The following is a 133192-nucleotide window of genomic DNA, read 5'->3' as shown; positions in this document are numbered from 1 at the left end:
GGAAGGGACCTCAAAGCCCATCCAGTTCCAACCCCCTGCCATGGGCAGGGACACCTCCCACTGGATCAGGTTGCTCCAAGCCCCATCCAACCTGGCCTTGAACCCCTCCAGGGATGGGGCAGCCACCACTGCTCTGGGCAGCCTGGGCCAGGGCCTCCCCACCTTCAGCAAAACATTTCTTCCTAAAATCTCCTCTCAATCTCTGCTCTTTCAGCTTACAACTGTTCCCCGTCATCCTCTCCCTGCCCTCCCTGATCCAGAGCCATTCCCCAGCTTTCCTGGAGCCCTTTTCAGTCCTGGAAGCTGCTCTAAGGTCTCCCTGCAGCCTTCTGTTCTCCAGGCTGAACATGATATGGGTCAGCAGGAAACAGTCATTAGAGCAGCCTTTCTCCCCAAGCCCCGGTTTCCCGGTGTGTCCCAGGTTCCCAGCACTGGAGGTGACAGCAGCCTGGGCTGAGCAGCCCTTTGAGCACTCTGGGGACAAAACCAACTTGCTAAGCTAAGGAAATTCCCTGTGCCAATGTGGAGAGGAGGTGGCAGCCTGCTCTGCTTGCCTTGGTCCAGCTCAGTGCCCTTTGCTCACTGGTTTTTCTTGGCTTCTGTGTGGGGTTTACTTGCATCTCTGAGCAGCAGAGAGTTCTTCCATCAGCTTCTGACAGGGGATTAGCTTGAAAAGCAGCAGTGTGATGGCTTCTCTCACTGTCCCTGGCTCCAGAGCCTCCGTGCTGTAGTGAGCAGAGCCCTGCACACGTTTCTCCTGGGTGTGAGCACAGCAGATGGGCTGTCCAGGACCATTTCCATCCCCAGGATAATACGGTTCATCACCTCATCACTCCTGGGCTGCTGGAGGTTTCAGCAAGCTGAGGCTGACTGCTTTGCTTTTTGTTTCCTGGCAGGTTCTCCTCAACAAGGAGCTGAGTGCGACCATCAGAGTGCCCACCCCTGAGCTCGAGGAGGGCTCGCTCGCCCTGCTCCTGCCAACCTTGCTTCCCTCCCGCGGGCCACCTGCCACCAAGCAAACGCCACCCACAGTCAAGCTGCTCCTCGGAGAAAGCCGTCCCCAGGACATGAGTGGCTACTGTGCCAATGGTTTTGGGCCACACTGCCTCGAGGAAAAGGACTCATCCCTCACCCACAGCCATCTGAGGCATGGTTTGGGCTCCTGGGTTGCTCCACAGCTGGAGGAAGATGAAGATGGTGAGCTGGAGCAGCCAGTGCCAATGGGACTGACCCAGGACAGCTACGCATGTGACGGGCACTATCAGACATCTGAGATGTGGCTCTCCCTGCACCTCCAGCTTTGTTCTAAACGCCAGTGCCCAGCCCAGGGAGCAGGCAACTGCTTTCCTCTGCCTACAGAAGGTGGGAGCTTCAGCCAGGAGGACCTGCAGGAGAGCCTTGGCATGGCAGGACACTGGGTAACGTTCAGCTCCGTGAAGCTGCTGGCCAGCGGGGAAGAGGATGGAGAGCAGCTCATCTGTGCTCTCCAGCCCCTGCCTGGCCATGAGACTGAGCCTGGTGACAGCACCGTGAAGGACAGGGAGGTGGAGCGGGCAGCACTGGCTGTCCTTGGCACCTGCCAGCTGCCCCAACCGGCCCCCAACATCCAGCAGGCGGTTGTCTTCTCCGGCTACGAGCTGCGTCCCCGGGTTGATGCTGAGCCATAGTAGGCAGGGCACGCTGGGGGCTTCCAGCACCTGGATCACAGCACCCAACAGGACTCGAGGTGCTTCCCAGAGATGCTGTGGTGGGACTGGTGTGGTTTAACATCTTGTCAGAGACATGGACAGTGCGACTGAGGGCAACCTCTGCAAGTTTGCCAGTGACATCAAGTTGTGTGGCTCACTTGATACACTGGAGAGAAGGGTTGGATCCAGAGGGACCTGGACAGTCTGGAGAGGTGGGGGTGGAACTGGATGGCTTTAAGGTCCCTTCCAACCCAAACCATTCTGTGACAGCCACCTGCTCAGAGCTGCCTGTGCCTTACTGGGACAGGGTCTCGCACAGGCGCGGCTGCCGTGGATGGGTCAGGTCAGCATCCTTAGAGCTTCCCCCTATGGTTTTGGTGCTCTTCAATCAAAGCATAAGGAACATAGACCAAAGTCAAAGCCCCAAACCTTTTTTATCTATTTATCCACCTCTGTGTGTGTGTACACAGTATACATAGAGTAATGCAAATTTAGGTATATAGTCATTAACATATAAATAAACCTCTTTAAAGAAATAGGAGGGTTGTTTATTTGTTTAATATGTCTGGAAATACAGCCTGTGTACTGGAGCTGGTTTGTAGATACCACTAATTTAGTATGGAGAAGTGGCTTCTGTGCTTATCCTTTCTGTTTTATGGAGCCGGTTCTGCCCTACCCGAGCAGCATCTGGGAAAGGCACTGGGAAAACTTGGGGTTTCACCTGGAGAAAATTGCACCCACAACTGGTCTGTGTTGTTGCTGTCATGTGGCAAAAGGTTGGTTCTTAAGCAACTGGTAGATAATATTCTTACTCCTTCTTCCAGCACTGGAGCAATTTGCTTCTGAGGAGCCCTGCCTTCCATTCCTGTCGGATGTATTTGTGAGGCTGTGCCTGTGGGTACGGAGGCAAGGGAAGCCCTCTCCTCCAGTTTCGGGCAGCATTGTGCTCTGCAGCAGGCTGGGATCAGTGGATTCCTACTCTGGGGAACAAAGCCAGGCTCATGGAGTCACGGGATTTAAGCCAGATTTGGGAACAGGTGAGAAATTGTTGTCTAGCATCCAAGCACCTGGTGGAGGGAACAAAGGGGCAGCGCTGCCAGCCTTGAGGAGAGGTTTTTGGGTAAAGCAGAGCTCCATGGGGCCACTCCCCAACCCCATGAATCGTCCCAGGGGTGACTCTGCCCTCCCTCTGCGGAGCTGCCAGCCCTCCCCTGCCCCTGCCCTGCAACTGATGCAGCCAGAGAGCTGCAGCCACACCGCCACAGGGCCTGAGTGCACCCCAGCCAGGGCAAAGAGAGGTCCTCTCCCCAGGCAGCAACGCTGCTGCAACAGTTTTGTCCCTGCTGCAAAGCAGGCAGCTGTCTTTGTGCGTCTTGTTCACAAAATCTCTTATTGATGACATGAGGATGTGTGGCATTCGATAGATTCAGCTGGGTTTGAAAACAAAGGAGATAGAGGGTCCCAAGAGCTGCTCAAAGGAACTCTTGTGTTACCCACATGCTTTTTGCTGCCAGCAAAGCTCCTCCCAGGCTCAGCTAAACAAGAGTCTGATTCCCCTTAATTTGTTTCCCTTTTTGATAAGGTGATAATTTGGGGCACAGGTAATTGCCATTGTTATGGATCATGGGAAATGACTTTTTTAACATTCAGGTCTTTAGAAAGCAAGTGAAAACCCAAGCCAGAAGAATTCCCCTCTGCATCGTGCTGTCTGGCAGACTTCAGAGGAGCTGAGGTGTTGAGGCAAACACAGGAGCCAAAACACTGCAATCTGCGAATCCTCGAGCAAAATGTTCTACGCTGACCTTCCCTCTCGCCATCTCAATTCTGATTTAGTTTAACTTGAACCTTTTTGAGGCATTTGATCTGTGGTTGCGACTGCTCTGCCAAAGCTCACTGAGCCAAAACCATGGGTCTGCTTTTCCTCCTCTGTGGTTCCATGGTTACACCATCCTTCCAGCAGGTGAGGAGGAACCTCACGGTGACTGATCTCCTTGACAAGTGCCCAAGATGTGTGTCCTGCTGTTGTTTCAAGAGTGGAGAGTGCTCATTCCCTAAAAATGTTCAATGATCAAGAAGTACTGAGACCAGCAGGGACAGGGAGGGGATTCTGCTGCTCGGCTCTGCTGAGACCTTACCTGGAGCCCTTGTCCAGTTCTGGAGTCCTCAGCACAGAAAGGACATAGAGCTGTTGGAGTGAGTGCAAAGGAGGCCACAGAGGTGATGCGAGGGCTGGAGCACCTCCTGTACGAGGACAGGCTGAGAGAGTTGAGGTTGTTCAGCCTGGAGAAGAGAAGGCTGCAGGGAGACCTTAGAGCAGCTTCCAGTGCTGAAAGGGGCTCCAGGAAAGCTGGGGAGGGGCTCTGGATCAGGGAGTGCAGGGATAGAGCGAGAGGAATGATTTTCAGCTGCAAGAGGGGAGATTGAGATGAGATCTTGGGGGGAAATGTTTTGCTGTGAGGGTGGGGAGGCCGTGGCCCAGGTTGCCCAGAGCAGTGGTGGCTGCCCCATCCCTGGAGGGGTTCCAGGCCAGGTTGGATGGGGCTTGGAGCAACCTGCTGTCCCCGGGCAGGGACACATGCTGCCTTCGTGAGGTCTGGGCTGGTTGCTGGCAGGCACTGGCCCAGCGAGGTAGGGTTAAACAGGCTCTCACAGCTGCTCTGTTGCTGGATGCTGGGCTTGCACCAGGGCACAGACGGTGATTTTCTAATAACCTGCCAGGTCTCTGAGAGTAGGAGAAAAACAGCTCTTTTCTGAGATTTTGGCAGGCCAACCGTGCTGGGATTCCTGAGGATGATTCAGACAAATTACTCAGTGACAGCAGGGACTCGCCCCAGCCCAGGGGTTGGTTGAAGCAGCTGAGCTGTTCCTGCTCGGTATCAAACACAGAAGTTTATGCAGAGTGGAAAAAGGCAAAAGGCTCGTGACATTTCAAGGTGGCATTTTAAGAGCTCCTGTTTCTGATGTGAGAAGGGTTTCTTTTTTGCTTCAGATGAGCAGCACGCAGGGCTCTGTAGAGCCACAGCAAGAAGGTGTGATGCTCATCCTCCTGTACTCAGCGCTGGTGAAGGCTGCACCTCAAATCTAGGGTTCAGTTCTGGACCCCTCACTCCAAGAAAGACGTTGAGGGGCTGGAGTGTGTCCAGAGAAGGGGAACAGAGCTGGGGAGGGGTCTGGAGCCCAGAGGTTCTGGGAGCAGCTGAGGGCCCTGGGGCTGTTTACCCTGGAGAAGAGGAGGCTGAGGGGAGACCTCATCGCTCTCTGCAGCTCCTGGAAAGGAGGTTGGAGCGAGGTGGGTGCTGGGCTCTTCTCCCAAGTACCAAGGGATAGGATGAGAGGAAATGGCCTTGAGCTGTGACAGAGGAGGTTTAGATTGGATATTAGGAAGAATTTCTTTAACAGAAGAGTGGTGAAGCCCTGGCAGAGGCTGCCCAGGGCAGTGGTGGAGTCTCCATCCCTGGAGGGGTTCACAAGTGGCGTAGCTGTGGCACCTGATGACGTGGTTTATCAGACACGGTGGGGTTGGGCTGACGGTTCGACTGAATGAGCTGAGAGGACTTTCTCAGCCTTTATGATTCTGCGAGGTCCCAGTACGCCAACAGAAACCCGCCACCACTGCACACAGGGTCTAAGTGGAATCTGTCTGGATTACACCCGGCTCCAGTCCGCCTTGCCAGTCGTTACTCATTGAGCAGGATGAGGCCGATGGATGGGGCCTCAGGCCCCAGGATGCCCAGCCAGGTCCTTCCACCACTGCCTGGAGAGGGGTTTGACAGTGAAATGTCCTCCATCCGTCCCAGCCCTGCAGTACCCATCGTTTCGGAGCGTGGCCAGTTTCTCAAGCCCATGGCCACAACACCGTGCCTGGAGGTATTTGGTGCGGAGGATTGTGAAAGCTCTGACTCACCATGATCAGTGGGCTTGTCCCTGGCTGGTCTCCGCGTTTTTGGTGGTGTTTTCTGTATCTGCTGGTACCAGATCAAAGCAACGAGAGGAACGCAGCTGAAAACAGCGCTTTATTAGAAACAGCAGCTTTAGGAATACGCACGAGGGTATTTCTTATTACTAATTCTCAGAGAGCTGAGCTGCTAGCCTATAAAAGTATAGGAGAGTGGAAATTTGCTCTGCGGGGGCTAACGGGACTTTTGCAACTGCCACAAAGGAAACGGCACCTGACAAACACAAGGGAGACAGCAGCTCCTGCAGTGATGGGGGAAAATTAAACTCTAATATTTTGCAAGCTGCCAGTGGAAGGAAGATCCCTGTTTGCTTTGAATGCCATGGGAGACAGAGTTGCAGAGAGCAGCGACTCCGAGTGCAGACCACACTCTGGATGTGCCGCGGTGCCGTACCCACCCTGCTCTGCCCACTCTTCATCCTGCCGACCTGCCAGCGCTCTGGAACAGGCCAGAGCCACCCCAGATCCTTGCAACCATCTCAAGCTCTGTTGAGCGTGTGCCTGTGTATCTGGTGAGGGATGGAGGGCTGTGGGGTCCCAGGCTCCCTGTTATCCTGCCATCCTTGTGTGTCATGCAATTTCTACAGCTCTGTAGCTCCAGGTGGATCCCTGGGGCAGTGTGGGCCAACAGCGTCAGAGCTGTCCTGGCAAAACCCACCCTTCAAGCTGACAGTCTATAGAGATGCGAACTTGTTAGAATCATGGAATAGTTTGGGTTGGAAGAGACCTCAAAGCCCATCCAGTCCCACCCCCTGCCATGGGCAGGGACACCTCCCACTGGATCAGGGGCTCCAAGCCCCATCCAACCTGGCCTGGAACACCACAGGGATGGGGCAGCCACCACTGCTCTGGGCAACCTGGGCCAGGGCCTCCTCACCTGAACAGCAAAACATTTCCCCCCAAGATCTCATATCAATCTCCCCTCTTGCAGCTGAAAATCATTCCTCTCGCTCTGTCCCTGCACTCCTTGATCCAGAGCCCCTCCCCAGTGTTCCTGGAGCCCCTTTCAGCACTGGAAGCTGCTGTAAGGTCTCCCCACAGCCTTCTCTTCTCCAGGCTGAACAACCCCAACTCTCTCAGCCTGTCCTCGTACAGGAGGTGCATCATCTCCGTGGCCTCCTCTGGACTCACTCTAACATGTGAGGACAACTCCATGTCCTTCCTTTTGCTGAGGACTCCAGAACTGGACACAGGGCTCCAGGTGGGGTCTCACCAGAGCAGAGCAGAGGGGCAGAATCCCCTCCCTCCCTCCCTGCTGGTCCCACTGCTCTGGATGCAGCCCAGGGCACAGTTGGTTTCTGGGCTGGGAGCACACGTTGCCAGCTGAGGTTGAGCTTCTCACCCCCAGCACCTCAGGTCCTTCTCGTCAGGGCTGCTCCCAATCCATTCTCGCCCAGCCTGTAATCATGTTTGGGATTGCCCTGACCCGGGGTGAGGTCTGTTAGGTTTCTCCGTAGGCAGGAGCTCTCCTCCAGCTCTGCGGGTTGGGGCCCAAGCGCTGAGCACTGGAAGGCAAGGGGGATGCCCAGCTCGCCCCGGCACCGAGCTCTGAGGCTGAGAGGCTGCAGACTGAATCTGTTCCAGCTGTATGTGCTGGTCTGGCAGTGCCCTCGCCTGGGCACACGTGCCAAGCGTCTGCATTCACCAAGTGCCATGGGATCCAGCTCTTTCCACAGGTCCCCCTGCTCCACAGGGTGAACTGTCCTGTGTTGGATGGAGGAGGCTGATACCTCACCCTTGATCCTTTCCCCTCTGGCCAGGCCTTGTGCCTCCCAGCCTCCTGATGCAGAGCAAAGAGTTTCTGCTCTGTGGACAAGGAATGGACTTGGTGGCTGAGCTCGATGCCTCCCCACTCCCCTTGCGCTGCTCCAGGTGCACTGATTGTAGCTCTCTGCGCACAAAGACCACTCCTGCTCCAGGTGTTCCTCAGCACAGGCAGAGCTGCCCTCTGAGTAATGTCCACATCAGTTTGAAGGGGGTTCCCATGCTTTGTCCCCATGACAGCCTTCTCCATGCTGTGCTTCCTCCCCATGTTCTGGCAGCAGAAGCCATGAGCCTGCTTCCAGGATTTTTCATTATGTGGCATAAGACCTGTCATCCAGGGGATGGGAGCAGCTGGAAAACAGGCTGATATGGATTTCCGTTAGGAGCAGGCTCCCAGCTGAGCAGTGGCCCACTCAGGATGGATGGACATTTCACCTCATCTGTCTCCCAGTCTGATCTGTGCCTGCCAGAGAGAGATTGGCAGACAGCAGTAACGCACCTTGTTCATCTTGTTAATGCACCTTCAACCACTTGATGAAAAATGAGAGCCTGTACCTGGGCATGCAGACCCTGTTGTCTCCTTCTTTTGTTGTCAGCAGGGTCGTGGTCCGCCTCTTTGTTAAAAAACAAACGCTCAGGCTCCTCAGCATCTTGTCCGAGCTTCTTCAGGAAAGGCTCCACAAGGTCCCACCCCACAAGAAGAGAGTACACAGGAGACTGAGAAATGCAGATCTCCCACTGGGATTTCAAAGGGACTTTCCTTGAGGCACCTGCGAAGCAGGTACAACTCAAACAAATCTTGGCCCCATGTTCTCTTTTGATCCTCCTCCAGACCCAACCAGAGGCGTGGTTAACCCCTCTAACCTTCTCTAGTGCTTCCTTCCCCAGCACGGTACAGCTGTGGTAGACAGCAGAGCTTCTGAAAACCTGGCCAAGAATTTATTAGGTGTCCTCACTCAAAAGTGACAGAGATAGAACTCAGGGGAGAGCAGGGCCAGTCGTTTCCTGTCATCAGGATGGATGACCAACCCAGCAGGAGACACCTCACCTGATGAGAGTCTATTGATTGCAGGGCCCTGGGGGACATAAAAGAGAGCCACCTCATCCACTCAGTTACAGGCTGCTAGGAAACTGGCTGCGGCTTGGAGAAGGAGACAAGATGCCTTCCCAGAGGATGGCTGTCACCTTGACACTGCTGTTTGGGTCTTGCTTCATCAACGCTTCTCCTGTCTACCCTGAAAGCAACAGTGCTCAAGGTAAGGAAAACTGAAAGGGTTTTTTGTGCCTTAAAGTCAGGTGGGGTTCATCCCTGTGCTCCACTGAATGCTGGCTCAAACCATTTGAGACCATATCTGATGTTTCACGTGCCCCTGGCTGCTGCAGGCATGTGCGATAGCACAGCTTCCCCCTCTTTCTCTTTGGGTAGAAAGACCTTCTGGCCTGGAGAGGGTTTTCCCCAGCATTGTTAGGAGTTGTGTATGTCCAGCAGGGTTAAAGCCATTTTTAGTGTCACCAGGTTGGACAACAAAAGTCCATCCTGTACGCAAGGGGCTGCTTTGGCTACTGTGATCTGTAGACAGCAGAGTTTGGGTGACGTGTCCAGGGATGACAGACAACGTTGCCCTGGAAATCGGTCAACAGCCCTTTAGACTCAATATTCTTCTGACATCCTACATGGGAATGAGGGAACTGCAGCTCACGTGCAGCATGAGTGATGGATGCTGGGTGACCTGGGATGGGCTGAGCTCTGCTCGTGGTCACCGGGCTGGTGTGAGCCTTCCCAAGAGCAGAGACCGGAGAATGAGGGAACTGCAGCTCACACGCAGCATTGAATGGTAGACACTGGGTGGTCTGGGATGGGGTGAGATCTGCTCCCAGTCACCTGGCTGGTAGGAGCCCCCCCAAGAGCAGAGAGACTTGGGAAAGAGGGAAATGCAGCTCATGAGCAGCATGAGTGACGGACGCTGGGTGGCCTGGGATGGGTTGATGTCTGCGCATGGTCACCGGGCTGGTACGAGCCTCCCTGAGAGCTGTGAGCCCTGGCGCGGTGATGCTGGCTGACTGCGCTGCATGCCGGGGGCTTTGCTGCAGCGTGCTGCCCTGCCACACGTCCCTGCGTGCAGACCAGTGCCCCAGGTGACCGCAGGCGATATCTGCTGGGCTTGGGGCTGGTAACACCCCTATGCATCCACCCTGGGGCCCTGATTTACACATGCCAGTACCAGCCAGCAGGGCAAACACTCAGGGGCTTCCTGATGCTGGAGAAAAAGTCACTTGGGCAGAGCTTGAGTGCTGAAGGAGATCACGAGCCCAGCCATGAGCTCTGCTCGCACGGCCTTGCCAGCCGCCCTGGGGCAGGACACTGCATGCTTCTTCTGGGAAAGGAGCTGGCACAGGGGCTCTTCTTCTTGCTTGGCTGACTCATGGGGACTTCCAGAGCTTTAGGAGCTCCACCACATCTCTGGGACAAAGTAAATACAAGGCCAGCTGCTGGGATTGCTCAGCCTCCAGAGCTCGGTTGGAGCCTGCCTTTGAGCGGCCTCTGGGGGAGGAATGGGTCAAAGGAGGAAGATGCTGGAGAACCTTCAACAGACCAGCTGGTTTCCAGCTAACCACAGTCAGACAGCAGGGGACTTGTTGCCTTGGTTGTAGCCATGTGCCTAACCTTTGTGTTTGTGGTGGCCTTGGACTATCCTTTTCCTCAGAGGCCGTGGGACAGATGTCTGCTTGCGCTTGCCTGGGTTGACAGGGGCTTGGGCTTAACCCTTCACAGCTCCCACCGGTGCAGTAGCCCAGCTAACGAGGCCAGGAAGGGGGACTACCCTCGGAAGGGTCTTCTGTGGCAAGTGGAACCCCAGTGGTCGGCAGGGACCTGTTCCAGCCCCTGCTGCAGTCATGCTGAAGGCAATGCCAGGCAGCAGACACCATTTGCCTTGGCTTTTGGCACTGTCTCCCATAGCATCCTCACAGGTGTGGTGACAAAGCATGATTTGGAGAAGGAGACAGTGAGGTAGGTTGAAAACTGGCTGTGATCTGTGGTACAAAGTCTAGCTGGAGGCCAGTCCTTCATGGTGCATCCCGAGGGTCAGGACTGGGGACGGTTCTGTTTAACACCTTCATTAATGACCCGAACAATGGGACGCAGTGCACTCTCAGCAAGTTTGCAGCCGGTGCACAGCTAGAAGGAGTGGCTGATAGTGCCAGAGGGTCATGCTGCCATTCTGAGAGACCTGGACAGACTGGAGAGATGGGCTGAGAGGGACTTTGTACTGTTCAGCAAGGAGAAGTGCAACAACCCAGGGCACCAGGACACCGCGAGCCCTTGTAGTGAAAGCAGACAACAGCATCCCGGGCTGCATTAGGAGGAGCGTCATCACGGGCCAAGGGAGGGGATCCTTCCCCTCTGCTCAGCACTGCTGAGGTCATGCCCACAGTGCCATGCGTTTTGGCTCCTAGCTGGCCCGGGCATGCCATGGCCAGATGAGGAAATGAACCCCAGATCCCCTCAAACAACATGCCTGCTGTTCTCAGGATCTGTAGACCCCGCTCAGGCTCTCTATCCCACTGTCCAAGGCACAATCACACCTCAAATCATAGAATCACAGAATCACGGAATGGCAAAACCCATTCATTTCCAACTCCTGCCATGGCCAGAGACACCTCTCACTGGATCAAATTTCTCAAGACTTCATCCAACCTGACCTTGAACACCTCCAGGGATGAGGCAGCCACAACTTCCCTGGGCAACCTGGGCCAGGGCCTCCCCACCCTCATTGTGAAGCATTTATTGCTTATGTGTTGTCTAAATCTGCCTCTCTCCAATTTAATACCATTAAATGAGTCCCTTTGTCCTTGTCACTGTCTCCCCATTCAACTTAGACTTTATGCCGAAGGGTTTTAACGTGGCTGATGGTGCAGTTGGCTTTGTGGCTGATAGCAAGCATCCCGCAGGACTGCAGCCACCCAAGAACCTGAACCAGGCTCTGTCTGCAGCGGGGGAAGGAGTGAACCATGACCAGAAATCAGCTCGGAGCAAAGGTGAGTCCCAGAGCTCAAGGGGAGCTGGAGTCAAGGATGGAAAAGGCCCTGGGGGTGCTGGTCACAGCGGCTGATCATGAGCCAGCAGTGGCCAAGAAGGCCAACAGCATCCTGACTTGGATCAGCCATGGTGTGACCAGCAGGAGCAGGGAAGTCCTCCTTCCCCTGTACTTGTTGCTGGTGAGGCCACACCTCGAATCCTGGGTTCAGTTTTGGGTCCCTCACTCCAAGAAAGACCTTGAGGGGCTGGAGCACATCCAGAGAAGAGAACAGAGCTGGGGAAGGGTCTGGAGAAGAGGGGTTCTGGGAGCAGCTGAGGAACTTGGGGCTCTTTACACTGGAGAAGAGGAGGCTGAGGGGAGACCTCATCGCTCTCTGCAGCTCCCAGAAAGGAGGTTGTGGTGAGGTGGGTGCTGGGCTCTTCTCCCAAGTACCAAGGGATAGGACGAGAGGAAATGGCCTCAAGTTGTGCCAGGGGAGGTTTAGATTGGATATTAGGAAAAATCTGTTTACTGAAAGAAATATTTATTTACTGAAAGAAGGTGAAGCTTTGTCCAAGGCTGCCCCGGGCAGCGATGGAGTCTCCATCCCTGGAGGCGTTCAGAAACTATGTGGATGTGGCACTTGGACACATGGTTTAGCAGTGGCATTGTGCTGTTGGTTGGACTGGATGAGCTGAGAGGTCTTTTTCAACCTTGATGATTCCACGGTTGTGTGGAGCTGGTATGGGGGCACACGTGAAGGGAGGCAGGCGCTGGGACGCTCTTGAACAGGCGAAGGGACAGGACAAAGGAGGGCTGCAGGTTAGGTACCCCCAGGGGAGCACGGAGAGAAGTAGGTGATGGTGCTGTGTTCCCTTGCCTTCTGACGTATCTTCCTTCATCTCCTGCTCCCCACACTGGACCCACAGCCCCTGCATGCTCGTGGTGTTTCTTTTTTTCAGGAACTAAAAGCCCTTTCCAGGAGGATGTCCCCAACAACTTGGTGAGTGAGGGTGTCCCTCTGGCCTAGGCGAGGGCAGCCCAGGAAACAGTGCTGGGCAGGGGACTCTCATGGCCCAGGTCCCCATGAGGTCCCAGCAAACCCCATCCCTGTTGGCTGGTAAGTGGGGAGCAAGGCGGTCCCACTCAGGTGCCAACACTGTTCCCCTCCCTGGTCCTGCAGTGCAGGGAAGGGCTTGAGGGGCTGTTTTCACCACATGGGCACCACACAGGCATGATGTGGTCGCTGTACCATGGTAGGTGGAAGACCTTGACGACGTCCTTTGGAAGATGGTGGCAGTGGGGGAGCTCCAGAGCCAAGGACTGACCCAGACAGACCAGGCTTCTCAGCAGCCCAGCAAAAGAGGTGAGTGCCCAGTTCCCAACAGGTCCCAGAATCCAAACCACCATGAAGATGCCATGGCAAGCAGGGTCAGGGCTTAGGGTGGAGGCTGCTCATGACTTGGGATGGAGGGTGCTCATAGTTGGGGTGAGGATGTCTGTGGTTTGGGGTGTCCATGATGGGGCCTAAGCATCCCGCTCCCAGGCTGTGCTCCTAGAATTGACTTCAAAGCCAAAGGAGATGTCAGGAGAAGAGATGGACATCTCACTTCCTTTGAACTTTTGGGCTGTCGCCAAGCACTGTGGCAGCCCCTCGCATGGGTTTCTTTTCCTTTTTCTCCCAGTTTGCTTCTGGAAATACTGTGTCACCAAATGAGGGGCACGGGAGGAGCACTGCCAGCCACCTGCGTGCCAGCCTGCTCCTTGCCACCACCAGAAGGCCATTGCCTTCTGGCAGACCCATCCACCGAGCTTTGAGAAGTCTCTGCTCCATCATGTGGAAGAGGGGAGAGGGTCTACAGCAAAACAGTGGTGTCATAAGGTATGGGGGTGAGTCCCAGGAGCATTCAGGGTGCAGAACAGCATTTCTCCCACACCAGCGGACTTCCAGCAGCCATGGCAAGGCAGATTTGCCACTGTGGCTGGGCTGGAACCTGCTGGCTGCCAGCAGGAGCTGAATAAACCTCTTCCATCAGAGCAGTGTCCTATGGTTACTTCATCCCCACAGCATGCAGGCGCTTGTCCCCACCACCCCTGCATGCGTGGCTTGGGCAGGTGACGGGGCAGGTGCCCCAGGGAGGGGACATCTCTCCTGTGGGCAGGGCAGGAGCTGCCACATGCATCCCAGTGACCCAGGGCAGCAAAGACTGGGGGCTGCAGCTTCACTTATGCTAAATCTCAAAAGGGTTTGCACAAGGGAGGTCCCTCGGCCCGTGTCCTGACAGTACACAAGCAAGGCATATTAAAATAGAGTTTATTGCTGTTCTTAGTTAAAAAAAAAAAAATCCAAAGAAAACAAAACAAAACCTATTAATAACAAACCCAGTCCCCCCAACCCAGTGCTTGCGAGGACACACCTTTTAGTGCAAAGAGGGAAGTGGCAGTGAGGGCTGGAGGGGTTCTGCCGTCCCCACCACGCTCACCGTACAGTATTGCTTTGCCGAGGGGCTGGCGGAATTCACAGGCACTGGCAGGAGCCCTTGGGGGAGCTGGAGGTATTAAATGGGATGTCATGGTTACACAGAGCGGCTTTGACTCCTCTCACATCAGTGACGCTGGATGGGAAGGCACAACGCCGAGCCAGGAAGCACCAGACCTGCCTTCCTATCTCCTATGCACACAGAACTTCGAAAAGCAGCTTTTGCTTGCTCTTCTGGGCTTTCCGGTACTGGGGTGTGTAAACCCTCCCCCGTGCCTTTGTCTCCCAATCAGGCACTTGGTGGGCACCAGGGAGGGAAGCGCTGGAGCTGGAGCTGCACATGGCTGCATCTCTTGCAGCATCCTGCAAGACAGGGAGAGGTTGCTCGCCTCATAGAAGCAAGGCGGGACCTTGCAGGCAGCAGCACGAGGCCCCGGGTGCTGGCATACATGGGAGGGATGCCCTGATCCTCAACCTTTTGCAAGTCCCCACACCCCTTTGCCCTTCCCACAGCAGGTCCTGGCACTTTTGCACCAGGTGTCACCTCCAGCACCATCCTGCCCCGCGTCCTGCTGGGGAGTCACAGCTCTCTAGCAGTGAGAGAATCTGCCACTGCAATAAACCACGGGGAGCAGAGCCTTTCAAGGTCTTCAGATGGAGCCGGGATGCCTTGGTGGAAGAGGGGACTTGCACAAATTCAGGGTGCTGTGCAGAAGGGCAACCAGGTGGATTCAAACAGCTCCAGCCTAGGTGCTGCACTGGGCCACCAGGACACCTCTTCCCAAGCATACGGGGTGGCTGGGACCAACCGGGGCTGACAGAGCAAAGCAGCTGCAGCAGCGGAGGCGTGGCTGGTAGTCTCATCTCTTCCACCAAAGCACTGCTGGGGAAGGCTAATGCTCAGCTTTTCCCTTGGCACAGGGTCGCAGGACATGAGACCCATTTTCAGGGTCGAGGGCTGCAGTTGTCGCCGCAGCCGTGCAGGGGCTGGTCTGTACAGGTGATGCACAGGGGCTGCAGCCAGCGGAGGAGGAGGAGGGCAGCTGCGAAGCAAGGCGCTATTTCTGAAAGGCGGTGGGTAGCGATGCCATAAACCCCTCCAGTCCCTCCCTTGGCCGGGGCTGGGTTGTGTCAGGACTGTGGAGGTGGAGGGCTCCGCCTGGGGCAGCGCTGCCGGTGCCCCCTGCAGCAGGATTAGGTCATCTTCCTGGCAACACTGGCGTAGGTGTGCTCTATCTCCTCATCCGCAGGACACGTGTGGCTGAACTCATCACAGGCATAAGCGTTGTTGAGGTAGCGCCAGACACCTGTCATGTCTGCTGGGATCTCAAAGTCACGGTACTTTTTGGCTGCGATCTAGAGAGAGGAGGAGGAAGAGGATGAGATTTCTCAGACTCGGGAGAGATTTGCTTTCTGGCTTGGGGAGGGGAGACAAATATGGGAACCCATCACTCCATCTTATCACTCCCTCTTGGAGTGGATGCCCCTCCTTGACCCTGGGAGCTAGTGCCCTTACCTTGATGATGTGCAGCTTGGGCAGGAGGTTGCAATCAGCCAGCGTCAAGTGGTCTCCATCCAAGAATTTCCTCTTGGAGACAGTGATGTCTTCAACACTGTCCTGGTCGATCTCCTCTGGGAGAGGGGTGTTTAGGTAGACATCCAGCCGCTGGAACTCCCGCAGCAGGGCTTTCTCAAAATCTGAGTGGGCAGGAAAACATGTGCAGTTCACAAGGTGTCCTTAGCTTCCAGCACAGCCCCACCTCTGCCAGGGTGGCTGAGCCTCCCTAAGGCTTTGCATGCAGGGATGAAGATCTCAGGGCCACAGTGGTGGTGCACAGCACCGGGCCCTGGCCAGAGTCTCTAATTCCAGGGGATCCCAGCAGCATCATCCCACACTGCTCTCCAGGACCCGCTCACCCTAGGCCATCAGCCCTGTGGAGCACAGGACTACCTTTCCCCTTCCCGCCTGCTCCTCCACTTGCCAAGGAGTATTTGGTGGGAAAGGCAGTAGGAATCCTAACCTGGTGGTAGGATTTGTCCGCAGGCAAAAGCATCTGTCCCCATCCACAGTGTGGCAGATCGCAGCCCCCCACAGTTCCCACCCACAGTTCTTACTGATATTTGCTTCCTTGCGTGGGTTCTTGATGTACGCTGAGAACTTGGCAAAGATGTCACTCCCCACGTCAAAGGACTCCTTGTACTTGGGGCTTAAATGCGGATACCTTTAAAGAGAAACTCATGTCAGTGCAGGGTGGATGCAGAGATTTAGCTTCACAGTCCTCAGCTATGTTATCTCTTGGTGCTCCATGGTGCCCAGGGCTGCTACAGGAGGATGCACATGTGTTCCGTTGTTAGTGGGAGACGCCAATGGTTTAAATCACTGCAACTGCTCCCAGGGAGCTGTACTATCTCGGGTGTTTGCTAGGGGAAATCACAGGGCAGAAACTCTCCAGGCTGGGGATGGTGGTGGCGGCAGAGCCCTGCCTCACTGGATGCGTGTTGGCTTGGGAGAGGGCTGGGGAAGCCAGCAGCTCCCATGACTTCCTCAGGAACAGCCTCTTGTTTGCTGATGCATCCCAGGGTGTTCTGCAAGGACAGACATATTCAAGGGGGCAGATGATAAATGCATTTGAAGCTTCCTCTTCTGCACGTGGCAGGAGGGTTAGCATCAGTGCAGGCCATGGGGCGCACTGGCCTGGGGGGCTGTGGGCAGCACTGTGTATGGGCTCAGGGGCGAGCAGCTCCTGCCTCCACAGACCTTTGGGCCAGATGCACTGCTGCATTCAAGCAAGGGCGTTTTGTTTTGCTCAGCTGTGCATGTCAATATGAGTGGGCAAAGGGGTCCCCCTCTGCCTCACCGCCAACTGCCAGCTGGTGCAAAGCCACCAGCTCCTGGCTTGCCTGCGCCTGCAGGGACCTCCTCGCACCCTCCCTCTCCCCGCCAGCCCTGCTTGCGCCAAGGCACCGGTGCGTTTCCTCCCATTGTTTTGCATTGCAGCCCAACCCTACCCAGTGCCTTCCACGTACGACGCAACCCTTGGCTCTGTGGAACACAGCTCAGGGTTCTGAGTGGGGATCCAGCACCCTCCCTGAGCCACCCTGGGGTCCCTCCGAGCACCCTGCCTCTCTGTCCCAATCTGCTGAGCGCTACGCAATGCTGCAGCGTGCCCACCAGCCTGGAATGGGGCAAGAAGGGAGCTTGCAATTACGTGGGTGGGCCCAGGGTCTGCTCCAGGAACTCCTCGATCTTAATGAAGTCTGTTTTCAGTTCCTTGTTGAACAGCAGGAAAGGTGGGTTGGTGCCCGGCGCTAAATCTTTCAACTCTTCAGGTTTCCTAGAGTGGAGAAAATAAGTGGGCTCAGAGCGTGGCACACCTACCAGCCTCCCCGGGGTGAACAGGCAGGGCTGAGGTGGATGTGTGGGAGGGCACACGAGACTGGCAGCGTCCCCGCTCGCATGCTCTGCTGGGTGCGGGGGGCTGGGAGGTGCCCCTCAGCTTCTCAGTCTGCCCTGTGGTGCCTCAGACTTGTACCCACACCCAGCAGGACAAGGGGTCCGAGTGCCGTGTACGTGTTGGCACACAGCTGGAGCTCTGTGCTGGCCCACCTCCTGCGCCCCAGAGCCTGGCAGGTAAGGGACTGTCACCTTTATCCTTCTCATTGTGACAGTGGTGCGGGCAGGAGGGAAGGAAGTGCTGATGGAGGGAGCCAAGCCAGAGAGGTCTCACCCAGTGCTAGTTGAGATCTGGCCTACAGTGCCATCTCACCTGGTCATGTCCACCGTGGTGACGTTGAACTTGACCCCTTTGAGCCACAGCACCATGAAGAGGCGCTGGCAGAAGGGGCAGTTTCCAATGTTTTCTCCATCCAGACCAGCCTGCCAGAGAAGCAGAGAAATGAGGATTTAACTCACCAGCTGGGTTCACATAGTCGAGATGGGATGCCTGGAGGTCCAGTGTCCTGGACCACTGGAACTGGTCTTGGAAGAGGGGGCTTGGACCAGCACCCCAGCATCGCATGCTGCAGGGAACCCCTCCTGGCACCAGAGGCTTGGTTGTGGGATCCCCTCCAGGAGCCACAGCCCTTCTGCCTCTGGAAAGTATCAGAGAGCACCCTCAGAATGCCCAAGGTCAGATCCTTCCCAGAAATGTCAGATAAAGTCAAGAGGAAGAGGAGAAGGAGGTAGAGGAAGGAGGTGGAGGGTGACTGCTGATAGATGGGGAGGAAGGGAGGGACTGCTTGCCTGGCAGGCCAGGCTGGAGAGAGCGGCAAGAAGGGAAATGTCATGTTTGCCAGGAAAAGAGCAGTTTGTTTTTGTGTGCTGTTAGTGTCTGCTTCCGGTTTTGTGTGCACTTAACAAACCCGGGCAGGGAAGTGACCTTAAAGTTCATCTAGTTCCAGCCACCTGACCTGGGCAGGGACACCTCCCACTGGAACCGTCTGCTCAAAGCCCCATCCAGCCTGGCCTTGGACACCTCCAGGTTTGGGGCAGCCACGGGCATGACTCCCTCGGGCTGTTGATGCCAAAGGACCACCCAGGTAGCCTCCTCAGCCTGGAGGAAGAGAAGGGGCTGGGGGAGGCAGGGTTGCGCAGAAGTGGAGCCGTGCTGGTATCCCACGCAGCATCAGTGGGGAATGAAGCCATGTGTCAGCTCCTAAGGCTCTGATTCTATGTAGATAGCCCCTTTCAATCCCTCTGCATGGACACAGCTGTGGCATCTCAGCACCTAGGGGACTGCTCTGTGTCCGGGATGAGGTCAAAGAGGAGTGGGGACACAAGAAAGCAACGAGCTTCAACAACCTGCCTGATTCCCACCAGGGCTTCTTCACCAGGGTCTCACCCAGTTGACGCCCATTCAGCAACCCCAAGAGAAAGCAGGAGCAGGAGGAATGAAGCCCATTTCCTCTCTATGTAGCAGCTGAAAATATCCTTTGCAAAAAGGACTGAAGCTCCTTTTGAGGAGCGTGGCCAAGAGGATTGGAGCAGGTTCCTCCCAGTGCACGAAAACTGCCACGGGTGCTGCTCAGAGGGGGAAGTTGCACTGTGGTATGAGAGATAAAATGGCTCACAGGAAACTTGACTTCTTTTAAGAGAGTCAACTGTTTCCTCAGCTGCACGTGAACCATGGTCTTTGGCATGTGTGACCATCCTGCTGCTGCAGGAAGGGGCAGCATGGTTCACATCAGCTCCTTGCAGAGGGATGCTACTCCCATGGAGTGGCTTGTATGGCTTGTGTTGGCATGTGAGCCCCAGTGGGGTGGCTTGTGCCCTGTAGCTCTGCACTGAGCCTCAATATCTGCTGACAAACCCAAATCCAGATGCTAAGCAGAGGGGTGATGAGATTTGGGAGGATCCGGTGGTGCAGAAGTCAAGTAGCAGCATTACCACCCAGAGCGGGCAGCTGGAGGTGGCTCTAGAGCTCGCACCTCCCTGGGGCTCCAAAGACAGAATAGCTGAGGATACTTCATTAGCAGAAGATGCAGAGAACTGTGCCCGATTCTCCTGGGCTGGAGGTAAGTGCTGTGAGTCACCTGCCTGTATCTACAGGTGACCAGAAGCCTGTGGACCCTGGAATCCTCAGCTTTTCCAGGAGAAGGCTTCACTAGCCTCAAACTCATCCTAAGAGAGATGCTAAACCGATGAAAACAAAACCCCAGCACTCTGAGCGGTCAGCTGGAGGTGATGGTCTGCTATTCCACCACACAAACACCTTTTAGTCCTTCCAGAGGAATGAAAATTGCTTTTCAGCAGTATTTCCAGTGCTCAGCTGTCATGAAATTATGCTCCTGAGAAAGGAAATGAGAACTGAGAAATGTATGGGTTCTCTGAGACAGACCCAGATGTGCATCTGAATTCACACGAGGCGTTTTGCTGGCTATGAATGAGATGCTCCTGGATACTTGCTGCTCAGGAGCACCACATGTCAGCTTATAACAAATAAGACATCTTTGGTAATGGATAAAATGGATAAAATTGTGTCTTGGATGTCCTATGAGGCAGCTGGAGGGGAGAGCCAGAAAACAGCCCTGCTCTCATGCCAACAGGTGCCTCTGCTCCCCTTCCCCTCTCCATTGTAGCTGGCACCTAAAAGCTAAAACTAACGTCGTTCTTTGGAGCATCTCCAGGAGCTCAGAAGGTGTTTTTGTGGCTGCCCAGCACAAGGACCAAAGCTTTCCTCCCTGCTCTCCTGGCGGCGGTGAAGAGGGCAGCCAGGCAGCTGTGTTCCCCTTCGCTTTCCGCACTCAGCACAAGGCTGGGACCAAGGGGGCTTCATTGCAATGGATCCTGTTGGCACCACAGGACGGGTTGTGCTGATCCAAAGCTCTGGTGGCACCACACAAGGGGCAACAGCAGTGCTGGAGGTTTTGGGTGAGTGGGCAGGATATCCCTCATGAGGGCTGCTCTGGGCTTGGGCTGTGCTTTCCTGCTTTGTCTACTAGCTCCAGCCTCTGAGCAGCTTCAACTGGTTTTCCCCCTTGTCTTCTAAAACAGAGAGATGGGGAATTTTTGGCCCGGAGTGAAAGAAAAATCAGGATGGCCTCTGCAAGGAAAAAAGACTTAAGCCAGGCCCATCCTAGGATGCTCAGAGCCAAATCTTTATCTGGAGGATGCGGAGGGCAGCTACAGTGATGCTCGAGCACTGCTGGGGGGCACCGGGCTCTGGCATGGCCGTGGGGAGAGTCCTCTAGGAGCCAGGGGAGCTCAAGAGAAAGAGGCTTCAGAGCACTCATAGCCACACAACCTCCCTCCCCAGCACAAGCCAAGCACCATGGCAGGGAAGTCCTCGCTCTTCATTTCCTTTTCCAAAAAAAGAGCCTCTTCTTCCCCTGCTCTTCCTGGGCTACAGTGGGGACCAAGGCGGGGGGTGTAGAGCCCGCAGCCACCCCAGACGGACCTTCCTCACTCTTTTCTCTTCTGGATAATGGATAAACCACTGTGTGTGGTGGCATAGCATCTCCAGGGAGGAGCAATTATTTAGCTCCAACTCTCTGAGGCCTCCTGAGGCTGCACGAGGCGTTAGAACGCCAAAGTTGGCAGTTCCTGTGGTTTCCCCACCTTGTGAAACAGAACCGTATGGTGATGGGAGGAGGGAGCAGCTCTGTGTGCTTGGGGCTGTTCTAAGTGTTTGACACCCACCGAGACCCATACAGGGTTCCTACAGCCACACGGCAAACTTGGGGGTACCCTTGGGGGTGACCAAACGCTTTGTGGTGCTGCAGGTTAGAACGTCCTCCCAGGCAGGGACGATGCTCTCAACAGGACCACAGCAGGGCAAGAAATCACCAGCCCTGTGGGCACCACCCGCCCAACCCAAAAGCGAAGTGGGAGCTGCTTCACACTCTCCCTGCAGACAAGCCAGAAGGGGGTTTTTGCTCTAAATTAAGGCATAGGGGAAGTCCTGACAGCGACGCTGCCGCTTTGTTTTCTGTTTCTTTTCCCTCTGAAAACCCCTTGAATGTGTTGCCACCACTGCAGTCACCTCGTGTATCATGTCTCTCTTCTCCCCAGCCATCCCAGGGGAAAAGGAGTGTTAAGAATGAATTTCAAGACCTAAATACCTTTGTCTGGATATGGTTCAGCCAAGCTCAGTGCTTGGCAAGCACGACTGTGACCACCATTTTGGCAAGGGGATGGGGGACATCTCTCCCTCAGAGGCTCAAATCATCCTTTGCAGCATGGATTTCCAACTATGATCCAAGCAACCCTGCCTCTGCCAGGGAAATTAGTGCCTCTGCCTGGGCATCACAGGCCTTTCAGGCACCCAGGAGAAAAGGAGCAAAGGCCACAGGACTCGGTTACCCAGGAGCTGAGCAGCTGCATTGAAACCGCCCTTAAAACCTTCCTGTGGTGACAAAGTGAGGCATCACTGCCCCGGCCTGGGCCCTTGTCACTTGACAGCATGTGTCAGGGTCCTGCTGGCATCGCTGCTGGCGCACATGGTTCCCAGACACCAGCTTTGGCTCCTCTCTTTCTGCCCCCTGTGTGTCTGCTGCAGATGTTTAGAACTCGAGCATTGAAACATTGCAGAGGAAATTGCTTCACAGGGGAAGAAAAAAACATTTCCAGCGCACGATCCCCCAGAGTTTCCCTGCAACACCGCCCCACCGCGCCCACGCTTGGGCACCCATGCCGGCTCCCCAAGCCATCCACGCTCTGTTTTGCAACCCTAGCTCCCAGGAGAAGCTGAAGTGGCTGCTCTCAACCTTTCTGCTTGAGGTTCCCAGGCTGGGGCTTGTCTTATCTGGATTTCGAGAAGCACGCGTGTGCTCACTCCTTCATTACACCAGCTGCCAGCAGTGCCGTTCCCCTGGAGAATGTGACCACTGTGAGACCAAGGCATCTTCTAGGATGCTGGGCATGACAAACTGTTGGTCTCCATGCCACTGCGTGCCTGGGCACTCACTTCATAGTGAGTGATCCCAAACTTGGCACGCACCTCCAGCCTCCCAAAACGAAGCTATCCATGAATTTCCACCACCTATGCCCACCTGGAGTCTGGTTACAACAAGCCTGCAGGGAACTGCCAAAGAGCAACCACGTCCCCTCCTCCCTGGGACCCACCTTCACAAAAAGCTCGATCTCGGGCTCCTTGGTGTGCTGCCGACTCTCCATCCTGGCAGCACAGGGACTGCTGGCCGCTCACTGCTGTGATGAGTTGGTCTGTCTTTTGCAGAGGTCTGCAACAGGAGGCTTTCAAAGGGCTGGTGGCTCAAGCACCTCAGCTGCGCTCGCACCCCACGTCGGGCTGGGGCTCGCCCTTTCCTTCCTTTTGAAGCGGGGAGGAGCGATGGGGTGCGTTGGGACCTGCCGGCAGGGAGGGGGAAGCTGTGGGGCCTCCCAGCTGTGACTCAGCATGGGTCTATCTGGATGTGTTCATGGGTCCCCTTCCAGTCTATCACACCCGCCCAGGCGCTGCTCTGGTGCCTCTGAGCAGTGGGCTGGTGTCCCAGGCAGCCCCGGAACCGATGCCAGCACCCCCTCAGCTGAGAGAGGGGGGGTTTACAGTGGAAGCATCTCGCCTGCCTCTCCTCATGCTGTTCTGATCTGGTCTTGCTCCTTCACCATCTCCCCACACTTGTGCCCGGACCCTGGTGCCCCACTTCATTATCTTTGGGGTGAACTAAGCTGACTTCCTCCCTCCTCCTGCAGCTGCATCACGATGGGCAGCTGCCAAGAGGGAGGATACAGCTCCTCTCCTTGCCCACCACCCTCGGGTTAGCTCCTTGGAGCAATCCTTGCTGCAAGAAGTGGGAGGCTGAGTGGGGTGAGGGTGCAGGAGGCTGAGTGGGGTAGCCTGGCTGCCTGCCACTGCCTCTTTGCTGTGGACCAAATGCTGCCAGGGCACAGACCTTGGGTAGGAAGGATTGCAAAACAGCCAGGAAGGGAAAGCAAAGAGGCTGGAGTATGCCGAGGTGCGGAGGGGAACCCTGGAGTGCTGCTGGCAGCAGCCCAGCCAGGGCAGTGTATGGCAGGATGATGGGAAGAGATGCCTCCAGGACTGACCCTGGGCAGAGCCCCATTCCTGGAATTTGAGTTGTTTCACAGGAAGGATGACCAGCTCTGCAGGATGGGAGGGAAATGTTCGCTGTCAGACTGTCCTGGCTGCCATCCCACTGGAGAGAGCTTCCCAGCACCGATGAGGTTAACTCTTCTCTTGAGCAAGTCCAACCTCACACCTTGAGACCCCATGGCTGGTACCAACTTTTGCGCAAAATCGGGATCCTGATTGCTTGATTTGTCTGTCCCCCCTAATCCCCCCACCCCACCCCCCACCACAGAGAAACTCAGACTGTCCTGATATAATCAAACTTTGATAAGAAAGCATCCACCCCGAGGCAACTAGGCTGGGAAATGAGTTTGCAGGCTCCGAGAGGGGTCTCCCCACAGGAGTTGTTTCTCCTGGGTCGTGGTGCTCACACGGCGAGGAGCTGGGGGACATTTTTGTTTCTGCCCCATTAAAGCTTTTGGGGAACTTGAAACTCCACCCAGTGGGACAGGAAACTCTGCCTGATGTTCCCAGCGGAAAGAGGGATGAATTAATGGTGCCAAGTGGGGCCATGGCAGCACCCTTGGCACAAGCTCGGTGCCTGCCTTGCTCTCCCCACCCAGCTCCCACCACGCATGAACCATCAGGAGATGCATGCTGGTCCCTGCTGCCACCCTGGCCCCCCTTGCTGGCCGTGCCTGAGCGCAGGGTGCCACGCTGGCTCCTGGCACTGCTGGCTGCTGCCTTCTCCGCTGACCTCAGCCCTGGGGCTGAGCAGGGATTTAACTCCTTCAGAGCGGGGGACACGGGGTGGCACGGTGCCCTCCTCACAATATCTGGCCCTGCAGAGGCTGCGGAGGCAGAAGGGCGGCAGCCAAGCAGTCTGTGCCCGCAGTGTTTGATGCAGGGCAGATATTTGCCTTTTCGGCAGGAACAGCAGCCTTGGGAGGCAGCACAGGCAGCCCTTCCCTTCCTCCTCAAGCAGTGAATGGCCGGACATTTGCAGAGATGGAGATTACAGCACACGTGTATCCGGATTTCTGCCTCACCGTGTCCATGAGAAAGCAGGAGGCACATAGGAAACATCACCAAGCCCCGTCCCTCTGCTTGAGGGCAACGGAGGTGGGAGGGAAAGAGTTTCTGTGCCAGTAAGGGTGATGCCAAAGCACAGCACCCACTCCCTTGCCATGGAGCACCTTTGAAAATGTGATCCCTCCCTCCCTGTGGGAGATGTCCTCATGCTGAGAGTGTCCCAGCTGTCCAGAGCAGCCCCCTGCCTCGGGCAGCAGACAAAGAGCGGGCACACAGGCGCCCGCCTGGCCCCAGTGCCTTGGCAGGACAGAGAAGCGAGCCATTGTCCCCGTGCACAGCCAGCCCCAGCGCCCGCCGCCACCCATCAGCCCAGCGGAGGCTGCCTGGTGGGACAGAGCAGAAGCTGTAGCTGGTGCAGCATGACCCGGCTGGTGTGGCCAGCCACAGCCCTGGTCCTCCTCTACCTGGCTGCAGGGCTGGTGGCCAGCCCAGAGCTCTCCGGTGAGTCGGGGCGCGGGCAGGGCAATGAGGGGTGCTGGGCACCGCGCTAGTGTGAGGGGAGAGTGAGATGACAGCTGGGTTGGTGGGGTAGGGACAAACATGCCACACACCAGTGCGGGCCACAGTTTGCAAAAAGAAAAATGGGGTTTTTTTTAATCCCCACGGCAGGGCTGGGATCTGAAACTGTGTTGTACACATCCTGGAGCTCTGGTGTGAATGAAGGAGCAGCTCCCCCCACCACCGCTGCGCTCACTTGGATGGTTTGGAGGCAGAAATTCAAAACCCCCAAATCTTAAGATAGTCCCTGAGCTTTTCTGAGCCCTCCTCACCGATGGTGCTCTTGCCCTCAGTGCTGGGTGTGGAGCTAGGCTCTCATAGTGCACCCAGGGCTCCCCTGGAAGCTGAAAAGGTAAGGGGAGAGATAGACTGAAGTCTGCAGCCCCCAACCAGAGCCACCCGTGTGTAGGGGAGGGCTGTAGAGTGCACTGCTCAAGGCACAGCAAGAGCCAGATCCTCTCCCCAGTGTCAGTGACAGTGAGACTTATAGGTGTAGCCAAGGCAGAAAATTGGGATTGCAGTGCTTGGTACAGTCAGGGTGGGTGCAGACTGGGCTGCTGTTCCTCTGAGGCATCTTCTAGAAACAGCCCCACACACCTTTCACTCCACTTTGGTGAGCCTGGGCAATGTGAAAGCCCTGCATGATGCCACCAAGCGTGGCAGGGCGGCTGCAGTGGAGAGGATATGATTTCATCTCAGCAGGGCTAACTGCTCAACCGCACCTTCAGGGACTGAGTAAGCGGCACTGACAGGCATCCGGATCACTCACAAAATCTGCCTGCTGCCTCCTTGCCATGTTTTCGCTCCCCCCCCAAAAAAAAATTCATTTCATCTTCACAGTCGCTCACTGCCCCAAAATGATGTGATGGAGACACCGCTGTGGCACCGTTTGAGCCTTGGTTTTAAAGTAGAATCTGCCAGTGCTGCCAGCAGGGATGACAGCAGAGGAAGGTGCCTGCTGCAAGGCATGCTGGATTTGAGGAAACCCATTTCTGCCCTTATTCCTCCCTTCCATTTCCTTCCATCCCAAGGACTGGCCCAGCAGCAGAAGGTTTGGGCAGCCACACTGACAGCCAGCTCAGGGATGGGCGGGCAGGTTTGAAATTGGTGTCGGGCAGAAGTCACTTCCCAGGCGGCTCCAGAGCCTGCACAAGTGCCACAGGTGTGGAGCTGCTACAAGGGTTGAAGAGCAAGGAGGTGGGGGCTGACAGTATAGATAGGGTCCCATAATCCCCCTGGCCCTCAGCATCCAGTGATATGGACCAGGATGGGAGTTGTTCTACTCCCCTCTTTGTGGGCACTGCGCTCCAAGGGGCTCCTACAGCTCTGTGACCTTCACAGAGAATCTTTCATTGCACTGGAGTTTTGATACAGCTAAAACAGCTTTTCTGTGCCCACTCACCTTCCTCTGCCTCTTCTTTCCTTTCTCCTCCAGGACACAGAGGAGCAAGCAAGGGCTCGCTTGTGCAAGACCGTAACCCTCCCATCCATCCCAGCTTCCATAGAATCATAGAATCATTTGGTTGGAAATGCAAGGAGGGATGCTGGCTGCGAGTGCCAAAGGGTTCAGGGCAGGAGGGAAAGTGAAAAGGGCCCTTTGTGTGGCTGAGGCTGGCACGGGTTTGCAGAGGGAAAGAGGAAGAAGCACAGGGCTGGGAAACAGTGCTCCCACCTTCTTATATTGGTTTGGGGATCTGGTCCTGCCCTGGACCCCAGCACTACGCTGGGGACCAAGTCGCTCCAAGGACCCCATAGCTGGGGACCGGGGTCTGTGACCCACCCAGCAGCCCAGGGTCCTGCCGGGCAGATCCCGGGTTCCCGTCCCCACCTCCCAGCCTCAAAATGCTGCTTCCCCTTTGCTTTTGCTTAATTCAAAGGCCTGATGCAAACTGCTCTGTGCAGGGCCCTCCACAGCATTCTTTGTCAGCTTTTCTTGGTTCCTCAGCCTCCTCCAGCAACTGGTGCCTGCTCGGAGCACTGCTGGCAGCTTGCAGCCCTCTTTCTAATACAGCTTGCTGGCTCACCCAGCAGCCAGTACAGACAATACCAGCCAGAGCTGATTGCTGCATGTTAAACCCACTTAAAGGCTGGGCAAGGCAGGCCCACATTACTGCCCCTTGGAAGGAAAACGATAGGGTAAGTAGTCTGGGACACAAACCAAGTAGGATTCAAAGAGAGAAATACCCAGCATCAGGAATTCAGGGAGAGAAGACCGTCACCCATCAGAAAGGCTGGGAATAACTTGTATCGATGCTCTGAGCTTCTCTTGTAGAGAGACCCATGTGAGCTGGGCTCAGATGATGACTTGGTGACTCACACCCATCCATAACCAACCCAGCCAACTGCATGAGCTTGCAGCAGCCGCTGGACCCTTCTCTGCTTCAGCTCATAGCTCAGCACCGTGTGACAGAAAGCATCCTCCTCTCCTGACTCTGGTGATCATCTCTGGTTCATCCTTGCTCTCTCCTCCCCATATCTCCATAACAAGCTTGATTTTCTCTAAACACTTCACAAACCCTCCTGGGATTCTTCCATATGTGTTTTTCCTGACCTGCAGTCCTGCCTCCAGCCTTTGCTTCCCTTTGCTAACAAGCCTGGCTGTTCCATGCTGCTTTCCAGCTTCTTGGCTGCAACACGGGATATAAGATTTACTGCAAGCCCGTCTTCTGCCGCAGCGCCACTCTGGTCCTGTTTGCTCCATAAGTGCCCCAGCCCACGATGTCCTCACTGCCTCTGCCTGTCAGAAGGCCAAGCGCCACCACCACCATGGTCCTGGTGGCTTCTCCAGCTGAAGCCATCCACGCTTTTCCCTTCCAGGGTACCTGCGCAAGGTGTTGAGGAACCACACCATCCACACCTGTGACGGGGAGCAGCTCCTCATCGTCTGCCCTCGCAAGACCAGCATCAGCATCCTTGGCGCCTTCTATGGGCGTCGTGTACCCAGCCCCAACCTCTGCCCCAGCCCTGGCAACACTTCCCAGGAGAGCACCGAGTGCACATCTGCCACTGCCCACCTGGTAAGGGCAGAGGTTCCCAAGGGACTGGACAGCATGCCCCTCCTTCCTCAGGTCACAGAGCTGCCTGCTTGGGTTGGAGGCTGCAAGCAGCTTCCCAGTGCCCCATCAGCACTGGGATTCACCCTTGGGGTCCTTTCTCAGAGTGATTTTACAAGATAAGAGTGGGTGAGACCTGCAATGTGTCCCAAGACGGGGCAGCCCTGCAGGAGAAGCCTGGCAGGAGGCACTGCTGCATCCTGAGCTGCCTTTTTGAGTAATTCTGCAGGATGCAGCTGGCTTGGAGAAAGCCCTGGTACCTGGGGCTGGCTCTTGGGATTGTTCCTCTGGACTTGGTGCTGGTGAGGTCACACCTTGAATCCTGGGTTAGGTTTTGGGCCCCTCACTACAAGAAAGACATTGAGGGGCTGGAGCACATCCAGAGAAGGGAACGGAGCTGGGGAAGGGGCTGGAGAACAGGGGTTCTGGGAGCGGCTGAGGCTCCTGGGGCTATTTAATTCTGGAGAAGAGGAGGCTGAGGAGAGACTTCATTGATCTCTGCAGCTCCTGAGGAGGTTGGAGCGAGGTGGGTGTTGGTCTCTTCTCCCAACTGACAATGGGTAGAATGAGAGGAAATGGCCTCAGGTTGTTTCAGGGGAGGTTGAGACTGGATATTGGGAACAATTTCTTCACTGAGAGAGTGGTGAAGCCCTGTCCGAGATTGCACAGGGCAGTGGTGAAGTCTCCATCCCTGAAGGGCTTCAAAAATGTGTAGATCTGTCTCTTCAGGACATGGTTTTGCAGGCACAGTGGGGCTGTGTTGATGGTTGAACTGGATGAGCTGAGAGATCTTTTCCAGCGTTAATGGTTCTATGATTCTAGGAGCCTGGTTGCTGCCTTTTGTGGATCGCTGCTCCTCTGGGCAATGCTCTTTGGCCCCCACCTGCAAGGCCTTGGCCAGATGCTCAGCTCTGTCCATGCCTGGGGAGATGCTGCACTCCCTGTCTGGACCCACCTCTCCCTCCTGGTCACAGGGCTCTGACAAACCCAGGGCAGCCGGGATATGTGGTGGGTGCCACCAGAAGGGTCGCCTGATGAGGACAGGGTTTCATGTGCTACTTTTCTATTCCTGGTCCAGCTCCTTTTGCCCCTTTCCATGGGGCAAAACTGCAGCAAACCCAGCTGCACGGGGAAGAGGGACATGGAGCTGGAGAAGAGAAACAAGAGCTGAGAGGCCAGTTCCTTGCCCGAGTAGCTCACAAGGCTTTGCTGCCCGGACCTGCTCCAGCCGTCTATTCCTTCCCAGCATCCCACATGTTCCAGGAGCTCTGCAGGTGCTGAGCTCTCCATGCTCGTGTGGCACCAAGCAAGGGTGCCCAGAGCTTGGGTGTCAAGCACAGGGTTGGAGGAGACAGCCCGGCACAGACATTTGGAGACTGAAGGGCAGATCCGTGAGCAGGATCTATGCAGCTCAGGTTTGCAGTAAGATGGAGCTGCCACACCTGTGGGACCATGACTGTATGGCACTGGGTTCCCCACTGATGGGGGCTGCTGGTGAAGAAGGGAAGTCTGCAGAAAAGAGAGCCAGGTGGCTGCTGCGGCTCAGCACTGCTGAGGCAAAACCTGAGGAGAGAGATTAATGACATTTCCTCCTCAAATTTCACTTCTGGCAGCCAGCGAAGTCCAAGAGGAGGCTCAGTCCTGTGCTGGGCTCTGGGGCACAAGGGCATACACTTGCACCCCAGGAATCGACCGTGTCCTGGGCTGCATCCAAAGCAGTGGGATCAGCAGGGTGAGGGAGGGGATTCTGCTCCTCTCCTCTGCTCTGATGAGACCAAACCTGGAGTCCTGTGTCCAGTTCTGGAGTCCTCAGCACAGGAAGAACATGGAGCTGTTGGAGCAAGTCCAGAGGAGGCCACAGAGATGATGCGAGGGCTGGAGCACCTCCTGTACGAGGACAGGCTGGGAGCGTTGGGGTTGTTCAGCCTGGAGAAGAGGCTGCAGGGAGACCTTAGAGCAGCTTCCAGTGCTGAAAGGGGCTCCAGGAAAGCTGGGGAGGGGCTCTTGATCAGGGAGTGCAGGGAGAGGATGAGGGGGAACAGTTTTCGGCTGCAAGAGGGGAGATCGAGATGAGATCTTGAGGACAAATGTTTTGCTGTGAGGGTGGGGAGGCCCTGGCCCAGGTTGCCCAGAGCAGTGGTCACTGCCCCATCCCTGGAGGGGTTCAAGGCCAGGTTGGATGGGGCCTGAGGCCCCTGACCCAGTGGGAGGTGTCCCACTGCATGGAACTGGATGGGCTTTAAGGTCCCTTCCCACCCAAACCATTCTGTGATTCTGTGACAGAGGAGGGGAAGGTGGTGGGATGCCAGGGCCTGAGTCGCAAGGCAGTTTTGCAGAGGGGTGGTGGGGAGGACGAGGCACAACCCTGGCTGCAGCCCCGCTCCAGCCTCCGTGCAGGCTGCAAGGATGGTGCAGCGGGTCCTGCAGCGCGTCCAGCACTCCGGGGATGGGGTCCAGGAGCCACTGCCCCACCGCCAGCACAGGTTCAGGCTGCCCGGGACATCTTTGCCCGAGCCACGGGCCTTTGGGGCAGCAGGAGCAGCGACAAGGGCGACGGCGCCAGGGCAGGGCAGGGACGCGACCCGAGAGCCTCAGCGGGGGCGCCTGGCGACATCAGGTGGCGCCGAGTGGGCATTGCAGGAGCGGTGTCAGTGCATGCTTTGCACGGGTGTTGCAGGAGAGATGCAGTGCATGCATTGCAGGAGCAGTGTCAATGCATGCATTGTATGGCTACTGAAAGAGCAGTGTCGGCGCGTGCATTGCACAGGCGGTGCAGGAGTGTTGTGTGCATGCATTGCACAGGTGCTGAAAGAGCTATGTCAGTGCATGCATTGGATGGGTGCTGCAGGAACAGTGTCATCATGCACATAATACCACTCCTGTGTTACCATGCACACCTGCATGGCTTTGCACATCCGCCACGTGGTTCTGTGCTTCACACGTTGACTTAGACATGGGCAGGGCTGTGCCTGATTCAAAGCCCTGTCCTGACCAGGGTGAACACGATGTGGGGCAAGCTGGACATGGTACGGGACATGGTGGACGTATTGTGGGGCATCATGCGCAGCTGTGGGGCACCTTTGCAGGGTCAGGGCCCGTTTCCCTGTGCTTGATGATGGCTCTGAGGGAGAGGAGTTGAAAGCAGCCTCAGGACCCCTCACCCACCACCACGCCTGGCCCACTTTGCTCTGCAGAAGCTGCTCGCAGAGTGCCAGGACCAGCAGTGGTGCCAGTTCTCAGTGCACAGCCAAGTCTTCGGGCCGGACCCATGCCCTGGGACACACAAATACCTCATCGCTTCCTACAAGTGCCGGCCAGGTGAGGCAGAGGTCTGGGCAATGCTAAGTGGGCTCTTCCCCAACCTCGGCTGCTCGGCCAAGGGCAGAGAGGGGTGCTGAGCTGCTCTTGTATCTCCCGGCCCTCTCCCAGCCCTGCCCTCAGCATCTTTCGGACTCTTCAGGCTAAGGGAGAGGGGGGCTGCAGGGGATGCTTTGGGACGCTCTGCTGTGTCACCCCCAGGGAACCATCGGATCAAGACTGTATGTGAGAATGACAAGCTGAGACTGCAGTGCCGACCCAAATCCATCCTGGCTATTTATTCTGCAAATTATGGACGATTCCTTCGGGGCAAACCAGAGTGCGATGCCCTGAACACTGGAGGACCACATATAGGTACACCGGAATGGTTTGAGCCAGAACTGGGGCCAGGAGCCGTGTAGAGAGCAGGGTACCACTGTGCATTTGGGTTGTCCCTGTGTCCCTTGGTCCCAGCTGGCTGGTGCCCGGCAGGAGGGGCAGGCAGATCAGACAATCATCATAGAATCATAGAATGGTTTGGGAGGGAAGGAACCTCAAAGCCTATCCAGTTCCACCCCCTGCCATGGGCCGAGACACCTCCCACTGGATCAGGGGCTCCATGCCCCATCCAACCTGGCCTTGAACACCTCCAGGGATGGGGCAGCCACAACTTCCCTGGGCAACCTGGGCCAGGGCCTCCCCACCCTCACAGCAAAACATTTCTCCCTAAGATCTCTTCTCGATCTCTGCTCTTTCAGCTCAAAACTGTTCCCCATCATCCTATCCCAGCACTCCCTGATCAAGAGCCCCTCTCCAGCTTTTCTGGAGCCCCTTTCAGTACTGGAGGCTGCTCTAAGGCCTTTAAGATCTGCCCATGGGTCCAAGTCCTATGTCTTTGCAGAGTGTTTGGCTCCGGATGCCCTGCGGAGGGTATCCAAGAAGTGCCACCGCAAGGGGAACTGCACTGTGACTGCTGACCATGCCACCTTCGGGGACCCGTGCCTCCCCGGCATGAAGAAACAGCTGCGAGTCTCCTACACCTGCGGTGAGAGCCACCCACGGGACTATGGGCACAGGGCCACTGTGCCCACCCCGTGCTGTCAGGCAGGGGCTAGGGGCTCCCAGGGGAGGCAGGGGCTGCTCAGGTTGGGGATGCTCAGTGTGTGTTCTCCTTTGCAGTACCCAGGCAGCTGCTGGAGGAGGTGGGCCCTGATACCTCAGACCCTTTCCTGCTCTCTGACTACATGCATGGTAATGTAGGGAGTCCACAAAAAATGGTGTGGCATCATGTCTGTATGTGGGTGAACGACCCTTCCATGGCCTGTCTGTGCCCGTGGTACCCACCCCACAGCTTCATCCCAGCATTACTGTCCCCGGGCTGAAGCCACCCATCAGTTGGTGCCTATGTCAGAGGGGCCAGGAAGGTGCGGTCTGCTGGGAGCAGGGAAGAGGAGGACGGGCAAGGGAGCAACCCGGCAGGCAGAGGAGCACTTGTGCAGGAAGGAAGGAGTGTGGTGTGGGGAAGGAGGCAGGGAGGGGCAGGCAGTGGGGCGCTGAGGAGCACCTCGAATCTCAGCCGGCAACCCCTTGTTCGCTGCAGGTGGCTGGTACAAAGGGCCCAGGTTCTCCAGGCTCCGGGAAGACCGGATGATTTTTACTAGCTCCCTGGCAGCTTTTGCCCACCTTTGGGGTATGTGCCCTGCCTGGCTTTCACACAGCATCCGGGGGAGCAGGATGGGCTTGGGAGGGTGGCTCAGGCCCCACAATGGCCCCTGCTCATCCTAGGAATCGGCTCAGACACAGTGAGACCTCTCCAGCAGTGTTGGCAGGCACGCGAGGGAGGAGAGCACCAAGTGCCCATGCTGGGTTTGGGAGTGGGGCATGTTGGGTAGGAGCTTGGAGGCTGAACAATCCCCAAGTCCCTGCAGCATCAGTGGTCATGGTGACACTGTGGTCCTGCCCTCAGACTCTCCTCCAATGGGCTGAATGACCCATTGGGTGTCCTTTCTTCCTGCCCTGCCTGTGGGGGCAATGATGGAGGCAGGCAAAAATTTCCCTTAGCAGGGGAAATTGCTCATTTAAATTCCTGATGAGACCACTCTCCCCCCTGCGCTGCCTGCCCTGCATCCCAGGGGGGCTTCCTATGGGGAAAGAGGCATCTGGGGACACTGCTGGGTGCTGATGAGGCTTTGGGTGCTGCTCTCACCATCACCAGGGCAAAGTCTATCCTGCCCAGCAACCTGGGAGCTAAGGACATCGTTGCTCACCTCCTCTTCCTCCCATGTGCCCAGTAGAGAGGGTTTTCCAGGCACTGGTACCCCACAGGCTGTGGAGGCAGTTTGTACCTGGTGTCTCTCTTTGCTCTTCACCCTCCAGGTGTCCCAGAGAAAGTTGGCCTCTACTTTCTTTGCGGAGTCTCAGGAGGCCTCATACTCCTGCTGTGCATCATCAGCCCCAAAACGACCTTCCTTCAGGAGGTGGGAGAGGCTCTCAAAGACACAGAGCTGGGGAGCAGCTCGGAGCTGAGCAGGGCCAAGCTGCGGGATGAGCAGGACGAAGACCTTCCAGATGACAGTTCCTCGGACTCCTCCTTCCGCCGCCTCACCCGCACCTACCGGGCCACTGACAGCATCTTCAGCCCTGAGCTGACTGCGGCCATGGAAGGAGCAGCAGATCACCACGGCCATGGTGGGGAGGAGATCTGGATGCCCAAGGAGTCGAGCCCATATGCCATCCACAAGATCAAATCAGCCACCAAATAACAACTGGAAAAAAAATGACCACAGAGCAGTGGGAGGTGAAGGCTAAAAAATGGGATCTGGCACTGGAGACTAAGAGTTTGGGCTCCTCGGGGTGAGTGGGCATCCCAAGTGGCAGTAGGGCCATAGCAGACCCAGTGTGGCCATCAGCTCACTGCTCCATCAGCCTAGTAAACTCTGACCCAGGGGTAAGACACAGTCCCTGGGTGTGATGAGGAGCTGTGGGATGGCTCGTGGGACCACTGGCTCCTTTGCCACCAACATGCCGCTAACCCTAAGCTAACCTCAGCTCGCATCAGCTGGCTCTAGTACCTAACTCTGCCTAGCCACCATGAGCCCACCTTGAGCCTTGCCAGCCTGTTTGCTCCCGTCTCTTCTTGACTGCTGACTTCCACCCCTGGTGCTGCCAACACCCTCTAGCTGTCAGGCAGCGTGCTGGCAGCAGAGAAGCAGCGATGGCCAGGATGAGGGGAGGATGCAGGCAGAGCGGGTGGGACAGCCCCTCAAGCATCACCCAGCACAGCTCTACCACACCACATGCCTTGCAGTCTGGTATCCCTGAGAGAGTTGCACCCTGGAGCAGCCGACAGCTTGGTATAGCGCTGACTCTCACCTCCCTGTGGGCACTTGGGAGCTCTGCCACTCTGTGTTGCTCTGTGCTTTCCTTCATGCTTCTGCTGGCAGGAGAGCCCCGGGCTCACTTGCTAGGCATCCTTTCAGTAAATAAATGCAACAGCTCGTAGACACAGCGTCCCAACCTCTGCCATTAGTAGTGAAAGGGGAGGAAAAAGGAAGCGGCAAAGCTCAGGCCTCTGAAAGCAGATCAGCTCCTTACTTCCTGCTGGTGTTTCTGCTGCTAGGCCATGGGGAGGAACAAGTTGGGCCAGTTTGAGCATGGGAAAGGATAAGGTTTTAGCCTGGGGCAATAGGGGAAAAGCAGTCTGTGTGGATCCTATGAAAACGTTTCCCTGCCCTTGCTCCTTCTCTTAAGCCCGAGGCTCTCTGTCTAGTAAGCAATCCTAGAGCAAACATCCCCAGATGCCATGCAGACTGGCTTCTTGGCAGCCCCAGGGAGCCAGGCTGGGTTTGGGGGCTGCTCCAACTCCAAAAGGCAGCGTCAGCTCTGTGGTGTAGTGGCAATGGGCTGTATGGAAGCAGCGACCCGGCTCCCCTCATGATGGGGACACTCCACGCACCCAGACTCTTGAGCTAGCACATAGTGGGGTCTTTTTTTTCCATCCACCACTTCACACGAAGTACCTGGGCTCAATGCAGCAAGACAGGGTTGTGGGGAATGTCAGGGCACCCGTTAACCCAGCTGCTGGTACTGGTGCTCTGCTGTAGCAGGGTCCTCTCAGTGCAGAGCTGAGTGCCGTGGCAATGCGGCAGCCTTGGGTTCCTGATCCACTAAAGGGGGCAGGGGGTAAGGACTGGCATCCTCCCTGAGAAGTGGTGGCTGCCCCATCCCTGGAGGTGTTCAAGGCCAAGCTGAATGGGGCTTGAAGCAACCAGATCCAGTGGGAGGTGTCCTTGCCCATGGCAAGGGGGTTAGAACTGCATGATCTTCCAACCCAAATCATTCTATGATTCTATGATTTTAGGGTTTGCTGAGGGATGCCAGAGCCCAAGAAGAATTTGAGAGGCTCTCACCTCAAACCAGGCCTGAGTATCCCTAGATGACAGGCAGGACTGAGACCACAGACTCAGTGCTTGGTTAGCTTGCACAGCTCCCTCTGCAGACCCATGGCATTCACCTTGCAGGGTCTGCTTTCTGCTCCCCTCATCTTTTCTCCAGTCCCGGCCAATGACTGGGTATGATTTCGGCACGGGTGGTGCAAGCCACAGCCCCTGCAGTGGGGCCAAGCTCCCCGAGAGCCTCCAAGGAGTGTCAGCAAGGCAGCACTGTAGGGACTGGAAAAGCCGGCTTCCCCCAGCCAAGCCTGGGCAGAACAGGCAGACACAAACTCATCCCAAAGCAGGCAGCTTGCCCAAGCCCCCACAGAGCCACAGGCAGACTTGGATAGAGGTTTTTTGGCTGAGGAGGCCTATGCACCGTGTTTCCACTGGTAGTGGGATGTGTCCCAGATCTGCCTGGCTTTTCTGCACCCAACTTGTATTTTTGGCTGGAGTATGTGCTGCCTCAACATGTGCAAGGAGACGCAGATACTTGGATCCCACAAGGATCCCAGACCTACAGTAAGCAAACGTCAGGGAGTTCCCAGGCCAGAAATGGCAGTGGCAGCTCCAGGGGAGCTGAGGCTGGAGAGGGCAAGAAGCCAAGGAAGTACAAGATGGGCTGAAGCCACAGCAGTTTTGATCTGTTTGGGGGACTGAAGGTATCAAGATCTGTCAGACCCAGCTCTAAACCCACACTGGCTCTTGTCTATGTCGCACCCCAAAGTCGTTCTGCAGCTCCTGACTGTCAATGGCCCCAGGTCTTTCTGCTAGAGACGTGGTAAAGTTGTCTGTGCACAGCTTGAGACACCCCACATATCAGCAAGGAGAAAGGACTCATCCTGCACACATGGCCTGCAGGCAGCAGGTTTAAGTCCCCTCAGAAGCTGGCACTGGGATGTTTCCCTAGCAAGGGGTTCATCAGCTCCACCAGCAACAGCAGCATGTAGGTGTGGGATTATCCCAAAGGATTTCCTTGAGTTAAACTTAGTAAACTTAGACAGTTTCACTAGGAATCTGACAGCTCAGGGGAGCTCTGCTGAGTTCACCACAACTGAGGGGTTTCCTTTCGTCCTGAAGCTTGTCTCAAAAAAGCCCCCAAGAGCTGGAGAAGGCAAGGGATCTCTGCATGACAAGTGGCACATGTGTCACCTACCACTCTGCTCCCCAAGGGAATGGGGATTAGGTCAGAGCATCCTCAAAGCCTCTGGGACTGTGGGAGCAGCTCAGATGGCTCACAATGTGCCAGGGGCTGCCCAATGACAAACATCCTGCCCAAGCAGAGCAGCTCCTACCCTCAGAGCCACCTTTCACTCCCACCAGCCCAGTTTAGCACTCTCCGTTTGAGCTCATGTGATGGGCATGGGGTGGGTGCCTCCCACCCCAGGGCTGCAGGGAGGGGTCGCCTCTGCCTCCCTGGCAGGAGCTGCCACCCCTGCTCCCACAGACCCTTGTCATGGCCAGCTGTGACATGGATGTTACTCAGTTCCTTAGTCCTCCTTCCACAAAATGGGACACTGGGCAGGAAAACTGTCTGGCTGCAGGTCCCTCACTGGGGAGGTCAATCCTCTCTCTTTCTGTACTCAGCAGAGGATGAGAAGCAGGGACACTCTGAGGGTAACTGAGCTGGTGGAGAAGCCCAGGATCAGAGAATCAGAGAACCATAGTATCCCTAGGTTGGAACTGACCTTTGATGTCATCAAGTCCAACCATATCTGTCCAGTACTAAATCATATCCCTAAGCACTTCATCTGACCATCTTTTAAAGCCTTCCAGGGATGGGGACTCAATCGCCAACCTGGGCAGCTGTTCCAGTGCTGGAGAACCCTTTTAGTGAAGAAGCTTTCCCTAATGTCCAACTTGAATCTGCCCTGGTGCAGCTTGAGGCCATTTGGCCTTGTCCTACCACTTGGGCGAAGTGATCAAACCCCACCTCTCCACAACTTACTTTCACACAGTTGTAGACAGTGATAAGGCGACTTCTCAGCCTCCTCTTCTCCAGGCTAAACAATCCTACATGGACCCTCCTGGCTACCCTGGAGCCAGCAGGCAGGAGCAGAGGGCAGGGGAGGAGGCAAGAGGGATGGAATCTTACCCCAACCATTCTGCAAGGGTTTTCTGGGAGAAGGGGCTTTCTCCCTGGCCAACATATTAAACAGCACCCACTCATCCCCAGTTTAAGACTGTTTCAGCAGCCTGCATCTCTCAGAGCTTGGTCAACAGTGACGAACTGGTGGCTGCTGGTGCCATCCCTGCCTGGCTGGGTGTGACCGATGTACTTGCCATGTAACCAACATTGTGGTAGTTTGGTTCAGGCTCCAAAGGAAGAGAAAGCTTGAGCTGTTATCAGGCCAAGACCTCCTCTCTTTCCAATCTGTACCCTGAAAACCCACGAGGGAGCAGTGACACAGTGAGCATCGAGGCATACAAGGACAGGTTGAGAGAGTTGGGGTTGTTCAGCCTGGAGAAGGCTGTAGGGAGACCTTAGAGCAGCTTCCAGTGCTGAAAGGGGCTCCAGGAAAGCTGGGAAGGGGTTCTTGATCAGGCAGCACAGGGATGGGATAAGGGGGACAGTTCTTCAGCTGCAAGAGGGGAGATTGAATCACAGAATCACCAGGTTGGAAAATACCTCTTGGATCATTGAGTCCAACCATTCCTATCAACCACTAAACCATGTCCCTGAGCACCTCATCTACCCGTCTTTTAAATACCTCCAGGGAAGGTGACTCCCCCCCCTCCCTGGGCAGCCTCTGCCAGGGCATGATGATGACACTTTTTGTGAAAGTTCTTTTCCTGGTGTCCAGTCTGACCCTCCCCTGGCACAGCCTGAGGCCATCCCCCCTTGTTCTGTCCCCTGTCCCTCGGGAGAAGAGCCCAGCGCCCTCCTCTCCACAGCCTCCCGTCAGGCAGTTGTAGAGAGTAATAAGGTCTCCCCTCAGACTCCTCAAGGCTAAAATCGAGATGAGATCTTAGGCAGCAATGGTGGGTGTTCCAGGCGAGGTTGGATGGGGCTTGGAGCCCCTGATCCAGAGGGCGGTGTCCCTGCTTATGGCAGGGATGGGCTCTGAGACCCCTTCCCACCGCAGCCATTCCCTTCCCCCGGCGCTCGGGCAGCAACCGCGCACGCCTCGGCCGCTCACGCTGCCCCCCCACCGACGCCGCCGGGCGAGGTTAACGGGCAGCCGCTCCCACCAATGGCCGCCGCCGGCCCCGCCCCCAGCCCCCCTCCTTCCCTTCCCATTGGCTGCGGCCGATGAATTTTAAACCCTGCCGCCCTGCCCCTTAGCAACCGCACGGCCTCGCGCTCCCCCATTGGCCGCCGACGCCTCGCCCCGCCCCGCGCTCTGATTGGCCGGCGGCTCGGCCAGTGCCGGCCCGGCGCTGCACAACTGCTACTTTCAAAAGAGCCGGGGCCGGCGGCGGAGGTGAGCTCAGTCTGGGGGTGCGTGTGTGTGCGCGTGCGGGGCCCGGGCGCGTGCGGGGCCCGGGCGCGTGGGCTGCGGGCCGGGGGGCTGTGTGGTGGGGGGCTGTGTGGTGGGGGGCTGTGTGGTGGGGGGCTGTGTGGTGGGGGGCTGTGTGGTGGGGGGCTGTGTGTTGGGGGGCTGTGTGGTGGGGGGCTGTGTGGTGGGGGGCTGGGATGGGATGGGATGGGATGTGCAGGGGGTCCAGGAGGTAAGTGGGAACTGGAATGTAGAGGGGACAGGGAGGGATCGGGGACTGGGTGCTGTGGGTGAGCGGAGACTGGGATGTAGGGGAGAGGCAGACAGTGAGCGGGGATTAGGATTGGGATATGCGGGGCAGGGGGTGAGTGGAGACTGGGCTGTGCAGGTGAGCTGCAGAGAAAGGCTCCGGGGGGCTCAGCCCTGCTGTCCCTGGGGAATTGTGGGTGGGTATTTTATCCCCTCACCCCCTCCAGGGAGGGCAGGGGTCTCCAGCTCTGCCCTGGGGTGCTAGGCCTCACCCTTTGCCCCTCCCCCCCTTTGCTGGGTGCCTCCCCTCTTGCTGGATGTCGGGGGTCCCCCTTGACCCTTCCCCTCACTGGAGGCCCTCTCCTAGCCCTCCACTCTCACTGGGTGCTGGCAGCATCCTTCTTTGGGATGCGGGGAGCTGGAACCTGCCCCTCCCTCAGCAGAGCATTTGGGGGGTCGTTGGGCTCTGTGTCCCCCCTCCCTTAGGAAGAGCACACCAGCCCTTCACTGTGTCCCTCACCAGGCTGGCACCCACCCTGGAATCTGCCCCTCCTGCACATCCCTTCTCCCCCACCTCTCCCAGTGGGACAAGAGTGCCCTGCCCTCAGCTCCTGGGGATGTCCTTTGACTGGGACAACCACCAACATCGATTCCTGCTCTGATACCAGCGTGCTTGTAGAAACCACAGAAGAGGATGCCATTGTCACGCAACGCCAAGGTGCTGAGTACCAAGCAGCCCAGAGTGAGCAAGGCCAACCCTACTGCAGAGAATGTCAACCCTGAGAAGGTAAGCCCTAAGCTGGGCAAGGGGTTCGGGGCCTCTGGTGGGGCAGCTGCAACCCCAGTCTCTAACAGCTTCTCTTGCAGGAGGAGAGTTGCCAGACGAAGAGGTCTCTGTCGTCACCCCAGGGCGGGCCCAAGAAGAGGTCAGCATTTGGGGACCTCACCAATGTGAGTGCTTCTGTGGGGCAGGGACTTTGGTGCCCCTTGTGAGCCCCTCGTAGATGTGAGGGGTGTCCTGTGCCCCAGTAGCAGGAGGTCTCCCTGTAGGGCACCCCTCTGTATATCCCTGCTCTCACCCAAACAGGCTCACAAGAACCACGTGGTTTCGGGCAAGAAGGAGGCTGTGAAAGTGGTACTCCAGAAGAACCACACTGCCCAGGGAGTGGCCAGGAACAATGAGATCAACCTGCAAAAGTGAGTAGCCGAGGGACAGGGACAAGGAGGATGCTGCAGAGACAGCATCCCCAAGCCTGTCCCAAGGGGAAGAACAAGCAATGGTGGGGGATTTATATGAGTAATGGAGGAAACCATGAGCAGACAGTAGATAAAACAGCCTCTGTGCTGGGGAGGTTTAGAATGGACAGTGGGAAAAATTTCTCCACCAAAAGGGTCACCAAACACTGGCCCAGGATGCCCAGGGAAGTGGTAGAATCACCATCCCTGGGGGGATTTGAAAGATAAGTGGAATTGGTGCTTAGGGCCATGGTTTATTGGTGGAATTGGCAGTATTAGGTTTGAGGTTGAGGTCTTTTCCACCCTAAGAGATTCTGAGTCTCTGTGGGAGTATTTTAGGATTGGACTAGCCCCTTCCTGAATCAGCAATAGGATCTTTCAGCCAGGAGATGTGGCCACTTCCCAGAAATGATTTAGTCTTGTCCTGTCCAGGTCAATGAAGAAAACGCCCCCAACAGAAGTTCCTGCAGAGTCCAAGGAGGATCCTACGCCAGAGAAACCAGTGCCTGAACAGGTACCAAAGCCCTCTGAGGAGAGGGCAGGGACTGAGAGATGCAGATTGGCCCCTAGTCTCATCCTGATGGTGCTGATCTGTTGCTGCTGCTGGAAATACAATGGCACCAGGCAGAGCTTTAGACCTCAGAGGTACTCTGGCCAGTTAGATAGGAAGCTGGAGCAGGGGTTAAACCCCCCCTGACCTTTCTTCTTCAAAAGATCTCCCATGGGAAAGAGTGGGATAGGGATGGCAGTGTGATGGGGGCAGATGGGCAAGGAGATACTGAGATGCAGCAGCCTTGGCCTGAAGAGATGACCAGCCCCTGCAGAGCTTGGGGTCTCCCCCTTGCCACTGCATCCTTCATCCCACCAGGTACCAGCAGTGGAGGACATAGACAAGGAGCAGCTGGGTGACCCCTATGCCAATGCAGAATACGCCAAGGAGATCTTTGAATACATGCGGGAAAGAGAGGTGGGTAATGACTGGCCAAGGGCTGGGAGCCTTGTCTGGGGAAGAGGTGACCATATGGGTAGGGTCACCCAATGCCCAGAGGCTCTGAGACCCCAGCAAAGGCCTGCATGGGGCAGGAGGGGGCTCAATTAAGGGGCGGCAGTGTCTGTCGAGTCCCTGACAACTGGTACCTCTGCAGGAGAAATTCATACTCCCCAACTACATGGAGAAGCAGTCAGACATCAGCAGGGACATGCGTGCCATCCTAGTGGATTGGATGGTGGAGGTGCAGGTACGTGGGCATGGGGAAGGGGGGCTGGCCTTCTGCAGAGCAGCATTCGCCCTGCTTTTGGTGTGTGGGACCTCAGGGTGCTGGCAGAGGCTCCTGTGAGCATCCCCAGCGCAGAGTTGATCTTCCCCTTCCTCAGTTTGGGGATGTATCCCTCCCTCCCAGCCTGGCCCTGTGGGCACCTCTGGCCCCTGTGAGGTGAACCAGCGGGGAGGCAGGTGGGTCTACCTCCTGCCTGACACCTCCTGCATACTCCTGTCCCCATCCTTGCAGGAGAACTTTGAACTGAACCACGAGACACTATATCTGGCTGTGAAGCTGGTGGACCACTACCTGGTGGAGGTGGTGAGCATGAGGGACAAGCTGCAGCTCATCGGCTGCACCGCCATCCTCATCGCCTCCAAATTTGAGGTGACTCCTTGCATGCTGTGCTGTCTTGGTGTCCTGAGGCAGAAGGGGCTGTGTCTCTCTGGTGTCCATGGGTTATTGGAGAAGGCCAGGTCCTCATGGTGCCAGCCCACTGCCCTGAGAGCTGCTGGGGTGAGAGTTGGGGTTGTTCAGCCTGGAGAAGAGAAGGCTCCAGGGAGGCATTAGAGCAGCATCCAGTACTGAAAGGTCTTGCAGAAAAGAAGGGGACAGACGTTTTAGCAAGGCTTGTGACTTGACAAGGAGTAATGAGTTTAAACTAAAGCAGGGGAGATTTAGAGCACATATAAGGAAGAAACTTTTTACATGAGAATGGTGGAACAATAGTTTGCCCAGGTTGCCCAGGGAGGGAGTGGAGGCCCCATCCCTGGAAACATTCAAGGTCAAGTTGGAAGGGTCTCTGAGCAACCCAATCCAATTAACGATGTCCCTGCTCCTGCAGGGAGGCTGCACTAGATGCAAGTGTCCCTTCCAACCTAAAGCATTCTATGATTCTATGTGTGATCTGCCTTCACGTGGGCTGGATCTTGTCTTCTGGTGTTGCTGGAGACCTGTCTCCTCTGTGCCCTGCAAAGAGCACCAGGACACCTGAGTTCACCTCTTGCAAGCAAGGCTTGAACTTAGAGCCAAGGGCTGAGGCGGTATACACAACACAGGAGCCCCACTGGATGTTGGAACAGTCTTTTCAGTCTGACAGGTTGAGTCCTTACGGGGCCTGCAGACCAGTGGGATTTCCTGAGCATTGCCAGGATGATGCCAGATCAGGATGCTAAGCAGTTGTGCCTTGGCAGGAGCGGTACCCACCATGTGTGGATGACTTCCTCTACATCTGCGATGACGCTTACAAGCGGGAAGAGCTCATTGCTATGGAGATAAGCATCCTCACCACCCTCAAGTTTGACATCAACATCCCCATACCCTACCGTTTCCTGCGACGCTTTGCCAAGGTGGGTGCAGCAGGAAGACAGGCTGGTGTCAGCATGCCTCCAGACACCTGTTGGGGTGGCAATGTGCATCCCTGGGCTCCCAGCGTTCAGGGGTGAGGATGTTGGTCTGTGGCAGGCTGAGGCAGTGAGATCTGTGTTCTGTGCCCTAGGGGCAACACCCCAGGTCCCAAAAAGGTTTGGGGGGGAGGAGCAGTGTTATTCAAAAGGCTGAGCCCTTTCCCTTTCTGCCTGGCTACAGTGTGCCCGTGCTTCCATGGAGACGCTGACCCTGGCACGCTTCCTCTGTGAGATGACCCTGCAGGAGTATGACTATGCCCAGGAGAGCCCCTCCAAGCTGGCTGCCAGCTGCCTGCTGCTGGCCCTCACCATGAAGAACCTTGGTGGCTGGGTAAGTTCCTGCCCAACCAAAAGGTGCAGGAGTGGACAGACCAGTGCAGGGGGCTGGAGAGGGAAGACAATGGCTGTGTGGCTACCAAGAGAACCTAGCTCAGCCCCATTGTCACTTTGCAGACCCCTACGCTGGAGTACTACAGTGGGTACCGTGCCCAGGACCTGCATCCTTTGGTGAAGAGGCTGAATTTTCTGCTCACATACCAGCCCCGTGACAAGCTCAAGGCTGTGCGCACCAAGTACTCACACAGGTGAGCGTCATGGGCCTCTGTCTTATGCCTGCACCTCCGCATAGGGTGGCACCACCAGCGTGCATCCTTGGGTGCCGCAAGGGAGCTGGGAGATCTGGTGGATGGGTGTCAGAGCTGTGGCTGAGCTCTAAGCCAGCAAGTTTCTTTCCAGGGTCTTCTTTGAGGTTGCCAAAGCCATGCCGATGGATATGCTCAAGCTGGAGGAGATACTGAAGAGCTGCTAGCCCTGCCTCTGTAAATAGCCTGTAAATAGTGAGGTGCTCTCTGGCAGGGGAGTACTGTGTATATAAAAAAGAGTCATCTTAACTGAAGGGGATGGGAGAGGGGATGGAAAAAAAAGTTAGGTTGAACTGTTAATAAAATATTGTTTACCTTACATGCTAGTGGTGGCTGCTTGGGGAGGGGGGTGATGGTGGTGGGAATTTTATCCTGTGTCCAAGACTGCATCAAAATAAGTGTGGCCAGCAGATTGAAGGAGAGGATTCTCCCCCTCTACTCTGCTCTTGTGAGACCCTACTTGGAGTCCTCAGTCCAGAGGAGGCCATGGAGATGATCCGAGGGCTGGAGCACTTCCCATACAGGACAGGCTCAGAGAACTGGGGTTCTTCAGCCTGGAGAAGAGAAGGCTGGGGGGAGACCTTAGAGCAGCTTCCAGTCCTGAAAGGGGTTTTATGAAAGCTGTGGAGGGGAGGTTCTTTATCAGGGAGGGCAGGGATAGGATAAGGGGGAACGGTTTTCAGCTGAAAGAGGAGAGATTGAGATGAGATCGTGGGAGGAAATGTTTTCTTGGCAGGATTCCCAGGCACTGGTGGCTGCCCCATCCCTGGAGGTGTTCAACATGATGTGAGCCCCCTGCTCCAGTGCGAGGTGTTCCTGCCACCGATGAGCTTTGAGGTCCCTTCCACCCCAAACCATTCTATGGTTATGCATAGCCTCTGAGTTGTGGGTGCATGATGGGGAGAAGGAAGAGGTGACAGCAGGAAGCTCAGGTGTAAAGGCTGGAAGGGCCAGGTCCTATCACCCTTCCTGTACCCCTCTTGTCCCCCAAGTGATGACACTACACACGCAGCAGCAATGAGTGTCTCTCCAAATATTTACAACAGCTTAAATACCCATGTAGGTAGGGAGGATCTTTGCTCTGGCCCCAGCCTGGGCACGCAGATGGCATCCCTGGCTCCTGTAGTGACCCTGCCATGGGCTGGGGTAAGGGGGGGGGTCACACCTTGCCAGAGGGCAACACCTCTGCTTTAGTGTTTCCAGCCCCACAGGCTTTTGGGAGAAGCAGCAGCTCCACGGACACCAGGCAACAGACAGACAAAGCGAGGCAAGCAGGGGGCTCCACACATATGGGGCACAGCAGGCACCTCGAGCCCCCCCTACCCAAGCCCTGGTCCCTTGGGGCAGTAGCCAGTGCAGGGGTGGGCTGCTGTCTTGCTGCCAGCCTAGGGTGGGTTGCTGAGCTCCTTAATGGCCTGGAGGATTCTCTTCATGTGGCCCACTTTCGTGATCCCCAGATCCTGCAGGAAAGAGAGAGGAGAGCTGAGGTGCTCGGTTAGGGGGAGGAGGGGTCAGCCCTCAGCTCCCGCTGGCAGGGAAGCCGTGGGGCAGAAGAAAAGACTGCAAAGCCCAACTGTCCATGTTCTCCCTGCCAGAGCATGGTACTTGCAAGGAGCCCTCTTGCAAGCATGTCTTTATGCCTTGGTGCAGGAGAGGGCATTGTGCTGTTGATCCCCCTTTGGGAAAGCGTACAGAGCCTTGCAAGCTTGGAGGGCTCTCTCTCACTTCAAGCTCGGCAAGCGGTGCAAGCTCAGTGCTGGGGCTGGGTGCAGAGTCAGCACCTGCCTTCCCCCTCCATGAGGGATTGGGAGAGGAGGGATGGAGGACACCACGCTCCCCAGGGGTGGGGGTCCCTCAGGGGGCACAAGGGGTGAGGGTTGTACCTTCAGGTCTCTCCTCTCCAGCAGGATCAACTCGGAGCCCTGGATGTCATGCCGGACAAAAATCTCTCTATATTCCCCTAAACCAAGCGCTTCCAGCCAAGCCGCAACCTCCTCGGAGCCCCACTTGTCTGCTAGCAGGGAGGAAAACCACAGAGGTGGACGGGGTCCCAGCAAGGCAGCTGGATGCAGCAGGGCAGGCAGCAGGCAGACGAGGGCAGTTGTGGCAGCCAGCATCCTCCCTCCCAGCCACAACTCTGGCAGGCCCAGAGGCCACACCAGGCTCAAGCTGGAGAGGTTTCTTCTCTCCTTAGCTTGCTTACAGAGCATCTGAGCTTCTCCCCTGTGAGAAGACACCCCCCCCCCCAGCCCTGGGGCAGGGACTTACCCCAAGGGCTGAGCTGTACCATAGCCCTCTCCTCCCCCTTGCAGTTACAAAGCTGGGGGGCTATGTGTATCCATTAGCAGAAAAATTAAGCTCAAAGGGGCTGTTGTTGACAAAGGTGATGTCCCCAGACAGCCAGGCCATGCCCTGTCTCCACAACGTGCCCAGGACAGGAGGCCAATGGAAAGGTCAGCACGTGGGGGCCCTACCAGGGTGGGCTGCACTCATCTCTGCCATGCTCCTTGCTTTACCTGGGAGCATGCTGTTGGCTTTCTGCTTTTGCACCTTGTCCTTGTCCTTCTTAGGCTTGGGGATGTTGAGGCGAAGCTTGAAGCTGCCCTTGTTGGTGCTGCCAGCACTTTCCTGCAAGAAGCCATCTGAGCGGGGTGCCGCAGCCCCCCTGGGGCCAGCTGATGGGCTGCACCCTTTCCAGTCCCTGTGCACCCACCTCCTCAGGAGGGTTGGCAATGGGTCCCAGCCAGTGGATGTCCAGCAACCTCTGCAGCTCCTGGCCGAGCACGCTCAGGGGACCATGCAGTGCCTCCTCCTCCTGGGGTGAGTCCAGCTGTGGGGGATAGGGAGCGTCCCCAGCCCTGCTGCTGTACCCAGAGGTGCCGGCCAAGGGTACCGAACCCCTCCACGGCAGGGCTCGGCGTGCTCTCCAGCCCCCCCACTCACCCCCTTCCCTTCCAGGAACGCCCTGGTCTCGGAATACAGCTCCTTGATGCTCAGCACCACCTCCACCGCTGCATTCCTACTGAGAAACTGGGGGGGATGGGAGGGTTGACCCCTTAAGTGGCATGGTCTCAGGGTGGCCGGGTGAAGCTTGTGCCCCCCAACCCAAGCTCACCTCTGAGGTGCCAGTGGCTTTGTTGGAGAGGGCTTCACTCAGCGCCAGGGAGCTGGTGTTAACAGCGTGCGCCAGCTCCTGCTCCACAGCTTTGTGAGCCTTGGCTGCCTCATGGATCCTGTGGGCGAGAGGGGCTGGAGCTCCCCAAGGCTGGACAAGCAGCATGGGACTGGTAGACCCCTGGAGCTCTGTGCAGCCACAGCAAAGCCGCCCAGCTCCCTGTGCCCACCACATCCACCCATCTTGCAGCCTGACCTGGCAATGAGGGTCTCAGCGACCCTTGAGACCTGCTGCAAGAGGCTGCTCTCCTCCTCGGTCAGGTACTCCATGGACTGCTGGGAGCTGAGCCGAGGCCGGGCGGCAGCTCGGTAGCTCTCCCCCTTCTGCTTGTCCTCCCAGGACTTGAGGGTGCTTTCAAATGCCTATGGAGGATGGAGACACCCCCTTTCAGCCTGTTACACCTCCCCGTGCTCCAGCACAGCCTTGCTGCGTGGGCTGTGCGACCCCGAGCTCACCCGGTCCCTTGTGAGCATCTGGGCTCGGTTCTTGTGCTGGATCTTGATGATGCCAGGTGGCTGGATCCAGGCTTCTCCATCCACCTGCACGGGAACACCCTCATCCCCACGGATGGTGATTTTCACCACACGGCACTGTGGAGTGGACAGCCTGTGGTTGACATTGTGTCTGGCACCGTGCCGCTGGCTTCAGCCACTGTGCCGAGGCTGAAGAGCCTCCCAGGGCCACACCAGTGCCAGCCAGAAGCCCCGTTGAGCTGCACTGGCACAGGCTCCACTGATGTCCCCAAAGCCTTCTGGCACTATGCAGGCTTCCTCGCCCCTACCTGTGCGATGCGGTGGTGCTGGAGGTTGATGACACGTGACACGGCCATCTGGATGCTGCCAAAGACAGCCACGACCTCCAGCTTCTTGTCATCAAAGGATGGAGCCCCAAAGTTCTGCAGAGGACGGGTACAAGCCTCATTTTGAGACCCTGCTCTTCCACCCCAGGGACAGCCCAGACCCCTGTCCGTGGGCTCCTATGTTCCCTGGGACAGTGGGAAGTATGTCATGTCCACCCTCCCGCCCTGGGGTCAGTGACACTCACATTGTCCTCCTTGGTGCCTCCCCAGAAGTTGATGCCTCCAGCATAGCTGGGGATGTTGAGGACAGCGATGCCCTGCAGGCTGGGCAGTGAGATGGGCACACCGTCGCACTGCAAGAGAGGGCTGAGCCTGGGGGGCTGCGGCACCACTGCCCCCTGCCCCATCCCTGTTCCTCCCAGTCCCGTACCTCCAGCTGCACCCTCTGCTCCAGGTTCTTGTAGGTGCGCTGCAGGAGCTCCTTCGTGCCCAGCACCCCGTACCACATCATGTTCTTGGTGCGGCTGCTGCAGGGTGAAGTGGGACAGGGAGAGAAGCTGCGGGATCCCCACCGCCTGCTGCAGTCTCAGCATCCTCCCCAGGGCACTGGGCTGAACCAGCCAGCCTGGACCTCTGGCCCTGTGTCTGCCTCAGTTTCCCCACTCACAGGCTGCCCACTGCTTCCTGAGACGCAGGCCGCAGCATGTGGCACCCAGACATGCACCCTTCCACACCAGCACGGCAATCTCTCCTCTACCGAGATGCAGAGTGGGTAAACCCCATCCAACCCTCCTTTGCCTCTTCACATACCCACAGGGCATCGGCAGCTGGAGCCTGGCAACAGCCCTCCCCCTTCACAGAGGTGCTTGCAATCTACTGCCCACCCAGGGGTGCTCACACCAGCCATGAAGCACTGGCTGCAACTGGAAAACGTGCCATAGGAAACAGTCCCCAGCCAGGCACAGCAACCCTGAGCTGCCCCCGTGGCTCCCAGCATCCCGATGGTCCCTCTTTGGGTGGGCATCGGAGAGCCGGGGTGAGGAGGGAGTAAACATTTTTTTCCCCAGGGGAATCTGGGGGGTTTCAGCCAACCTGCATTTCTTGGGGTGCTCATCCCGTTTGTTGTTGAACTCCAGGGAGATCTTTGCATCCAGACCGATGCCAAAGTAATTATTCATGACGCATTTCTCTGAGAAGTGGCTGAAAGCAGCAGACAGGGCGGGCGAATTGGCAGGCAGCTGCACACAAGCAACCTCTGGGCTGGCACTGGGGGACGAGGTATAAGTCCCGCCAGAGCTGCAGTGTGAGCTCCTGCAGGGGCTGGCACTGGGAAGCCTGACTCCAGCCAGCAGGGATGGCAGAGCCATCTCAGTCCCCACAGGGGAACATCCGTGAGCACGGTGCTGGCCGAGGGGCTGGCAGCAAGAGGTCCTGCACTGCCGCACATGCAGGTTTCCCTGGCACTGGCATCACCAGGCCAGGAAGTGCTGGGCACAGGGAATGCCATGCTGGTGGCAGAGGATGCCCTAGTTGCCATCTCCACGAGGCAGTGTGGTCCCAGCTCCGCTCCCACCCCATGATGGGCAGCAAGGGTGGGCCAGGGGCCCCAGGGCAGACAGAACCTCAGACTTACAAGCCCCTGGGGTCTTCGGGGAACTGCAAGCTGCCAAAGGAGTCCGGCCGGTCCAGCATGACGGAGGAAGATGCGGAGGTCACCATCTCCCGCCGGGAACCTGGCCGGGTTGGGGAGAGGAGGCAGCTGCTGAACTGGCTCTCACCCTGAGCCCATCTCATGACTCAGCCCCACGTGCCCCAAAAAGCCACATGTCTCGTTGGCATCTTACTGAGCCTCTCCTCCTCCTTGTTGATCTCCTCCGAGCTGTCCTTCTTGCTGGGGCCCACACTGCTCTGGTAGGCTTGGGTCTGCTTGTTCTGCTCATCCACAGCTGGATGCAAAGAAGGGCATTGACAGCGAGTCCTGGGGAGCCCCATGGCCCTACAGCCCCTCCCCAAGTCTGCCCTGTGGGCTCATGCCAGGCAGGGTTGGGGGGGCCCCCCTGCACTGGGAACCTCCCTTAGCCATGCCAAGCATCAAAGAAGGGCTGACACCTTTGCATTGTACGTCTCTGTGGCCACCCCAAGGATCCAGCCAAGGAAACCAAGTCACGGGTCCATCCCCAAGCTGGAGTGGCTCTGCAGCCCGTGCCAGGCTGCTGCAGCACCACGCGAGCTGCCAGATCCCGCCACCCCCTCACCTTTCTCTGCCTGCTCGATGATTTGCCGCAGGGCTTTCTTCAGGCTGTTTGCCCGCAGCATGAGCTGCTCCTTGGATTTGAAGATGCGAGGCACGGGGCTGGGGTTGAAGCTACCACCTTTCTCCTGCTCCTTGGTGTTGGCAGGAGTGGCCTGTGCCATTCCCTCAGGGACCACGATGGCCTGAGCCTCCTCATTCAGCTCCCGCACCAGTGAGTCCAGTTTCTCGTTCAGCATGGCACACTGTGGGATGTCACCGCGCTCAGCACCCTGGCGCAAGCTGCTGCCCAGCACCGCTGCTGAGTGCTTCCTGGGCACCCCGTGCTTGCCTGGGCACCTGTGGCACGTGAGCATCCCAAGTATGAGGACACCCCATCTTTGACCAGGCACCCCCTGGGCACTCTGAATGTTGGGGAAAACAGTGTGCGTGGATGCCACACGCTTGCCTGGGCACCTCGTGTGTCTGGGCACCCAAAGGACCTTGGGGACCCTATGCCCAGGCATACTGCATGCCTGAGCACGCCAAGCGCAGCATCCCTTTCCCAATGGATGCAAAGGAGCAAACCGGAGCAACCCCACCAGCCTGTCCACTGCCCAAGGACTGTGCCATCTGGGACATCCCAGTCCCCCAGATCCTCTGCAACCCACCTTCCGTGCCATCAGCTCAGCCTCCTGCTTGTTCTCTGTTGCCCTCTTGTAAGCTCGGCCGACTTCAGCCACAAAGTCATTGACGGTGCCGCAGAGGAACCTGCCGAGGGAAGCAGTAGGAGGGCGGAGAGGGGCACGACAGCACCAGCTGAGCACAGATGCCAGCCAGGGGGGCTGGTGGGGTATCACCTCCCCTGCACCAGAGGGGCAGTGACGGGGTTATTTGCTAGGTTATTTGCACAGCTGGCAGCCACTGGTGGTCAGAGATGGGACAGCCTGGCCTGAGGGAACCTCAGCACCCCTGGGGACACGCCACAAGCCCGGTGGCGGGGCTCTGGCACTCTCATTGCCAGCCCCTTCCTTACTTTGCAGAGGAGATCACCACCGAGTGCTTGTCTGACTCCAGGATCTTGGCCAAATGGAAGGCGACAGAGTCGGCGTAGTGGGAGATCTGGGCCTGGCGGGAGACAGGGGAGGGCAGCTGGAGCCTTACGCAGCCAGCCCTGGGCTGAGGACAAACAGCCTTCCTCAGCCCTGAGGGTGGCTGTGCCCACGCCGCAGGGCAGTGGGAAGCTCAGCCCCAGCAGGAGAGAAACCGAGGCAAGGTGGCGAGCGGGAGCACACAGAAGAGTCCAGTAACCGGCCAGGTCCACTCTTCCCTCCTGCTGGCTCCCAGGCTGAGACCTGCCAGCCTCATTCCAGTGCACGCTGTCAGCCCCCAGGACCCCCGACATGACCTCACCATGTGCAATCCCACCCTGCACACCCCCAGAGCAGCCGATGGGATGAATGGGAACCCAGCCTGCCCTCCTCCACCTCTTCAAGACCAGGTTGGATAGGACTTTGAGCAACCTGATCCACTGGAAGGTGGTGGGGTTGTAACCGGATGGGCTTTGAGGCCCCTTCACAACTCAAACCACCCTATGATTCTATGACCTGAGGTCCCCAGTCCTCCACAGTGCCCACCTGGATGTTGGAATCCCCATTCTCGTCATCCTTCAGGGCTGGGGGGGACTGTTTGGGGGCCTCGTAGGTCAGCACGCTCCACCTGCCAAGCAGAGACACGGCTGCCTGCCACCTCCCAGCACCCCAGTACAGGGACACGCAAGCAGGGGACGAGGACAGGCAGCCAAGGAAGGTGCATGCCTCGCACCATGCTCACCGGTCCAGCATCTTCGTGGTGGCCCTTTCCAGCTTCTCCAGGATCTGCAGCAGCTGGGTGTCATCGTCACACAGGCTGCCCCAGCCCAGCACCCGTGCCAGGTCATTGCCGGTCCCCAGGGGCAGGACGCCCAGCTGGCACTGCGGGGCAGGAATGGGGCTCAGAGCCACATCTGCGGCACCCACAGCCCCCCAAGCCCCGCCGCGCCCACTGCCCGTGCACCCCAGGGTGCCAGCCCACGCCAGCCATGCCAGGCGCTCCCACTCACTTGCTTGTGGAGGCCAAGGGTGTCAATCTCAGAGAGCACCCAGCCCACGCTGCCATCCCCACCGCACACCAGGATCCGGAAGGTGGAGAACTTCTGGAAGAGGCGCAGCCTTGGTGGGGGACAGGAGAGAGGCGCTGGGGGCTTTTGCTGGGTGCCCACCGGGACTGCACCGGGGCCACTCCGGGGTGCCCAGGCCAGCGCTTACCCCAGGTGTGGGCCCCCATTCATGAGGTCGAAGACTTGGGCTGGGTTGAGGAACTGCTTGAACTTGCGCAGGAACTTGACTCCCTGGTTGTCCCCACTCTTGGAGTTGACGAAGGCCAGGAGAGGGCTGGAGCAGGTCGAGGGGCAGGTGGCCTTCCAGAAACCTGCAGCAAGCCCAAGTGCATGAGCCCCCAGCCCCGGCTCCCACCCCCAGAGCACGGATGGAGATGTTTTAGGAGAGCAGAGGGCACATGAACACTGACTGTGCTGTGTGTGACCCACAGGGTGCTGGGGCCAGGCAGGAGGGACAGTGATCAGGGTGCTCAGGGGACGGTGAGGGGTGGTAGGAAGAGAAAGAGATGGCAATGGAGATGGAGATGGGGTGGGGAGGTGTGGAGACAGGGTAGCACTAAGGCAGATCCAAGTTAGGATCCTGCTCCATCACTGTCCCTGCAGGCATAAAGATGATCAGAAGATGATGCGAGGGCTGGAGCACCTCCCATACAAGGACAGGCTGAGAGAGCTGGCATTGTTCAACTTGGAGAAGAGAAGGCTGTGGGGAGACCTTAGAGCAGCTTCCAGTCCTGAAAGGGGCTCCAGGAAAGCTGGGGAGGGGCTCTGGATCAGGGAGTGCAAGAATAGAGCGAGAGGAATGATTTTCAGCTGCAAGAGGGGAGATTGAGATGAGATCTTGGGGACAAATGTTTTGCTGTGAGGGTGGGGAGGCCCTGGCCCAGGTTGCCCAGAGCAGTGGTGGCTGCCCCATCCCTGGAGGGGTTCCAGGCCAGGTTGGATGGGGCTTGGAGCCCCTGATCCAGTGGGAGGTGTCCCTGCCTATGACAGGGGGTGGAACTGGATGGGCTTTGAGGTCCCTTCCTACCCAAACCATTTCATAACTCTGATAGAGTGTGTCACCCAGCTGACTCACAGCCCTGGCCGGCTGCTCCAGAAGGGCAGTGGTGGTGGGAACATGGGAGGGTCAGTTCCTTGCTGTGCCAAAGGCCCAGCTAGGACTGACCCAGCAAAACTACATCGGAATGGGGCACGCTCCCACCTGGAGGTGCTTCCTGGGTGGCACTGGCAGCCAGTGTGACCTCAGAGGAGCAGCCGCAGCCCCGGAGAGCTGCACTGTCACCCCCAGCTCTGCCACGGGCTTCTACCAGGGCTCTGGTGGGGTGGGTGGGAATGATGCAGGAGGAGGCTTGGCAGCCAGCACCATGCTTTTAAAGAAATTAGCTAGGAAACACAATGTGCCTGAAGCAGAGGATCAATAGCTGGCGCGCAGCCCGCACCTGCCTCAGGCACATCTTGGCCATCCCGGGCCCCCAGCCAGTGCCCACCGGCTCCTTCCATCATCAGGCCCAGTGATGCTCCAGCCGGTAAAGCATCAGCCCCTGCTGCCACTGTCCCTGTCCCTATGGCCACTGCACTCAAAGCCCTGCGGGTGCGACCAGGAGCCCTGGTGCCTCCAGCACAGAGCGAGAAGCATCCTTGTAGCCCACCGCCCCCCAACCCTGGCATCGCTCTATCTCCATACCCAGCCAAGCAGAGCGGATCAGCAAAGCAAAACACCGGGGGCTGCTGAGTCAGAGCAGCGTGGGCTGCTGCGGAGAGCCCGCTGCCAGCAGCACCTCGGTGCCAGGGAGGGGGACAGCAGGAGGAGGGGGTGAGGCCTCGCCAGGCTGCCTCAAGCGGTAGCAGAGTCCGTTTGGGCTTGGAAATGGTCACAGTTGCCAGCCCCGCAGCCACACTGGCCTCGGCTGAGGGGCACAGTGCAAAGACACAACCACAGAGTGAGCCATGAGCAGCCGCGGTGCGGAAGCCGGAGGAGAAGCCGCGTGATGGTTACCCTGACAGCATCGCGATGAGTAACAAGAAGCAGATGAGCCACCGGCTGAGCCAGACGGTGAAAATCATTAAAGAACAAGGAAAGAAATATCCAGAGGAGAACAGATTTTTCTCAGCGGAGGCCAGCTGGACACCTCCAGGGAGGGCAAGGGAGATGGTCGGGGGGGGGTTCCCCCAGCCACGCATTGCTTCTCTCCCCAGCACCCCGCAGCCACCTGTGCTGAGGGGATGCCATACTCTGCACTTCCAAAAAGAGAGCTGAGGTCGAGACACTGAGAAACAGCCGGAGCAAGGGCTTCATCCTGCCCTGCAACGTGCTGAACTGTTGGTGTGCAATGGATGGCGCCTCATTGCAGGGGCTCAGGGCTGGTGCTGCTGATCCCAGCGTGGAGGGATCATGACCAGGACCACCGTGAGAGGCAGGCTGGCAGGAGCGACTGGAGACAAAAGCGAGGAAGGAGTGCCACCACAAAGCACAGCACCACTGCAGCCCTGGGGCAGAGCACAAGGCCACAAGCAACCTTCAATCAAGGGTGCAGCAGGGAGCCTATTGACAGCTCTGCTCCTGGTCCACCACGGGAAAGTGGGCACAGTGTCACGTCAAAGCCTCCAGAGGAGCTCAGAGAGCTCCAAGCCCTGTCCCAAACAACCTGTCCTCCACCACCCGCAGCCCAGCCCTATCTTCTCCACAACTCACCATCTGAATCAATGCTGTTCAAGGCGGTTGGCGGGATGATGGACACTTTGTACTGGCCCAGGGGACACCTCTTGCCGAAGAGCTCCTTGCAGGCACTGTGAACCTGGGGACACAGGGACACATATACAAGAAAAGCTCAGGGATGCAGCACCAAAGCCTCCGGCCTCAGTTTCCCCAGCAATGCCCGCAGGAGGGGTAGTGCTGTCTGTGCTGTGGGGAGAGAGACAGGGATGGGTGCATCCTTACGATAGCCTTGCACCAGAGACACCGCCAGTCCTGCAGCCTCCGGACGCTGCCGCAGGCACGGTCGCAGACAGCGCAGCGTGCACTGACGGGCAGGTTCCCCTCCAGCCACTGGTGGGGCATCGCCACCTGCAGAGAGGGGCATGAACGGCACATCACCGCTGCCAGCCCCACGCGCTTGAGGGACAGTGACACCGGACACCCACTCCCGAAGCACCACAAAGGACATGACGCCACGCAGCGGGGCAAGACAGCCCTGGGTCCCTCCCGTGCCCTCCCGTCCCTACCTGCCCGACCCCTCCCAGCTGCCGGCATGCGGGGCAGGGCACGCGTGGCCTCAGCAAACATTTTGGGGTGACCCCACTTGGAGAGCAATAAGGGAACCCGATGCTGGGTGGCAGAGGAGGGGGTCCCCAGGCCATGTCCCCACAGAGCCAAACCCAGAGGCCACACAGCACTGGGGACAGCTGAGTGCCAGGGTTCCCCTTGCTCCTGATTTGGGGACAGCAAGGCCAGCTCTGCTGGTGGCCGTGTTCTGACAGGGTCCAAGGTGGGGACTCTCCTGCTTACCCCGTCTTCATCCTCGATGATTTCGCTGCCAATGGAGGCCAGGGTGGTCCATTTGCAGTTGTTGGTGGCTCTGACGGCGCAGCGCTTGTGTGCCTTGAACTTACAGACTGGGGTGAGGGAGCAGGTGAGATGCAGGGGTGGCTCCCAGGGGACGCACAGCCCTGGTACCCAGGCCCCCGGCGGCTGGTGACAGCACTGTCCTGGCAGCTGCTGGGCATCACCCCGCATCCCTCCTGCTCCAGGCCAGCCCTGCAGAGGGTCCCCCGCCCCAGTTCCAGCCCCAGCCCACCCCCTAGCAGGACCCCAGCGCTGACCTTCACAGGAGAGGCCGTGAGAGGTGACCCCTGGGAGAGCTTCGCGGCAGACGTTGCAGAAGGTGGGGCGGGCGTGGGAGCAGGCGTACCAGTTGTGCATGCCTGAGAAGTGCTCCATGTTGAACTGCGTGGCCTGCAGGGGTACACAGCCTCATCAGTCCCCTGGGGCCCCCCACTGGCCTCCCTCCTAGCCCCTCTGGATCCCCTCAGACCCACTCCCAGCTTCAGTTCTCCCTGCCACAGGCAACAGCTCCCATCCGCTAGCCCTGGCACCCCTGGCTTCGAAGCAGCACTCACTCGCAGATGTGCAACCCCACCTGCATCACCTCATGGATCTCCCACTTCTGGACAGATTTCAGGGCACTGATCCAGTCCTCCATCTCCTTTCGATTCTCCGCACACAGAATGAGCTTCCGGAATGGTGTGATCACCTGCAACAGCCACTGTCCCCATGTCCCCTTGCAAGGCCACCCCAGAGCCAGCCACCGCCGGGAGATCACGCCCCCAGTAAACCCTGCCACACCGCCACTGGTACCACCGCCAGCAGCACGAGGCCAGCACTGCAGGGCACCCCATGGCCTTGTGGGGAGGGGGGGGCCTGTGGTGCCTCCTCGCAAGGTGCTGAGGTAAAGCGGCACAGAAGGTACCCCAGCACGCCCCTCACCGTGAAACTGTTGTTGATGTTCTTGGTGCTGGTCTCAGCGACGCTGGCATCAGACAGGTCCACCTCATCAAAGATCAGGGACTGCAGGGGAGAAACCACAGCCCCAGTCCATCAAGCAGGGATTTGGGGCTCCTCCCCAGGCTTGCAGACTCAAGGCCCTCAGGCTGAGCATGGTAGAAGGCCTCCCAGCCTACCTTGGCATCCTTGGCATAATAGAGCGTCCTGCCCCGCAGCTTGAAGTAGCGCCTCTTCCACCTCTGGAAGGAGCTCGTCTGCTTCAGCAACAGCCCCTCCTTCACGCTCTTCTGCAGAGATGACAAGGTCACGAGCTCCCATAGCCCCCAGACCCCCCAAAACTACCTCAGCCTCCTCTAGTGATGCCACTTTCTGTGTCCGCAGGAGCTCGGTGGTACCCAGAGCAGGGATGGGACATTCTGGAGTTCCCCGGATGCAGCAGGACAAATGATGTCCATCGCCTGCCACACCCTGGGCAGCGGGCACTTTACATGACATGGGGGGGACATTGAGGTGTCCAGCAGCACAGAGCCACCACTGCCGGTCACCTCCTCCCCATCCCCAGGGCAGCACCTGGGAAAGCCTCATCCTGCTGCAGCTCCCTGGAAGCCAAGGGCAGAGCTGGGGCAGAGAGCGCTCCCTTGGAGGGGCCAGCGATGCCCCAGAGCCACTGGAACCGTGTTTTGGAAGTGATGCTTCCCAGGCACTGCAGCCCCAGCCTCTTTGCTAGGCTGAGGAGCAGACTGCGATGCAACCAGCCCCTGCCTGGCACCCACAGCCCTTGGAGGGGACAACCTGGAGCTGAGGGCAGCGCAGAGCATCCCCCTGCAGCGCAGCCCTGCAGCCTGGCTGCCAGTCCTCTGCCCTCTCCAAGCCACAGCACCTGCCAATACTTACTCTCCTCGCAGTGGTGTTTACAAGGCTCAATTAATTAGTCTGCAACGTGGGGTGGCAGAGATGCTCTGGCACTGCCTAATCTTTGATTGTATCTTCATTAAATACTGCCGGCAGCCCCGTTCAGCGGCTCCTCTGCAATTAGCCGCAGCAGCGGTTGTATCAGATCCCGGCACATGACAGCAAGGCACATTTAATGGCGAATTAGTACAGGGCACTGCGGGCATCACGAGAGAAAAGCAGCCCCAGGGCTCTGCGTTCCCGTGCCCAGCTTGCACGCAGCAAGAGGTGGGACCCAGGCACCTGCGAGCCTGCAAACACACCGGCCCCTGCCCTCAGCGGTCACTCACTGCCCCACAGCTCCCAATAAGACAGACCAGGAGCAGCAGGAGGCTCCAAGATCACAAAGAAGCCAGAACCCCACCGAGCCTCAACTTCCCCCAGTCCCTGACTCCCCGACAAGCACTGGGATGTCCCCAGCTCTCTTCCAGCTTCCCGAGTTTGGAGAGCGGTGTTTTAAGCCTTGAATGCTCCTTGTCAACCCCAAAGCACTGGGTTGTCCCCACGCTGCCTGCGAGCGTTGGTGCAGGCTCAAACAGCCTCGGTGTCCCCAGCGGCAGCACCCACCATGCCCCCTCCCCGTCCTCCTGGCTTCCAGAAGGCACAGAGGAGATGCTGAGCCCCGAGCTGCCTTAAGCCCATGCAGCCTTTTTTGGGGGGAGGGGAGGAAGGGGGCAGCTGCAACTCCCAAAGCCACACACAAATGATGCACCCCAGCAATCCCATGTCAGAAGGGGACAGGACAGGGTCCTGCCACAGCCAGATGGGGATCCAGCCACAAACACTGCTTCCACCACGCTGATTTGCATGCAGCGGATGCAGGCACAGGCTCTGGGTTTGCTGCAATCATTGCTTTTGCTGCGAAGGGCAGGCAGCATGTGACGGCGAGGAGCGGGGTTGGGAAGCCCCTGATGGTGGGGAATAGGAGAATGTGATGGGGAGAAGAGGCAGGTTTGTGAAGGAGGCTTGGGGCTAGGACAGAAAGGACGGGAGCCAGCGCTGCAGCAGGGTGTTCACCTCTACCTGGCTCCAGGGCCATGGGGGTGGCAGGATATGGCCAGGAAGGCTGTCCAGGGGGACAGCACCCCATCTTGCAAGGTGCCCAGAGCTGCAATGCCCCCAGCCACGGCACTGCAGCTGCGGTACCAATTTCTCCTGGCAGCCAGCAGCATCACCCAGCCCAAGGATGTCAGATACCCAACCATTCCAGGGACAGCGATGTGGCTGCCAGCACCGTGCCAGCTCTATGCTAGGGCAGAGCCACCTGCACACATGATTTTTTGTCCATGGGTCTCAGCCGGTAGCAGCCAGTGCCCTCCTGTGCCAGAAGCAGATCCCCAGTGACTCAGTGGTTTTGGAGCCCTGCTTTTGGCACTTGGGAGAGGAGGAGATCTGGGAGGCACTTGATGTCCAAGGCCACCAGCAGACCTGGCCTCGCAACGGGAAGCCACGCTGCAGCGGGCAGCGTTGAGCAAGCCTGTCGTTTTCTCTTCACAAACAGGAAAGAGGTGGGGAGGGCAAAACCAGCACCAGGGGTGGCGGGGCAGGCAGGACAGGCTGGGGTGGCATCGCCCCTGCCCTGCTGGCTCCCCTGTGGCCTCAACCACCAGGACTCCAGGGTGACCACAATAACACAATCCCCTATAGCAAATGCCTGTTTGGTCCCCTAGATCTTCCAGGACCAGAAGCTGTGCATCCACAGCACAGGGCAGAAGTTGCCTCTTCCTCACAGAGAGCTTTTGGGGGCGCTGACAGCCCCCAGACACAGGGGTGGGAGCTCTGAGGTGGTCACTGCACCTGGACCTGACCAGGTCACCCCAGCCACAGCTTTTCTGGCCAGCAAGCCCCAGCCAGCACTGCAGGAGCCACCGCAGAGCCAATGCTGGCTCCATCCCAGCAACAATGCTGATGCCCAGAGCGATGTGCAACCTGCCCAGCCTCCAGTCTGAGGATGGTTCCCCTCTGTGGTGCTCCAGCCCTCCTCTGCCCCATCTTGGGGACCCTCCCTTCTCTCTCTAGCCCGGGGAGATGGGCACCATGTGAGATGCGCTCAGCACTAGCAGGGTCGCAGAGACAAAGGCAAGAAAAAAACCACGAACGATCTGCAGAGAAACCACCACCTCCATCTCAGCCAGAGCTGGTGGAGGGCAAGCAGCGCTGGGGCTTTGGATGCACCACAGCTAAAAATAGCCCTAGGAGGATAGTCTGCCACCAGCAATACTCCCCACCAGGACCCAGCTCGTTCCCAGGGGCCACCATGCCATGGGCTGACTGTGTGCTCAGCACAGTCAAGGAGGCTTGAAGCACAACCCAGGGGAGCTCACCTCCCTCTGGGACTGCATCCCATCAGGGCTTCTTCCACCCCAAAATGCCAGATCTTCCCTTGGCCCCAACACAGAGCCCCAGGATGCTGCTTTGAACATTCACCCTGCTCTCCCAGCTCTGCCTCCACCATCCCCAGGAAGAACCCCTGCTGCAGCCAGGTTTGGCCACAGCTAGAGGGTTTTCCTGCTGAGATCAGCTTGGAAAGCTGCTGGAGAGGAGCCAGAAACACTGAGTTACTCAGAAATGCTGGCATGCATGGCTGGTGGGCACGCTGGCTGCCCTACACCACTCCTGACAGGATCTGCTTAGCCGCATGGTGACACGGAGCCTCGCCTGGCGAGGAGGAGAGGGGACCAAACACCCACCAATGCACTGACCTGCATCGCACCAGCATCATCCTGGGCAGCCACTCTCCTCCGAATGCAGCAGCCCGCTGGGTGCGTACCTGGATTTGGTTGGATCAGAGCTCATCCCCGTCCTGAGCTGATGGGTGCCAGGATAGCAGGGGAGAGCTGGCAGCCCAGCTGTGGGGCCACAGCATCTGCTGGGCACCCCATGGGCTGGAGGCGGTTGGGAACCTTATCAGGCTTTGCGATACGGCAGAGCTCTTCCGGCACTGGGCAGCCAAGGGCTCAGTGCCACAGCCCCGCAGGCTCAACTGCATCCACGCTCCCTGAGGACGGAGTCCAGTGCCACCGCAGGACTCCAAATGCCCCATCCGAGTGCTGGGGGAATCCTTGAGAGCACATTCCAGCACTGGTCCTGACATGCCAATACATCGTGCCACAAGGCACCATCCAGGCCATTGAAAGGGATGGAGAATTAACAGGGAAGAGAGGAATGAGGGAAAGAGTCCCCAGAAGAAGGGCAATCCCCCTCCGCTTCATCCTTCAGCAGTCACGACCTTCAACTGCTTTTTAGAAATGAGCTCATGCTTCCCTATCTACAGCCACATCGGTCCCCAAGCATCCGATCGGCAGGCATCCCATGCCACTGCACCTCGTGCCAGTCCCTCCCTGCCCCCGGCACCGGTGGGCACCGCCGCAGCCGTCCCACCCTGCCTGGCTGCTGATGGGCTGCAGCGCTTGCACAATGGAAAAAGAGAGAGGCGAGAGGGCAGAGCATCTGAGGAACCCCACAAACATCCGGCTGGCAACACTGGGGCTATCTTTACACCCCAGGCACTGGCTTGGTGAGCCCTGGTTAATGAGAGCAAGAGCAGCCTCCTCTGCCCTGCTGCAGGCTCCTCAGCCAGGAGGGTCCCCGGCAGCATCGCTGGGGTCCCCAGTACAGTGCTGCTGGGGGGGGTGACCCAGTGACAGCCAGTCCCCCGCCAGCCCCCAGCAGACCTTGTGGGCTGCCAACAATGTGGGGCACGGCTGGCGTAAAGATGGGCTTTGGAGTCAGGTAGCCACAGCATAGAATCATGAAGGCTTTGGGTTGGAAGGGACTTTTACAGTCCAACCCCCCTGCAGGAGCAGGGACACCTTTGACCAGGTGAGGTTTCTAAGAGCCCCATCCAACCAGTCCTTGAACATCTCCAGGGATGGGTCCTCCACCACCTCCCCGGGCAACCTGGGCCAGTGTTTCACCAGCATGGCTGAGGCTGACTGGGAAGACTGGGGAAGGAGCCCAGGGGGGGACAGCCTGGAGCTGCCAAGGATCATGGAGATACTCAAGCTACCAAGATACTCAAGCCATGGGTTCTGAATATCCCCATGGATGGAGGCAGAGATATGCCCAGCCTCTCTGGGCAGCCTGTGTCAGCATTTGACCAGTCTCACAGTAGAAGTGGTGCTTTCTTGTGTTCAGGTGCAATTCCCTATTTTTTCCATCGGTGGACACCATTGAAAAGTGCCCGATTCTCTCTCTGCCGCACCCTCCCCTTCAGGTTTCTATCCACATCACTGAGGGCCCCCTGGCCCCAGTCTCCCCTCCAGGCTGAACAGCCCCAGCTCTCCCAGCCTCTCCCCACGCAAGAAATGCTCCAGTCCCTCACCAGTGCCAAGCCAGGAGGAAGCACTGCCCAGGAGCCGTGTGCCAGTCTCCTGCTGCAGGAAGGAGGTTTCCAGGTCCAGCCCCAGGGGCCCTACCTTGATTTCCCTGCCTTTTGGCCAGGAAGTGGCTGTCAGCACAGGGCAAGTGGCACTGGGACTTTGGTCACAGCACAGCCGTCTCCACAGCAGCCCTGCCAGGTCTCCCACAGCTCTTCCAACAACCCTACACCCACAAGCACTGTTCGCCCCATCCCTGCGGTACTCATCCCTCAAGGTACCAATAACCCCACTGACCACCCCCAGCCTGCCAGAAGGATGTTGGCAGGTCCCGCAGCCCCACCAATCCCCTGTGATGCACCGCTGCATCAGAAATTGGATCAGCAAGGAACATGATCCTTCTTTCTAAACAGCAGATAAACACAGAATCACAGAATGGGTTGGGTTGGAAGGGATCTCAATGCCCATCTAGTTCCCACCAACCTGCCATGGGCAGAGATACCTCCCACTGGATCAGGGGCTCCAAGCCCCATCCAACCTGGCCTTGAACCCCTCCAGGGATGGGGCAGCCACCACTGCTCTGGGCAACCTGGGCCAGGGCCTCCCCACCCTCACAGCAAAACATTTCTCCCTAAGATCTCATCTCAATCTCCCCCCTTTCAGCTTAAAACCGTTCCCCCTTGTCCCATCTCCGCACTCCCTGATCCGGAACCCCTCCCCAGCTTTCCTGGAGCCCCTTTCAGCACTGGAAGCTGTTTTAAGGTCTCCCCACAGCCTTCTCTTCTCCAGGCTGAACAACCCCAACTCTCAGCCTGTCCTTGTATGACAGGTGCCCACCCCATGGGCAACACTCCTGTTTCCCCTGTCCCCGGTGACCTCCTTGGTGCCAGCAGCCCCCAGCTCTGGTGCAAGCACCGCAGGACCTGTTGCTTGCTGCAGCTCCTTGCAGCCGAGAGCCGACCCAAGAAGAGTTGTTGGATTGCTCTCCGCCTCTGCTCAGTTGCCGGGAGAGCTCATGCCAAGCGCTCAGCCCACGCAGGCAGGATGTGCCCCCCCATCTCTGCTTGCCAGCACCTCAAATGTCTTGGTGCACCCCAGAACCTGCACATTTTCCTCCCTCGCTGCCCCTTCCCTGCACTCCCAGCGTACCCGGGTGCAGCACAGCATCCCCCTCCTGCTCTGCCTCTGCATTCCCAAAACCCGATGCAGGCAAACGGCTGCAAGGAGGAGGAGGAGGAGGGGGTGGCAGCGAGACCCCATCCATCCTAGGGCCATTCAGCCCGGCAGGGGCACCTGTGCCTGGCAGCTGTCATTGTCACCAAGCACAATGGCCTCGCCGCCTCTGCGCTCTGCTTTGCCACAAAGCGCTCGGCAGGACGCCCCGGCAATTACTGCCCAGAGAAAGGCAAGTCGGGGGTGTGGAGTGCAGAGACGTGATTGATGAGGAGGTTGGAGAAGGGGATGGGGGAACAGGTATTTTAGAAGTGGGGGGCACTGGGAATGGGGAGCAGCTATCAGGAAGGAAGGATTCAGCAGATCCCAAAGTGATTCTCACTCCCTCCTGTCTCCATGGGGCTGGACAACACCCTGGCAGGGGAGAAGCTAATCCCTCCTATCACCAGGGACCAAGGTCCTCCCAGTCGGTGTGGGTGGGCAGTGGGGTGGGAGTCTTGACCCTTCGCAGCTCCCCAGTGTGGCAGGCTCCTACAGACCCCCTCCAGCACCCCAACCACCACCACCGGCTGAAAAATAGGACAGCCTGCCCCAAACACCCCGCTAACCCAGTTACCCCTCATGAGCTGCAGCCCTGGCACTTCCTCACTCATTAACTGTGCGCTAATTAGGTACCTGCCCCAGCCTCTGAGGTGGAGGCAATGCTTCACACACACACACACACATCGCCCCATACAAAACCCACATGGATGCACAGGGGGTGTCGAAGTAGCTTGGAAAGGTGCTCGTACAGCACATGTGGCTGCAGCCAAAGAGACAGCCGTGAGCCGGGACAATCAGACCTGGGGGGCAGCAGCAATCACATCCCCAAATCCTCTGTAGGGAAGATAGGACCTCATTAGGGGAGGAGCCAGGCTGCAAGCGTGGTCCTGCTCATCCAGACCAAGGCATAGGGATCTTGAAGGAAAGCTCTGAAGCCCAACACTGTAAACAGACTGGGGGGGGGGGGTACACACACATCTCACTCTCAGCTCCCTCCAGCACCAGTCCTGACCGGCTCTCACCCCTCTTTCCTCCTCTTCCAGCTCCATGGGCCATTAACCCAGCCGTGTCCTCTCCGCCTGCCCATCCATCACGCCACCCGCCTCCCCCGGCACGCTGTGCGGCATCACCTCCTGCATGGCTGATCACCAGCGCGGGCGGGATGCGGGCAGCAGCAGGCAGGGAGCCGGCAACTCAGCCTTTCCCCACGCGTAGCCTGTCAGCCAGCGAGGCCAGAGCAGCTGGTGGCACAGAGGGGACTGGGGGCTCAGCACGTGCCCGTGTCCCCCTGCTGCTGCTGCAGGACACGGGCACAGCCTGGCCATCTGCGCTCCTCCCTCAGGTGTCCTGGTATTGACAACTCCCTGCGCCATCCCCTGTGCTCCACAGCACGGCGAATCCCTCCAGCGCAGCATATGGCGCATGGCAAGCTCCAGTGGCTGCTGCCCTCCCTCCAGGAGGTGCTGGGGGCTCACACACAGCGCTTGGCATCCCCAGGACCCTGCCCACTGACCTGGCTTTCCACCATGCCCCCCGTGCAGCGTCCTGCACCCTGGAACAGCCCACGGCACCAACCTGGCAACCAGGTCGGTGCAGGCACAGGAGACGCCAGCCTGCTGCAAAGAAGGGGAAACTGAGGCACATTCCTTGAGGAGCCGGAGGTACTCAGCAAGAGCTTTCCCAGCCCTGCCTGTCCTGGGAATATCTCCTGCCAAGTGGGAAAACCCCACGGTGCCGGGTTGGGAGTGTGCAACTTCTGCACCCCTTTGCCTCCCTTGTGCCAGTGTGCCAAGCTTGGCACCACAGCCAGGCCTGGGCCCGCAGGAGGGGAGCTCACCCAGCCCTGAGCATCTGGTGCTGCCACCAGCCCTGGTACACCGGCCCATCCTCTGGTGTTCTTTCCAACACCAGAGCCCAGGGACCACTCCCTGCTCTGCCACCCCAGAGGGGAAGTTCTCAGTCGCCTCCGCTCCCCGGGGCAGTACGGCCACCAAGTCCCTGCAAAGGGCTGGTTGGGGCTGCAAGCCAGCTGCGGGGGCATTTGTGGCACTGGTCCCCCCCTGCAGTCCCCTCCAGCACCACTGGCACTGCCTTGATCCACCCCACCACCTCCTCCCCACAGCCAGGAGGTGGATGCAAAGGGACCACATGTTGGCCAGAGCATCGTCCCCGTGCTGCGGACAGATCATAGAATCACAGAACGGTTTAACTCTATGATCCTCCCTCCCCGAACACCCCCCACCCCTGAAACCTCCTCCTCTCTCCGCTTCCCACCCAGCCGTTCAGCCCAGATCACTTCACCCTGCGCTTAAGGCAGGAGGTGCCCGACCATTTCATCGTTCTCACCTAGGACACCTACGGCCACTCACTCCCATTTGTCCAAAAGGCATCACACCCCATTTTTCGTAGGTCCTACCAAAATAGCTTCCTCTGAACACGCTGCACACTCACACATGAGCAGCCCTCACAGCAACAGCAGGGAGGCGAAAGAGCGTCACACCTGACCTCAAAGGTGTCCCCATCCACCCAGCAAACCACCACAGGGACTGGATGTAGGGAAGGATGCAGGAGCGGGGCCCGCAGGGGAGCTGGCACAGCCAAATTAATCTGGGGCATCGGCTCCATTTTGCCGCCCACCAGGCCCCACAGATGCTGCGTGCAGAGCACAGGAGCGTACAGCACCGCAGCAACCCTGAAGCTCCCCCGCAGAGCGTCTGTGGGGCAGAGCCCCCTTCCCCAGGGGCAGGTGCGGAGAACCAGGGGATACAAACATGGGATAGAGGCAGCTGGGAGGGGAGGTGGGTATGGGAGACACCCTGTCACCACTGAACATTGGGGTAAAACCCGTGGTCCACACACCCACAGGACCAACGCCGGCCGTGGGGCGTGCACCTCTGCGTGTGCCCTTCCGTGGGGCACGGGGGGAGCCGCTGGCACTGCCGGAGGCGCTGCCCGGGTTGGGCGCGCAAGCAGCGAGTGCTGGGCACTGAGTGATGATAGCTCAGAGTGGGGAAACACCCCCTCCACTGTCAGCGAGGACCCCGTGCGACAGCCATCCCCTCGCTCCTGACCTTGCTTCTCATCTGTCCCGAGGTGGACACCTTCCGGATGAGCTTGTGGGAACTGTCCTCCTGCTCGCCCTCGCTGTCGGACGACTCCTCGCCACCCGCCTCGGGAGAGATGGGGGCCAGCTTATCCGAGTCCAGGGATGACACCGATTCCCGGGTCTTCCTCAGGAACAGGTCCCCTGGCACCAGCTTCTCGGCCATCTTCCCGGCTTGGCTCAGGGCTCCACTGCCTCCTGTGACAGCCCTGGAACGACAAGGACACACAGGAGTGGAGGAAGAGCCCTGAGAGGGAGTGCATAGCCCTTCACCTCAGCCAGCCAGGAGGTGCAATCCTGGGTATCAGGGAAGATGCTTCCTCACCCAGGAACACTCTTCAGGGTGGCTTCCTTGCAGGCAAAGTTTTCCTTCCTTGCCATTTTTCCGTGTCCCAGCTCTTCCACACCCTGCCTAGCAGCCCAACATCATCCCTTGTTCTGCTGGGGGAGACTGCAGCCACCCCACACCCTGGCATTGGGGTGCCCCTCCCTTGCACAGCCCATGTCACTGTCCCCTCTGGTGCCCATCCCCAGCGTGCTGGGCTGCCCTCAGGGGCTGGGAGGGGGAAAGCGGGGCCTCCATGAAAAGCAGCAGCTGCCTCCCCCCATCCACCTTGCTCTGGCAGCTGGGAAAGGCTGGGAGCATCTGCTGGTCCTGCGCTGGTGGGTGACCAGCCCCAAGCAGGTGGGGTGGGATGGAGATGGCATGCAGAGGTGGGATGGAGAGATCGGATGGAGAGGTGGGAAGGAGTGGTGGGATGGAGGGGTGGGATGGAAAGGTGGGAAGGAGGGGTGGGATGGAGGGGTGGGATGGAGGGGTGGAAAGGAGGGGTGGGATGGAGGGGTGGGATGGAGGGGTAGGAAAGGGAGGTGGGATGGAAAGGTTGAATGGAGAGGTAGGAAGGAGAGGTGGGATGGAGGGATGGGATGGAGGGGTAGGAAAGGGAGGTGGGATGGAGGGATGGGATGGAGAGGTGGGAAGGAGGGGTGGGATGGAGGGGTGGGATGGAGAGGTGGGAAGGAGGGGTGGGATGGAGGGGTGGGATGGAGGGGTAGGAAAGGGAGGTGGGATGGAAAGGTTGAATGGAGAGGTAGGAAGGAGAGGTGGGATGGAGGGATGGGATGGAGAGGTGGGAAGGAGGGGTGGGATGGAGAGGTGGGATGGAGAGGTGGGAAGGAGAGATGGGAGCGCCTCATATGTGGGGAAGTCACCTCGCCACGGCATCCCTGCCCGCTCGGGGGCTGCGGGTAGATGGGAGGACACCTACCTGGGCGACCGAGCCCAGCCGGGGCTGCCGCGGGCGGCCCGGGGCCGCGAGAGGCGCCCCACATCGCCGTGCTCGCCCCCCCGCCCCCTCCCCGCGGCTCCCGGCAAGCGCGGTGCCGCCTCCCCGCGCAGCAACGAGCGTCTCGGGGCGATGGGGGGGCGAGAAGCGAGGGCACCGCGGCGCCACCGTGCTCACCCCCCCGCCCCGGGGTGCCCGCGAGCATCCCGCACCCCAACTCCCCCGGGGTCCCCCACAGCATCCCTTACGCCCCTCCCCGAATATCCCGCACCCCACCCCCGCTGCCGGGGTCCCCGCGAGCATCCCGCACCTCCCTCCCTTCCCAGGGTCCCCCGAGCGTCCCGTACGCCCCCTCCCCGAGCGTCCCGCCCCACGCCCCATCCCCGAGGTGCCCCCCGAGCACCCCGCGCCCCCCCCTCCCGCCGTGCTCCCGGCGATGGAGACCGGCGGAGCGACCCCCGTCCCGCTCGCACCTGGCGCTCCCCGTGCGGGGCCGCTGCTCCCGGGCTCCCCCCGCGCCCCGGCCCCGCGGGCTGCGATTCTGCAGCGGCCCCGGCCCTGCCGAGCGCCGCCGAGCCGGCCTGCACCGCTGCGCACCGCGCACCGCCGGCCCCCGCACCGCGGGCACGGGCAGCGCCGCCGGGAGCGCGGGCGCGCACCGGCACCGCCGTGGGCACGCGTGTCCGGGCGTGGGAAAGCGCGCGCACCGCAGCGCTGCGTGTGGGCGCGGGGCCGGGCACACGCGTGTGCATCGCACACGTGCGCGGGGCTGCGCCCGTGTCTGTGCACACGCACGCGTGTGGCTGCGGGCGCACCGGCACAGACCATGGACACGCGCTCAGCGGCACACACCCACGGGCACACATCCATGGGCACGTGTGTCCCGGGTGTGGAAAAGCACACACATCACATCTGTGCATGTGTGAGCACAGGCGGCATCTCTGTGCACACGCGTGTGAGTCTCAGACATGTGCAGGTGCTATGCCTGCATCTGTGGACATGGGCACACCGGCACAGACTATGGACACACGCTCAGCACACACCCATGGACAGACACCATGGGCACACATCCATGGGCATGTGTGTCCGGGGCGTGAGAAAGCACACACACCTCATCTGTGCGTGTATGAGCACAGCCTGTGCACACGCGTGTGCATCTCACACATGTACAGGTGCTGTGCCCGTGTCTGTGGACATGGGCGTGTGTGGCTGCAGGCACACGGGCACAGACTATGGACACACGCTCACCAGCACACAGCCATGGTCACATGTGTCCCGGGCATGGGAAAGCACACGCACCTCATCTGTGCATGTGTGAGCACAGGCTGTACACACACATGTGCCACTCACATGTGCACAGGTGCTGTGTCCACATCTGTGCACATAGACACACCGGCACAGACTATGGACACACGCTCACCAGCACACACCCATGGGCATGTGTGTCCTGCGTGTGGGAAAGCACGTGCATCTCATCTGTGTGCGTATGAGCACAGGCTGAGCACACGCCTGTGCATCTCATGTGTGCATGGGTGCTGTGCCCGCATCTGTGAACGTGGTCACATATGGCTGCGGACACACCAGCACAGACTATGGGCACACACTCACCAGCACACACCCATGGGCACACATCCACGAGCGTGTGTGTCCTGGGCATGGGAAAGCACACACACTTCATCTGTGCGTGTATGAGCACAAGCGGCATCGCTGTGCGCATCTCACATACAGAGGTGCTATGCCTGCATCCATGAGCCTGGGCACGTGTGGCTGCAGACACACCAGCACAGACTATGGACGCACTCACCAGCACACACCCATGGGCACACATCCATGGGCACGTGTCCCCCCAGCGTGGGAAGGCACACACACACCTCATCTGTGTGTGTATGAGCACAGGCGGCATCTCTGTGCACACGTGTGTGTATCACACGTGCACAGGTGCCGTGTCTGTGTCTGTGGACCCAGGCGCACACACACGGCCACGCTGCCACTGCAGCCACCAGCACACACCCATGGACACACACCATGGGCATGGACCCACCAGCACGGACCCACCAGCATGGAGCCAGCAGCACGCACCACAAGCACACACTCATGGACCGGCACACACAGGCATGCGCACACCCGTGGACACACACCACGGGCACACACGCACCATGGGCACATGTTCGCCAGCGTGCACCACGGACACGGACCCACAGGCACTCATATCCCAGGTGCGGGAAAGCACACACACTGCGTCCCTGCATGTATGAGCACAGGTAGCATCACTGTACACACACGTGTGCACCGCGAGTGCATGGGTGCTGTGCCTGCTTCTGTGGACACGGGCACACAGCCAGGGGCACGCATACGCAGGCGTGCACTCTGGGTACACGCCGTGGGCACACACCCACCACGGGCACAGACCCACTGACACCCACAGGCACGCACCATGGGTATGCAGCACAGGCACGCGTCTCCCAGGTGTGGGAAAGCACACGCATCACATCTCTGCGTGCATGAGCACAGGCAGCATCACTGTGCACAAGTGGTGCATCACACATGCGCGGGTGCAGTGCCTGTGCCTGAAGACACGGGCATACACCCGCCAGCACGCACCCACGGACACGCACCATGGGCGTACATCCACTAGCACACACTATGGACACACACACACCTGGGGACACAGCACGGGCACACACTCACCAGCACAGATGCACCAGTACACACCACAGGCACACACCCATGGACACACACACGGAGGCACACATCCACCAGCACACACCCCTGGACACACACCATGGGCACACACGCACCGTGGGCACACATCCACCAGCACGTACCACGGGCACACATCCATGGGCACACGTGTCCCAGGCGTGGGAAAGCACACGCACCTCATCTGAGTGCCATGCCTCCACCTGTGGACACGGGCACACACACAGGCACACCCCCCCCAGCACACACCCACTGACACGCACTATGGACACACACATACCGGTACGTGCTTGTGGACACACACCATGGGCACACACAGACCAGCATAGACACACCGGCACCCACCACAGGCACACATCCACCAGCACACACCATGGGCAAACATCCATGGGCACACACATCCCAGGCACAGAAAAACACATGCAGCTCATCTGCACACGTACAAGCACAGGCACCATCACTGCACACACGCATGTGCACCACCCACACGGGCACATCCATGGCCACTGTGCCCGCTTGTGAGGACACGGGCATGCATCCAAGCCCCAGGCACAGGAGAGCACATGAACCACCTCTGTGAGTGTATGTGCGCGAGGGCATAGTAGAGCACAGGCACTGTCACTGTGCACATGTGTGTTCACCACCCGTGCGGGGACAAGCAGGCCGTGGGTGGCACGGGTGAGCACGCACACCGTAGCCGTGCACATCCGTGTGCATACGCCCATGTGCACGTGCACCAGCATGCCCAGCTCAGGCAGGGGCCAGCATGCACACCGCCTCCGCGCAGCTGCGTGTTCACACAGCTGTACAGGCATGGGCATGCAGAGGCACTGACAGCTTTGCACATGTATTTGTACACACGCTCACATATGCACATAAACTTTATGAGCCGGCAACATGCGCTCACGGCCCAGAAACCAACCGTGTCCTGAGTGCGTCACCCGCAGCATGGCCAGCAGGGCAAGGGAAGGGATTCTGCCACTCTGCTCTGCTGAGACCTCACCTGGAGCCCTGCGCCCAGTTCTGGAGTCCTCAGCACGGGAAGGACATGGAGCTGTTGGAGCAAGTCCAGAGGAGGCCATGGAGATGATCTGAGGGCTGGAGAACCTCCTGTATGGGCACAGGCTGAGAGAGTTGAGGTTGTTCAGCCTGGAGAAGAGAAGGCTGCGGGGAGACCTTCGAGTAGCATCCAGGACTGCAAGAGCCTCCAGGAAAGCTGGGGAGGGGCTCTGGATCAGGGAGGGCAGGGAGAGGATGATGGAAACAGTTTTAAAGTGAACAAGGTTAGGTTTATGTTGGACATAGAAAGAAATGATTTATGATGAGGGTGGGGAGACCCTGGCCCAGGTTGCCCAGAAAGGTGGTCAATGTCCCATCCCTGGAGGTGTTTGAGGCCAGGTTGGATGGGGCTTGGAGCAACCTTAATAGAATGAACGTTGTCCCTGCTCATGGTAGAGGGGTTGCATTAGATGGTCTTCAAAGGGCCCTCCGAACCTGACCTCTTCTGCGATGCTGTGATGCGCAGGCATGCACACCTCCCCCCCCAGAGGTGTATTTTGTAGGAACACCCTCCATGTGTGCATGCAGAGCTCACACACGTGTGCACACTTGCAGCTGAGCCCCCAGACCCACTACTAGGAGGGAGAGCAGGTCTGGCTCTGCTTTACACCCAGTGGTGTGCACAGAGCCCCAGCCCTGCAGCGTGGAGTGCCGTGGTCCCAGGTGCCCAGCCCTTCTCCACAGGCTTGGACCTCCATGTTTTGGGACTCTCTGTTTTCCACGTGTGGCAGGGAGCAGAAGAGGGGACTTGGCTCTCATTGAAGCATCTCACCACGTCCCCACTCTCCCCAAGCTCTTGGCCCCTCAGAAGCAGGGATGCAGAACACAGGGAGATGAGCTGTGGGGCCATAAAATGGAGAGATTATAGTGATGGGGGACAGACAGCAGGGCCAGGGGCTACCCCAGCATGTCTGGGTCCTGTCTGCTCCTCTGGGAGACCCAGTAGCCCTGCATGCTGCAACAGCCTCCTGGCCTGCAGCTCCCCTGGGGTCCCACACAGGGGTCCCCAGGACCCCCCTCCCCATGGCCACATTCAGCCATACTGGGGGCCCCAGTACCCAACAATTCAGCTGCGCCCCTGGCTCACGGGGCTGTCTGGCAGCAGCAGGAGCTGCATGGAGGGGCAAGCAGCTCTTGACTGGGCCATGGGGCACAGACTCATGTATGCGTGCATCCCCCTCCCCATGTTCTTCTGGGTGTACATGTGCATGGGCTTGCACAAGTGGCCCTGCCCAAGCATGCGCTCACTCGCACATGCACACACCCACCCATGTGCTCTCAGCTGCCCATGCATTTGCTCACCTGCATGTGCACACACACAGGTGTGCACATCACACATACACGGACATGTTCACCCATGTGTGCTCAACTGCTTGTGTGTGTGCCTGATCACGTGTGTGTGCATGCAGTCACATGTGCATGGACACGCTCACCCATGTGTGTGAGTAGTCACTCACTACTGCTACTTGTGTTCCATGGTGTGGGGCTGTGCTCCTCCCTACACGTTTGCTCACACCCATGGCATGTGCTCACCTGTGTGTGCATGCATTCACCTGCGTGTGTGCAAGTTCAGCTGTGTGCTCACACACGTGCACACCTCCACGTGCATGTGTACAGCTGTGTGCACTGATCATAGAATCATGGAATCGTTAAGGTTGGAAAAGATCCCTCAGCTCATCCAGCCCAACCCCCTCCCCGTGCCTGCTAAACCCTGTCCCCAAGTGCCACCGCCACACGGTTTTTGAACCCCTCCAGGGATGGAGACTCCGCTGCTGCCCTGGGCAGCCATTCCAGCACCTGAGAAAACTTTCAGTAAAGAATTTTTTCCTGATATCCAATCTAAACCTCTCCTGACACAACTTGAAGCCATTTCCTCTCATCCTATCCCTTGGTATTTGGGAGAAGAGCCCAGCACCCACCTCGCTGCAATCTCCTTTCCAGGAGCTGCAGAGAGCGATGTGGTCTCCCCTCAGCCTCCTCTTCCCCAGGGTAAACAGCCCCAGGGCCCTCAGCTGCTCCTCATAAGGCTTGTTCTCCAGACCCTTCTCCAATGTCTTTCCTGCACTGAACAACCCAAAACTGAATCCAGGATTCAAGGCGCAGCCTCACCAGTGCCAAGTCCAGGGGACGATGCCTTTCTCTGCTCCTGCTGGCCACACTATTTCTTATACAAGCCAGCACACGTACCTACAGACCCACACCTGCGTGTGCATGTGCCCACCTGCATGCACTGATGTGCGTGGCCTGTAGCCCTCATGCAGACCTGTGCTCACACTCAGCACAACTGCATCCACCTCTGCACGGCTCTGCCTGCATCTTCAACACAGCGCTGCGTTCACACTCAGTGTGCTTGCAGAACCCCACCCGAGTGTACATTCATCCCCCTGCGTGCACTGATGTGCGTGTGTGTTCCTGCACTCACTCAGCACGACTGCATCCACCTGTGTGTGCACGTCTCCACTTGCATGCAGTGATGTGCGTGCACCCGCACCCCTCATGCAGCCCTGCGCTCACACTGTGTCTACCTGTGTGCATTGCTGTGCATGTGCCTGCATCCCCTGCACAGCCCTGTGCTCACTCTCAGCACAACTGCACACACCTGTGCATGCCTGTGCCTGCACCCCCAACGCAGCCCTGTGCTCACACTCAGCGTGTGTGCACACCCCTGTGGGAGCTGTTGGAGTGAGTCCAGAGGAGGCCACAGAGAAGATGCGAGGGCTGGAGCACCTCCTGTACGAGAACAGGCTGAAAGAGTTGGGGTTGCTCAACCTGGAGAAGGCTGTGGGGAGACCTTAGAGCAGAGTCCAGTCCTGAAAGGGGCTCCAGGAAAGCTGGAGAGGGGCTCTGGATCAGGGAGCGCAGGGACAAGATGAGGGGAACAGTTTTCAGCTGCAAGAGGGGAGATTGAGATGAGATCTTAAGGGAAATGTTTTGCTGTGAGGGTGGGGAGGCCCTGGCCCAGGTGGCCCAGGGAATCATTGAATCATAGAGTGGTTTGGGTTGGAAGGGACCTCAAAGCCCATGCAGTTCCAAGCCCCTGCCGTGGGCAAGGACACCTCACACTGGATCAGGGGCTCAAAGGCCCATCCAACCTTGCCTGGAACACCTCCAAGGATGGAGCAGCCACCACTGCCCTGGGCAACATGGGCCAGGGCCTCATCACCCTCATAGCAAAGAATTTCTTCCTTATGCCTCATCTAAATCTTCCCCTCTCCAATTTAAAGCCATTCCCCCTTGTCCTATCACTCCATGCCCTTGTAATAAGTTTCTTCCCAGTTCTCTTCTAGTCCTCTTCAGGTACTGGAAGGTTGCTGTAAGGTCTCTCCAGAGCCTTCTCCAGACTGAACAACCTCAATTCTCTCAGCCTGTCCTTGTATGGGAGGTGCTCCAGCCCTTGCATCATCTTTGTATGGTCTCCTCTGGACCTGCTCCAACAGTACCATATCCTTCTTAAGTTGAGGATTCCAGAACTAGATAAAATACTCCAGGTAGGGTCTCACAAGAGCAGAGAAGTAGTGACTGACCCACCCCTGGAGGTGTCCAAGGCCAGGCTGGATGGGGCTTGGAGCCCCTGATCCAAAGGGAGGTGTCCCTGCCCATGGCAGGGGGATAGAACTGGATCATATTTAAGGTCCCTTCCCACCCAAACCACTCTGATTCTATAACAGGTACCCCAATTCATCCTTCGCATAGTCTTTCCTCTATTAATCACCACCAGTGCTGGAACAGAGGGCTGGATGAGGCCAGGTGGTGCCCAAACACACAGCCCCTGTTCAGCTCCTCCCAGCCCCCCAGCCTCTGGCTACCACGCCATACTGGGCTGAGCCACGGCACCCCACAGCCAGCTCAGCAGCATCAGTGCCACCCTACCCACCTCTGTCCCGTGTCCGCCCCCAAATCTTCCAGCAGTGCTGCTGTGGCTGTGAGTTCCAGGTCTAACCACAACCCAAGCGCTGTGAACCCTCCACGCGTACCTGAGGAGGGACCCAGCCTGGTGGCAAGGAGTGCCCATGGCTGCACCCCAGGTCCTCGCTGTGCCACAATGACAGTTGCACCCCAAAACCTTGGCAAGGGCTTGGCTCCCCCCAGCTGGAGCATCCCCGGTGCCACTGGCCAGGGACACAGGGACAAACCACACAAGACATGACTCAGACAGTTGTGCAGCTGCTGCTGCTCCTTTAGTGTGAGAGAGGCACAACGGCACGCAGCAAGGCACAGGCACCGCGCGGTGACCCGCTGAGGGCTGGCCAGTGTCCCCGAGAGCAGGTTGTCCCTAGCTCCAGTGGGTGCAGTCTTTGGTCCTAGTAGTGTCCCCAGGGGTGGCTGAGAGGGGCGGATGCGGGGGACCCTGCTCCCGCCAGGCACCGACACAGGGTTTGGCTGCGTTTGGCATTGGGCGTAGTGTTCAACGGGCTGGGGGGCTGCTGCGGTGTCGAGCAGCTGCCTCCACCCCGTGGTGGGGCTGCCCCGTTGTGGCCACCCCAAAGGGCATAGGGCCCACCTCGCCTCCCCAAAATGCTTACGCCTGCCCTCCCCTGAGCTGCTGCTGGTTGCATGAAACCCCTGTGCAAAGTCAGTATTGAGGTGCCTGCCCCTCTGGTGGCAATAGACGGACAGAGGCAGGGCACCAGGGTGACCCAGGATGAGGTCGAAGTGCTATCTGGGGCTGCTGAGCACACAGGAGGGGCAATAGTTGCCCTGATTCATTCTTAGCATCATTTTTCCTCTATTAATCCCCACCAGCGCAGGAGCAGAGGCTGGAAGCGAGGGTTGGATGAGGCCAGGTGGTGCCCATACCCACAGCCCCCAGTCTACTCCTCCCAGTACCCCATGCCCTGGCGGGGGGTGGGGGGGGTCTTCAACCCAATACACCCCAAGAGAGGGGTGCACAGCACCCACCGGCACCTGCCTTGGCCCACCCACGGTGCCTTAGGGTGGCAGGGAAGGGGTTAAGGACCTGCTGGCCAGGACCATTGTTTCTGACACAATGGAGAGGAAGAGGATGCTGGGGGCTGAAAAATTCCTCCAGCTCCCACAGGACAGATGGATGGAGCTGGACAAACAGACCTGATGGAGGATGAGAATGGTTTAACCCTTCCAGAAACTGCGTAGGGATGCCCTGGGGCAGCCTGGGGGTTGTTTAAGGCATATGGTGCAGCACCAGCTGTAGGACAGACACCAGTGTCCAGGACAAGGCAGAGGAACCCCCACAGCCACAGAAGACCTTGGGAGGACAGCGGGATCGGTGGCTGCAGAGCCCAAAGCAGTTCTGTGGCATAATTCCCCCCATACCAGTGCCTGGACTGGCACCCCCTACCCTGCTCAGTAAACTGGAAAAATAAATAAAAGGCACAATCTGGACAGAGGGAGGGACACAGGGAAAGCCCACAGTGGGCTGGGGCCACTTAGACAGCAAGTTGGGGCCACAGCCAGGGGGAAGCTGGGCAGGGGGGCTAGCAGCCCTTAGGGGCTTGGCCGAGGCTCTCCCGGAGGCACCTCAGCTGCTCCTGGCCCAGCTTGATCTTCTCATCCAGCTCCCGCTGCTCCGTGATGAGGGCTGACTTCATCTTGATGAAGTGCTGGTAGTCCTGGAGGTGCTCCGCAGGCAGGTACCGCGCCACCATGGCGCCCACCACCTCCTCCCGCCGCCCCACATGCTCCTTTAGCTCCTTGGCGTCCTCCAGCTGCGCCGCTAGCAGCTGTTGCTTCTCCCGCAGGGCCATCTGCGGGAGAGACGGGCAGTGTTGGCAGGGGGTCTCTCACCCTAGCGCCCAACAGGTCCCCCTGCCCCGTGCTCACCTTGTCCTCGGCAGCAGCGTGTGGCCCCAGGCTGTCCAGGGCGCTCTCCACTCGGGCCAGGCGCCCCGACAGGGACAGCAGGAGGTTGACCACCTTGTCCAAGTCACCCACAAAGAGGCGGTATTTGTCGAACTCCCCCGGGGTGCAGAGGTCTTGCAGGCGGGCAGCTACATCCTCGCCAAGCGCCACGTTGGCGCTGATGTCCTCCTGCAGCCCCCGCTGTGCCTCCCGCAGCACGGACAGCTTGCGGCTCAGGCTCTCGATCAGCTGCAGCTGCCAGAGGGAAAGGGTCAGGGAGGACTGGGACCGATCCATGTTGGGACTGGGGGACTGGCACACAGCACTAAGCCCCAGAGACTGCAAGCGTCTGGTGACTCCCCTGTTCCCTGTGAGAATCTGCCAACAGCTCAGACCCCAGCAATGCCCCCAGTTCCTACAAGCACCCAGCGATGTCCCCAGTCCCTGTGAACATCTGGGAATGGCTCAGTCCCTGCAAGCACTGAACAATGCCCCTGGTCCCCATGAGCATCCAATGACACTCCCAGGCCCTGCAAGCACCCAACAATGCCCCTGGTCCTCACAGGCATCTGGCAATGTCCTAGACCTTGTGAGCATCCAGCAATGCTCCTGGTCCCCGCAATGTGCCTGGACCCCACAAGCATTCAGTGATGCCCTTAGTTCTTGTGCCCCACCCATGATGCCCAGGTCCCTGTGAGTGCCTGGTAACAGCAGTGAGGAACCCTGAGGGCATCATCTCCCACAGTGCTTGCCTTACCTTCTTCTCCACCAGCTCATGGTCCACCTCCTCCTCCTCCTCGTCCTCCAAGCTCCCCTCCACCACCTCTGGCACCTCCTTCACCTTGCTGAGCACCTCGGCTTTGCCTGCACCCGCACCATAATACACCGGATACGAGGTGGAGCTGGCAGTGCTTGTCAGGGGTGGCGAGATGGGCTCAAAGCCCTGCCTGCAGGAACAGGGGCTCAGCGCCGAGGACAGCAGGGTGCAGCCCATCCTCAACACGGTGCCTGCTGCCACACCAGCCTTACCTGTCCTGTGCCAGGGCCTCCAGGCGCCAGTCCTGCTGGAAACGTTCCTGCCAGGCCTGCCGTTCCCCCGTCGCCAGCAGCTCACCCACTGCCTCGTTGGTAGTGCCAAGGGGCACCGAGGGGGCCAGGATGCTGGCCAGGGAGTGGTCCCTGCCCACCACGTTCCACAGCAGCTCCTCCGAGTCCACGCGGCGGGGCTGAGGCCGCCCCCCAGGGCAGCTCACGTCCTCTGCCGCTCCAGGGCTGAGCTTGGGTGCCTCTGGGGTGTTGGGGCCAGAGACACCGTGCGGGGGCAGGGAGCACTCGCCCACTCTGCGCGGGCTGGCCCAGCGCCGCTCCTGGTTCCAGATGAGCTTTTGGGGCTGCTCTTCCGTCTCCCAGGGGTGCTTTGCCTTTGGCCGCTGCTCCCCAGCCCCCGCCGTCCTGCCAACATCCACCCAAAGCCACCTGCATCAGCTCCAGGGGCCACCCGCAGGGGATGAGGGCACACAGGGCCATGCTTATCCTACAGGACAAGGTCGGGGATGCCACCCAACCTGGGAGAACCCCACAGCCCACCCCAGGGAGAGGATTAGGGTGCTCTGATGCAGGGTTCAACGGGCCATGTGGCCCCAAAACCCACCCTGCACTCCATTTGTGCCCACAGCCCCGTTCCCACTCCGCCACGGCAGCACTTGCCTGCACATCTCACCGCTGCCCACATCAGGCTCAGGTGTCCTGCAGAGTGATCCGCTGGGCTCGGGTCGGGGCCACGCACCTGGTGGGGCAGGGGGGCGAGCAGCAAGCCCCCGGGACCGGGTCCCCTGCCCCCCAGTGAGGCTCTGTGACCGCTCACGCACAGCCTCAGCGATGCTGCGGGGCAGCACCGGGGCGGTGGTGAAAGCCGAACCATGCCCAGAACCATCCGGCAGGCGCTGCGACATCCGGCGCTGTCGGTACTTCTCCCAGTTCGGGGGAGGTGGGCGGGGAGGTGGGGGACCCTTCTTTTTGTGGCCATTGGCGGGGTCCGGCTTGGCATGGAGAAGGTCCCTCTGGTTGCGGCTCCGGGGACTGGCAGGCTCCAGGTTGAGGTGGCTTTCGGAGAACGCTCTGCCCCGCAGCGGGCGGTGCAGGGGGCCTGGGGGACTCTCAGGGGAACGAGTCAGGCGGTCACCATCCCAAGAGAGGTCATGCGTGGATGTGGTCCGGTAGCAGGGTGGCCACTCCTGCTCAGCGCTCTCAAAGCAGGGGCGGAAGGGGCCGAGCCTCGGGAAGCCCACTTGGTAGTGGGAGAGCTCACTGGGGAGAGAAGGGGGCACCCATACACCCCCACAGCAGCTCATGTCCACTCTGCCTCAGTTTCCCCAGATGGAGTCACCCAGTTTCATTGGCAGGGGAACCCTGGGTTCTCCTGGTGCTCCCGTGAGATGTCCCCAGCCCCCCAGGGATAGGTAAGGAGGGCCCTGCCCCACCACGGGCACCTCCTCGCACCCCTGGGCACTGCTTGACCAAGGTGCCAGGCATCCCTGCGTTACAGGCCACAGCGCAGCCATCGCAGGGGACTTGGGGGACTTATCCATCACCAGCCAAAATCATAGCAGTCCCCATGCCTCCCTGCCAGAGGCCCCCACCAAGCAGCACACACATCCTGGCTGTGTGGCACCTGGTGTGAGCTCACCTGATGGACTGGCTGGTTTTCCTGGTTATTGCCGGTGGTTCCCACTCATCTAAAGGAAATTCCTGCTTGAAGGAAGAAGAGAAAATGTGAAAGCAGCGTCAGCACAGCCCAACCCAGCACCCCCGACCCTTCCCCATCCAGGCACAGTAGGCATGAAGGGGTCTGCAGGGCCCCCCATGGGCACAGCACCCCCTGCCCCAACTCAGGGTCATGCTTCAGGGGTGCAGGGTGGTGCCAGTGCTGCTCCCCAGCACATTCCCGGGACGCTCACTCACCGGGGTGAAAACTCTCCGAGGGGGCCAGGCATCACTCTCCTCCCGCCCGGGGCGGGGGGCCGGGCAGCAGCAGTCGGGACAATGCGCCCAGGGCTGGGGGTGGCAGCGGCAGACGTGGCCTCGGGGCAGTGGCGGGGGGCACCGGTCCCCCCCTCCGCAGTAGCGGCAGGGCTCAGGGATAAGGGGAACCCCGTAGGGGTAGGAGAAGCCCCGACGGTATTCCAGCTCCCCTGGCCTCCCCAGTGGCTGGTAGCAGGCGGGCTGCTCCTGGCAGCACTCAGCATAGGAGCCGGCAGAGCCGGGGCGGCTGGGTGACGGGGGGCCGTAGGTCTGGTCCACGGAGAGGCGGCGGACGTCACGGTGCTCAGAGCCAGGGGGCTGGAAGGCACTGGGATTGCCTGCCGGCGGCTTGCCATGCCAGGGTGGTGCCGGCCGGCTGCTCTCCTCAAAGAACCGGCGGCGGTCAGCGAAGGGCAGGAGGACAGCCTCATCGTTGCCCCGTGGTGGGGAGCTGCGGGCCACGGGACCCTGGCCGTAGCCCTCCAGCTCGCCAGGGCTGGGTGAACGCTGCAGCTTGCGCTCCGGGGACCAGCGCCAGCGGCCCCGGCCCATCGGCACTGCCCGCTCTGGAGATGGAGGCCTTTTGGGCACCGGCCGCGGGTCAGGGGTGGGGATGCCCCGGTCCCCTTGGCGGACGGGGTTCCTGCCATCCTCACTTGGCATGGGGCTGAGCCTCTCAGCCGAGGCGAGGGGTCCCTCCGCTGGCACACGGCCCTCCGTGGGTTCCTCTGCCTCCTCCACCGGCTCCTCACCAGGCAGCGAGGTGCCAGGACCCCGGCTCTTCTGCAGCTGGGCTTTGCGCCGCTGGATCTCATTGCGCAGGCTGGTGGCAAAACGGTCGCTGCGGCGGCGCATCTGAGCCGAGCGGTGGGGAGGACCCCCTGCCCGACGGCCTCCCCCTCGGCTCTCCTCCACCGGCCCCTCGGTGCTGCACGCTGTGCCAGCTCCCTGTCCATCCTGCCCGCAGGCTCGCGGCAGCTCCGGGCAGCAGCGGCAGGGCGGCAGGCGGCAGCACGGCTCCGGGCAGAGTGAGGAGTCCTGGGCAGGCCCTGTGGTCCCTGGCTGGCTCCCCTCGGGGTGCAGCGGGGAGAGGGTCCAGCGGTGCCCATCAGGGGCCGGCGAGGCTCGCTCGCTGCCGGTGCCCACCTTGAGGGAGCGAAGCTGCGAGGCCAGCAGCTGCTCAGGAGCGCTGTGCCGGTGTGGCGCGTGGCCCTTGAGCGGGGAGAGCAGCAGGTCATCACACGCCGCTGTAGCATCTGGCACTCGGTGCACGCCACCACCGGGGTACAGCCGCTTGTGAGGCTCCATGCTCTCCGCTAGGAATGATTCGGACGGACACCGGTCCGGGTGGGAGCTCAGCATGTAATACTGGTCAGCAGAGAGATGGTCCTTCATAGGGTATGGCACCGGTGTCCTCCCACTTGCTGCCTCCGCCTCCCCGTCTCGCTGGCAGAGGAAGGTGTCGGAGATCCACCGGCCCTTGACGTGTAGCATGTCCATCGAGACCGACGCTCGGCGCCCGTCCCCTCCAACAGCCGGGGCTGCCCGCAGGCTGTCCCTCCTGATGGGGGGCTGGGGGGGCACAGGTGCCCGCCAGGCTTCGGGGTGCTGGCTGGCAGGCGGCTCAGCCCCTGTGGTCAGGTAGCGCCCGTCAAGGGGCTTGCAGGGGCCCTGGAGGGCAGAGTCGGCAGAGGCAGCCTCCTCGGTGCGGAGGGAGAGGGTGCAGTCAGAGGTGATGGAGCTGGCGGAGAAGGAGCTGTAGGCCGAGTCTCGCTTGCTGTGGTACATGCCCTGGTCAACGGGTGAGGGGTCTCCTTCATAGTAGGCCTGGCCGGGCTGGTCCAGGCTCTCCATGCTCCCGATGGAGCTGCTCCGGTCGGTGCTGCAGTGCCGGGACAGCGGGTTCCACTGCAGGGACAGCTCGCTGCCGCCCGGCCCCACGCCGGCATTAGGGGCATCTGCCACCCTCGCCAGCCCCTCCAACAGATGCGAGACCCTGTGGAGCCCACCAGCCCCGACCACATACACCCCTCGGGACAGAGGGGCACAGGCAGCCCCAGCCTGCCCTTCACCCCTGAGGTTTCGGGGGCACCACCAAGGCTGCGCCAGTGCTGGTGGGGGGAGCGGGCACGGGCGCGCAGGGCGCGTGTGGCTCTGGCCAGTCGGGGTGGGGGGAGGGCACTGGGACTCAAAAGCTCCTGGCCGGCTCTGACGGAGCCACCACCCCTTCCTGCAGGGAGCTGGTGAGTAAACAGGCAGGGGAAAGGGCAGCGCGGCAGCAGGACGTGGGGGATGCCCGACGGCAGCACAGGGCAAGCGAGTGGGTACCTCCCCCGGTGGGTGACCACCTGCCCCCTCCCCGTGCACAGTCCCACGGTGCCCCCGGGCGTGGGTCTGGGGTCTCACCTGACATCACAGCCCGAGGGCCAGGAGAGGCTGAAGGCGTCCGCAGGGCAGTGCATGACGGGGGCGTCGGGGCGGCTCTCGGCGAGCTTGGCCACATGCCAGGAATGGGGCCGGAGGACGGGCACGCTCCTCCTGCCAAGAGCAACAGCGGGAGAGGACAAGAATGGGGAGGAAGCCGGGCCGAGGAACCGGGGCTGAAGTCACTTCCTACGGGGCTTCCTGTCCGCCCCAGGGCCAGCGCCCGCCCAAGGGGGACGGCGGTGAGGAGGGTCCAGCCCTGCCAGCACCCAAGCGGGCAGGGGGATCCCACGGTTCCCCCCACTGCCAGGGCTCCCCTGCTGCAGCATCACCGCTGCCAGTATCAACAGGGGACCAACACTTGGCCCCAGCGCGGTCCACTGCCAAGGGTAAGGGGCCCTGCTGGAAATGCACTGGCTCTGCGGGCACGCCAAGGGACGCTGCAGCCACATCTGTGTTCCTACCACAAGCCTGACACATCTGTGTCCCTCCCTGTTCCTTGGTCCCTCAGCATCTGCAGAAAACGCCGGCCACATCGCGTCCCCAAGGGAGGGGACCCATGCCAGGCTCCATCCCACCCCTTGCACCCAGCAGCTGCAGGGTCTCCAGTCCCCCCAGAGCGCACGGGCAGCAATGTCCACTGCCACCGCACAGGGATGTAGGCAGATGCCACCTCCTCTACTCCCCAAGTGCCCAGTGCTGCCCCGACATCTACTGGGTAGGCAGGGAGGATGGCAAGGACAAGCTGCGGGGTCAACACAGGGGTCCCTCCCCACCCAGAGCCCCCAAACTCACCATGGGTGATGCTGAGCCCCGGCACAGCCCCCTGGCACCCCCTGCCCTGCGGGCAGTGCCCTGCAGTGGAGCTGGAGCCCTGTCGGGATGCAGCCGGGAGCGGATGCGGGTGAGGGGGGGTGGAGGCTGGGGGGACTGCAGGGCCTGGCCCTGCCTCTCCTTCCTTTCCCAGGCAGGCAGCAGGCAGGCAGGAAGGGAGAGGAGCGGCCACACTCAAGGATAACGCCCAGCAAGGGAGTGGGCGAGCCTGCCACGCTGCCGTAGCTCTGCCAGTGGCACCCAGGGCCGAGGAACTCCCACTCACTGTGGGGTGCTGGCTGACACGCTTGGGCAGTCCCCCACCCCATCCCAGCACCTCCAGGCTGGAGACAGGGGTACTGCCAGGTTCCCCGAGGCAGGTGATGCCTCCAAGCCCTGGCACCACTGCCCCTCCTGCTGCCCCCTGCAACGCGCAGTGCTTGCTAACCTGCGGACGATCATCTTCAGGGTGCGGTAGGAGCCCTTGATGAGGATCAGGGCCTCCTGGCGGGACCCATACAGTGGCGTCCCGCTGATGTTCACCAGCTCATCACCTGGCTGCAGCCGGCGGGACAGTGCAGCCTTGCCCCCATCCTCCACCTGGGCAAGAGAGAGGGGAGTCAGGGTGACTGCAGCCCCCACAACAGCCCCCAGGAAGGGCGCTGCTGCTGCTGCTGCTGCCTGGTCCCAGCAGAGAAAGAGGATTTGGAAAGGGGGTGCCTGCACCCCAGGCACCACAAACGGATCTGCAGCGCCCAGCTCCCTCCCCGCCCGAGTCACATGAATTTCTGAGCAAGGAAAGGGCACCGACGAGGGGGGAGAAGAAAAATGTCCCATCCTAGCAGATTCTCCCACAGGCGCAGGCAGCACAAGGGCTCTTTGTCTGGCGTGGATGCCAGCCCCCCGCTGCTGCTCCCAGCCCCACGTCCGCCCTGCCTAGGCATCTTTCGTGCCACGAGCACCCAAGGGAGCCAACAGCAGGGTAAACACCAAGATGTGCCCAGCCCTGGCACATGCCTACCCCATCCTGGCACCCGTGGCCAAAATGAACCTGGTACCCTGTCCCGCCCGGGCTTGGAGAGCACAGGGCCACGGTGCTGCTCGCATGGAGAGATCCCAGCCAACCCCCTCCACTCCATCAGGAAGCACAGCCCTGGGATGGGCAACACCAAGTGTCCAGTGCCAGCACTCATCTCTGACCACTCTGCCACTCTTGATGGATCCCCGTGCCCAGCCCCTCACACTGCAGGGCTGGAGAGCAAGCTGGGCTGCATGGTGGCGCGGCACAGGGTACATAGACACATGGGACAAGTCCTGGGGTGCCCCCATGCCCGACATGACCTGGCTGGACCCTTCAGCCCACCGCAGGGTGACAGGCAGAGCGGGGCTGGCCCTGTGCTGAGGCTCCTGTGCCCACCTTGCCCATGGGCTCCTCACCCTGCCCTGCCACTTCCAGCCTGGCAGAGAAACAAGCTCTGCCCGCAGCACCATCTCCGCAGCCCAGCCTGGGCAGCATCCAGACCTCAGTGCCTGCAGGCACCCACAGCTCCTCAGAACGGCCACCACGCACGTACGCCCAGGCACCCATTCCCAGCCCCGGTGCTTAGTAGGGCTCAGGGGGCAACCCTTCCCCTGGGCAATGTGGCACCTGGGGAGCCAGGCAGAGGTACCAGGCTTCCTGCCCAGCCCGGTGCCCCACGGCTCTGCCTGGCATGGCTGTGCCTGGTGCCCGATGGCTCTCCTGCTTTTTTCAGGGTCCTGGGGATTGCAATGCCATGCCCAAGGTGCCCTCCCACCCAGGAGCCGGCTGTGGGGCTGCTCTCCTGGCACAGAGCCCAACCGGCCTGCAAGGGCTCTCAGTCCCACCAGTCACTTGCTTGAACACTCGTGCTTAACCCCTGCTATGCTGCATCACCGGGCAGCTCCACTAGAGCAGGCAGGACAGACTGCACCTTCACCCCAGTCCTCCGCACAGCCACGTGCCCACCTCGTCCTGACTGCCGCGGCCACGGGGCTCAGTCAGTGGTGACAGGTCACCCCCTTCAGTGCAGAACACTGCCAGGGCTGCACCCGCGTCTGGGCCACTATGCGAGTCGGGACAGACATAGCTCGGCCCTGGCATCTCTCACCAGGAGCTAAATCTGGCACAAACAGCCCCTTGTTCTGCCTTTGCCATCAGTGAACTCAGTGCTGGCAGCCAAACCCGGCCAAGTGCTACCCTGCCTGGCCGGGACAGCCCCAGGCACTTCCCCGACACCACCAGAGGTGTTCACTCTGGGCCCTAACGCTGACTCACAGGAATTTCTGCCTGCTGAAGGAGAGACTCGTCTTGGAAGGAGTCACAGCTGTGGCAGTGCCTGAGCTGTGCTCACTATGTGCCATGCAAACCTCCCTGGTTGCATCCAACATCTCCTGTACCGGAGGGTGCTCCGCAGCCCCACAGAGCCCCACACCAGCTGTGAGACTCTGCCACAGGAAGGAATCCGGCACAGAGTGGGCTCAGAGGCCAGACTGCCTCACCAAGTGCCAGGACCCCTGTCCTCTTCCCAGCGAGGGGCTGGGGGCCCCCTCCCCACACTGCCCGGCACACACACACCTCGGCCGCGGCTGAGCGGGCGCCCCGGGGGACCCTCCCCTGAATGCACAGAGGCTGGAACAAGCCCCCTTTGTCTGCAGAGCACACGCGGCAGCAGCTCGGCTTGGGGAGCGTGGTGGCTGGTACCCCCCGGCTGCAAGAACACCCCCCTCAATTCTCAGCAGCGCTGGGGAGCATCCCCTGGTGTCCCCATCCTCTCCTCCAGCAGCGGTGGGGAGCACTCCCTGGTGCCCACATCCCACCACCCCCCAGTGCCCCCATCCCCTGTTCCAACAGTGGCAGGAAGCACCCCCAGGTGCCCCCATCCTGTCCTCCATCCCGCGGCGAGGACCATCTCCTGATGCCCCCATTCCCTCCTCCGGCAGCCAGTGAGGAGCACCCCCTGGTGCCCCCACCCCTTGTTCCAGCAGCGGTGGGGAGCATCCTCCAGTGCCTCCACCCCACCATCACCCTGGTGCTCCCATCCCCTGTTCCAGTAGTGGGAGAAAGCACCCCCAGGTGCCCCCATCCTGTCCTCCAGCCCGCAGTGAGGACCATCTCCTGATGACCCCATCACCTCCTCCGGCTGCCAGTGAGGAGCACCCCCTGGTGCCCTCATCCCCCAGTGCCCCCATTCCCTGTTCCAGCAGTGGTGGGGAGCATCCCCCAGTGCCCCTACCTCACCATCCCCCAGTGCCCCCATCCCCTGTTCCAGCAGTGGGAAGCACCCCCAGGTGCCCCCATCCTGTCCTCCAGCCCACAGTGAGGACCATCTCCTGATGCCCCCATTCCCTCCTCCGGCAGCCAGTGACGAGTACCCCCTGATGCCCTCATCCCACCATCCCCCAGTGCCCCCATTCCCTGTTCCAGCAGCGGTGGGGAGCATCCCCCAGTGCCACCACCACCACCCGGGTGCTCCCATCCCCTCCAGCAGCCGGTGAGGAGCAGCCCTGGTGCCCCCATCCCCTCCTCCAGCAGTGGGAGGAAGCACCCCCAGGTGCCCCCATCCTGTCCTCCAGCAGGCGGTGAGGACCCCCACCCCCCCCGAAGCCTGCATCCCCTCCTCCGACAGCCAGTGAGGAGCACCCCCTGGTGCCCTCATCCCACCACCGCCCCCGATGCCCTCACCACCCCCCCCTGGTCCCCCCTGCCCTCCCGCACCCGCGGACCCACCGGGTCCGTCCGGCGGTGCCCGCCCGGGGCGCAGGGAGGGAAGCGGAGCCGCTTTTCCAGCTCCCCCAGCCAAACCGCGCTGCCCGCGTCCTGGCGCGGGGCGGGGGAGCCCCGGGGGCAGCCTCGGGGGGCGCAGCCAGACCGGCCCGGGGACGGGGGCTCGGGAGGGGGGACACCGCGCGGGATTCCCAGGAGGCCGATGCCCAGGAACCGGTGACCCCTGAGGTCGGGGGGTGTCACCCGGAGTCCCACCCGCGCCCAGCTCTCCCCGTCCCGGCACGGAGCTGCACACGGGTTTCGGGAGGAGCGGGACGGGGTGGGCTCCCAAGTGTCCCCGCAGAGTCAGACCCCGGGGGGAGGCGGCACCCAGGGGTGGGCACGGGAAGGAGGGGATACCCCTCGCAACGGGTGGGCACACAAAGGAAGGATACCCTTCCCCAGGGGTGGGCACGGAAAGGGGGGGATGCCCGTCCCCAGGGGTGGGCACAGCAAAGAGAGGGTCCCCCCTGGCTGCGCTTCGCAGGACGGGGCTGGAGGGGAGAAGGGGGGCGCCGGGGCCGCCCCCGCCGCCAGCCCAGCGGATGTGCCGGAGGAATTTCTTCCTGCCGCCGGGACTGGGCTGTCCCCCCGCCCCCTCTTTGTGTGTTCCCCCCACTCCCCGCGGCTCGGGACGGGGGAGGGGGTGACGGGACAGGGCTTTGCGAGTGCCCCGCGGGGGCTGCTCGGGACTGCCCGCGACCCCCCCACCCCCACCCCGCGGGACCGCAGCGCCTACCTTGGAGACGATGAGGGGCTCGCCGTGCTCCAGCCCGCCCCGCAGCGTGAAGCCCCAGGGCGCGCCCCCCTGCAGCTGCACGTGCACCAACTGGGGGGCGCCGGGCCGGCCCCCCGCCCGCTCCATGGCCGCTACTGCCCCATCCCGGCCCCGCCGCGCGGAGGAAGTGCCCCCCCCTCCCGCGCGGGGCCAGGCGGGCGGGGCCGCGGCGGGGCGGGGGGCGAGCGGGGCGGATGGGATCTGAGCGGGGATGGGTAGCTCGGATCGGCTTGGCACGGCTGGGATCGGATTGGCTTGGCTCGGCTCAGATCTGATCGGCTCGGACGGCTGGGCACGGCTCGGCTCAGATTGGCTCTGGTCGGCTCGGCTTCACTCAGATCTGATGGGCTCACATGGCTTGGCTCAGATCTGATCGGCTTGGCACGGTTGGGCACGGCTCAGATCTGATCAGCTCAGCTCGGCACAGCTTGGCTCAGCTGGGATCTGATCAGCTCAGCTTGGCATGGCTTGGCTCAGCTTCAATCTTGATCAGCTCCACTTGGTTTGGCTCAGCTTCGATCTGATCAGCTCAGCTCAGCTTGGCACAACTTGGCACGGCACAGCTGGGATCTGATCAGCTCAGCTCAGCTTGGCTTGGCTCAGCTTCAATCTGATCAGCTCAGCTTGGCACAGCTTGGCATGGCACAGCTCGGTTCCTCTTGACACGCCTTGACATGGCATGGCTTGGTTCGTCTCTACACACCTTGGCATGGCACAGCTCAGCTTGGCTCAGCTAGGCACACACAGATTGGCATGGCACGGCTTGGTTCTACTCAACACACCTTGGCACAGCACGGCTCGGTCCAGGGACCTGCACTGAGCTGCTTGGCACAGCACAGCCAGCATGGTTCAACTTAGTCTGGCTCAGCCCAGCATGGGATGACATGGAGGGCTGGGACAGTTCGGTTCAGCACAGCACAGCTCAGCCAAGCACAATTTGGCTCAGCTCAGCACGGGATGGCAAGGGGGCCAAGCAGGGTTTGGCTGTCCCAGTACAGCTCAGCCCAGCATGGTTGAGTGCAGCTCAGCTGGGCTGGCACGTCCTGGCTTGGCTCAGGTCAGCACAGCATGCCAGGGACCTGGCATGGTTCAGCATGGCACAACCCGCTTTGGCCCAGTATGGTATAATGCCACCATCGACCAGCATCATTAGAGACAGCTTGGCACAGCTCAGCTTGGCACAGCACAGCCTGGTGTGGCACAGGTCAGCCTCACATGGCAAAGCTCGGCTCGGCACAGCACAGCTCGGCTCGGCACAGCCCGGCACAGCAGTGCAGTGTGGCTGGCAGTGTGAGGGACGCCTGCAGTGGGTGATGCAGCCCCCGGGGCAGAGGACTCCCAGTGGCACCTGTCCTGGCAACCATGCTGGCGCCCTGAGCCCCGTCGCCTGCGGCCCGCTCGCACCGTGGCTCCTGCCTGGCCTGCCCGGTCCGTCCCCACCCTGTCCCGCCGGGCACCCCGGGGCAGCCTGGCTGTGCTTCGCCTCCGCCTTCCCCCACTGGCTCCAGGAGGGGCCGCTGGGCGCCTTTAGGGAAACTGAGGCAAGGCAAGGAGGCGGTGGGAGCGGATCGGCGCTGGTTCCCGGGGGATCCCAGGAATCCTGCACCTCCCCTTCCTGCCCGGGGCCCCGGCTCTTACTCATCTCCTTCCCAGACAGCACAGCTGGCCAGAAAGCTCTGCCCTGCCGGTAGCGCTCCAGGCCCCGGGCTGCCTGCAGGCTGGGCAGGGACGCGGAGGCTCGGCAAGGTGGGCTGCCTGGGCTGCACTGGGGTCCCCAGCCCTGGAGCAGGAAGAGTCCCTCGAGTTTCTCTTGGCATCATCCCAATCCCCTGGTCCTGAGCCCTGGCTGTGGGCAGCCCGGTCTATACACCCCATCCTGTTTGTGGAGCCCACCCAGCACCCACGCACAGTCTTGCATGGCCTCGCCGTGTCCATCCCTGGCACAACTCCTGCTCTCCACGCAGCCTGGTCACCCCCATCCCTGTGTCCCCACCCACGGCAGCTCCTGCCATGCCAGCACTTCCCGCAGACTCCGCCGGGCTCACTGCCCTGGTGCCCTTTCCCAAATGAGTAACCAGGACTGCCTGGCCAGGCATGAGGGCTCCGCACCCTGGCTCGTCACGTGACCCCACGCTCCATTAAACACTGCATCCCATTTCTGCCCCAGCACCTCCCCACATGGCCCTCCCAGCACTTACCTCCAGCCCAGTTAGGCACTGGGAAGGGTGGGCAGCACCCAGGGCAGGCAGGCACCAACACAACCCGAGCTCTCTGAGTGGTTGGGTCCCCCGTCTGCACCAGTGGTTCCCAACTGGAGCGTCCAGAACCCCCAGCTCCCACACCAGTGGTTCCCAGCTGGAGCATCCAGAACCCCCAGCTCCCACACCAGTGGTTCCCAACTGGAGCGTCCAGAACCCCCAGCTCCCACACCAGTGGTTCCCAACTGGAGTGCCCAGAACCCCCAAATCCCACACCGGTGGTTCCCAACTGGAATGCCCAGAACCCCCAGCTCCCACACCAGCGGTTCCCAACTGGAATGCCCAGAACCCCCAGCTGCACCAGTGGTTCCCAACTGGAGCGTCCAGAACCCCCAGCTCCCACACCAGTGGTTCCCAACTGGAGTGCCCAGAACCCCCAAATCCCACACCGGTGGTTCCCAACTGGAATGCCCAGAACCCCCAGCTCCCACACCAGCGGTTCCCAACTGGAATGCCCAGAACCCCCAGCTGCACCAGTGGTTCCCAACTGGAGCGTCCAGAACCCCCAGCTCCCACACCAGTGGTTCCCAACTGGAGTGCCCAGAACCCCCAGCTCCCACACCAGTGGTTCCCAACTGGAGCGTCCAGAACCCCCAGCTCCCACACCAGTGGTTCCCAACTGGAGCGTCCAGAACCCCCAGCTCCCACACCAGTGGTTCCCAACTGGAGCGTCCAGAACCCCCAGCTCCCACACCTGTGGTTCCCAACTGGAGCGTCCAGAACCCCCAGCTCCCACACCAGTGGTTCCCAACTGGAGCGTCCAGAACCCCCAGCTCCCACACCAGTGGTTCCCAACTGGAGCGTCCAGAACCCACAGCTCCCACACCAGTGGTTCCCAACTGGAGTGTCCAGGGCCCCCAGCTCCTACACCTGGACCAGTGGTTCCCAGCCAGTGTCCAGGGCCGCCAGCCTCCTCTATCCTGGCAGGAGAGCAGCAGTGTCCCATCTGGGCACCTCGCTGCCTGGTGCACACACGGACTCTGCCTCAGGAGAACACCATGGAGTCATAGCATGGCACTGGGGCTGGAGGGCAATGCCCCCTGCCAGAGCAATGCCTCAAATGCCCTATGCCAGTGAGAGGGTGGGCATCGCTCTCACAACTCCTCAGCCTTGGGCAGGTGCTGGCAGAAAAACCTCAGAGCTAGAACAGCCAAGCGGAGCTGTGGGCATGGTGGTGTCTGCAGTGAGGGTACTACCAGCTGACCCGGCCATGCTCAGCGCCGCTGGAGCCACCCCGCCCCACCAGATGCCTCAGTGCCACGGTCCCTGGGCTTGCTGCCCGTCTCTCGGCAGGGCAAAGCAGGACACTGAGCTGGGAGCAGACCCTCAGCTCTGTGCCTGCTCCGGGCAGCGCGTACCCGCTGGCAGCTGTGGGCACAAAGGTGCTGAGCGTGCTGCCCCAGAGTTGGCACAGGGCAGGGGGGACCTGGAGGGGCTCTCACTACAGCAGAGCAGCACATCAGGCCCCAGCCACCCTGCCCTGGGACTCTGGCCCTTTAAACCCTAATTGGGGCCATGCCTTTAAAATGAGCCCTGGGGGGTTGGCCCTCTTACCCTGCAGGAGGAGGCTGGCCAGGAGCAGGTGGGCTGAGCAAGCTGGTCCTTCCCTCCACCTTTCTTCACCCACTTTCACCCCACTCTCCTGCCCTGGCACTTTTATAGCTCCTGTAGCCCAGCTCCTGTCAGGCTGGGTTTGGCCCTGGTCTGGGTTTTAGTGTAGAATTTGCACCCCTTTTTGCATACAAAGCTTTCCCATCCTTCAGCATTTCTGTTCTATGCCAAGCTGAAGCAGCTGGCATGGTTGTCCTGGCTTGATAGCAGCTGGCAGTAAACCGGAGTCTCCTCTTGCCTGTGACCAGCTCTACCTTTCCAGCAGGGAGAAGCATGACTGCAGGGTCCCCTTAACTCTGCTACCAGCCAGCCCCAATTCGCCCTGCTCGCCCACCACCCATGCGCACACCCATCATGGCTTTGCTCCATCCCTTCACCAGCCTCCTCCTCCTCCTCCTCCTTGCTGTGCCCCTTTCCCGGGCTGTGAATCGTTCCCTGCTGCCCCCCGGCTCCCTGCCTGCCGTGCCCCCCCTGCCCCTCCTGCAGGCCCTGCAAGTGCGGGCACCAGGCAGCCGGGGTTGGCGAGTGGGGCCAGCAAGGGGGCAGCCCCTGCGCTACATGCTCAACCTGTACCGGCGTGCTGCTGACCACGAAGGGAGACCGCGCCACGGCCGCAGCCTGGGCACCAACACCATCCGCCTGGTCCGGGCCAGTTCCCACGGGGGCGAGCCCTGGGCAGGTAAGGAGAAGGTGGGCACCAAGGGCAGTGTGGGGGGGGAAGGTGAAGCTGGCGGGGTGGGCTTGAGCCCTTGGAGCTCTGCCTGCTTCCTTCTCCCTCTTTATTGTCCTGGCTGTGACCTGTGGGGTCCCCCTTGGGTTGGGGCCAAGGCTGTGTCTGCCTCAGGGCTGAGATGGGCAGGGGCATCGCTGGCCTCATGTAAGTTTTTCCCCCTCCCATCCTGCCTGGTGCTGTGCCAGGCCAGTGCTGTCAGCGCAGAGGATGGGAACTGCCCCATCCATCCTTCGCCCCTCACCTGGCCAGCGGTGAGGCACAGGGCTGCTGTTTGGCGCTGGGGGACTCGGCTGCGATGGGCTGGGAGAGTGGTGATGCCATGCGCTCTGCTGCGCCGCGTGGGGCTGCGGCAGCACCCTGCTGCCCACCATTCTGTACCATGGGGCACTGACTGCTGCTTCCCTGCAGGTCGCTGGTACGTGCAGCGCCTCACCTACCGCCTGGAGGGCCAGCCCGAGGCCGAGCACCTCCTCCGAGCCGCCGTGGTCTACCTACCGAGCCTGCCTCTGGCCCGCGGTCGCCTCCTCTGCGCCCTGGAGCTGGCAGCCACCGGCAGGGCACTGCTCAGCCCCACCGCCCACCACGGCTGGGCTGAAGCGGACGTCACCCCTTACCTGGTGCCGTGGAATGGCAGCGTGGGGAGCCTGGCACTGCGGCATGTCTGTGTGCGTGCTGGCCGGGCAGGGGGCCACGATGCCCCAGTGGCCCTCAGCCACCCCTTCCTCCTCCTCTACCTCAACGACACCCAGTCTGGGCTGGCACCTCTGGCAGCAGAGCCCCACCGGCACCGGCGTGACACTGGGACACTGGCCCATGACCTGCCTGGCTACCTGCGGGAGAAGGAAGGAGAGAAGAGCGACTGCTCCCTGCGCCCCTTCCCGGTCAGCTTTGCTCAGCTGGGCTGGGACCACTGGATCATCGCTCCCCACCGCTACAACCCACGCTACTGCAAGGGTGTCTGTCCCCACCTGCTCCGTTACGACTACCACGCGCCCAACCATGCTGTTGTGCAGAGCTTTGTCCATCAGCTGGTGGACGCCAACGTGCCCCGGCCCTCCTGTGTCCCCTACCGCTACAGCCCTATCAGCGTCCTCATGATCGAGCGCGATGGTGGAATCCTCTACAAGGAGTATGAGAACATGATTGCAGAGTCCTGCACCTGCCGATAATGACTTCTGCTCTGGCACATCACCCCCGGCTCTGCCTGTCCCTGGATCTGGACTTTAGGGTTTTGTCTTGCTCTGCCTGGGGCAGGTCTATCCCCTCTCCCTGTGTGGCACTGCCCTGTGGGAATGTTTTACAATGGCAGTTTTATGTAAATTGTAGGTTTTTAAAGGCAGGAGCCTGTGCTGGGGCAGTAACCCCATGGCATCTGTCCTTCCTGCAGCCCCACGGCCGCTGCCTTTTATTGGGGGGCAGGGGAGGGGTTGGCATGATGATGCTCCGAGAGAAGAGGTGGACCCCTGGACTGGAGCACGAAGGTTTTAGGAGGTGGCTGGGGGGTATGCTGGTGGCACCAAGGCAGGGAGGGCAAGCGGTGCTTGTGTCTGTACTTGGCACCAAGCTGGTGCCACCAGTATCCAGTGCAACCTTGCCTGTGGGATTCCTTGCCAGCTCATGTGCACCCCATCCTGTCTAGTCCCAGCTGTGGTGGCATCTCACCAGGCTGGGAATTGGGCTGTGGGGGAGGGGGGGAGCCCCTCTCTTCCCCTGCAATTCTGCTCTGGGGGCTGTGAAAATAGGAGACCCAAGCTGCCAGGTCTGCTTCCAGTGCTGGGGGCCAGGCAGCTGCCTGCACTGGGCTTTGCCCACTGCTTCCTCTGTCCCTCGCTTCCCTGGCTTGTCCTCTAGACCCTGGCTTGGGTCTCACCCTATCCCAGGGCTTGGACACCTGTTGTGGTGTCCCTCATGGTTCTCGCACCCTTGCTGTCCCACAGGGCTCAGGCTCTGCCGGGATCCCAACCTGTCCCTGTTTCCAAAGGGATTGGCCCCACACCCAGCACCCCTGCCACCTGGCTTTTCTCTATTTATTGCTGATGTGTAAGTAAATAAACTGATGGATTTTGCTAAAGACCATCTTGGCCTGTTCTTGCTCTGTCCCTGGGGTGCAGCGGGTCCCCCCTTGGGCCAGGCTGAGGTTCCCTGTGCAGCCACCCTAGGGCTTGCGCTGGACTGCGAGTGCCGCTGTGCGCAGTGGGTCAATCCCAGCTGGCTCGAGCAGGAGCTGGGAGAAGAGGCTGCCCTGGGGCAGGGGAGACCAGCTGTGGCTGCAGGCAGCTGCCTCAGTGGGGCTGAGAACAAGAAATGCCCCACATCTCTATGTGGGGCTGTCACTGTGGCCAAGGTGTTTGGCTGCCAGGGTTATTTTGGGAAGGTGTCTGCAGGCAGACCTGTCTGCTCCTGGGCGCGATGCCCTGTGTTTGCAAAGCTGGGGCAGAGTTCCCCTGTTCGGAGCAGGGAGGCATGGAGCTGGCTGTAATCCCTGTCCCCAGTGTTTGGTGGCACTGCCACCTGCCAGCAGGGTGCTGCCTCTGCATCCTAAGCTCATGGCTCTTGCTGTGATCTCATGTTTTGCCTTCAGCTCGTCTGGTATTGCTGGCTCAAGCTCAGAGGGTTGTTTCAGCACTTCTCCCCTCCTGCAGTCTCTGCTGTGGGGAAGGGTGCTGCCAGCACCCAGAGTTTCTCCCCTATCCTGGCAGAGCGAGAAGCTGCAGAGCCCCAGGCTCGTCTCTCCTGCCCCTTGTCCCCAGTCGGCCACCTCCAGCCAGGAGGCTGTAAGGAGGGGAACTTCTTTGGAAATTTGAGGACCTGACCTCAGGGGAAGATCTCTTGTCAATAATTAAGCGTGTGGTGTTGACTCATCCAGGCAGGCAATGACAAAAGGTGAGCTGGGCACGCTCCCAGCCCTGGGCACCACTGGATGTCAGTACCAGGCGCTGCCCCTGGTGGGTACCTGCACCCTGCTCTGCTACCAGCACCCCTCGATCCTGCTGGGTACTGTGTCCTTGCACACACTGTGCTGGTGGGCCCTTATGCCCACTGGGCTGCACCCAGTGCTGGGCGCTGCCCCAGCAGTGCAACCTCTGTGCCGGCGGCGGAGCAGGTGCTGCTGAGGGGACAGAGGGCAACAGCTCAGGAAAAGAGCCACTGTCCCTGTCTGACCCCGGCACTGTGCCTGCGTCAACGCTGGGGCTGCCAGGACAGAGCCAGGTGGAGGTCGCAGGGCCCCAGTGCTCTTGTGCACTTTCAGGGGTGGCTTTCCCTGGGGGTCCCTCAGCTCTGCGGACCCTGTGGGCATAGCCTGGCACCCACCCGTGCCAGGGAGCACCAGGGACCCCTTGGAGACAGGCTCCTACCCCATGTTCTGGCAGGGGTCTGCAGGGCCACCACTTGTGCTGGGGGCTGCATCAGCCCCTGCTCTTCCCCAAGCATCCCTGACCCCTCCCACCCCAAACCCCACACCGGGGCTTTGCTCTGGCTCTGCTGGGTCTCCATTCACTGCCCTACTCGCTGCTCAGCCCAAATAGGCACTGACGCCTTGTGTGCCCGTCCTCTGGGGTGCCCCAGGGCAGGGAGGGGATGTCCTGCCCCACACTCTCTTGCAGCACTGGGTTGGGCATGGGGGCACGAGGTGCAGATCTCACCCAGCTGTGGAGCACATCTGCCCACAGGCACCCTGCCAGGGGTTGTGGATGGTGATGCCGGAGCACCCGGTACCTGTGGATGCCCTGCAGAGGCGCCGGCAGCCCCCAGCTCGGGTGTGGGGGTCACAAGGGGCTGTCCCGCTGCCCGGGGCCACTCAAATATTTGTGCAGGGCTGCGACAGGGGAGGAGCAGTGCCCAGCGCAGGGACCAGGTGGCTGGAGCCAGCGGCACCATGGCAGCCTTAGCTGCCGCTGTGCCAGGCGCCAGACCAGACAGCAGGGTCAACAGGGCCATCCCTGCACCCTCAGGCACCACCACTGGCCTGGCACTGCTCCTCTCCCTCCTCTTGCTTCTCCCCAGCTCCCTCCAGGTGGGTTTGGGCACGGAGGTTGGGCGCCCGGGGCCCAGGGACTCAGCACCCCCCTCCTCGCCCCGTCCACCCCTTTTGGTGCCGCAGGAGCTCCGGGCAGCAGGGGGGCACGCAGCCCCACGTCTGCCCCGCATGACGCCCTTCTGGAGGATGGTGGGCAGCAGACCCCTGGGTGCCCACTGCCACCACAGCCTCGAGTGCATCACCAGGGCCTGCAGGTGAGCAGGGACCCCTGACAGCCCCTCTGCATCACCCCCAGCCCAGCCCGCATCCCTGGGACCCCCCACCCATCTCCATCTCCACAGGGTCCCCAGCCGTGGGACTCTCTCGTATTGCGATGTCCCCAGCCGTAGGGTCCCACAAGTACCCCAGCCCCACCAGCCTCCGCAGCTCTGGGAGTTCTCCACCCCGGGGACCCCCTCACCCCTCTCCACTGTCCTCAGCCTGGGGACGTACCACGCACCCCAGTCCCAGTGTCCCCAAGCTGAGCCCAGCTTTGCCCCCCACCACGGGGATGTCCCCCCTCCAGGGACCCAGGCACAGCGCTCACAGCTGCTCTGCTCCACAGGGCTGGGCGCTGTGCCCCACCGCAGTATGAGTGCTGAGAGCCACCTGCAGCCCCAGGAAAGCCCACCAGGGCTAGGTGGCCACCAGAGATGGGAATGCGCCGTACCCTCACCGCTGGACCTCTTGGCAGCTGCATGGCCCATGGGATTGGGCCAGGGAAGGACTGGCTCAGCCACTTCAGATGCTCTGTGCAGGCAATAAACCCATTATCCCTCCGCCTGTGCCCGAGTGCTCCCTATGCAACACGGGTGCCAGGGTGCTGTTGTGCCTCAGAGTGGCACAGGGTGGCCCGTGTCACCTGCGGGCTCCTGCGTCCCACACGATGGGTGCTGAGTGCACCGTGGCCCCTGCTTTGTCCTCAGCTGGGTCTCTGGGGCAAGGGGGGTGGGGGGTCCGGTGCACCCCTATGTGTGGGTTTGTGCGTGTGCACCCGTGTCTGCTTGTGCCTATACATGTAGGAGTGGCTGTTATAGACAGGTGTGTGCCTGTGTGCGCACACGTGTGTGTGTGTACGTGTACATATGATGATGTATGTCATGGGAAAGTACAAGTGTGTACTCGGCACTGGTGAGACCGCAAGTTGAGTACTGTGTTCAGTTCTGGGCCCCTCACCACAAGAAGGATGTTGAGGCTCTGGAGTGTGTCCAGAGAAGAGCAACGAAGCTGGTGAGGGGGCTGGAGAACAAGTCTTACGAGGAGCGGCTGAGAGAGCTGGGGTTGTTTAGCCTTGAGAAGAGGAGGCTGAGGGGAGACCTTATTGCTCTCTACAACTACCTGAAAGGATGTTGTGGAGAGGAGGGAGCTGGCCTCTTCTCCCAAGTGACAGGGGACAGGACAAGAGGGAATGGCCTCAAGCTCCGTCAGGGGAGGTTCAGGTTGGATATCAGAAAAAATTCTTCACAGAAAGAGTCATTGGGTACTGGAACAGCTGCCCAGGGAGGTGGTCGAGTCACCTTCCCTGGAGGTGTTTAAGTGCTTAGGATGAAGTGCTTAGGGACATGGTTTAGGGAGTGTTAGGAATGGTTGGACTCGATGATCCAGTGGGTCCTTTCCAACTTAGTGATTCTGTGATTCTGTGATTCTGTGCATGTGTCTGCATGTACAGACACACACGTGTGGGTATGTGTGTGTACACATACGTGTGCGTAGATGCCTGTGCGTGTGTGCCTGTAAGTGCCGTGTGTATATGCGTGTTGTGCACACTTGGAAATGGAAGAGCACATACACATGGGAAGGACATGGAGCTGTTGGAGCGAGTCCAGAGGAGGCCACAGAGATGATCTGAGGGCCGGAACACCTCCTGTACGAAGACAGGCTGAGAGTTGGGGTTGTTCAGCCTGGAGAAGAGAAGGCTGTGGGGAGACCTTAGAGCAGAGTCCAGTGCTGAAAGGGCCTCCAGGAAGGCTGGGGAGGGGCTCTGGATCAGGGAGTGCAGGGAGAGGATGAGGGGGAATGGTTTGAAGCAGCAAGAGGGGAGATTGAGATGAGATCTTAGGGAGAAATGTTTCACTGTGAGGGTGGGGAGGCCCTGGCCCAGGTTGCCCAGAGCAGTGGTGGCTGCCCCATCCCTGGAGGGGTTCAAGGCCAGGTTGGATGGGGCTTGGAGCCCCTGATCCAGTGGGAGGTGTCCCTGCCCATGGCAGGGGGTGGGATTGGATGGGCTTTAGGGTCCCTTCCAACCCAACCCATTCTATATGTGCACTTATATGTTTTTGTGCACATGTGGCTCTGCCCATGCATGAGTGCCCACGCTGGTAGTTGTGTGCGCACCTCTCCGTGCTTCTGCGTGTGTTTGTCCCACCTATGCATGTGTCCATTTATCTGCCCGTATGCACGTCTGTCCATGCACCCACACTGGCATGTGCATCCATGCGTCCATTCATACACCCGCACTGGCACATGTCTGTGTGTCTGTCTGTACAGTCCCACACAGGTCTGTGTGTCCGTGTGTCCACCCATACATACACACGGGTCTGTGTGTCCATCAATCTGCCCGTAGGTCTACACTGGTCTGTGTGTCTGTCCATAGGAACACACCTGTCCCTGTGTCCATGCGTCTGTCCATAGGTGCACACTGCTCCGTATGTCCCAGTGTCCCTCTGTCCATCCATACCCGCACACTGCTCCGTGTGTCCATGTGTCCCTCTGTCCATCCATACCCACACACTGCTCCGTGTGTCCATGTGTCCCTCTGTCCTTCCACACCCACACATGGCTCTGTTTGTCCCTGTGTCTTTCTATGCACCTAGAACTGCACACTGCTCCATGTGTCCGTGTGTCTGTCCATACACGCACATTGCTTTGTGTTTCTGCGCGTCTCTCTGTCCATCCGTAGCCGCACACCGCTCTGTGTGTCCATATGTCCGTGCGTCTGTCCATCACCCTCCAGCGCTCTGTGTGTCTCTGTCCACCCACAGCCGCACACGGCTCCAAGTGTCCAAGTGTCCGTGTGTCTGTCTATCACTCCCCACCGCTCTGTATGTCTCTCTGTCCTTCTCTCTGCCCACCCCCCCTGCACCGTGCCCTGTGTCCGCCCGCGGGGCGGGGGTGGGGCGGGCGTGGGGCGTGGGCGGGGCGATTCGTGGGCGGGGCCTGGGCCTGGGCGGGGTGGGTGCGCGGGGCGGGGCCTGAGCGGGGGCGGGGCCTGGGCGGGGGCGATGCGGGGGCCGGGCCGGGCCGGGGTGGGTGCGCGGGGCGGGGCCGGGGCGGGGCCTGGGCGGGGGCGGGCGGTGGTTCCGGCGGTGCCGCGGGGCGGGGGCGGCGCCGGTGCCACTCGGAGCCGGAGACGCCGCCATGCGCAGTCGGAGCAACTCGGGCGTGCGGCTGGACGGGTACGCGCGGCTGGTGCAGCAGAGCATCCTCCGGCACCAGGTGCGGGGGCGCTGGACCCCACCGGACTCGGTTCGCGGTGCCGGTGCCCGTGTCGCGGTGCCGGGTCGGTCCCCGGTTCGCCCCGCCGGTCCCCGTCCACGGTTCGCGATGCCGGTGCTCGGTTCGCCCCGCCGATGCCACACTCGGTCCTTCCAGCCGGTCCCGGTCGCCGGTTCCCCCTGCCGGTACCGGACTGGGTTCGCCCCGCCAGCGCTCGGTGCGCCCCGCTGGTCCCCAGTGCGCCCCCCCATACCAGTCCTCAGTTCGCCTCTGCCATGCCGGACTCGGTTCTCCCTCCTGATGCTGGTCCCCGGTTTGCCCCACCGGTACCAGTTCCCTTTGTGGCCCCGCCTGTGCTAGTCCGGGCTCGCCCCGCCGGTACCAGTCCCGGGTTGCCCTGCCGGTCCCCGTGCACCCTGCTGGGGCCGGTCCCTGCTGTGCCCCACCGGTGCCAGCCTCTGTTCTCCCTGCTGGCGCCAGTCCGTGCTATTGGACTCGGTTCGCCCTGATGGGACCAGTCCAGGTTTGCCCCACCGGTCCCCACTGCACCCCGCTGGTACCAACTCGGTTTGCCCCACCAGTACCAGACTCTGTTCTCCCTGCCCATACCGGTCCCTGGTTCACCTCTCTGGTGCCGGTTCACCTCTCTCAGTTTGCCCTGCTGGTGCCAGTCCTGGTACCAGTCCAGGTTTGCCCCACTGGTCCCCAGAGTACCCCGCTAGTAGGGGACTCGGTTTGCCCCATCAGACCCAGTTTCCCTGCTGGTCCCCAGTTTGCCCCGCCGGTACTGGACTCTTCGCTCTGCCAGTACCAGTCCACGTTTGCCCCACCGGTCCTAGTTCACCCTGATGGTAATAGTCCCCAGTTTATCGGTCCCAGTTCACCGCCACTGGAGGTGACTGGGAATGGTGTATGTGTCCCCTCCGCAGGACGCAGTGACCGGGCTTCTCCCCGCCAGTGCTGACCACCAGGATGCCTGGGTCCGGGATAATGTCTACAGCATCTTGGCCGTCTGGGGGCTGGGGCTCGCCTACCGCAAGAACGCTGACCGTGACGAGGACAAGGCCAAGGCCTATGAGCTGGAGCAGGTGGGCAGGAGGGTCCGCGCCGGCTGGGTTGAGAGAAAATGGCCTCAGGTTGCAACAGGGGAGGTTTAGGTTGGACATCAGGAAATATTCTTTCACTGAAAGGGTTCTTGGGCACTGGTATGGCTGCCCAGGGCATCCGTGGAGGAGTTTAAAAGATAAGGTATTCAGGGATGGTTCAGTAGTGGACAGGTACAGTTGGATTCGATGATCTCAAAGGGCTTTTCCAACCAAACGATTCCTTGATTCTTTGGGTTGGAAGGGACCTTTACAGCTCATCCCGTCCACTCCCACTGCAGGAGCAGGGATATCCCAGGGCATCACCTTCCCCCTGGTTTGCTTTTGGCACGGCCCAGCGCTGGGGCCGAAAGGCTACGGGAGGCTGTGCAGTGAGGACAGGGCTGTCCCCAGGTGTGGGGTGGGCAAGAAAGAGGAAAGGATATCGGAGCCTACTCTTTCCAGTATGCACTGGAGCGCAGCCGGAGCGTCTGGCCCTCGTGCTGTGGATTGATCTGGGGATGCAGCCCCTTTCCCAAGGCCTGTGGAACTGCATCCTGCAGCCACCTCTCTCCCCCGGCGCAGCACAGCAGCTCAGCCTTGCTGGCAGGCCAAGGAATCTTGCTTCCCTCTGCTGTTCCCTGGGGAGCAGGGGCCATGGAAATGTGAGCAGGGGCTCTGGTTACAGACACCGCAGCCCCGCAAAGGTCAGCGTCCAGCTGATCCTGAGTCAGGGTTTGTGCTGGCTGCATGGGCATTAACAGGGCTGTTTTCCTTGTTCCTGCAGAGCGTGGTGAAGCTGATGCGGGGGCTGCTCCAGTGCATGATGAGACAGGTAGGGGCGAGGGAGCGCCTCAGAGTCAAGCGGTCTCCTCAAAGCCCAGCTCTGCCACAAAGACTATTGGTGCCAGCTCTCCCCTGCCTTCCCTGAGGAGCAAAGGGAAGGCCCCCCCCTCCAGCAAGCCTTAAAATAAGCACTGCTTTGGCATCTATCCCTGGTGTGGTGGAACTCCCAGTGCTGCAGGCTGGTGGCCAGCAGAGCTTTTGCCAGCTGCTCCGTGTCTCGTGGCCCGGATGGTGCTGGGAACTTCACAGCTCTTCTCTCTGAGGGCATTTGGGGTGATTCTTTTCTCTCCACACAGTGCAACTGTGGCTGTGGACCCTTAGTTTCTGCAGCCTTGTGCTGGGGTGGCACCTGAGCTTCTACTCCTTGCCCTGGTGTGTGGAGGGTCTCAGCCCAGGAACTGCAGGATTCCCACCCTCCATGTGCTGGGCTGATGGCATGGAGCAGCCCTTGACTCTGGGGCTGTGAAACCTCTCTGGAGACAGGGTTTGGTAACCTGTGCATCTTTTCAAGGTGGACAAGGTGGAGGCTTTCAAGTACAGCCAGAGCACCAAGGACTGCTTGCATGCCAAGTACAACACCCACACCTGTGACACTGTGGTGGGGGACCACGAGTGGGGTCACCTGCAGATGGATGCCACCTCCCTGTACCTGCTCATGCTGGCACAAATGACAGCCTCAGGTGATGCTGTTGGGGGATGCCATTTCAGCTGTGAGTGTGCTCATCTCCAGGGCTCTCCGTGTTCGCAGTTGGGGTCCAGCTTCCTGGGTGCCAAGCTGCTGTGATAGCCTCACCAACCTCACTCTTTTCTCATGCTCACAGCCCCTGAGCTGGATTTGAGCCTCTTGGTGTCCATTGCTTTAAGAGGCCCTGTTTGCCTGCAGCCCTGGAGCTGCTGCAGGGGCATGGAGTGGGGATGGAGTCACCCAGAATGTGGCTTCTGTGCAGGGGCAGGCCTGCAGTGAGGAGGAGAGGTCTGGCCTGGGTTACTGCAGCCCCTTCCTAGGGATGCTTGCGGGCTTGGAGGGACTGATGTGAATTCTTCCCCCTGCTTCAGGCCTCCACATAATTCACAGCCTGGATGAAGTCAGCTTTATCCAGAACCTTGTGTTCTACATCGAAGCAGCCTACAAAACTGCGGTGGGTAGCCTGTGCTGGAGAGGGGGACGTGCCTCAGGGGTGCACGTGGGGCCTGGTGTCCAGGGGCAGCTCTAAGTTGCTCCTGAGTCCCATGGTCCCTGCTGGGACCATCACTGGTAGATGGGATTTGAAGGTTTTCTGGGTCTGTTGTGAACCTCTGCCTCCTCCAACGTGCTGCTTCCTCTGCACAGGACTTTGGGATATGGGAGCGTGGAGACAAGACGAACCAGGGCATCACCGAGTTGAATGCTAGCTCGATCGGCATGGCCAAGGTGAGCTGAGGAGCAACAGTGGCCCCGTGTTGCTTTTTTGGAGGGAAGGCTGAGCATGTTGAACTATCGAGGCTCAATGCCCCATGCAGCAATAGGTTTCTGGGGAGGAAGGTCTTCTTCCTTGTGTGCTGGGATAAAACTGTGCCATTCTTGCTTGAGTTTTGGCTGAACTGGAGTGAGAAGTTGATTGGAGTGCGTGGCAGAAATAGCCAGGGCCCTGTTGGTGTCTGGGTACCTGTGGCTTTGGAGATGCGGTCATGGTCTGACCAGGGTGTTCTGCAGCTTTGGTAGAGTTTAAATGTGTTTAAATTTGGGCAGTGCATTACACAGAGGGGCTGGCATGGGCTGAGTGCTCTTACAGATGTGCAGCATTGTGGAGGACTCACTGCTTTGGATCTCGTCCTGCTTGCAGGCTGCCCTGGAGGCACTGGATGAGCTGGATCTCTTTGGAGCAAAGGGAGGCCCGCAGTCGGTGATACGGGTGCTGTCGGATGAGGTACAGCACTGCCAGGTGAGACCTGATTTGTGATTGCACGATTAACTGCGATCTGTTGGTGTTACAGTTTTAATGATGCCTGGCCTGGCAACCTAATCAATCCTCCTTCCCCTTCACCCAGTCCATCCTCCATTCAATGCTGCCCAGGGCCTCCACGTCAAAGGAGGTGGATGCCAGCGTGCTCTCTGTCATCTCCTACCCGGCATTTGCTGTGGAGGATAGTGAGCTGGTGGAAATCACCAAGCAGGAAATCATCACAAAGCTGCAGGTGAGTGGCTCTGCCCTTATCTCACCCTTCCCAGGAGGCACATGCAGTCCAAATTGTTTTAGCCTTTTCTCCTTGCAAATGTGCTCAGAGAGGGGTTACTGGGGCATGTCCTCTCCAAGTCTTCGTGATGTGTGGCAGGGGTGTGCAAAGAAACAGCCCTGCCTGCTGGGGCCCTGGTCTGTGATTGTGCTGTGAGTGCTAGGTGAGGGAGAGAGGGAGGGAGCATTTGGCTGGAGGAGACCTCACCATGCTTCTGCATTGAAGGTACAAGGGATCCTGTGCTGTGCCTCCTGCTCAACATCTGTTTCCCTGTCTTCCAGGGGCGCTATGGCTGCTGCCGCTTCCTCCGGGATGGATACAGGACCCCAAAAGAGGTGAGCACCCACAGCCCTTCCACCTACCAAGCAGCAGCTGCTCTGGGTTGCATTTGCTGTCCCCCTGCATGGAGCGCTGAGGCTGTGGTGGGAGCACTGGGAAGAGCCCTGAGTAGCCCCAGGCAGCATTCTGGGCCTGGGCGAGGCTTCCTAAGGTGCCAGAGCCCGTTGCAGCGGTGGGATATCCTGCCCACATCCACAGAGGACAGGCGGAGGCTGGCAGTGCCTCCGCCTTGGGACCTGGTGGTGGTGTGTATCTCGTAGGCCAGGGGACACAGGAGCACTGTCCCACGTGGGAGCCCTGCCGGGGTGGTCTCTTTCCCTTTCTCGGCCGCTGCCAGGGCTGCACAAGCCCTAAGTGAGGTCTGTAGGCCTGTGGAGGGGAGCATGCAGCACTCCTCCCTGATGGCCTCTCCTCGCTGGCAGGAGATCACAAAGCTGCTTCTGCCTCATGTGGGACAGCAGGGAGCTTGTGTACTGCCACAGTTAGCTCTCAGCTGAGTGAGTAGAGACTTTCTTCTATGGCTTTAGGGAGGAAAAACAAGAAAATGTCATAAGCAAGTCACATTTGATAACTACTGAACCAGGAAATGGTAGTTGGAGGCTCTTAAATAATCACGTTGTGCCCATAACATGGTGGGGCTCCTTTGGAAGCACATCAGCATAAGTGACTTTAAATGCTTCTCTGCTGCTTCTTCAAACCTGACCATAATAGGTAGTGTGTGTAGCTGTGTCTCTCCAGAGCCAGAGAAGAGCAGCAGCACCTCCAGACCAACTTTCCCAGTGCTCACGAACTTTGCCAGCATGCAAAGCTGTGGGTTGCTTCTGGGGAGCTGTGAGGCACGGGCAGGGCAGCATTGCCTGCAGAGGCACTGCAGCTGGCTGGAGTCGGATGGGAGTTTAATAGAATCACAGAATCACTGGGTTAGAAAAGACCTTTGAGATCGTCATGTCCAACCGTACCTGTCTGCTATTAAATCATATCCCTAAACATTTCATTGACCTGTCTTTTACATCCCTCCAGTGATGGGGACTCAACCCCCTCCCTGGGCAGCCTCTGTCAGTGCTTGAGAACCCTTTCAGTGAAGAATTTTTTCGTAATGTCCAATCTGAACCTCACCTGGCACAGCTTAAGGCCATTCCCTCTTGTCCTATCGCCTGTCACTTGGGTGAAGAGACCAGCGCCCACCTCTCCACAACCTCCTTTCAGGCAGTTGTAGACAGCGATAATGTGTCCCCTCAGCCTCCTCTTCTCCAGGCTAAACAACCCCAGGTCCTTCAGATGCTCCTCTTGAGACTTTTCTCTAGTCCCTTCACCAGTTTCGTTGCTCTCCTCTGGATGTGCTCCAGGGCCACCTGGGCCACTGCTGGCTCGCGTTCAGCTGCTGTTGACCAGCACCCCCAGTTCCTCCTCTGCCAGGCAGCTTTCCAGCCACTCTTCCTCAAGCCTGGAGCACCGCACAGGGAACTCGTGGCCGCTGTGGCCGCTGTGCAGGCACTATAGCAAACATCTGTCTGTCCGTGCTGTCCTCTCTGCCTGGCAGGCTGTGAAGGCCAGCTCTCTCCCTTCTCTGTAGCAAATGGTTAAAGCAGTTAGCAGGGAGGATCGAGCGTTGGTCACTTGGGACACTGCCCTGTGCATGCCTGGGGTGGGAAGATTTGGCAAAGGCAGCTCTCCATCCTGACCACTTCCCTTGTGTCAGGCTGGCAGTCCCACCAGATGGTTCTCTGGCCTTGTGTGACCAAGACAAACAGCATCTTGGCTTGTATCAGAAACAGCGTGGCCAGCAGGAGCAGGGAAGGGATTGTGCCCCTGTACTCAGCACTGGTGAGGCTGCACCTCGAATCCTGGGTTAGGTTTTAGGCCACTCACTCCAAGCAAGACATTGATGTCCTGGAGTGTGTCCATGGAGGGGAACGGGGCTGGAGAACAAGGGTTATGAGGAGCAGTTGAGGGAACTGGGGCTCTTTAGCCTGGAGAAGAGAAGGCTGAAGGGAGACTTCATCACTGTCTACAACTGCCTGAAATGAGGTTGTGGAGAGGTGGTTGTTGGCCTCTTCACCAAGAGATAGGTGATAGGATAAGAGGGAACGGCCTTAAGCTGCGCAAGGTGAGGTTCAGATTGGACATTACAAAAAAATTCTTCACTGAAAGTGTTCTCAAGCAGTGACAGAGGCTGCCCAGGTTGGTGATTGAGTCCCCATCCCTGGAGGTGTTTAAAATGTGGGCAGATGAAGTGCTTAGGGATGTGATTTAGTAGTGGAGAGGTACGGTTGAACTTATGGTCACAAAGGTCTTTTCCTGCGTAGTGATTCTGTGATTCTATGACCAGCCCAAGCCCTTGCACCCTGCTGGGCCAGCCTGGTGACACTGGAGGAAGCAGGTGCTCAGAGGCAGAGCAGAGCAGGCGAGGAGGGTGCAGGTGTCCCCAGTGCAGTGAGGGGAATGTTGTGCTGTCGTACAAGGCTCTGGAGTGCTCTTCTGGCCACTGGGTAGCGTCATAGAATCATTTAGATTGGAAAAGACCTTTAAAATCCTTGAGTTCAATCCTTAACACTGCCAAAATGGAAAGTTTCTCAAAATAATAAAATTTGCTGTCAGTTTGAGCTGTGCTTCTCCTTTAATATTTGCTAAGATACTAAAGTAGTCCTGGAAAGACTTTCTGGGCATTTTTATTATAAGATTTGGATTCTAAAATGTGTATGGAAAGAAGCACATTAAAAATTCTTCTTTGAAAATGTAATTGGCTGTGAAACACTTGAACTAAAAATGACTGATTATGTCATTTTAAAAATAACTTATATTGCTTCCCTAGAAATTAATCAGGTATCTTAAAGCAATTTTGCCTCCCTTTGCCTCCTATGTTAAAAAAAAAAGAACAAAAAGGTCAAAACCAATGAGAGAAGATATACTGCATATAAACAATTTTTCCCCTTTGCCTAGGACGGGCGAGTCCCTCTGGCATCAGCGCAGGGGGGGTTGGAAGGAGGTGTCTGATGAAAAGGGCACAGCCTGGAGGTGAAGCTGCTTTTCAGCCCTGTCTCAGCCATCCTCCTCCGCAGAGGAGGACGGGGAGGCATTTGAGGCTGGGGCTTCAGGGGGAGTGGAAGCCCTGTCTGCTTGAGGGGATCCTGCCACCCACCCCCACCTTGCTGTCACACCCTCCCTGCAGGACCCCAGCCGCTCCTACTACGAACCTGCTGAGCTGAAACTGTTTGAGAACATCGAGTGCGAGTGGCCGCTCTTCTGGGCGTACTTGGTCATCGATGGCATTTTCAGCGGAAACATGGAGCAGGTAAGGGAGGCAAGACATGCTGGGCTGGTAGAAAGAAGTCCCTGGCGAGGGGGGACACAGGGGAAGGGTGCAGAGAGCCATGAACAGGGCCATATTCCCTTCTCTCTCTTAAGGTGCAGGAGTACCGGGAAGCCCTCGAGGGGGTTCTCATCAAGGGGAAGAACGGGGTGCAGTTGGTGCCAGAGCTGTACAGCGTCCCACCAGATAAGGTGAGCAGTCCTGAGCTACGGTGAAAGCAAGGGTGACTCATTACCAGATAATTAGGGTTTTCCTGCCTGTTAACCCAAGTCGTTAGTGAAGTAGCACATGTAGAGCATGGAAACCCCATGTGAAAACCGTGTGGCTTGGAGCTGTTACAAAATTGTGTTGGGTGAATAAACTGCTTTCTTTCCCCTGAAGCATTTCTTGCCCCCATACGCGAGGGTGCTTTGCTGACAGCCTGCTGGCATGGAGTCAGAGGCCTCTGAGAGCTCACCACACGCGGATCTGGGCTGAGGAGGTTGTGCTGAGCTCCCGTTCGGTGATGAGGGTGTTTGTGTGGGCTTGGGCTGAGAGCAGCAGCATCCTGATGCCCAGGTGGCACAGAGATGGTCTCCCTGGCAGCATCTGAGGGCATCATCCTGGTGCTCCTGGGGCATGTCAGTCATTTCTGGGAACCCAAACGTGGTCTGAGCAGCTGGTCTGCTGTCTGACGGGGATGCCTGGGGCAACCATTAGAAGAGAGGAAGAATGTGGCCAGGGTGTTTTGGACCTTCTGTGGCAAATACTTTTGTAGGTTCTTGTTTTAAGCTTTAAACTGCAGCACTTCAAAATGCGAAGATGATGTTTCCTGGGTATGCAGCTCACTCCCTGACCTCCTGGCTTGTGTTCCAGGTGGATGAGGAGTACAGGAACCCCCACACTGTGGACAGGATACCCATGGGCAAGCTGCCGCTCATGTGGGGGCAGTCCCTCTACATCCTGGGCTGCCTGATGGCCGAGGTACTGTCATCCCTGGTGCTGGGGTGGGCTGTGGGGCCAGGCTTTCAGCTCTGAAAGGGCAAATGCTGTCACTCTGAACCACCTACCGATGGGAAGTTGTTCCCCAGGACCTCTTAAAGGTGGGTTGTCCATAGGCATCACCTGTTCTGCTCTGCCCATGAAACGTTTGTCTCCTCATACCTGTTTTTCTTCAGGGCTTTCTAGCTCCTGGTGAAATAGATCCACTCAACCGCCGGTTTGCGACTGTCCCCAAGCCTGATGTGGTGGTCCAAGGTGAGGGAAAGGGACTGGTCCCAAACCCCTGTGCCTGGCTGGCCTGGGGACTTTGCCCATGAGGAATTCACGGGGGTGGCTCTGCTCTGGGTGATGGCCAATGCAGCCAGAACTGGTTGCCAAAGGGACCCCAGGCAGCTGCCTCTTCACGAGATAGCACTTGTTTGTGTCCCCAAAGGCCAGGGCCAGTGCTGTCACACCTTTGTGTCCCTGCTGCACTGAGCCCATCATCCTCTTTCCACAGTGTGCATCCTGGCAGAGACAGAGGCGATTAAGGCTATCCTGAGGAAGGAGGGCATCGATGTGGAGACTGTGGCAGATGTCTACCCCATCAGAGTGCAGCCTGCTCGCATCCTCAGCCACATCTATGCCCGACTGGGTGAGCCGGGTTCCCTGCCCCTGCAGGGAAGGGTCTGTTCCATCCCCTGGCCCTCCTGCTCAGAGATGCTGATGTCTTGCCCTGCTGCCCTCTGCCTGGCTGATGAGGGCTCTACCCACCCGTTCCTGGGCCTGGTAAAGCTACTCCTGCCTGAGGGGAAGTGGGATGGCACTTGATTTGGAAAGGGATAAAGCTTTGGTATTGCAGTTTCACAGTTGCCGATGGGACAGTTGGATACCCTGATCCATATAGGATGGACCCGGTGTGGACAAGAGCCACCTTTCGTTCCCGTAGCCAGTTCTCAGACTCTGGAGATGGGTTACTTGGCAATCCCTGGCTGAGAGAGCCTGTAGCTCAGGCTCCACCAGGAAGACTGGTGGGGCTGAGTGTGAGGGAAGGGTGTCCTCAGAGCTCTGTGTGCTCATTCCTTGATGCTGCAACCCCTTGGGCTCAGGGCTTGTTGTGCAGAAGCTGGAGATGAAGGCTGGGCCAGAGGAGAAACCTGATCCACTGCAGGCTACACACGCTGGCTAATTTAAGCCAGCAAAAGGGCAGGTGTGACATGGGCAAAGTGGGCAGGGCTAGCACAGCCAAGGGGCAATGCTGCTGCTGCGCCATCCTGGGCCCTAAGAGGTATCCAGGAGCAATGAGAATGCTGATGGAGCTGTCAGCTTTGGGGAGCAGCCCTTTGCAAGGGCGAACTCCTGGCCCTGCCCCAGCTTCTAACGTCCCCAAAGATCCGTAGGTGTGGGGTGGGATGGTCAGGACAGGCTGGATGCCCCTATTTCAGCAGGAGTCTTCTGGGGTGGGCTGTGTGTCTGTAGCTCTCTAGGGCACTGATTAGCACCCGTAGAGCTGTGCCAGCTTGACACAGGGTCCTAGGATGCCCTAGCCACAAGCCTGCCTTTTCCTGCTGGCCGGTACACGGAGGCCCATCTCTGTTGACTGCTGCATCCCTCTTGATGAGAAGGCTTGCACTAAAAACTCGTGCCCCTTAGGCCGCAACAAGCAGATGTGCCTGACGGGACGGCCCTACCGGCACATGGGTGTCCTTGGGACCTCCAAGCTCTACAAGATCAGGAAGAACATCTTTACCTTTACCCCACAGGTGGGTGGCATTTCATGGGCTCATTCCTAGCTGTCATGTGAGCTGGAACATGGCAGGAGGTTTCTCCACTGGCTGAATGTTTGAGTTGGTCTCAGGGGTGGCCCAGCACTCTCTGAACAGCCTGGGAGGGCACAGCAACCCCAGCTCCATGGCTTGAAGCTACAGAACTAATGGTCCTGGCTGTGTGCATGCTGGAAGGAGATGATTTCAGCCTTGTGATGATCAGTATTGGGTGAAAATCTCTTTGCTAACCCTGGCAAAGACACCAGGAGGAGGCTTATGGCAGGACAGGGATCCCTTTGTCCCCTGTGTCCATGGTGTGGGTGTGAGCAGGACTGCAAGCCAGTCTGCACTGGGAAGTGCGTATTCACTTGGGATAGGCACAGCACGGACGCTGCTGCTGAGCTTTGGTGTTACCTCCTCGTTGTTGTTGGAGGCCAGTCCGTGTCTTGGGCGTTGAGAGTCCCTTACTAGACCATACTGGCACCTACCAGGGAAGGTGAGATGAGCTGTGGGTGCAGAGGAGGAGCATCTCCCCTGGGTGCTCTGTGTGGCTGGACTGTCTGTGCGCCTGTGGGGAGACATGGGTGGCACCAAAGTGACCTGGTGGCTGCAGGAAGGGCTGCTCACATCTCCTGATGTCCTTGCAGTTCATAGATCAGCAGCAGTTCTACCTGGCTCTCGACAATAAGATGATTGTGGAGATGCTGAGGACAGACCTCTCATACCTCTGCAGCCGCTGGAGGATGACTGGGCGGCCAACCATCACCTTCCCAGTCTCCCACACTATGCTCGGTAAGATCTTCTGGCCTTGCAAGGTATTTGGCTAGAGCAGACCCGGGGAAGCAGCCTCTGAGAGACAGGAGCGAGCAGACATGGGACCATCTCGGTAATGGGGACACAGCAGCCACAGTGTCCTATAAAGAGCTTCCTGGAGCCACCTGGAGCTGGCAGCTGTCCTGGCAGCTAGCGGGCTGCCCACCGAGCACTGCTGCCTGTGACTCAAGGGATGCTTGCTGGCACAGAGGTGTTTGGTCTGCTCTGTCTGTGGGCAGCTAGGTTTTTCGGGAGCGAGACCAAAAAAATAATTCCCCTGTGAAAGTGTTCTTGGGGCTCTTCCTGCATCTTGACTCTTCACTAAGACTAACCAAGGCTTTCCTAGGCAACAGGAGGGGGAAGACACCAAACCAGAAGGAACAGAGGGCTGCACAATGGCACGGGGCAAAACTGGGTTCTGTGGAGCAGCCCTCGTCTTCCCCATGAGCCTCGTGCAGGGAAGGGACTCTGTTCTGCTTTCAGGCCTTTTTGGCTCTCTGTGTGTATTTGAAATTCCCTCGGTCTCTTGAGCATTCCCTTTGCTGTGGTGTCTTCTGCCCCTGGCAGCAGTACCTGCTCTGCTGCCTCATGTGAAAGTCAGGGACAGAGCAGGGCGCTCTTTAGGCGTCTCTGTCTAGTACCTTCACCTTCAGCTTAAGGTGAAATCCCAGGAGCCTGGAATGCATCTTGGCTTGGAACTGCTGGAAGCCAGGCTCTTTGGGTGGGGCTTTTGGCGCCACAGCCTGGCTGTGCACCCTAAAACAAAGGTCTGGCCAATGCTGTGGTGCTTGGTTTGTCTGAATGCCCACCTGGCCCTGTGTTACCTTCTGGGAGCCTTGTTTGAGCAGGAGAGCCTGACTGCCTGTGTCTCTGTCCCTAACAGATGAAACCAGCAGCAGCGTGCACCCCACGGTGCTAGCAACGCTGCGGAAGCTGCAGGACGGGTATTTCGGTGGTGCAAGGTGAGCATGGCCTTCTGGGGTGCAGGAGGGGAGAGGGCTGGTGGCCTCTGAGAGCCCTGTTGTGAGGGTTTCTGCTGGGCCTGACCATCGGTTGTTGGGGAACAATCCATGGAGTCTGTGTTGGAGTGTGCTGGGCTGTAAGTGGATCCCAGGGCTAAATCCCAACAGATACAAGACAGGACATATCTCTTCCTGCCATTAAACCCATGGCTGCGTGAGCTCTCTGATAGCTTTCAAGCAGCCCTTCCATGCCCACCTGTGGCTGGAGGAGTTGCAGGCAGCTGAAGCAGGCACTGCGGTGTGTCTGTGCTCCTGGGTGAGTGCCCTGCATGCGGGAGATAAAGCCAAGGGTACTGCCTCTCCCTTCCTCTCTGTGTGACCTCCCCTCCTCTCCTCTCACCCAGGATCCAGACTGGTAAGTTGTCGGAGTTCCTGACGACATCGTGCCGAACACACCTCAGCTTTATGGACCCTGGGCCAGAGGGTAAGGTCTTTGCCAAGCATTACAAGCTCAGCATTGACAGCTTTGAGGAGCTAAACACTGAGGAGTGGCTGCATGGCTTGCACATAGCAGAGGATGGTAAGAGGGAACAGGCCAGTTGCTGCTGGGGTGTGGCAAATGCCAGACTCGCCCATAGACCCCCTAACAACCAACCTCCCTGCCAGTGTCCATCACAGTGTTCTTCACAGACTTGGGTTTTCACCATGTTTGTGTTCCCATCTGACCCTCCACCATTAACCTTATCTGGGCAACACGCATGGTGACAGCAGTGGAGTGGGGCTGGGTGGGTTGATGCAGCTGTCGGAGCCTCCTCACCACAGAGGGGTTTCCCAGCCAGCCAGGGCTGAGGCTGGTGGATGTGGCTATGAAGAGCATGGAGGGCACTGGAACGAACTGTTCAGACCTCCATAGGCTGTTGAATGGGGAAGAAATGAAGGCTTGGCAGCCTGCCTCCGCTCAGGAGGCCTGGCTGAGGATCTTTGGTGCATAAGTGATGGTGCAGAAAGTGATGGTACAGTGCCCAAGATGATGGGGAAAGGCCATCATGTCTCCAGGCAATCTCAAAGTGTTGTTTTCCCAAATTCTTTGCCCCCCCCCTAGGCAGAGCTGCTCCAGTGGGTGCCAAATTGAGGCCTTGCTGCTGTGGATAGGGTGCCTGGGAGCGGCCTGGCCTACCACAGTGCGATGGACCCACCTTGTCCCGAGACCATGCAGGGTACAAGTTTAGCTTCTCACCTTGCAAGTGAGGCTTGAGTTCATCCTCCTGTGTCCCCCAGTGTTGGTCATCTTCCCAGCCTACCTATCAGTCTGCTCTGCCTCTGGTTCCCCTGCAGCCAATATCTGCCTTGCTATGACTGAATATCACCCTTCTCCACTTCTCTTGCCTTCTCTTGCCCTCCTCTCGCTTTGCCTGCAGTCTCGTAGAATCATAGAATGGTTTTGTCTGGAAGGGACTTTAAAGACCATCGATTTCCACCCCCTTGCTATGGGCAGGGACACCTCCCACTGGATCATTTTGCAGGTCTACTTGCAGGCTGCAGCCAGGCTCCTCTAAGGTGTGTGCTTCCCCCAGCCCCAGTGGCAGGCAGGGCCTGCCCGGTCTCTACAGCAGCAGGAAGATGCTCAGTTTTAAGTTTCACCTGTGATGGGTTGCTGCAGGAAGGCAGGGTGATGTTCTCAAGCCTGATGTCTGGGGGTGCTCCTAGCTGAGCTTTCAGGCACAGGCACAAGGCATCCCCATCAGGTGTGGAAAGAGGATGCCGTGCTGTTGGCCTCGGATGCAGCCTGCAGCTCACCTCCTGGGGCCAACACACAACAGAGCTGGTCTGCACACTGGAAACCTTCAAGGCTTTGCCCTGGCCCACTGCTGGCAGGGCATAGACAGCTCTGTGTTGTATTGCCGTGCCTTGGCACGGGGCATCCTCCCCAGGGCATCCCCCTTGCTGGGCAGAGACGTGGCCTCTGAGCACCTTCCTCCTTGCCGCAGTTAGAGAGTGATGGCTCTGGCACTCCCAGTGTGGCCCTGGGAGAAATGGGAGCCGCTGGAGGCTGGGCAAAGAGCAAGGCAGGAGCCACCACTCCTCTAACTCCTAATTAGAAATAACTGGTAATCTCTGATTAGAAATAACTGTTGCAAACCCCAACCTGCCTTGCTCCTGTGCTGGAGCAAGGGCTCAGTGCTTCGTCCAGTCCTGTTCAATGTCTTTATCAGTGACCTGCATGAGGGGATCGAATGCACCCTTAGTAAGTCTGCAGATGACACTAAGCTGGGAGGAAGTGTTGATCTGCTGGAGGGGAGGGAGGCTCTGCAAAGGGATCTGAACAGGCTGGACTGCTGGGCCGAGACCAATGGCATGAGGTTTAACATGGCCAAATAATGGGTCCTGCACTTGGGGCACAACCACCCTGTGCAGCTACAGACCAGGGGAAGAGTGGCTAGAAAGCTGCCCAGAGGAGAAGGACCTGGGGGTTATGGTTGACAGCCAACTGAACATGAGCCAGCAGTGTGCCCAGGTAGCCAAGAAGGCCAATGGCATCTTGGCTTGTATCAGAAACAGCGTGACCAGCAGGTCCAGGGAGGTGATTCTGCCTCTGTATTCGGCACTGGTGAGACCGCACCTCAAATACTGTGTTTGGTTCTGGGTCCCTCGCTACAAGAAGGATGTTGAGGCTCTGGAGCGTGTCCAGAGAAGAGCAACGAAGCTGGTGAAGGGGCAGGAAAACAAGTCTTACGAGGAGCGGCTGAGGGAACTTTGGTTGCTTAGCCCGGTGAAGAGGAGGCTGATGGGAGACCTTATTGCTCTCTACAACTACCTGAAAGGTAGTTGCTTTGCTGTGGCTGCCGTGCTTTGTAAACCCAGATCTGGCAGTGTCCATTTGTCTGTCTGGCTGCCAGTACTAGCACCATGTTGTTGCTTTGTGCAGCAAAGCTTTGCCCTCGACAAGGCCCAGCTGGGGAGCTCTCTGGGATCTGAAGGTGCCCTGGCACAAAGCAGCCAAACCCTCTTCTGCCTCCCCTTCCAGAAGACACATATGACGAGGTTGCTCAGTACTTGGACCACTTGCTGCAGCGCACAGTTCCCCAGTCGAACCTGCCTCCCACCGCCCAGCGGGGAGGGCTGAGCCGCTTCCGAGCTGCTGTCCACACCACCCGTGACCTCATGTCTCTGGCATCCAAAGCCAAGGACCTTCATGTCCAGAGTGAGTAACTCCAGCGTCCTCAGCACCTTCAATCAAGGCCAGGGGAGAGGCTGAGGTGCTTTGAGAGCTTTCCCAGCTGTGCAGTGCTGGGGTCGCCAGGGGAGCATTTTCACAGACTGCAGGCTGCAGACTGCAGGGCAACCCAACCTCCATCCTGGAGTCTGGTGCCTATGCATTCCTCATGGAAACAGCTGAGCGATGAGGGATGGCAGCTTCCCATGATGTTCCTCTGAGTGGGCAGGGGCTGCTTCTCCCGCAGATGACTTCTCTGCATGGGCTGCTGGAGGAGTAGTGTCAGATGTGAGGTGGCTTGAGGCACAGCAGTGGTTGTTGGGGTTGAGAGATGTATGTACCACAACCCTGGCTTTCTTTTAGATGTTGGGTTATATGTCCCCAGCAAGATCTTCCAGACATCCCAGCAGTCGGTTAAGCTGCTGAGTTCACCTCACCAGCAGGACATGGATGGCAAGGTGAGCCCTGTCCTTCCTGGACTAGCTGAGCAGTGGCACGCTTTCAGCTGGAGCTAGAGGGTCCTTGTGGGGTTGCATGGAGAAGGGTTGGTGTTTGTTGAGAGGGAATATCCATGTGTGAATGACCTTGGCTCCATAACAAGACTGCACTTGGTGTGGGGTGTTGGCAGTCCTAACCAGGAGTGTGGGTCTCTCTTCCTCCAGAGCCAGGCACTCCATGCAGAGATGAACCTGCCCCGTGACGAGCATGGCAACGTGGACTGCAAAGCACTGGTGGACCAGCTGCGCATCTGCCCCACGCTGCAGGAACAAGCAGACATCCTCTACATGCTCCACATCCTCAAGTATGATGAGCTCCAAGTCCTATTGGCTCAGTGAGCAGAGAGAGAGCTGACAGCCGTGCACGCATACCAACCCACAAAGTCCGGAGGCTGCCAGGGAGATGCCACAGGGCAAATTCCTGGCTGTAACCCGGCTTTTCTTTTGCTGCAGGGGGCCCAATTGGCACACAGGGCTTGATAGCGAGCCTGGCCCCACCGTCAAGGAGCTCCTCACTGAGCTGTACGTGCGAGTGGGGGAGACGCGCCAGTGGGCCCTGATCCGGTACATCTCTGGCATCCTCAAGAAGAAAGTGGAAGCTCTGGATGAGGTAACAACTGTGCAGCTGCCCACTAGTAGGCTGGGGTCCACTGGGGAGGAGGCAGCAGAATGGGGAGGGAAGCCATGGCTGCATCGGCTCTTCTTCCTCTGCCTTGTGCCGATGCTCCAACCCCTGAGCTGCTGGTGATGCTTGGGGTGACTTTTTCTGTCCCTAGGCCTGCACTGACCTCCTGTCTCACCAGAAGCACTTGACGGTGGGGCTGCCCCCAGAGCCACGTGAGAAGACAATCTCCACGTGAGTGTGGCACCTCTCCCTCCCCATGCGTGCTGGGCTGGGCTGGATGTGAGCCTGCTGCTCTGGAGTCCATGGGCAGGCGTGGCTCCAGGTGGCTGTCTCCAGACTGTATCTCCTCTCTGGGTTGTACAGACCAGGAGGGATGCTAGGCTTGCTCTGCTGCCTCTCACCTGCTCTGCCATTTGTCCCCAGCCCAATCCCCTATGAAGAACTTGTTTGTCTCATTGATGAAGCCAGTGAGAAGAACCTCAGTGTGTCCATCCTCACCCAGGTGAGGGGCTGGGGTAGCGACGGACCCCACAGCTGCGTGTCTTCCCTGGTGAGCAGCAGTGGGGTGATCTGCCTCTTCCCCTTCAGGAGATCATGGTGTACTTGGCCATGTACATTCGCACACAGCCTGCGCTCTTTGCTGAGATGTTCCGCATCCGCATCGGGCTCATCATCCAGGTGATGGCAACAGAGCTGGCACACTCCCTGCACTGCTCAGGTATCTGCATCAGGGACAGGACCCCCACTGGGGTGGGTGGTGTGGTGCTTGGGGTCCCATCAGCCAGGGAGGAGAAGTGCTGTTAAAAACGAGCAGCTCCAGGTCAGGATGAGACCGTGCTGGGATCTGCAACAGGGACTGTTCTCAGGCAGCACAGGTGGGTGATTTCACTGTGGTCTCTCTTCAGGTTGTGTTGGGTTGGTGTGGGGAAGAGTCCCCCTTGTAGGCAACACTTCGAGTTAGTGTATATCCATGGAGGATGAGTGGCTGTACCAGATCTTCCCCTGCTAACTGAATGGGGTGCGAGGTGGAAATGTCCCGGGAGGGCTGAGAAGTGGTGTACAACATCCAAACTCTGTTCTATCCAGATGGAGAAGCCACTGAGAACCTGATGAATCTCAGCCCGTCAGATATGAAGAGCCTCCTCTACCACATCCTCTCCGGCAAGGAGTTTGGGGTGGAAAAGAGTGGTGAGTTTCTCAGCAGAGTTAGAATTATAGAATCATTAAGGTTGGAAAAGACCTCTAAGCTCATCCAGTCCAACCCCACCGTGCCTGCTAAACCATGTCCTGAAGTGCCACATCTAAATGTTTTTTGAACTACTCCAGGGATGGAGACTCCACCACTGCCCTGGGCAGCCTCTGACAGGTCTTCACTACTCTATCAGTAAAGACATTTTTTCCTAATATCCAACCTAAACTTCCCATTGTACAACTTGAGGCCATTTCCTCTCATCCTGTCATGTGTTTTGGGACCATCCTTGGGCAAAGTTAGGTCCTAGTATGGGGCGTGGCTGTTTCCACACCTGGGGGGACATCCCTGTGCTCCCACGTGTTCAGCACTGATAATTTCTGCTCTGCAGTGGTCCAGTGAGAAGTGTGCTCTTCAGCAGGGTACTGCTGAGCCGATTTCCAGAGATCAAGTCCAAGTCTTGTGGCTAGTGAGGCTTTGCTTAATTGGGCACTTGGCCAGGGAGGGCCTGAGCTGAAGGTGTTCTGTCCTCGGATCTCTGGTGCTGGCTGGGGCGGAGGGCAAGGGTGTGCAGAGGTACCAGTGCCTCAGCAGCAACGAGAGACATCCTTGCCCTGAGCCATGGTAACGACTTGACACCTCTCTTCCCTTCCAGTGCGATCGGTCAACTCATCGCTCACCACTGCTATCTCCATCTGTGATGTGGGGGCTGTCGGGGCCACCAAGCCTGAGCGTGCCGGCCTCATCAGGCTGAAAAGTGAGATCAAACAGGTGAGGGCAGGTGGTGCAGGATGCCCCTGCCAGGTTTTGTGGGTGACAAACCACCACAGCACAGACTGGATTGTTGAGAGAGCACATGAGCTCACAGCAGCTTCCAGGAGGTCTTTTTTGGCTCCAGTGCTGCCCTGGGGGGAGAATTGGGGTAAAGCTGTTGGTGGGGGTTGCTCTGGCAGCGCAATACAAGGAGGAGCACAGGGGTGCTTGAGAAAGTGCAGGGGTGGGGAGGGCCACGTGGTGTGGTTGGTGTCCTGGTGGGCCTCTTCCAGCAGCAGAATCTTCATTTCCTTCTTCTCTTGCAGCAACTGGATAAACGTAGGCAGTCTCTGACTGGGAGTAAGGTGAAGCCACCCTAGTCCTGCAGCCTCAGCTTTTATCCCTCATGCCACACACCAGGGCAGCTTCTGAGCATGCATGAGTTAACGAGCTTTCCTAAACAAAGCCGCTGAGTGAGCTGCTGCAGCAATGAGCTTTCTTCCTGTCTTGGCAGGCCCAGGGTTGCTCTGTTCAGGACAAGGGAAGGATATTCCCCTCACCCCAGGGCTGGCACTGCCTCACAACCTTGGGGACCTTCTCTTGGAGTGGGACTAGCCGTGTTTGGATTGGCTGAGGAGAAGGTTTCTCTGAGCTGTGGCTGTGTTTGCATTACAGCCAGCTAAGAGCTCTGCTCCATAGTTGCTATTGCCAAACAGATCCCGTTATACCCACAAAAAGCTCCTGGGCGGGGTGGCACAATGGTGTGATGGTGCTGTGACCAGCAGTGGGCCTGCTGGGCAGTTCACTGGTGATCACTGGATCCTGCTATTTATTCTCTGTGGAAAGAGGCTCTTGCCTAGCTACAAATGACAAAGACTTCCTCTTGTGCCTGATATGTGTCCAGGACAAGTCCTAAGCTCTAGAAGGGGTCCTCAAAGAGACAGGACATGTGGGAACCAGGCTGAGGCAGCAGGTTTATGGCCAACCTGCTGCCGTCTGACACCTGGCATCACAGAGGGACCACGTATGTGGTGAGGAGGGTCATCCGCAGGCAGCAACTTTGCTGCTGGACCTTCAGTCTGCCTGAGACTAAATCCTTGCCCATGCCAGCAGCCAACGGAGCAGTAGCAGCCCTGCTCCTGCGTGACAGCCAGCCCTAGCCTGCAGCAGAGGCATGGGGGGGGGGCGACCCACAGCCGCTCTGTGCCCTGGGTGCTGTCCGTTCCCTCTGATGCTAAGGTGAGACTTTCCACAGCTTGCCTTTCAAAACTACCTCTCAAACTCCAGCTAACGATAACCCCTGGGATAACTGCCCAGTGACCTGAGCTTGGGCCATGCTGCTGCTGCTGCTCTACTCGCTGTGATGGCTGCCCTGTTCTGGTAGACTCTGATTTAGTCTCTTCCTTTCTCCTTCAGCCCCTCAGTTTGCAGTCTGGTGATGCCGACCTGAAGTCCTCTCTGGTAACCTGCGTTTATTGTCTGCAGACATGGAGTCTGGCCTGTTTATGGCTGTAGAAAGGAGCTGTGCTCCAGGGGTGCTGCAGGTTGGGCTTTGCTGGGGCAGAGGGTGGCGGCTTTGCTGTGGGAACAAGAGCACAAACACATGGGCAGCAGCGGGTTGCGTTCTTGTGGGGTATTTAACTTTGCAGCAGCCTTTGCAGTCATTGTTTTGTCTGTGCAGTCCACTGGGCACTCTGAGCTGCTGGGCAAGGGCTCCTTTTCAAGCATGCTGGAAGACCAGGGCAGTAAGGACAGCCGTCAGGGCCAGTGGCAGCGGAGACGGCGGTTGGATGGGGCCCTCAACCGTGTCCCTGTGGGCTTCTACCAGAAGGTCTGGAAGGTCCTGCAAAAGGTGAGCTGAATGGCTGGCTTCTTTCCACGCATGTGAGCCTGTTGTCCCAGGCACCAGCCTTGCCAGGAGTACTTGGGCACCTGGAGGTGGTCCCCAGCTGTTGTGTAGATCTGTGCTTCATGGACAAGGCCTGCAGCTGGCCCTGAAAAGCTGGGGAGGAGCCAGAGCTGCCTTGTAGCACACAGGATCTACTTCATACTGTGCCGACCCTTGTAGAGTGAGACTGGGTCTGCTCAGGTGCTTTATACATTAGCCAGGCAGGGGCAGATCTGGAGCCACAGCTAAAGCAGCTCCAGGTACTGCTTGTCCTCAGCATGGTAAGCCAGGGAGCAGAGCACTGTACTGGATGTGGAAGGATGTGCTGAACTCGTGGGGAAAGGAGTGATGCTGTGCAAGGAGTCGGGAGGTGGAGCTGGGGGATGTGGGCAGCACACACCAGTGTTCAGGTTGGGTGCAAGTTGCTGGGCTGGACCTACATGTGTGAGCACAGCACTTTCCCAGGCCATAATTGTAGTCTCTCCTTCCTATTCTGCAGTGCCATGGCCTCTCAGTGGAGGGCTTCATTCTCCCTTCTTCAACAACCAAGGAGGTAGGAGTTTTATGAAATGGGGCAAGCAGGTTGGTGTGGTGCAGGGTTTCCCTGGGCCAGCACTCAACATAGTTCAGGACTTCTGCTGGGGATATGGTGCTCTAGGTGCATTTCTTTCTCCCTCCTCACAGATGACCCCAGGGGAAATTAAGTTTGCTGTGCATGTGGAGTCGGTCCTCAACCGTGTACCCCAGCCAGAGTACAGGCAGCTTCTGGTGGAGGCTATCTTAGTGCTCACCATGCTGGTGGACATGGAGGTGCACACCATTGGCAGCATCATAGCCGTGGAAAAGATCTTGCATATGGCTAACGACCTCTTCTATGAGGAGCAGGTAGGGGCTAGGCCTTATGCATGGGCTGTGGCCTGCGCCCAGGGCTGTCGACTGCGTTCCCCACAGCTATGCAGGATTCACCCACCTGGAGGGTCCTGCCTATTGTCCCCATTGTGTTCATGGGGCACAGCTAAGACCTAGCGTCCTTCTCCTGCTGCTCATCTGTGTCATACTGCGAGTGCAACAGAGGATGCTTGGGGCAGAAGCTGGTGAGAGGACTGCCCTTATTCCTAATGGTGCCTTTCTCCTTCCCTGTCCAAAATCCAGAAGGCTCTGGGCGCTGATGACCAAATGCTGGAGAAGGATCCCACGACGGGAATCTGCAGCCTGCTGTATGACAGTGCACCGAGTGGTCGGTTTGGCACCATGACCTACCTGTCCAAGTCGGTGGCCATGTACGTGTATGACTTCCTGCCCACCGACGGCTGCTCCATGCAGTAGCTTGTGGCTCCTCTCCCTGAGTTGCAGATGCTGTAGGAGGGTTGTTTCATACAGCTTTTAACGATGGGCATTAGACTAGTTTGCAGGCAGCCTGCGTGGCCATCTCTCCTCCCAGTCCTGACCTGTTGGTGGGTTGAGCAGCTCTCCCAAGGTGCACAGAAGGCACACGTGCTAAGCTGACCCATGCCTGCACACAGCATATGGAGCAGGGGCTGAGCTTTGAAGCCTGCCTGTGTTAAAAGTGTCTGCCCACACAGCTCCTGCTGGGCCATCATCCCTGGAGGGGCCTGTGTTTCAAGGAAATGGAAAGGGCCTCCTCCACAGGCATCTGTTCTCAGCACTGCAGCACTCCCTGGCCAGCTCATCCTCTCCCTGCCCCAGCAGATTTGAGGTTTTTAATGTGTGCTGCTGTCCTGTGCTGCTCTTTATTCCAAATCTGCTGGGTTGATACTAGCAAAGTCTGGAGCTCTTCCTGCTGCTGATAGAAAACTTTGTTAGAGGGATAGGGGATGCTGCTTGAGCCTCTCTCCACACACCCCAAATAAAAGCAATCCAACCCAGCCACAGCTGTGCAGCTTGGGAGCAGGCAGCCCATTGTGTCCCTCTCAGGTGTCCTGTGCTGGCCGTTCAACCCCAGCCCCTCTGAAGGGCACAGCAGCTCTGGGGGGCAGAGGGGGGGGTTTTGCCCTGCCCATCTGCCCCAGGGCTGCTGCGTGCAATAATGACACAAGGAAACAGAAGCCAGGCACTCCCAGGCTTTTCTGCAGTTATGTTGTATGTGACCCTCGACCTCAACTGCACTTGACTTCTCTTCCCCCACCAAACCCACTGTCCAAGACAGCACGAGAACCCTGGGCCTCCTCAGGCAGCTCCTGCATCTCTCCAGTCTCTCTTCCCTCTGGGGCTGCTGGGTCCCCACTCACTCCCAAGGCCCCTTTAGAGCCCTTTTTTGTGGACACCTCAATTCAGTGCTTCACTTTTAGGGACATCACCTTTGAGGGTGTTTCGCCTTCTGAGTCTCCATTCACTCCCAGCCTAGGGCTGATGATGAATCCCCATCCTCTCCTCACCTCTCCAAATTGATTTTTGAGAGAGACTTGTATGTGCCATCAGTCCTGTCAGATGTGATCAAGCCTGAGGAGGCGATTGGGTGTCCGTGCACCATCTCCATTGCCACTCGTCACCAAGAAGAGAGTCTTTAAAACCAGAACTTCCTGTCCCGTAGAACCCAATAGTACCAGTAGCTTAATCTAAATCACAAGAAGAAAGCAAGTAGAAAAGACTCTTAAAAAGACCAGTTCCTTGGGCATTTTATTGACAGCACCTTTGAGGAAGAGCTCAGCCTTCAGGCACTGCACTGGGGATGGCCTTTTATTGATGAGCTGCGTTTGGACCAGCTGCATCTGACACAGAGTTGTGCCATGGTCAGGCACAACTGGGTCAAACCTCCAGACAAGTAGCATAAGCCCAGAAGATGATCTCTGAGAAGGATTATCACAATGGAAAGCAGCAGACTTCTGGCCTGAGATAAACTCTGGGAAGTGTGCAGAGAAGGGACGGCAGGTTTTTGCTGATGAAGCGGAGTCCATTGGGCCAGTTTGCACAGGGCAGCTCTGAGCTCCTTGTTCCTCATGCTGTAGAGGAGGGGGTCACTGCTGGAGGCACCACCCACTACAGAAATGACAGTAGCAGGTCCAGGGATAGGGAAGAGACGGATGGGGGCTTCAGGTGGGCAAATGTTCCAGTGCTGATAAACAGGGAGACCACAGCCAGGTGAGGGAGGCACATGGAAAAAGCTTTGTGCTTTTTTGTGTCCCTGCTCAGAGAGGATCCTCAGTACTGCCCTGAAGATCTGCACATAGGACACCACAATGAAAACAGAAACCCAGGTGCTAAACTGGCAATAACCATAAGGCCAGCTTCCCTTATGTAGGACTTTAAGCGGGAGAGCATGAGGATCTGGGGAAAGATCCACTGAAGAGCTGGTCCACAGTGTTGCCCTGGTAGAGTGGGCAGCAGAGCATTGAGAAACCCAGCACCCCAGGCAGCTGCTGCCATGTGGACACAAGCTCTGCTGCCCAGGAGGGTCCCACAGTGCAGGGGTTTGCAGGTGGCAACATAGCGGTCATAGGACATGATGGTGAGAAGATAATACTCTGCACTGAACAAGAAGATTAAGAGAAGGACCTGGGCAACACATCCTGCACAGGAGGTGGTACTGGTGTCCCAGAGGGAATTGGCTATGGATTTGGGAACAGTTGTGGAGATGGACCCCAGGTTAAGAACAGAGAGGTTGAGGAGGAAGAAGTGCATGGGGGTGTGGAGGTGGTGGTCACAGGCTATAGCAGTGATGTTGAGGCCATTTCCCAGGAGGGCAGCCAGGTAGATGCCCTGGAGGAACCAGAAGTGCGAGAGCTGCAGCCAGCCTCTGTGAATGCCAGGAGGAGGAATGGAGCTGCTGTTGGACATTTGCTGCCTCTGGGCATGGGGCACTGCCAGAGGAGGAAAGGACAGAGACAAGTTAGGGGAGACTTCTCTGAGGAAATCAAAGTGATTTCTCATTCCCCTCCCCCTGCTGCACACACACCGTCCCTTTTCTTGCAGTCCTTCTTTCAGGTCCATGCTTGGAGTCCTGCTTGGTGCCAGCTGAATGTGCCAGGAGGAGCAGGGCCTCTGCCTGCTGGCTGCCAGGACTCAGCCCTGCTCTCCAGCAGGGGGTCATGGGGATGGTGGGGACTGTGGTCACGGCTGGGGTTCAGTTTTGTCCTGTGGAACTGCTCCTGGTGCAGAAGTGCCTGTCAGCATCTGAACTGCCAGGGATGAGGAACCGAGGGCGCAGAAGGCATGTTTAATGGTTAAGGGTTTTTACATCTCTTACTGTCCCACCCTGAAGAGTGTTCTTGGATGTCAGAACCCCTCAGCATCTCTGCTGCACTCAGGGAGAACAGAGGGAGTCCTGCAAGGGGAGAGCATTGCCTGTGCCTTAGAGCAGAGGGAGGAGAGCTCTTCTGTCCCTCGCTCTTGTTCCCGGCTGCTCTGGGCTTGCACCTTTCTGAGATAGAGGAGGATCTATCTCAGATCTATCTCGGGGTAATTCCCATGTTACCCTGAAAACCACTAGGTCCCTATTGAGAGCAGAGGGATCCACCTCACACCACTCAAGGTCTCACCTTTTCCAAAGGTCTCAGCACCCCACTTTCAGCCCCAGACACACGTGGCTCATATCACAAACCCAACAGTATTTTCTCGTAGCATCTCTGCATTTCTCCATGGGGCTTTCAGGTAACACAAAGTAGAAGATCTTTAAGGTCCCTTCAAGGATCACATTCCGATGTTACTGCGAAATGCCACTAGGCCCTGCTGAGAGCAGAGGGATCTACCTCACACCACTCAATGTCTCACCCTTTCCTAAGGTCTCAGTACCCCACTTTCAGCCCAAGACACACACGGCTCATTTCACAAACCCAAAAGCATTTTCCCTGTCATAGCATCTCTGCGCTTCTCCATGGAGCTTTCATGGTAGGTATATATCTGAAACACCACCCAAAACTGAATCATCATTTTGCCTTTCAGAAGCGTTCATTTTTTCCCCAGCAACTTTTCCAAATCAGTTCGCCAGACATTGCACTTTTTAACTATGACTGGCAATAGAGGTGCAACAAAACAGTATGAGGAAACAATTTTTCTCCTAAGATTCCTGACTTGACCAGAAATAGACAGTACTGGAAATAGTGCAAACCTCATCTTCCTTGAAGACTTTCCATCCCAGTTTTGCAGACTGTAGGCATTTGGGTTGGAATTGGATGGGCTTTAAGGTCCCTTCCAACCCAATCCATTCTATAATCCTATGATCTGCCATCTCAACACAAGCAGGTAGAGTTCTCACTGGCGTTGAGGGTAGACTTGGCAACTCAGAGCAGAACTAGGTAGACCTCCCACCCGGCAGAGCTGTTGGCCAAGCATAGCGGGGTAGACCTGGCATTCTGATGGAGCCAGGAAGATGTGCTGCCAGGCAGACCCAGGTGCCCTGCTTGCTCGGCAGAGCTGCCTAAACTTGGCAACGCAGCGTAGCCAGACCTGTCACCTGGAGAAGCGGGGAAGACCTGACAGCCAAGTGTAAGGGATCAGACCTGGCATTCTGGTGGAGCAGGGCAGACTTTCAGCCAGGCGTTGCTGGGTGGACCTGCTCTCAGCGGAGTCAGGTAGACCTGTCAGCCTGACAGAGCTGGGGAGACCTGGCAGCCCAGCACAGATTAGAAATGCCATTTTGTGGAGTGGGGAGACCTGGACAGCCGATGGGAGCTGGGAAGTTGCCGTCAAAGCAGAGTAGACCTGATAGCCCACCGTAGCTATTACCCGCTACTCTGGTGCGGCGGGGTAGACCTGGCAGCCAGTATTGCCGAGTTGACCTGTCTGCAAATCAGAGCCGGGGAAAACCTAGTGGAACTTAGACCTGCCACCCAGCGGAGGTGGCTAGACCTCGCAGCGTTTGTTTTCCCCATTAAACTGTCTCCATCTCGACCTAGGAGTCGCCTCCTAGACTCTGGTTCTTCAGCGCAAGATGCGTTTGTATCATGTGATCTCACTAGAGCCTCCTAGGACCCATCTAGGGCTCCCAGGGCCCCACGAGAGCCTCCTGGGACCCCTTTAGGGCCTTCAAGGACCTCTGTAGGACCCCCAGGACCCCTCTCTAGCCCCACAGGACTCCTCTAGGACACTCAGGGCCCCTCTAGAGCCACCCATGATCCCTCTAGGACCCTCTGGACTCCTCTAGAGCCACCCAGGACCCCTCTAGGACTCCCAGAACCCTTCTAGAGAACCCTAAGACCCCTTTAGGAAATTGCAGAGTTTGTTTTCCCCATTAAACTGTCTCCATCTTGACCTAGGAGCCCTCTGGCTTTTTTCCTTCCCATTCTCTCTTCCGTCCCCAAGCGCTGCGGGGCTCAGCTGTGCCCCGGCCTCAGCCCGTGGGCGAAGGGATTTCCTCTTCCCTGCAGGGGAATAAACAGGTGCCCCGCGAGGAGACGTGCACGTTCTAGGGTGGGTGCGGAGAGCCTCGAGTACATTTGCAGCTGCTGCGGGGCTGGGCTGCCCCAGTAGGTTTCGCATGGAGGTTCCCGGGGGCTTGTGGCGGCCCGGGCTCCCCCCGCGCTGCCTCCGCCGCTTTCACTTTCTCTTTTCCAACCTGCCTAGCGGGGATCTGCCCTGGCAACCGGTGACGTCACGCGCAGCCTCGGGCTGCCATTGGCGGGCGGGGTCAGCGCAGCCAATGGGAGCGCTCCAAGCTCGGGGCTGAGGGCGGGGTTTTGGGCTCAGGGTTCCGAGTTCGAGGCTCGGGTGCGGAGGGAAGCGGAGCCATGGGGCCGCGCCGGGCGCTGGGGCTGGCGGTGCTGCTGCTGGGGGTCCTGGGCGCCTCGACGTGCGGTAAGCCGGGATCGGGACGCCCCGCCGCGGCTTCCAGGACCCCACCATCCGCTGAACCCCTTCCGTCCTTGGTCACTGTGACCCCTTATGCAGCGCCCCCTTGTCCCTCCACTTTCCTTGGGTACCAGGACCTCCCCTGCACCCACCTTTCCTGGGCGGAGGTGCTCTCTTCCCTGGGCTCAGGGCACCCCTTCTTGAACGCCCTCCATCCCTAGGCATCGGGGCACACCCCCAAGCCCCCCACCCCCCAATTTCAGCTTTTGTCCTTCCTCCTTCTCTGGGTACCAGGACCCCCTTGGACTCCTTGGGCACTGAGAATCCCTGCAGCTTTCCCCTTCCTTGACCCCCTCCATCTCTCTAGGCACTGGGACTCCCCTACAACCTGTTTCCCAGACAGTGGTGCCCCATTCCCCAGGCTCTGGGACCACCTCCACCTTGAACCCTCTCCATCCCTGGACACCAGGATCTCCTCTTGTCCTTCTTCCTTGCCTGGGCACCAAGACCCCCCTGCACGCCCCTTTCTAGTGCACTGGAACCGCCCCCTTCCCCCCAACCCCACCCCAGGGCACAGATCTGCTTTCCTTGACTTTAGGGACACCCCTGGGCCCCCCTTCCCAGGCATTATGGTCCTCACCCTTGCCCAAATGCCTCTTTCTTTGACCCTGGAGACACCCCTGGACCCCCATTCCTGGGCACCTCGGGTTCCCCACCGACTGGACACCCTCTTTCCTTGACACTGAGCACCCTGGGTTCCCCTTCCCAGGAACTAGGACCCCCTTCCAGACCCAGGGGCTCCCCCAAAAATGCCCCACTGGTCACTTCTCCCCTGAAGCTGCCTGCATGCCCGATCTGCTCCCTTGAAACCTCCAACCCAGCCTTGCCATCCATCCCTGCACCCCATCTATCACCCCTGTCTCCCCCCCAACCTTGCTGTCCCCAACCTCTTATCACCCTGTGTCCCTACAGGGCGCCATTCCCTGCACTACTACTACATGGGTGTGTCGGAGTCCAGCCCAGGGCTGCCTGAGTTTGTGTCCTTGGGGTATGTGGATGGGAACCTCGTCTCTCGCTATGACAGCGAGACAGGGAAGACAGTGCCCAAGGCAGACTGGGTGAAGGACAACGTGGATGAGCAGCACTGGGTCACCCAGACCCAGAGGGGAAAGGAAAATCAGGAGTTTTACCATGTGTGCCTGAACACAATGAAGAGACGCTACAACCAGAGTGGCGGTGAGTGCAGCTGGTCTGGGGCTGCGTGGGGCTGGGACAGGCTAGTTCCCACTTTCCCCATGCTACTGCCACAGCCTGTGCCACCCCTCCTTTATGCACTGTCGTTGCCAGATGCCTCCCTGCCATGCTGTCCCCCAGCCTGAGGGGATCCTGGCTACTCTGTCCCGGCCCCTCGCTATCCCCATGGCAGTCAAGACCCCCAGAACCAGAAGGGCTCCCAGCCCGTTGCACTTCCAGTGGTGCTTTGTGCCCCCTATCCCAGAGCCACCCCACCTCATCATATCTCCTTATTACAGTCCATGGCATTTGAGACCCCAGACCCTTGCTGTCCCAGGCTGCTATGGAGGTGGGGGCAGAGGGTCTGCATCACAGCCTTACAGGACACCTTGAGTGCTCTGGGCCCCAATCAGGATGGGGGGCAGCTTGTGTGCTGGTGCCCGATTTCACTTCAAGCCTCACAGAGGGCAGGGGACATTGTAGGGGGTCTGTACCCCCCGAAAGGCCTAGGGCTGCCATGGCTTCTCAGTCTCTTCTCTATGGTTGTGTTTCAGGGTTTCACACGCTGCAGCGCAGGTATGGCTGTGAACTCCTGGAAGACGGCAGCATCAGTGGGTTTTATCGGGGCGCCTACGATGGGAAGGACTTCATTGCTCTTGACATGGACACGATGACGTTTGTTGTGTGGGACACAGTGGCGGAAGTCACCAAGAGGCAGTGGGAGGAGGAAGGGAGGCAAGCTAAGTTGTGGAAGGACTTCCTGAAGAATACCTGCATCAAGTGGCTGAGGAAATACCTGAGCTATGGGCAGGCTGTGCTGGAGAGGAAAGGTGAGGATGAGATGGGGACCCTGGGAAGGGGCTGGTATGGGTGTGTATGCCAACGTTCACCACCATCCCCTTCTCCAGAGCTGCCTGTGGTCCATGTGTCTGGGAAGGAGGCTGAAGGGATCTTGACCTTGCGTTGCCACGTTTATGGTTTCTACCCACGGCCCATCGTTGTCAGCTGGTTGAAGGATGGCGAGGTGAGAGACCAGGACACCGTGTGGAGCAGCATTGCACCCAATAGTGACGGCACCTACTATGTCTCGGCTTCTATTGATGTACACCCGGAGGAGAAGCACAAGTACAGGTGCCGTGTGGAGCACGCCAGCCTGGCCCAGCCTGGCCTCTTTGCATGGGATGAGCACAGTGGCCTTGGACGCGTGAAGCGGCGGGCTGGGGTGGTTCCCCTCCTCACTCCAGACATGAAGTTCAACCTGGTCACCACCGTGCTTGCTGTGGCTGCTGCTGCCACCATTGTTGCCGGATTTGCCTTCTGGAAGTACAAGTTGAATAAAGCTCCAGGGCCGGTGAGGCTGAGGGGTGTGGGAGGAGGCTGGGAGCCAGGGGGGGCTGTGGCCATGAGCTGCTGTGCCACAGGAAGCCCCCAAGCCTGGCAGTGAAGCATGGAGGATGCTAATGCCTCTTTCTCTCTGCAGTGAAGCAGACGAACAACTATGACAAGGTGCCAGGTGAGTCCTCGCAGCAGATGTAGCTCCAGCCACTGCCCAGAGCTGGGGCAGACTCAAGGCTGCTGTGACCACTGCCATCATTTCCCAATCCCCTGTCCTCCCTTTGCTGCCCCTTTTTCAAACCCTGTAGTGAGGCAATAGGGAAGAAGTGGAGTCTTGCTGTGGCGCTGGCAACGCCATCCTCCCGGTGGCTGCAGTGTGGCTCCCGGGCCAGCTCCTGGCATGGGCACCATGCCCATAGCGCGCACAGGGCTGGCAGCTCATGACTCTTTCTGGCAGGCACGGACAGGGGATCTGGCAACTAGGGCACAGCTATGGGGTGGGCCTAGCAGGGATGGACGAGCTCTCTGTGCTCCCCTGCAGCTGGAGCAACACCAGGGGGAAGGGGGTAAGGGGGGCAGTGAAACCCTGAGAGCAGAGAGTTGGGAACAGAGAGGTGGCCCTGGGTGACACTGTCTCTTCCTCCTGTCCCTGCAGGGTGCACTACCCGAGCGCTTGGTGAGGGGTCGACCCATGGTGGGATGCATCTCTGAAGTGACAGGGCTTGATCAACAGGTCCAGAACAAAATAGGTGCCCCGTGGATGATTCATGTTGCACTGCTGTGTGTGCTGTTTATTCTGTAACTCCTCACATCCTGTGATCAGTAGAGTGTGCTGTGCTCTTTTTGATACATAGAGTGTGAGAAAATGCATCATAGTTGCATTATCAGTAGAATTGGGCTGTGCCACCTTAATTGTAGCTTCTCCAGCTCGCAGAGAGAAAAAGACCATTGATGCCCTGGCTAACCAATCAGCAGGAGCATGAGTACTGTGTAAAAGGAGAAAAACTATGTAGGAATGCTGCACCTCAACAGCCCCCTTAGTTTCAAGATGAGAGATATCCACCTGCCTCGATATCTCCTCTCTTGGGGCCTTGGCCAGGCCCCAGGAGGTAGAGGGCAGTGAGCATCTGAGACCAGAGATTCTGCATTTTTAGAACGATGTAAGTTGTTTATTTAACAATGAGAAAAATAGAGGGGATATCCACCTCAGGTCGCCATCATTCATGGAGGTAAAAGATTTGGATCCACCAGTCTTAATGATGGGGCCAAAGTATCTGGTCAAAAGCCACATGGTCCTCCTGAATCAGCTGGAGTAATGGCCACAGGGAAAGACGATACAGTTTTAATCAAGAAACATCATGTCTCGGGAGATATCACTGTTGAAGGGAATTTGGACGTTGATAACTATGTGATATCCTTAGGAAAGACTCTCCGGGAATTGCATAAATTCGTGACTGTTAACAAATCCGTAAAGCTTGATACACCAGGACATCCATTCCAGCCTGGAAATTGGGTGTAGATAAGTCCTCGGACTCGGAACCATTAACTCACACCTAGGTAGAAAAGACCATACCGGGTACTTTTAACTGCATACACAGCTGTGAAGCTGTCTGGAAAAGGACATTGGATTCATCATTCGCAAATTAAAAAGGTTCCTGCTTCATGGATCGTGGAATAATGATCCCCCAACAGCTCATGACATGGGAATTGAGTGGGTACCAAAGCCTGAGTGGACAATCCAACAGGACTCGAGGAACCCACTAAAGATGAGGATTCAAAGAGTTAGGTCATGATGAATTTTGAAATTGCTGTTACTACAATGATAGCCGTGGGTAAAAAAGTTGGATTGGAATGGCAACAGCATATTCAAATTGATAAAATGTTTAGGTAAAAAGAATAGACTCTCTAGCATGACAGCCTTCCTCCCCATGCCCCGTTCCACCTCAGACCCCATACTCTGGGGAATTATTCCTTTAGATTTTACAGACCTTCCAAAATTGCATAATATCACCAAAGCGCTAAAACAGGTGAGTGCGAGTAATTGTTTAGATAGCGAAGACAAAGAGGGAGTGCGGTTCAGTAGGATGCAACGCTTTGGCAGCGGGGAAGTAACAGGACTGGTTTTGGGCATTGTGCTAACTTCCCTTGCCCAAAGGCGTCCATCCCATTAGTCCACCATTTCTTAGACTGGGTTGCAGGGTACAGCGAGACATGAGTTGTTGCAGGATTAATGACCACATGTGTTACCAACTGCAGCAGTGATGTGACTGTATTCCCAGAATATCATATCTTGAGAAAAGGCTTTGAGACTTCGGATAAAACTTGCAAGGAGGTTGAAGATATATTTCTCCCCTTAAATAGTGCTTTAGATGGGGAAAGAAAGATAAATTTGGTGACCCAAGTTGCCCTGAACTGCACACAGAAAATCACACGTAACTTTGTCAGGGGCAGATGTGATAATAACAGCTTTCTGTTTATTGTGAAAAGAACATTAGAATTCTGAACAGCCTGTATCAACACTTCCAGCTGTTTACGGGTTGAAGTGCCAGCCCCTGGGTACAGAGTATGGGTATTGGGAAGTGGGCCTTGGACTACCAGATTATCTTTTACTGAAGAAAATATGCCTGTAACATTAGGCCTCCTGACACTAAGCCCTATCTGGAAGTGAAGCCCTATAAGCCCTCCGTATTGGGGAAAAACCAAAAGAGCCGGTGACAGGGATAGTTGGCAAGGGCCAAGCACATCCTCTGAGGTAGGACAGGGATCACACAGTTTCTTACTCCCAGGATTGACTGCACTGAAAAATTGGATTCTAATTGTAAGTCTTACTTGGTAAGTGGAAATGCTAGCTGGTTCTGTTGCCAAAGGATTCAAGTTGATTGGTCATCAGGTACAGGCCAATACTAAAGTAGTGTTACAATACTGCCTGGTTTTAGATTTATTGCTGGCCAAAGAGCATGAAGTCCATGGGGATCTGAAATTGGACATGGATCATTGTTGCCTCCATATCCCAAATGTAATGGGACAGCTTAATAAGCAGGTAGAACAAATACAGAATGTTGCGCGACAAGGTCAGGATCTTAGAGAGGATGCAGAAAACAATTGGCTGAATACATTTTTAAGCCATATAGGTGGAATATCACTGACTGAGTGGCTGGCTTCCTTGTTGCAAACTTTAGTGTTAATCACTGTCATAATAGGGATTGTCTTTTTGGTATTAAGTTGTGTAAAATGCAT

At 58.7% G+C, this 133192-nt stretch overlaps 9 protein-coding genes across 19 annotated transcripts in view; 6 read left to right on the top strand and 3 right to left on the bottom strand.

Moving 5' to 3' along the window:
* The window catches only part of LOC128853178 (uncharacterized), a 2929-nt gene extending 724 nt beyond the window's left edge, over positions 1 to 2205 (top strand). Inside the window, exon 2 of the mRNA XM_054075803.1 lies at positions 897 to 2205. Within this exon, the coding sequence (XP_053931778.1) occupies positions 897 to 1667 (771 nt within the window). The 3' untranslated portion in view covers positions 1668 to 2205. The remainder of the gene's footprint in view (positions 1 to 896) is intronic.
* An 11524-nt stretch (positions 2206 to 13729) lies between these two features.
* LOC104060499 (chloride intracellular channel protein 2) lies at positions 13730 to 22698 on the bottom strand. Its single transcript, XM_009562301.2, has 6 exons — positions 22469 to 22698; positions 17673 to 17782; positions 17115 to 17240; positions 16021 to 16127; positions 15422 to 15603; positions 13730 to 15261 (listed from the first exon to the last, which is right to left on the bottom strand). The coding sequence occupies exons 1-6, from the start codon at positions 22517 to 22519 to the stop codon at positions 15100 to 15102; spliced, it is 738 nt and encodes a 245-aa protein (XP_009560596.1). The 5' UTR covers positions 22520 to 22698; the 3' UTR covers positions 13730 to 15099.
* A 1788-nt stretch (positions 22699 to 24486) lies between these two features.
* LOC104060519 (protein eva-1 homolog C) lies at positions 24487 to 34837 on the top strand. Of its 2 annotated transcripts, XM_009562322.2 has the most exons (8): positions 24487 to 24926; positions 27801 to 28000; positions 31231 to 31354; positions 31556 to 31708; positions 32235 to 32378; positions 32513 to 32584; positions 32934 to 33023; positions 33710 to 34837. In XM_009562322.2, exons 1-8 carry the CDS (start codon positions 24632 to 24634, stop codon positions 34093 to 34095), a joined length of 1464 nt encoding a protein of 487 aa, XP_009560617.2. In that variant the 5' UTR covers positions 24487 to 24631; the 3' UTR covers positions 34096 to 34837. The 2 variants fall into 2 exon arrangements, with proteins under 2 accessions (XP_009560617.2, XP_053932061.1); XM_054076086.1 differs by lacking the exon at positions 32934 to 33023 and having other exon boundaries at positions 24489 to 24926.
* Positions 34838 to 39146: 4309 nt separating this feature from the next.
* On the top strand, positions 39147 to 44300 carry CCNB3 (cyclin B3). 5 transcript variants are annotated; one of them, XM_054075600.1, is made up of 12 exons: positions 39147 to 39191; positions 40135 to 40242; positions 40323 to 40406; positions 40543 to 40652; positions 41124 to 41205; positions 41560 to 41658; positions 41837 to 41929; positions 42200 to 42337; positions 43144 to 43299; positions 43538 to 43687; positions 43810 to 43940; positions 44092 to 44299. In XM_054075600.1, exons 2-12 carry the CDS (start codon positions 40150 to 40152, stop codon positions 44162 to 44164), a joined length of 1209 nt encoding a protein of 402 aa, XP_053931575.1. In that variant the 5' UTR covers positions 39147 to 39191; positions 40135 to 40149; the 3' UTR covers positions 44165 to 44299. The 5 variants fall into 5 exon arrangements, with proteins under 5 accessions (XP_053931575.1, XP_053931573.1, XP_053931572.1 ...); XM_054075598.1 differs by having other exon boundaries at positions 39158 to 39191; positions 40124 to 40242; XM_054075597.1 differs by having other exon boundaries at positions 39165 to 39191; positions 40311 to 40406.
* Positions 44301 to 45008: 708 nt separating this feature from the next.
* On the bottom strand, positions 45009 to 68438 carry DGKK (diacylglycerol kinase kappa). Of its 4 annotated transcripts, none has more exons than XM_054076001.1 (30): positions 68208 to 68438; positions 66417 to 66657; positions 57037 to 57147; positions 56843 to 56923; positions 56496 to 56609; positions 56179 to 56311; positions 55865 to 55971; positions 55298 to 55423; positions 55052 to 55154; positions 52508 to 52670; positions 52303 to 52411; positions 52035 to 52174; positions 51839 to 51920; positions 51238 to 51329; positions 50873 to 50972; positions 50227 to 50467; positions 49816 to 49917; positions 49605 to 49704; positions 49064 to 49171; positions 48402 to 48498; positions 48217 to 48324; positions 47954 to 48067; positions 47628 to 47762; positions 47368 to 47534; positions 47113 to 47230; positions 46941 to 47027; positions 46711 to 46827; positions 46514 to 46625; positions 45881 to 46011; positions 45009 to 45457 (listed from the first exon to the last, which is right to left on the bottom strand). In XM_054076001.1, the coding sequence occupies exons 2-30, from the start codon at positions 66612 to 66614 to the stop codon at positions 45383 to 45385; spliced, it is 3471 nt and encodes a 1156-aa protein (XP_053931976.1). In that variant the 5' UTR covers positions 66615 to 66657; positions 68208 to 68438; the 3' UTR covers positions 45009 to 45382. The 4 variants fall into 4 exon arrangements, with proteins under 4 accessions (XP_053931976.1, XP_053931977.1, XP_053931978.1 ...); XM_054076002.1 differs by having other exon boundaries at positions 45881 to 46008; XM_054076003.1 differs by having other exon boundaries at positions 56505 to 56609; positions 68208 to 68408.
* A 7212-nt stretch (positions 68439 to 75650) lies between these two features.
* Positions 75651 to 88256, bottom strand: SHROOM4 (shroom family member 4). The gene is made up of 10 exons (XM_054075875.1): positions 88092 to 88256; positions 84017 to 84168; positions 82738 to 82869; positions 80272 to 82255; positions 79997 to 80058; positions 79014 to 79617; positions 78340 to 78731; positions 78068 to 78257; positions 77293 to 77565; positions 75651 to 77216 (listed from the first exon to the last, which is right to left on the bottom strand). The coding sequence occupies exons 1-10, from the start codon at positions 88215 to 88217 to the stop codon at positions 76947 to 76949; spliced, it is 4185 nt and encodes a 1394-aa protein (XP_053931850.1). The 5' UTR covers positions 88218 to 88256; the 3' UTR covers positions 75651 to 76946.
* A 3439-nt stretch (positions 88257 to 91695) lies between these two features.
* BMP15 (bone morphogenetic protein 15) lies at positions 91696 to 94200 on the top strand. Its single transcript, XM_054075757.1, has 2 exons — positions 91696 to 92678; positions 93141 to 94200. Exons 1-2 carry the CDS (start codon positions 92339 to 92341, stop codon positions 93899 to 93901), a joined length of 1101 nt encoding a protein of 366 aa, XP_053931732.1. The 5' UTR covers positions 91696 to 92338; the 3' UTR covers positions 93902 to 94200.
* A 5852-nt stretch (positions 94201 to 100052) lies between these two features.
* Positions 100053 to 126866, top strand: PHKA1 (phosphorylase kinase regulatory subunit alpha 1). 3 transcript variants are annotated; one of them, XM_054076093.1, is made up of 33 exons: positions 100053 to 100185; positions 101115 to 101273; positions 102055 to 102102; positions 102625 to 102793; positions 103170 to 103252; positions 103444 to 103524; positions 103937 to 104035; positions 104142 to 104288; positions 104609 to 104662; positions 107836 to 107958; positions 108072 to 108167; positions 108832 to 108939; positions 109134 to 109212; positions 109457 to 109591; positions 110590 to 110699; positions 111350 to 111494; positions 112399 to 112477; positions 112882 to 113057; positions 115503 to 115679; positions 116055 to 116149; positions 116354 to 116493; positions 116642 to 116798; positions 116965 to 117044; positions 117237 to 117315; positions 117402 to 117531; positions 117900 to 118001; positions 118658 to 118773; positions 119082 to 119120; positions 120172 to 120216; positions 120437 to 120607; positions 121143 to 121196; positions 121328 to 121528; positions 121796 to 126866. In XM_054076093.1, the coding sequence occupies exons 1-33, from the start codon at positions 100108 to 100110 to the stop codon at positions 121967 to 121969; spliced, it is 3729 nt and encodes a 1242-aa protein (XP_053932068.1). In that variant the 5' UTR covers positions 100053 to 100107; the 3' UTR covers positions 121970 to 126866. The 3 variants fall into 3 exon arrangements, with proteins under 3 accessions (XP_053932068.1, XP_053932070.1, XP_053932069.1); XM_054076095.1 differs by having other exon boundaries at positions 112882 to 112961; positions 121796 to 126865; XM_054076094.1 differs by lacking the exon at positions 119082 to 119120.
* Positions 126867 to 127250: 384 nt separating this feature from the next.
* Positions 127251 to 132505, top strand: LOC104060504 (class I histocompatibility antigen, F10 alpha chain). The gene is made up of 6 exons (XM_054076096.1): positions 127251 to 127393; positions 128360 to 128623; positions 129175 to 129450; positions 129529 to 129971; positions 130101 to 130133; positions 130611 to 132505. The coding sequence occupies exons 1-5, from the start codon at positions 127327 to 127329 to the stop codon at positions 130101 to 130103; spliced, it is 1053 nt and encodes a 350-aa protein (XP_053932071.1). The 5' UTR covers positions 127251 to 127326; the 3' UTR covers positions 130104 to 130133; positions 130611 to 132505.
* Positions 132506 to 133192: the final 687 nt, after the last annotated feature.

The sequence above is a fragment of the Cuculus canorus genome, chromosome 10 (genome assembly GCF_017976375.1).
Source record: "Cuculus canorus isolate bCucCan1 chromosome 10, bCucCan1.pri, whole genome shotgun sequence".
Classification (NCBI taxonomy): Eukaryota; Metazoa; Chordata; class Aves; order Cuculiformes; family Cuculidae; genus Cuculus; species Cuculus canorus.
Note: the sequence above shows the minus strand (reverse complement) of the source record. Positions and strands in the feature narration are given on the sequence as shown.

Excerpts from the sequence above, each read along its gene's own strand:
- SHROOM4 (XM_054075875.1), bottom strand. The coding sequence starts at position 88,217 with ATGGAGCGGGCGGGGGGCCGGCCCGGCGCCCCCCAGTTGGTGCACGTG. Across the intron at positions 82,256-82,737 it reads CCCTCGGGCTGTGATGTCAG|CGAGCTGTCCCTGCAGTGGA; the intron begins GTGAGACCCCAG and ends GCCGGGCGGCAG. Across the intron at positions 80,059-80,271 it reads CTCGGAGAGTTTTCACCCCG|GAATTTCCTTTAGATGAGTG; the intron begins GTGAGTGAGCGT and ends TCCTTCAAGCAG.
- LOC104060499 (XM_009562301.2), bottom strand. The coding sequence starts at position 22,519 with ATGGAGAGTCGGCAGCACACCAAGGAGCCCGAGATCGAGCTTTTTGTG. Across the intron at positions 17,241-17,672 it reads ACCACGGTGGACATGACCAG|GAAACCTGAAGAGTTGAAAG; the intron begins GTGAGATGGCAC and ends TCTCCACTCTAG. Across the intron at positions 15,604-16,020 it reads ACGCAAGGAAGCAAATATCA|ATTTTGAGAAAGCCCTGCTG; the intron begins GTAAGAACTGTG and ends CTGCCCACTCAG.
- CCNB3 (XM_054075597.1), top strand. The coding sequence starts at position 40,150 with ATGCCATTGTCACGCAACGCCAAGGTGCTGAGTACCAAGCAGCCCAGA. Across the intron at positions 43,688-43,809 it reads TGAAGAACCTTGGTGGCTGG|ACCCCTACGCTGGAGTACTA; the intron begins GTAAGTTCCTGC and ends GTCACTTTGCAG. Across the intron at positions 43,941-44,091 it reads CGCACCAAGTACTCACACAG|GGTCTTCTTTGAGGTTGCCA; the intron begins GTGAGCGTCATG and ends GTTTCTTTCCAG.
- DGKK (XM_054076001.1), bottom strand. The coding sequence starts at position 66,614 with ATGGCCGAGAAGCTGGTGCCAGGGGACCTGTTCCTGAGGAAGACCCGG. Across the intron at positions 57,148-66,416 it reads CGGGACAGATGAGAAGCAAG|AAGAGCGTGAAGGAGGGGCT; the intron begins GTCAGGAGCGAG and ends TCATCTCTGCAG. Across the intron at positions 46,828-46,940 it reads CGTTCCTGGAAGGGAAGGGG|CTGGACTCACCCCAGGAGGA; the intron begins GTGAGTGGGGGG and ends TATCCCCCACAG.
- BMP15 (XM_054075757.1), top strand. The coding sequence starts at position 92,339 with ATGCGCACACCCATCATGGCTTTGCTCCATCCCTTCACCAGCCTCCTC. Across the intron at positions 92,679-93,140 it reads CGGGGGCGAGCCCTGGGCAG|GTCGCTGGTACGTGCAGCGC; the intron begins GTAAGGAGAAGG and ends GCTTCCCTGCAG.
- PHKA1 (XM_054076093.1), top strand. The coding sequence starts at position 100,108 with ATGCGCAGTCGGAGCAACTCGGGCGTGCGGCTGGACGGGTACGCGCGG. Across the intron at positions 120,217-120,436 it reads CCGACCTGAAGTCCTCTCTG|TCCACTGGGCACTCTGAGCT; the intron begins GTAACCTGCGTT and ends TTGTCTGTGCAG. Across the intron at positions 121,529-121,795 it reads ACCTCTTCTATGAGGAGCAG|AAGGCTCTGGGCGCTGATGA; the intron begins GTAGGGGCTAGG and ends TCCAAAATCCAG.
- LOC104060504 (XM_054076096.1), top strand. The coding sequence starts at position 127,327 with ATGGGGCCGCGCCGGGCGCTGGGGCTGGCGGTGCTGCTGCTGGGGGTC. Across the intron at positions 127,394-128,359 it reads CCTGGGCGCCTCGACGTGCG|GGCGCCATTCCCTGCACTAC; the intron begins GTAAGCCGGGAT and ends GTGTCCCTACAG. Across the intron at positions 129,451-129,528 it reads GGCTGTGCTGGAGAGGAAAG|AGCTGCCTGTGGTCCATGTG; the intron begins GTGAGGATGAGA and ends CCCCTTCTCCAG.
- LOC104060519 (XM_009562322.2), top strand. The coding sequence starts at position 24,632 with ATGCTGAGAGTGTCCCAGCTGTCCAGAGCAGCCCCCTGCCTCGGGCAG. Across the intron at positions 28,001-31,230 it reads CATCTGCCACTGCCCACCTG|AAGCTGCTCGCAGAGTGCCA; the intron begins GTAAGGGCAGAG and ends TTTGCTCTGCAG. Across the intron at positions 33,024-33,709 it reads AGCTTTTGCCCACCTTTGGG|GTGTCCCAGAGAAAGTTGGC; the intron begins GTATGTGCCCTG and ends TTCACCCTCCAG.